The sequence below is a fragment of the Sturnira hondurensis genome, unplaced genomic scaffold (assembly GCF_014824575.4).
Source record: "Sturnira hondurensis isolate 20B ecotype Veracruz unplaced genomic scaffold, ASM1482457v3 Scaffold0002930, whole genome shotgun sequence".
NCBI lineage: Eukaryota > Metazoa > Chordata > Mammalia > Chiroptera > Phyllostomidae > Sturnira > Sturnira hondurensis.
Window position 1 is genome coordinate 614,278 of NW_028075561.1, and position 144,179 is coordinate 758,456.

The 144,179-nt window shown below is 40.3% G+C and overlaps 1 protein-coding gene across 2 annotated transcripts; it reads left to right on the forward strand.

Moving 5' to 3' along the window:
* The first annotated feature begins 15,731 nt into the window (after nt 1-15,731).
* On the forward strand, nt 15,732-74,528 carry BMS1 (BMS1 ribosome biogenesis factor). 2 transcript variants are annotated; one of them, XM_037041343.1, is made up of 23 exons: nt 15,732-15,853; nt 17,346-17,556; nt 18,475-18,665; nt 20,433-20,512; nt 37,384-37,572; nt 38,208-38,350; nt 39,055-39,176; nt 39,469-39,686; nt 40,910-41,049; nt 43,152-43,909; nt 44,121-44,222; nt 44,928-45,085; nt 49,834-49,915; nt 61,301-61,374; nt 62,371-62,547; nt 65,336-65,524; nt 65,615-65,795; nt 66,102-66,160; nt 67,166-67,288; nt 68,539-68,686; nt 69,027-69,202; nt 72,916-73,077; nt 73,603-74,528. In XM_037041343.1, the coding sequence occupies exons 2-23, from the start codon at nt 17,381-17,383 to the stop codon at nt 73,831-73,833; spliced, it is 3,879 nt and encodes a 1,292-aa protein (XP_036897238.1). In that variant the 5' UTR covers nt 15,732-15,853; nt 17,346-17,380; the 3' UTR covers nt 73,834-74,528. The 2 variants fall into 2 exon arrangements, with proteins under 2 accessions (XP_036897238.1, XP_036897239.1); XM_037041344.1 differs by having other exon boundaries at nt 15,733-15,853; nt 39,469-39,662; nt 73,603-74,527.
* Nucleotides 74,529-144,179: the final 69,651 nt, after the last annotated feature.

Genomic DNA, 144,179 nt, shown 5'->3' on the forward strand with positions numbered 1-144,179 from the left:
AATTTATCAGACATAGAAATTTTTTAAAATGATTATAAGGATGCTCAAGGAACTCAGTGAAAACTACAAGGAACTAAGTGGGAACTATAACAGCATGAAAAAGGAAATAGAATATATAAAAAAAAGAACTAGGAGGAGATGAAGAATACAATATCTGAAAAAATACACTAGAAGGAATTAGATGCAGGATGGATGAGGCAGAGAACCAAATCAGCCAGCTGGAAGATAAGGTAAAAGAAACACACATGCAGAGCAACAAGATGAAAGAATACTCACAAAGAATGAGGATAACATAAGGGAACTTAAGGACAACATGAAACATAACATTCACATCACAGGAATACCAGAAGGAGAAGAAAAGAAGCAAGGATAAAAAATCTGCTTGAAAAACTAGTGATGGAAACTTACCTAACTAGGTAAAAGGAAAAGTCATGCAAGTTCGGGAAGCACAGAGGGACCCAATCAAGATGAACCCAAAAAGGACTACTCTAAGATATCACAATTAAAATGTGAAAAGTTAATGATAAAAAGATAATCTTGGACTTCCGCCAAGATGGAGGCATAGGTGGAAACACTGTGCCTTCTCCCACAACCAAGTTTGAATACAACAAAGGTTTCGAGAAACAAAGACACAACCAAAGGACAGAAAATTGAATTATACGGAAGTCCGACTACATCTAACCGTTCAACGGGACGGTAAGAGGGGCGGAGCCAGCAGCAAGCAGGGTCGGGCAGGACAGGGCCCCGGACCCAGGCCCGCAGGCAGATGGAACCAGTTGGGGTGCGGGGCAGACCGCAGGCGCATATTCGCGCACAGTGAGACAGACCACGCAGGCCCCAGGGGGCGAGGGCTGACGGCGGTGGCACACTCGCATGCAGTGGGACGAAACGCGTGGGCCCGGTGACGGCAGCAACTGCGGCACCGGTGAGGGCCGTGGCGGCAGGCGGCGAACAGGATGCCATAGTCCCTCTTTGACCCTGCCCCCACCTGCAACGTCACAACCCAGCGACTGAGTTGCCCTGTTCTAGTGAATATTTTAGGGCTCTGATCCTGCTATGGAACAGGCACGAACAACCCAAAAGATGGCACAAGAAGAACTCAAAGTCCCAGAGCCAATAACTCTAAGTGACCGAGAAATTGCCAGCCTCTCAGAAGCACAATTCAGGACACTATTTATCAGGATGCTCACAGAACTGGTTGATTATAGTCACAAATTAGAGGAACAAAGTTACAAATTAGAGGAACGTGTGAGGGCTGGACTGATTGAAATGAAGGGAGATGCACAGGAAACCAATAGTGATGGAAAGGAAACGGGGACACAAATCAATGGAATGGACCAGAAGGAAGAACAAAACATCCCACCAGAAAGGCATGAAGAAATGAGAATTCAAAAAAAATGAGGAGAGGCTTAGGAACCTCCAGGACATCTTTAAACGTTCCAACATCCGAATTATAGGGGTACCAGAAGGGGGAAAGAAACAGCCACGAGTGGAAAACGTATTTGAACAAATAAGAAAGGAGAACTTCCCCAGTCTGGAAAAGGAAATAGACTTCCAGGAAATCCAGGAAGCTCAGAGAGTCCCAAAGAAGTTGGACCCAAGGAGGAACACACCAAGGCACATCATAATTACATTAGCCAAGACCAAAATGAAGGACAGAATCCTAGAAGCAGCAAGGGATAAGGGGACAGTCACCTACAAAAGAGTACCCATCAGACTGTCAGCGGATTTCTCAAAAGAGACCTTACAGGCAAGAAGGGGCTGGAAAGAAGTATACCAAGTCATGAAATCCAAAGACCTACAGCCAAGATTGCTTTATCCAGCAAAACTTTCATTTACAATGGAAGGACAGATAAAGTGCTTCTCAGATAAGGTCAAGTTCAAGGAGTACATCATCACCAAGCCCTTATTATATGAAATGCTAAAGGGACTTATATAAGAAAAAGAAGATGAAAAAGGTGAACAGTGAAAGGACAGCAAACACACAGTTATTAACAACCACAGGTAAAACAAAAGCAAACCAAGAAGACAGCTAGATCAGGAGTGGAACCATAGAAATGAAGAACACATGGAGGGTTAGAAACAGGGGGGTGGGAGGGGGAGAAGAAGGGAGAAGGCACAGAAAATAGCATAGATGGTAGGCAGAAAATAGATAGGGGGGAGGGCGAGAATAGTAGGGGAAATATAGAATCCAAAGAACTTGAGACACGTGGTTATAAACTAAGGGGGGGGGGAGAATGGTGGGGGAAGGAGGGTGTGGGTGGAGGGGATTGAAGGGGGGGGAATAGAACAACTGTAATGGTATAATCAATAAAATATATTTAAAAAAAAAAGATAATCTTAAAGGTAGTACGGGAGAAACAGATAGCAATATACAAGGGAGCTCCAATAAGGCTAGCAGCTCTTTCTCAACAGAAACACTACAAGCCATGAGGGAATGGCAAGAAATATTCTAAGCAACAAAAAGCAAAGACCTGCAGCTAAGACTACTCAACCAAGAAAGGCTGTATTTTAAAATGGAAGATGAAATGAGCAATTTCCCAGAAAAAAAGAAGGCTGAAACAATACACCTCCATCAAACCAGCATGCAAGACATGCTAAAGGGACTGCTTTAAGAGATGAGGGAAGCCCTGGCTGGCATAGCTCAGTGGATTGAGCGCGGGCCTGCGAAGCAGACGATCGCGGTTTGATTCCCAGCCAGGGCACATGCCTGGGTTGCAGGCCAGTTCCTTGCAGGCTAACTACCAGCAGGGGACGCACAAAAGGCAACCATACATTGGTGTTTCTCTCCCTCTCTCCTTCCCCTCTAAAGATATATAAATAAATAAAATCTTTAAAAAAAACCTCTAAAAAAAAGAGATGAGGGGAAAAGAGTGAAAAGAGTGAGAGAGAGAGGAACTCAGCTATAAAGAGAAAAATGGCAATGAATAATTTCCTATCAATAATAACCTTAAGTGTAAATGAACTAAATTCTCCAATCAAAAGGAATATAGGGTAGCTGAATAAATAAGAAAACCTGACTCACACATATGCTTTCTACAAGAGACCTACCTCTTGTAGGTCTACCAGAACAAAAGACCTACACAGACTGAAAGTGAAGGGTTGTAAGAAAATATACCAAGCAAATGAACAAGAAGCCAGGGTAGCAATACTTATACAAGACGCAATAGACTTGAAAGGAAAGCTCATAAAAAGAGATAGAGAAAGTCACTTCATAATACCTAATGGAGGAATCCATTTAGAAGACATAAACAGAAACTAAAATACTCAACAAAATATCCAGTAATACATTAAAAAGAACATACACAATGATCAAGAGGGATTCATCTCAGGGATGCAAGGATGGTACAATATTCACAAATCAATACGCATATTACATCACATAAACAAAAGGAAAGAAGAAAAGTACATGATTGTATCAAAAATGTGGAAAAGTATTTGATAAAGTACAGCATCTATTTATGATAAAAACATTCAGCAAAGTGGGAACAGAGGGAGCATACCTCAACATAATAAAGGCCATATATGAGAAACCTACGGCCAACATCATACTCAGTGGGCAAATACTAAAAGTTTTCCCACTAAGATCAGAAAAAAGACAAGGGGTTGTCTTTGCTCTCACTGTTTGCTCTCACTATTATCTTTGCTCCTCCTCTTTGCTCTCACTATTTCTATTCAGTATAGTATTGGAAGTTCTATCAATAGTGATGAGACAAGAAAAAGAAATAAAAGGCATCCAAATTGGAAAGTAGGAAGCAAAACTGGCATTGTTTGCAGAAGACATGATGGTGTACAGAGAAAACCCTATAGACTCCTTGAAAAACTGCTCAACCTAATTAAGTGTCTTTGGCAAAACAGTGGGATACAAAGTCAATATTCAGGAATCAAAGGCATTTTGTACACAATGAAATATCAGAAACAGAAATCAGAAAAAAATCCCATTTGATATAGCAATAAGAAAAATAAAGTTCCTGGGAATAAATCTAAAAAATGAGGTAAAAGATGTGTATTCAGAAAACCACACAACGCTGAAGAAAGAAATTAAGGAAGACACATATAAAGACACATATATGGATGCATATACTGTGTTCACAGATTGGAGGAATTAACTGTTAGGGTGGGCAGGGATAGGAGGAAGCTCCGGCTGGACTTTGCCAAGACGGACATCCTCACAGTAACCTGAGTCCGAGGAAGAGACCACCAATGTTGTATTGCTGCTTTGTTCAGCTCCCATGGGGAGCCAACGAAAATAAAACCCCACGACATTCCCTGCTTGGGTGCGACTTTCATGGCCCCACTCTGCAGACCAGGGAACCTCGCCCAGGTGCACAATAAAGCTCAATTATTGCCTACTTTATGGCTGATTGGCATTTCTTTCTTGGTGGAGCCTAAGAAAATCTCTCATTTGGTGCCGAAACCTGGGAGGAGTTGTTGTCTGCTGAAGATGGCTCCTCTCCCAGCTCCCCGAGGAAGCCTCCTGGCTGCCCCACCAGTCTGGACTAAGAACCAGGGTAAGTGCTGCTGCCCTTAAGTTTCTGGTCCCCGAACACTGATTCCAGGCCCCTGTCTTCTGGAGAGACTGCCCTCCACCAAATCGCAGTGCTGTGTCGGGGTGACCCTTTGGGGAGAGGCTGCTCTCCCTCTGCTGAGAGGCTCTAGGCACCAGAGAGACCTCTCTGGGCCTAGATCTTCTTCATTTTTACCCTACCGGACCAGCAGATTGGGTTGAAGGACGCCGATTCCCATCTGCTGCTCCTCATGGGACCAGGAATGGGGGAGCAGGAGTCTAAGCCAAATCCTAAATGACCTATAGGGTGCCATCTGAAAAATTTGAAAGTAATTGATCTTGGCCTCAAGTGAAAACGACTGATTTTTCTATCCACTACGGCCTGGCCATTATATCAGCTCAATAATCATGAAACCTGGCCTCCTAAAGGCACTTTTGATTTTGTTACCCTTACTGACCTAAATAATTTTTGCAGACGGACTGGCAAATGGTCTGAGGTCCCCTACATTCAGAGCTTTTGGGCCTTACGCTCCTGCCCAGCTCCCTCGAAAGTTCTCCTTGCCCGAGGGAACCCTGACCCCGTCTAGCCTCCTAAGCCTGCTGCCCCAAAGCCTTCCTCCTCCTTTTCTGATCCCCCTGAAGACCCTGCTACCCCTCCTCCTCCTCCTCCTTATCAACTCCTGCCAATGGGCTACTCCAGCCCCAGCCCTCCCCTCTCAACTGGATTCTCTCCCTCCCTCTGAAGACCTTTCTTCCCTGGTCAGCTCACATACTCGCTCCCACCTGAATCTAGAGCCCCTAGACTCCTGCATTTGCCCCCTCTGGGAAGTGGCAGGAGCAGAAGGTGTAGTTCGGGTCCAAGTTCCTTTTTCACTAGCTGACCTCTCTTCAATTGAAAAATGCCTAGGCTCATTCTCCACTAACCCTACCAATTTTATCAAGGAATTCCAGTACCTAGCCTAGGCTTATGACCTCACATGGCATGACCTGCACATCATTTTAACTTCCACTATGACCCTGGATGAGCACAACTGCCTCCGGACTGCAACTAAGGCTCATGCTAACCAAACCCACGCCACCAATCCTCTCATGCCAGTAGGGGCTGAAGCTGTGCCAGAGGTGGAGCCAGGCTGGAACTACCAGTTAGAGCAGGCGGGTCGGAGATGTTGCGACCAAATGGTGGAGTGCCTGATAGCAGGTATGCACCAATCTGCCCAGAAAGCAGTCAATTATGATAAGCTCAGAGAGGTCATCCAAGGCCCAGGAGAAAATCCGGCACTGTTTCTCAACAGACTAACCGAGTCAATGGTGCTCCATACCCGCCCCAACCCGGCTTCTAACGCTGGGGCTGCTGTCCTAGCTACTCACTGTATCTGCCAGTCGGCCCCAAACATTAGAAGAAAACTAAAAAAGGCCGAGGATGGCCCAGAAACCCCCATCCAAGATCTGGTAAATATGACATTTAAGGTTTTCAATAACCAGGAAGCAGAGGCTGAGGCTGCCCGCCAGGCTCGCCTACAGCAAAAAGTAGCCCTGCAAACCCAGGCCATACTAGCGGCCCCGTGGTCGGCGACAAACACCGGCGTAGGGGTGAAGCCTAAGTCAGGGTCAAAGAACACCCCACAGGGGGGGATGTTTCAAGTGTGGCAAAAAAGGGCACTGGGCCTGCCAGTGTCCTCAACCTCGGCCACCAACGAAGCCTTGCCCCGAGTGCCAACAGCTTGGCCACTAGAGGGATTCCTGTCCTCTTAGAGGTTCATCTCTGGGGCCTCCACTCTGGGGACCAGCTGATCAAGGTGCCGACTCTTCCCTGGTCTCGCCAGCCTAGACGATTTAAGCGGCTCAGACTCGAAGACCCCTATCACCCTCCGCGAGCCCAGGGTAACACTGCAGGTAGCAGGTAAGTCCATCTCTTTCCTAGTAGACACGGGGGCTACCTACTCTGCTTTACCATCTTTTTCAGGACCTCTTACTCCTTCCCAGATCTCGGTCATGGGGGTTGATGGGACCGTGTCTTGCCCCTGGCGAACCCCCCTGGCTTAGCTGCAGTCTGGACGGCTTTCCCTTTCCCCATTCATTCCTTGTCATACCCTCCTGCCCTATAAGACGGGATGTTCTCCAATTACTAGGCGCCACTCTTCAGATCACACAAAACCCAACCCCTTCCCCCTCCCTATCCTCCCATTGTTGGAAAACCCAACTCCTCCTCCAGCTCCGCCCATTTCCCCCCTGAGTCTCCCCAATCCCTCCCATCCTTTCCATCTATTTGCATGTGAGAGACAGAGAATTGCAGTTAGAGTCGTACTTAGCTCAACCGGTAGGCCCAACATACCGCCCAGTTGCCTACTTATCAAAACAGCTTGACCCTACCCTACATGGATGGCAGCCGTGCCTCCGGGCGATAGGGAGGGGGGCTGACCTTGGGAAGGAAGCCCTCAAACTCAATCTATGCCAACTTGTTACCGTATTTTCCTCTCATCGCCTTACAGACCTGCTATCCCACGGAGCTCTCTTTTGAGTCCTTCCCGTCTACAGAAGTTCCACCTCCTGTTGGTCAAGGGGAAGCTGCAAATCCCTTATCATCCCCAGTCTTCCAGTAAAGTAGAATGTGCTAACGGTATCCTGAAAACCCACCTAACCAAACTTACCAATAGGACTTAGCCCTTTTGAACTACTGTACAGCCGCCCTTTCCTCTTTAACCATAATGTGCCAGTATATACTCCTCCTCTGGCCTCCTATCTGCCCTATCTCTCTCTCCTCCAGCATCTTCTCTGTGAACATGCAGAGTTCTTCCTCCTGTGGGCGGTGTGGGGGGGGGTTGTCCAGAGACACGCCCAGTCACTCTCCTACAGCTTGGAGACCAGGTATTACTCAAAGAGCTCCGACCTGGACCGCTTCAGCCCAACTGGATGGAGCCTCACACTGTTATTCTGACCATCCCCACAGCAGCAAAACTGGTAGGTCAGCCAGTGTGCGTCCACCTCTCCCGCATTAAGCCGGCCCCTGCCTCAGGAAAGTGGTCAGCGCAGCCCATAGGAGATACCTGAGACTGCTTTACTAAAACACCAAGTTCTCCCAATGAAGTCTCTACAAATCCTTCTTCTCCTCCTCCTTGCTTACCCATCCCTGCAAAAAAAACCCCTCCTAACCTACAAACCAAATATATCTAGAGATTCTTCATATGTGAAATATATTGCAGAAACGGGCAGGTAAATTCTCACTGTCACTCTTGCAGACTGCCCTCCCACTGGTTGCTCTACATCCATCTGTCTCTCTGATCCCAAAAGTAGCTTCAGAGGGCTAGACAGCTGGACTGCCTGATATGGATTGCATATTCTGATTCCTCTATGACCAGACAAAAAGCAAGTGCAAACTCTGGCCAGACACATATGGAGGCTGCCCCTACTACTATTGCAAATACCATAAACGGAGTACTCTCCAGCCATGGCGCCTTACCATTTATGATCCATGGGACTCCATATGGGAACAAGGAGTGAAGGGAAAACTATACCAAAGCCTCTCATATTCATATCCCCAGAGTCCCATTGAAATATACTGAACTCTTGTTCCAGAACCATGGAATACAACCCTATCAACTAGTACCATATTAATACATGAACAATCCTTGCAAACACAGATCCAAAGAAGAAAACAGAGTGCCCCCTTTTCTTGGCTAAGCCTCATACACCAAGGAATTCAACTCTTCAATATCACTGACATAGGAAACATCACCGACTGTTTCCTATGTGCTTTTCTTGACCACTCCCCTGTTGCGGCAGTTCCCCTCAAGGTCACAAACTCCCCGACACCTTTTTCCCTAAAGGATGTACCTCTCTTTCAAAACATAATGAACAGTCCCAAAGTATGTTACACTGCAGGCACTTCCTTGTGTGACCAGACCGTGCAGATATCGGGAACCACTACCAGCCCCACAGGTACATTTTTCTAGTGCAATGGAACGCTGCTGTGGACCATTAACTCCTCCTCAGCCTTCCCCTGCTTCCTGACTGTGCTGACCCCACAGCTTACGCCAAGACTCCAACACTCTTGAAATAACCCTGTGGTGGCGCTCCCTATTTTTTACCACCTTGGCCCTGGTCCTAGGGCCAATCATAATAATCTGCATACTATTAATGCTTGGCTCCTGTTTCCTGAGAGTCCTCCAGGAAAGAATTCTCGAAGCTTCCAGGGTTACTTTTCACCGGATGTTGCTTCAGACACAAACCTCCTCGCCCCTCCCCAGCAAACTAGAAACAGCTGACTTCTAGGCCCTCCCCTCTACGCCCCTCCTGACAGCAGGAAGCAGCCAGATGGAACACCATGCCCCTTATCCTATCAAAAAGGTCAGAATGTTAGGGTGGGGGGATAGGAGGAAGCTCTGGCTGGACTTTGCCAAGACAGACATCCTCACAGTAACCTGAGTCTGAGGAAGAGACCACCAATGCTGTATTGCTGCTTTGTTCAGAGGGCACCAATCCCCAGCTCCCATGGGGAGCCAATGAAAATAAAATCCTACGACATTCCCTGCTTGGGTGTGACTTCCCTGGCCTCACTCTGCAGACCCGGGGGGACCTCGCCCAGGCACACAAACCCCAATAAAGCTCTTTATTGCCTATTTATGGCTGATTGGCATTTCTTTCTTGGCAGAGCCTAAGAAAACCTTTCATTAACATCATCAAAATGTCCACACTGTAGGAGACCATTCTGTGTGGTCCAGAATGGTCCAGCCCCCAGTGGCAAACCTTTACTGCAAAATAACTTCCTAAACTCCATGCTAAACCTTCCAAGGACCAGTGTAACTGGTTCAACCACTTTTGCCCTTTTCATTTGCAAATATCTTTCTTCTGTGATGTGATCAGCAGCATTGTCTCCTTTGTGGTCTGTAAAACGTAACCCCCTGAAGCAACTCGTACATAGTAAATGAGGACCATTGGATAATGTTCAAAGAAACCCAATAAAAGCTGGTCACAGCAAGGGCCAAGGTTTTTTGCTCCCCTTGAGAGAAAAGCCATGCTGTCCCGTTTCCTCCACCAGACTCGGTAGTCCATGTGAATGTCTCATTTCATCCATAATGACACGGACACTGTGGGCTGATGTCTGCATCACCATGCAACTAAAAGTAATTTGTAGATTCAACACAATCCCTATTAAAACACCAATGACATAATTCATAGACCAAACATTTCAAAAGTTATATGAAACCATAAACCACCCTGAACAGCTTCAGAATTTTGAGAAAGAAGAAAAAAATAGGGGGGATCACTATACCTGACATTGAACTATAATATGATAATCAAAATAGCCTGGTACTGGCATAAGAACAGACACATGGAATAATGGAACAGAATAGAGAACACAGAAATAAACCCATGTCACTGTGGTCAATTAATATTTGACAAAGTGGGCAGGAACATAAAATGGAATAAATGTAGTGTCTTCAATGAATGGTGTTGGCAATCTGGACAGCTACATGCAAAAAATGAAACTCAACCACCAACTTATACCATACATAAAAATAACTCAAGATGGATAACAGCTTTAAATATAAGTCTTGACAGCATAAAAACCCTAGAGGAGAACATAGACAGGAAAATTTCATATATTCCATGCAGCAATATTTTCACCAATACTTTCCCTAGGGCAAGAGACCTAAAAGAAAGAATAAAGAAATGGAACTGGATCAAATGAAAATGCCTCTTCATGGCTAGAGAAAACATCAACCAAATGAAAAGGGGACCAATTGTATGACAAACATATACCAATGATATCTCAGACAAGGGTTGATCCAAAAATATATGAAGAACTCACATGACTCCACATCCAGAAGACAAACAATCCAATTAAATATTGGACAAAGGACCTTAACAGACACTTCTTCAAGGAGAACATATAGAGGGCCCAGTGACACATGAAAAAGTGCTCAATATCAGAAGCCATCAGAGAGATGCAAACTAAAACCACAATGAGACACCATTTCACACTGGTCAGAATGGCCATCATAACCAAATCCACAAACAACAAGTGCTGGTGAGGTGGTGGAGAAAAGGGAACCCAGTGCACTGTTGGTGGGAATGCAGACTGGTGCAGCCACTGTGGAAAGCAGCAAGGAATTTCATTAAAAAACTGAAGATGGAACGCCCTTTTGATCCAGTGATCCCATGGCTGGGATTATACCCTAAGAATCCTGAAACACCAATTTAAAAGAATGTAGGCACCCCAATGCTCATATCAGAATTATTTACAATAGCCAAGTACTGGAAACAGCCTAAGTACCCATCAGTAAATTGAGTGGATCAAAAAACTGTGGTACATTTACACAATGAAATACTATGCAGCAGAAAGAAAGAAGGAACTCTTATCCTTTATGATTGCGTGGATGGAACTGGAGAGTATTATGCTAAGTGAAATAAGGTAGGCCATGAAAGGCAAACACCATATGATTCCACTGGTGGATGCAACAAAATAGTCTCAGTCCCAAGGAGCCTGCGTTCCTAGCAAACATCCTGTAAGTTGATTGCCATCTGTTTAGTTTCGAAATTTTCCTTTCAGTTGAGTCAGACCCCACCCTGTTCCCGTGTGCGGGCTCTGTAAGCCAATAGCTAACCGCCACATCTGCTTCTGTGCAACGTTTGCTTGCTTGCCTCTATATAAGGACTTAGCTGTAAGCGCTGGGCGCGACTCCCATTTGCAGCCCCTGCGGGCACCCTGTCTCCGGATACTTTGAGAGTTTGCTCCTGCGCAGGTTAAACTTGGCTAATAAAGTAACATCTTTGAAACCATGAAAGTCCCCAACATTTGTTCTCGCGGTTGGTGGATGCAACATCCATCTATGAGTGGAACCTAATGAACAAAACAAACAAAGGAGCTAAATAGGACCAGAGATACGAAATTAAGGTACAAACCATAGTGACTAGAGGGAAGGGGAGGGCAGGATAATGGGGGAAGAAAAAAGGGGGCAAGTAAGGAACATGTGTAAAGGATCCCTGAGCAGGGACCACAGGGTGGTGATTGACTGTGGGACTGAGGTTTTAGGGAAAGGGTAGTGTAGGGAGAGGATGTGGAAAAATTTTGGAGCACTGTGATTGAACAACAACAACAAAAAATAAAATAAATTTCCCAATGGTGCCTTATTTTTTATCAGGATTGCTCTGGCTACTGCATTATGGAGTGAATGTACAAGAGAAAGGGTAGAAGTAGGAAGACCAATCAAGATGTTCTGCAGTAATTCATGTGTGATAAGATGGTGCTCAGCACAGAATGGTTAAATTGGAGATTGTACTTAGTGGTTGGATTATGGCTATATTTTAAAGGTAAACTCACCAGGAATTTCCTAACAGGTTGGATATAAAGAATAGAAAATGAAAGGAGATAAAGATATGCCTGAGGTGTCTTGTTGGCTTAATCAGCTTTAGGGATGGGATGGTCATATATTAAGATGAAAACAGGGCAGTTTGTTTTAAACAATGGATCATGAGATTCTTCATGGTCATGCTACATTTGAGATGTTTAGTAGGCATCCAAATGGATATATCAGACAGGCAGCTGGAGTTCAAGAGAGATGTCTGAGTCTTTGACGTAAATTTTGGAGTTGTTGGCAAATGATGGAATATTGGTCAAGGTACAAGTTAGGATGGGTGGGGTAGGACAAAATGGCAGCTGAACTACAACCCAAAATGGTGGATGAACTACAATCCAGAAAAGACGGCTGATGTCAAACCAGAAAGCCGAAAGGGCGGGCTTTATCTGCATAGCAACTTGAGCACAAGGAGAACCACCAATGATATATTGCCGCTTTGTTCAAAGGGGACCAATCCCCAGCTCCTATGAAGAGAGCAAACCAAAATAAAACCCCACCACATTCCCTGCTTGGGTTCGACTTTCCTGGCCCTGCTCTGCAGGCTATGGAACCTTGGCTGGGCGTGCAAACCCCAATAAAACTCCATACTGCCTAACTTTGTGGCTGATTTGCATTTCTTCCTCGGCAGAGCCTAAGAAAACCTTTCAGTACAGTCAGGAAATAGGAACCATATAGTAATGTGAACAGGAAAAGTTTATATTAACAATTATTAATTACAACAGTGAATTGGAGAAACAAGGCATGGGCTACAAAAAAAAGAACTTCAAAGAATATAATAGTAGATCTAAGGAGTGGCCACTACACCAGGGCATAGAAAGGGCCTGGGAAGAGTCTCCTCTTCCCTCTACCCAGCAGGGTTCTACACTCTATTGGAGGAGTATGGCCATGGCCTACTGGTGCTGGGAGTCCCTGTGGCACTGTACTTATTGGAACTTATTGAAAGTCTCTCTCTAGGTATTGGGAAAGAGGAGGTGTTTCAGAAGAGTCACTCCATGACAAACCTCCCAGGACATAGTGGAGAGAATAAGTGAGGGTGTTGCTGGCCAGCAAGTATTGGAAGAGTGAGTCCTGGAGAAGTCACCCACCTGCAAAAAGCAGAGCAGAACCAGAAAGAAAATCTGCTTGTTCCTGCAAAGTCTCTCCATCTTCCTCTACTGACCAAACTTAACATCATGCCATAGTGAAAGGAAAAATATTTTAAGGGCCCAACTCCATTTTTGCCTAGTGGGCAACGAAGAATGAATTTGTAGCAGAGATATAAAAACTGATAACTGATACAGATGGCATATAAAAAATACAAGACAGAATAACATCACCCAGGGCAGGGGATAAATATAAACAGAGAAGAAAAAAAATAAAGTCTTACTTAAATAGGTCCGGTAGGAGTGGAAGTACCAGTAAAGGCCACTGAGAGGGAAAAAAGTCAGGCTAGTAGGTGGTGCTATGAGAGCAAAGTGAACCTAAATCAGTATAATAGAGGAACCAGAAAACATATTGAGAATTCTTCTGAAATTTTGTTCCAAAGTAATGTAGAGAAAAGGTGTAGCATCTGCTATAGGAAATGGAGTCAAGAGGAGTTTATTTGTTTTGAAGATGAAAGTAATAACTGCCTGCTGTACAATGATGAGAATAGTAAAAACTGATGATGTTGGGAAAAGAAGAGACTAGCTGGAGTGATGCCCTGGAGATAATAGGATCCAGCACTCAAGTGTAGGATTGGTTTAGGTTGACACAGTAAGTTCATCTACAGTAATAAGCAGGGAGCGGAGGAGGGCATTAGTAAATATGGTGGCAGAAATTGGCAGTGGTGAGAGTTTCTACATCCATTTCCATAGTGAAGTAGGATGGAAGGGGGAGGTAGTGAGGAAGACTAAGAGAGAAGAGAGGTAAGAAATACTCATTTGGAAGAATGGCTTAGACCAAGCAAAAGTTAGAATTATTAAAGTGAGGGCATTCAGCATGATTCTGGGTTTTCCCCTAGCCATGTTTAGTTGCACTGCTGTAGCATAGAGATGGAGAACTAGGTTTCCCCAGGATTCTCATTTTACTAAGCAGATGTGATGAGGTGATAAGGAGATGAAGGAATTAAGAATATGCAGGAGACTCCTGATAATGATTGACCATAGAGTATAAGCCAGCTTACTAGGGAGGGAGGGGAAGTCATCAAGGGAGGAAGGTAGTAAAATGTAGGTTGGAGGCACAGGTAAGGGTACAGGAGTTTTGGTTTCAGGGAGTAACCTGGAAAGTTAGGAGGTGGTAGTCAGAGTGGGATGTTTCAGGGTTTGCAGACCTTAGACCTAATAAGTTCTAGGGTATGATTACAAGGGCAGTGAGATACGTGGAGCCAAGCAGATGTTAGAAGGATTATCTGTATGCTGAAATCTCCAAGAAGTAAGATGGATAGCATTCAAGTTATAAAATTACAAGCACTTCACAGATGAGGAAAGTGTGCACCCTGGAAGGTAGCCGCTCTAGTATAACAGACTGTATAGTGACACTGAGTGGGATACCTGGGAGATACAGAGGGAGAAAAAAGGCTTACTTTAAGGGCATGAAGTATGGGGGTGGGGTCTCAATTACTAGAGTGCACTAGAGTTTTGTGGGGCAGAAGAACTGTGCTTTGTGGGGCAGTGGTAGAATACTGAAAACCTCCAAAACAAGAGATCTGTAGGCACAAGGGCATCCAGCTCACCAGAGAAAGGGGTTAGATAACTTCCAAGGCAGTCCTTCCTGTGGGAATAGACAAATTTGTGCTGGAAGAAACCTGCAAGAGGCTGAATTCTTTCATGGAAAGTCCCTTTCCCAGGAACAGAGAAAGGAGGAAGCATTTCATTTTGGGTCAGCTTATCCCTGACCTCAGAGTCTGTTTGTCCTGGCAAAAGAGGGAATTATAGCATGAATGGAGCCCAAGAAACATCCATCTCTGTCCTCTTTAAGGCGGACCAAGGAGACAAGCCACAGAGACCCAACCAAGTGACATTCTACTAGGACAGTTTGGGGACGGGTACGGTGACTCTCAGGTGAACAGAACAAAATGTTACTCCAGGCTTTGTCCTGCACCAAGGAACAGGTGCCAGGCTGCACTGTCATCATGGCCTCCCTGGTCACTCTGGCCTCTGTAGCACAGTATGCTGGGAATCTCTAATCAGAAGTATAGTACCATATTTTGCCATGTAAAATGCACTCCTGCGTATAATGCACACCCTCATTTTTGGTCCAAACTTTCAGGAAGTTATCTTAAATTTTTAAATTTTTAATTCAATTATTTATTTATTTACATTGTTAAAGATTTTATTTATTTTTAGAGAGTGGAGAAGGGAGGGAGAAAGAAAGGGAGACAAACATTAATGTGTGTTTGCCTATCACAAGCTCCCTGCTGAGGAGCTGGCCTGCCCAGGCATGTGGCCTAATTGAGAATTGAACCTGTGACCCTTTGCTTCACAGGCTGGCACTCAATCTACTGAGCTACACCAGCCAGGGCTAATTATTTATATTTGGATACTTATTTTTATATTATAAAGAAATTTTAGGATATTGAACATATATAACATCTGAACATATTTTGGTACAAGAAATCCAATGTAACAAAAAACATAAACACAAGAACAGACACTAGGTATTTACCCATATATAACGCATATCCTTATTTCCCCAAAAAATTTTGGGGAAAAATTCTGACTATTATACATAGCAGAATACGGTAATTGCTGCGGGAGGGGGGGGGGGAGGGCGGTCTTAGTGCTCATGTTTCCGTAGGCAGTCATGGCGGCTCGGTTGGACGCATTGCCCAAACGTCACTCGCGCCCAACCATTAGCCAATCACAAGTCTTCCTTGTGGTTCTCCCTGGAAAGTCCTCCCTTCAACGGGTCTCTTTCTTCTGCCCTCCCCTTGTTTCCTGTCCGCTGTTACAGTACTTGCTTAGGGCGTTTTTTCCTTTTCCGGCTGTCCTCCACGTGGGCTTGAGGGAGAGTAGCAGCTGTGAAGTAGGTAACTGGCCGTAGCTTGGGGAAGGAGGCGGTAATGGGGTCTCTGGGGTTGGGGTGCTGGGAGGGTCGTGTGCGGAGCGCCTAAGGTCGTCCTTCAGGCTCTCCTGCAGTCTCCTCTCGACGAGTGACTCAGACGCAGCTGCGGGATAAGTGCTCTGAAGTCGTTGGAGTGGCTAATAAATTTGTATTGAGACCCTAAACTGGGAGAAATGGGAGGGAAAGTTGTGAGGCCGTTTCATGGCGTAATAATACTAGCCGGTGATATAGACTTGAGCCACATCTCTTTAATTCCAAAATGCGTTTTCTCTCCCCTCACCTCCGCTCCCCAAAAGAAGAAAGTCATCAAGTACGTACAAGTTTGAAACCAAAATGTAGAGAAGAAAAGTAATGGCATAGAGTCACATAACTATTTTATTTAATTTTAAAGTGCTCCTGGAATCCAGCTCTCGAAATACTAACTCCCGAGTAGTATTTCTTAACATTATGTGGTGTATGTCGACTTGCTAAATATTTCCACTGGTGTGTGTGGAAATCCGACTGACCTACAGTGTAACTTTCTGATGTGGGCCTTACTGCATGGATGGCTCTGAGGACATTAGTTTGAATTCCTTAAGCTGGTCATATCATAGCTCTAGTCATCTGGCAGAGAGCTTAGCACATCATAGGCAAGCACATATATTTTTTGAACTGAAGTTAATTCAGTACCTCCATTTGATGACATGACCCCCCGCTCCCCTTTTTGTTAATCATATTCGCATACTGTATGCAGCCCGATTTCCTTAAAAAATTAAGTCTAGTGGTTCCCAATTTATAGGGCGTGAATTATTAGGAAGTTCAGAAATCATGAGGGTCTCTAGGCGTCATCCACAACGAACCATATTTCACAGAGGTAGTACTGTTTTTTAAATGTATATGGGTGATATACATTTCAAACAAATGCAGATATGGGTGATACACATTTCAAACTGAAATCACTGCAGAATCAAACTGAAAGTAATACTGTTGTCATGTTGGAGGGTTGTTAAAATCCTTTATTTTTAAAATAAAATATCTTAAAAAATAGTGTACATTTGGAGCCACTTCATTAGTCCAATTGATATTTACGTCTGAGCTGTCCAGTATGTTAACTACTGGTCACATATGGCTATTTAAATTTAGAATTGAATTAATTAAAATAAAATTTTAATTTCTCAGTTTCACTTGGTACAGCATGTGGCTAGTGGCCGCTGTGTTGAAAAGTATAGCTATAGATGTTTCCATCATTGTAGAAATGGAACAATGTTGATGTATAAACTTAAGATGGATAGGTAGTAATCTAGGTAACCTAATTTATAGCATAGCAGAGCAGTGAATTTGGGCATAATATTAAGCAGTGCCTACTCATGTTGGGTGAACAAGTACATAACTTTTTAAAGGAAAAAAAATTACCGTTTTTCCCTGGATGTTGTCTGGATTATAAAATACTTCCCCCACCCCCACCTCATTCAGTGTAGGTTAGAGTTACTTGTGAATTGGTAAAAAAGTCACTATGGCAACTAAGGACCAGAAGAAACACAGAAAGAAAAACAGTGGGCCCAAAGCTGATAAGAAAAAGAAACAACATCTGCAGGATCTCCAACTTGGTGATGAAGAAGACACCCAGAAGAGAAACCCCAAAGCTTTTGCAGTCCAATCTGCTGTACGGATGGCTCGATCCTTTCACAGGTACATTTAGCTGGATTCTAGTGGTTCTTTCATTGTTTTTTTTTCTTTTTAAACAGAGTTTCTTCAGGTGCTTTTTAGATTTATGCTCTGAAGGACATGGGGGTGCATGCCATATTTCTTTTTTTTTTTTTAAGATTTTATTTATTTCTTTAGAGAGGAAGGGAAGGAGAGAAGGAGAGAAATATCAATGTATGGTTGCCTCTTGTGGGTCCCCTGCTGGGAACTGGCCTGCAACCCAGGCATGTGCCCTGACTGGGAATTGAACCGCGATCATGTGGTTCGCAGGCCTGCACTCAATCCACTGAGCTACACCAGCCAGGGCCATGCCATATTTCTTTTACTAAAATATAAGAAATATTTCCTGTGGATGCCAGTCAGTATGCAGATGCCTTGCCACCAGCATCTGCATACTGATAGCCTTTTTTTTTTTTGATCAAGGAAAAAAAGCTTAGGAGTTTTTCTTTATAGAATTTATATGTTCGTAAATTTTAAAGAATTTCTATGGTATTCACTGTGCTTGTGTTTTCTTCCCCCTCTGGGTATGTTTTATATAATTGTAATGTGTAAGATTAAATAGCTTTATTTAATGAACCCTTACTTTGTGCCAAGAAGTATACTTTCAACATGACTGAATTAGATTCTCCTAGTAAGAGAGCCAAATTTTAACTCCATAGCCACTGTTCTTATTCGTTATGATTCACTGTCTCCATGTATGTCCTTTTTCTTTTTAACTACTGTAATCAACTAATAAAACTATACAACATTTTACACTGTTAGTGGTTATTTGGACTGGAGCCAGAAGTTAGCAAGTTAATTTTATCTATATATTGTCTGTTCTGCTCTCTTTAAAATCTTCACTTGTAAGGATAATGACTTATATTTTGAAAATGAATGTACTTTTTTATTTTTTGCAAATAGGACTCAGGATTTGAAGACAAAAAAGCATCATGTTCCAGTAGTTGATCGAACTCCACTAGAGCCCCCTCCAGTAGTGGTGGTGGTGATGGGGCCTCCAAAAGTTGGAAAGAGCACTTTGATTCGGTGCCTCATTCGGAACTTCACCAGGCAGAAGCTGACAGAGATCAGAGGCCCTGTAACAATTGTGTCAGGTGAGAGGGTGCTACCCAAGGCTGATATGGCAGGTGGTGTTGTCTGAGAAGCATGCATGTCTTTGTTGAACTTTTTTTTTTAAATACTCACCTGAGGATACATTTATTGATTTGAGAGAGAGAAAAAAAGAGAGAGAGAGAGAGATATCAATGTTAGAAACGTCAATCAGTTTATTCTTGTGTGCGCCCCAAGCAGGGGTCAAACCAACAGTCCCAGTGTGTGGTATGTTTCCTAGACGTAGGGATGGAATCCTCAATCTTTTGGTGTGTGGGACAGTGCTCCAACCAACTGACTGATACAGCCAGGGCTATTGAATACTTTTTTAAACTGGTAAATGCTAAAGTAATACTTTCACTTCATGCTACCTCTCTTGTAGTTTTACTAAGTTGGCTGTAGCTTCAGGAAAAATAGATTCCTAGAGATAATAATGATGTAGACGTATGTCTTATTCTGACTGCAGTGTGGATATGCTAGGTATGCTCCTCTGAAAGGCTTGGCAGTCTGGGCATGCTGGCTTGGTCATGGGAGCACCTTCATTTAACAGATAGCAGGTACTTCCATTCTTGTGGAAGTAAGGGAGTTTTTCTCTTTTTTTCCTGTAAGAATTTGTCTACTTTGGAAGATGGTACCCTAAATTTGAAAGAAGATGAAACAGATTCCCAAAATGACAGTAGTAGAATCTGAACTTTAAAAAAAATATTTATTTATTTTTAGAGAGAGGGGAAGGGTGGGGAAAAAAGAGGGGGAGAAACATCAGTGTGTGGTTGCCTCTTAATGTGCCCCCCCCCCCACACTGGGGACCTGGCCTGCAACCCAGGCATGTGCCCTGACTGGGAATCAGACCGGTGACACTTTTGTTTGCAGCCTGTGCTTAATCCACTGAGCTACACCAGCCAGGGCAGAATCTGAAATTTTATTGTAGCAATAATATACAGTTGACCCTTGAACTGCACAGGTCTACTTATGTGTGGATTTGTTTTGATAAATGTACAGTTAGCTCTCTGCATTCCTAGGTTTCATGTCTGCAGATTCAACCAACTGTGGATCAAAAAGAGTATTTTTGATCTGCGGTTTGGAGTCTGCATGTGGATGCCAACTGTGTGCATTGTCATGTGCCATTTTATGTAAGGCAATTGAGCACCTGTGGATTTTAATATCTGTGGGCATTCTGGAACAAATTCCCCATGGACACCAAGGGATGGCTGAAGTTTTGGGGGAATCAAGTTATATGCGGATTTTCTACTGCTCAGAGATGTTCTAACCTCCTCCTTGTTCAGGAGTCAACTGCAGCAGGACTGAGGCTTTTCTTTGTCTTTAAGACATTCCATTATGGTGATGATTCCTTGAAACTTCGTTTAGAAATAAAGATTGTTCCATGAACATTCTATTACATCAGATTTGAGGATTTTTTATCTATAATGGAAACATAGGATGCTTTGATAGAGGTAGCAGTGTTAGCCCACTGCAGAACAGCAGGATCAGGGTCATGAAACCTACCTGTCAGCCCATTTTAGTTGGAATTTTACCTGTTTGAGCAATTTATTCATTTGAGTAGGCTTCTGGTTATATTTTAAAATTAGAGAACATAGCAAGAAAACCAAGATGGAATATATTTTATCAGCTTTTGCCTATAAAAATGAACTTTTTGTTTACTCCTTCCTGTACGTATATATGGTGTTTTACTGGATGCAGTTAATGTTAATTAGAATTAATGGGTATATTTTTTCAAGATTTCTTTAAAAGTAAAACCATCTTTTCACTTATAGGTAAAAAGCGTAGACTTACCATTATTGAATGTGGATGTGACATCAACATGATGATTGACCTGGCTAAAGTAGCAGATTTGGTAAGTCGGTGTGGCGTAGAATTTTTGATGGGGACTTAAACCAGTGTAGTCCCATATTAATTATTTATCCCATGTTGAAGGGAAGAAGGGTTTATGGTTACTAGAGAAATGTATTATCAGGGATGCAATAGATGTGTTTGAATTGATGATGATGGTCATGATAATTATTTTTGTATTAAAAATAGATGATACACAATGAATTTTAAAATCTAAAAGCAAATCACAGGACAGAAAACCTTTAACAATCATAGCTAATAAAAACTCATTGTGGTATACATACGTGCATATATATATATACACACACACACACACACACACACACACACACACATATACAAGAGTAAGTACCATTACTTGGATTCTTACTAGACACTGTGCTTTCTACAAATTTAGCTTATTAAGTACCCCAGTCTGCCTTAGAGATAAATGGGAATTATCTCCAGTTTACACATGATGAAATTAAAGCTCCCAGAAGTTACATAATTTTTAGGGAGTGGGAACTCATTCTTGGATGGTCCCAGAACCTCCATTCTAAAAGATTTTGATAAAATAAATACATGGATTGCCCTTGAGAAGTTGTGAGAGTTTGTAATAAAAGAAAATGTATACAGTACTCAACATATGGAAATTGTGCATCTTCAGTTGCATTTATAGACATGGTACTATTCATCAATTAGTTTTTAAACTAGCAAAAGTAAAGCCAAAATGAAAAGTAAATTAAGCCATATAAAGAGTGGGGAAACAGCCCTGGCTGGTGTGGCTCAGTGGATTGAGTGCAACCTTCGAACCAGGGGGTTGCTGGTTTGATTCCCAGTCAGGGCACATGCCTGGGTTGTGGGCCAGGTCCCCAGTAGGGGGCACATGAGAGGCAACCACACATTGATGTTTCTCTCCCACTCTTTCTCCTTCCCTTCCCCTCTGTATAAAAATAAATAAATGTTTTAAAAAAAAAAGAGTGGGAAACATACTTTTTTTATTGTTGTTCAGTTACAGTGTTCCAATGTTTTCCCTTTGCTTTTCCCTGCCCTGCCTCAGAGTCAATTGCCACCCCATTGTCCTTGCCTATAAGTCCTCTATTCATGTTTGTTGACTTGCCCCGACCCTTACTTTCCCCATTTCCCCCCTCTGCTGTCCCCTCTGGTTACTCACAATTCTTTATTTCTACGTCTCTGATTCTATTTCTCTTGTTTGTTTCTTTTGTTCATTAGGTTCCTGTTATAGGTGAGATAATATAGTGTTTGTATTTCACTGCCTAGGTTATTTCACTTGGTATAATACTCTCCAGTTCTATTCATGCCATCACTAAGGGTAGGAGTTCTTTCTTTCTTTTTGCTACATATTATTCCATTGTGTAAATGAACCACAGTATTTTGATCTACTCATTTACTGATGGACACTTAGGCTGTTTCCAGCACTCAGCTATTGTAAATAATGCTACTGTAAACATTGGGGTGCATGGGTTCTTTGGTACAGGTGATTCAGGTTTCTTAAGGTATAATTACAGTAGTGGAATCACTGGATTAAAAGACAGTTCCATCTTTAGTTTTTTGATGAAATTCTATACTGTTATCCACAGTGTCTGTACCAGTCTGTATTCCCACCAACAGTGCACTAGGGTTCCTTTTTCTCCACAACCTCACCATCCCATGTTGTTTGTTGGTTTATTAATGATGGCCATTCTACCTGATGTGAACTGATATGTCCTTGTGGTTTTAATTTGTATGTCTCTGATGGTGAGTGATGTTGAGCACTTTTTCATGTGTCACTGGGCCCTCTGCATGTCTTGGAGAATTGTCTGTTCAGGTTCTTTGCCCATTTTTTAATTGGATTGTTTGTATTCCTGGAGTGAAGTCATGTGAGTTCTTCATATATTTTGGAGATCAAACCATTATCTGAGGTATCATCGGCAAATATGTTTTCCCATACAGTTGGTTCTCTTTTGATTTTGTTGATGTTCTTTTTAGCATTTCAGAAGCTTTTTAATTTTGCTGTAGTCCCATTTGTTTATTCTTTCTTTTATATCCCTTGCCCTAAAGCAGGGGTATCAAACTAATTTTCACCTGGGGACACTTCAGCCTTGATGTTGCCTTCAAAGGGCGAAAATAATTTTAGGACTTTATAAATGTAACTATACCTTAACTGTTAAAGAGTTGAAATTGATTCTGCCCTTAGAAGGCAACTGTGAGGCCGATGTGGCCCCCATGAAAATGAGTTTCACTATTGATGAAAATGTTGCAGCATGGGATATCTGACTTTTCTGCTTATGTTCTCCTCCAGGGCTTTTATGATGTCACTTCTTTTTTTAATTTTTATTTGTTTGTTTATTTATTTTTTATTGTTGTTCAAGTACAGTTTTCTGCCTTCCCCCACCCCTCCCCACCACCCTAGCTCTTCCCACCTCCTTCCCCTGTTTCCACCTCGCCTTGTTATTATCTATGTGTCCTTTATAATTGTTTCTGTAAACCCATCACCCTTTGCTCCCATTATTCCCTCCCCTCTCCCCTCTTGTCACTGTCAGCCTGTTCTCAATTACAGTGTTTTTGGTTATATTTTGCTTGCTTGTTCATTTTGTTGATTAGGTTCCAGTTAAAAGTGAGGTCATACCGTATTTGTTTTCACTGCCTGGCTTATTTCACTTAGCACAGTCCTCTCCAATTCCATCCATGCTGTTGCAAAGGGTAGGAGCTCCTTTCTTTCTCCTGTGTAGTAGAATTCCATTGTATGAATGTACCATAGTTTTTTGATCAGTTCATTTAGTGAGGGGTACCTAGGTTGATTCTAGCACTTGGTCATTGTAAATTGTGCTGCTATGAACATTGGGGTTCATAGGTTCTTTTGGATTGGTGTTTCAGGGTTCTTTTCTTTTTTTTTTTACTTTTATATTTTTTTTCTACGTTTCTTTTTTTATATATATATTTTATTGGTTATGCCATTACAGTTGTCCCATTTCCCCCCCTTTCAATCTCCTCCACCCTGCACACCCCCTCCCCCACCATTTACCCCCTTTGGTTTATGTCCCTGTGTCACAAGTTCTTTTTTTAAAATATATTTTATTGATTATACCATTACAGTTGTTCTATTTTCCCCTTCATTCCCCTCCACCCTGCACACCCCTCCCCCACCCTCCCCCCCCTTTAATTTATGTCCATGTGTCTCAAGTTCTTTAGATTCTATATTTCCCCTACTATTCTTGTCCTCCCCCCATCTATTTTCTACCTGCCGTCTATGCTATTTTCTGTACCTTCTCCCCCTTTCCTCTCCTCCCATTCCCCTGTTGCTAACCCTCCATGTGTTCTTCATTTCTATGGTTCCACTCCTGATCTAGCTGTCCTCTTGGTTTACTTTTGTTTTAGGTGTGGTTGTTAATAACTGTGAGTTTGCTGTCATTTCACTGTTAATATTTTTCATCTTCTTTTTCTTATATAAGTCCCTTTATCATTTCATATAATAAGGCTTGGTGATGATGAACTCCTTGAACTTGACCTTATCTGAGAAGCACTTGATCTATCCTTCCATTGTAAATGAAAGTTTTGCTGGATAAAGCAATCTTGGCTGTAGGTCTTTGGATTTCATGACTTGGAATACTTCTTTCCAGCCCCTTCTTGCCTGTAAGGTCTCTTTTGAGAAATCTGCTGACAGTCTGATGGGTACTCCTTTGTAGGTGACTGTCCCCTTATCCCTTGCTGCTTCTAGGATTCTCTCCTTCATTTTAGTCTTGGCTAATGTAATTATGATGTGCCTTGGTGTGTTCCTTCTTGGGTCTAACTTCTTTGGGACTCTCTGAGCTTCCTGGATTTCCTGGAAGTCTATTTCCTTTGCCAGTCTGGGGAAGTTCTCCTTTATTATTTGTTCAAATACGTTTTCCACTCATGGCTGTTTCTTTCCCCCTTCTGGTACCCCTATAATTTGGATGTTGGAACGTTTAAAGATGTCCTGGAGGTTCCTAAGCCTTTCCTCATTTGTTTGAATTCTCATTTCTTCATTCCTTTCTGGTGGGATATTTTGTTCTTCCTTCTGGTCCATTCCATTGATTTGTGTCCCAGTTTCCTTTCCATCGATATTGGTTTCCTGGACATCTCCCTTCATTTCAATTAGTTTAGCCTTCATATGTTCCTCTAATTTGTGACTATAATCAACCAGTTCTGTGAGCATCCTGATAAACAGTGTCTGGAATTGTGCTTCTGAGAGGCTGGCAATTTCTCCGTCGCTTAGAGTTACTGGCTCTGGGACTTTGAGTTCTTCTTGTGCCATCTTTTAGGCTGTTCATGCCTGTTACGCGTAGCAGGATCGGAGCCCTGGGTGTTCACCAGAGCAGGGCAACTCAGTCGCTGGGTTTTGACGTTGTATGTGGGGGCGGGGTCAGAGAGGGGCAACGGCATTTTTTCTGCTCTCTCTCTCGGGTCAAAGAGGAGCAATGGTGTGCCATCTGTTGCCTCCTGCCACAGGCCCCCACAGGTGCAGCAGCTGCGATTGTCACTGGGCCCACACGTTATTGTCCCAGTGTACTCGAGTGTGCCACCGCCCTCAGCCCTCGCCCTCTGGGGCCTGCGTGGTCCGTCTCCCTGTGTGCGAATGTGGGACTGCGGTCAGTCTGCCCCACACCCTGACTGGGTCCGGGCCACTGGCGCGCCAAGGTTGGGGGATCTGTCCTGCCAGACCCTGCTTCGCTGCTGGCTCCGCCCCTCTTACCATTCCGTGTGACCTGTTAGTTGTAGTTGGATTTCCGTATAATTCAATTTTCTGTTCTTTGGCTTTGTCTTTGTTCTCCAAACCTTTGTTGTATTCAAACTTGGTTGTGGGAGAAGGCACAGTGTTTTCATCTATGCTTCCATCTTGGTGGAAGTCCCCACTGTTCATATTTTTATCTTCTTTTTCCTAGATAAGTCCTTTTAACATTTCATATAATAAGGGCTTGATGATGATGAACTCCTTGAATTTGATCTTATCTGAGAAGCACTTTATCTGCCCTTCCATTCTGAATGGAAGCTTTGCTTGATAGAGCAGTCTTGGATGTAGGTCTTTGGATTTCATGACTTGGAATACTTCCTTCCAGCCCCTTCTTGCCTGTAAGGTCTCTTTTGAGAAATCTGCTGACAGTCTGATGGGTACTCCTTTGTAGGTGACTGTCCCCTTATCTCTTGCTGCTTCTAGGATTCTCTCCTTCATTTTAATCTTGGCTAATGTCATTATGATGTGCCTTGGTGTGTTCCTTGTTGGGTCCAACTTCTTTGGGACTCTCTGAGCTTCCTGGATTTCCTGGAAGTCCATTTCCTTTGCCAGACTGGGAAAGTTCTCCTTTCTTATTTGTTCAGATATGTTTTCCACTTGTGGCTGTTTCTTTCCCCCTTTGGTACCCCTATAATTTGGATGTTGGAACGTTTAAAGATGTCCTGGAGGTTCCTAAGCCTCTCCTCAGTTTTTTGAATTCTTGTTTCTTTATTGTTTTCTGTTTGGTCATTTTTTTTCTTCCTTCTGGCCCACTCCCTTGATTTGAGTCCCAGTTTCCTTTCCATCACTATTGGTTTCCTGTGCATTTCCTTTCATTTCACTTAGTTTAGCCTTCATATGTTCGTCTAATTTGTGGCTAAAATCAACCAGTTCTGTGAGCATCCTGACCACGAGGGTTTTGAACTGTGCATCTGATAGGTTGGCTATCTCTTGGTTACTTAGAAATATTGGCTCTGGGGCTTTGAGGTGTTTTTCTTGACCCATAATGTTTTCATCTGTTTGTGCCTGTTATGTATGAGGGGTGGGGCCTTAGGTGTTCACCAGGGTGGGGTGACCCAGTTGCTGGGTTGTGACACTGTATATGGGGGCAGGGTCAGAGAGGGGCAACGGCATTTTTTCTGCTCTCTCTCTTGGGTTTCAGTTTCCTTGACTGCTTCCTGCAAGCAAGTTGGGCCCTTCTGGTGCTGGTTCCCAGGTGTGTGGGCTTGTGCACCCTCCAGGACCCTGTGGGTCTCTCCAATGAACTCTCTGTGAGCCTGGGAGCTTCTCTCGGCACCTCAACCCCGAAAGTTTTTCCAGTTGGTGCTTTTAGGCTTTATTTCCTAGTGCTGGAGCCCTGGTTTGCGCTGTCTGTCTCACTGCTCACTCCTCTGCCTGGTTTATCTGTGCGCAAATGTGTGACCACGGTCAGTCAGCCACCTTGTGCCCTCACTGGGTTTGCCCGTTGCCACCCCACGCCTGTGATCTGCCAACCACCACCTGCTTGCCTGAGTTGGTCCGGCCACCTTTTCCTGTGCAACGTGTTCTGTCATCCACTGACTCTGGCTGAATGGTTCGTTGTTGTCGGACTTCCGTAGAGTTCAATTTTCTGTGTTTTGGTTGCCTTTTTGTTACTAAAACTTTGTTGTTTTTCAACTTGGTTGTGCGAGGAGGCACAGTGACCTTGGCCTCCATCTTGGCTGGAAGTCCGTGTTCCAGGGTTCTTAGAATATAATCCTAGCAGTGGAATTGCCAGGTCGAAATGCAGTTCCATTTTAAGTTTTCTGAGGAAATTCCGTACTGTTTTCCATAGTGATTGCACCAGTTTGCAATCCCACTGACAGTGTACTAGTGTTCCATTTTCTATACAACCTCTGCAACACTTGTTTGTTACTTTGTTTATGATGGCCATTCTGACTGATGTGAAGTGGTATCTCTTTGTGGTTTTAATTTGCATCTCTCTGATGGCGAGCAATAGTGAGCATCTTTTCATGTGTCTGTGGACCCTCTGTATGTCCTCCTTGGAGAATTGTTTGCTGAAGTCCTTTGCCCATTTTTTATTTGGGTTTGTCTTTCTCCACTCTTAGAGTGGAGTTGTGTGTGTTCTTTATATATTTTGGAGATCAATCCCTTTTCTGATGTATCATTGGCAAATATGGTTTCCCGTATGGTTGGTTCCCTTTTCATTTTAATGCTGTTTTCTTTAGCCGTGCAGAAGCTTTTAATTTTGATGAGATCCCATTTGTTTATTCTTTATGTCCCTTGCTCTAGGGGACATATCAATGAAAATATTGCTGCATGGAATATCTGAGATTTTCCTGCCAATGTTCTCCTCTAGGACTTTAATGGTGTTATGACTTATATTTAAGTCTTTCATCCACCTTGAATTTTTTTTGTGTGTATGGTGTAAGTTGGTGATCAAGTTTCATTTTTTGCTTGTAGCTGTCCAGATCTCCAACACCATTCATTGAAGAGACTATGTTTACTCCATTTTATGTTGCTTCCCCCTTTGTCAAATATTAATTGATCACCCTGGCTGGTGTAGCTTGGTGGATTGAACGTGGACCTGCCAAGCACACGATCGCGGTTCAATTCCCAGTCAGGGCACATGCCTGTGTTGCAGGCCGGATCCCGGTGGGGGACTCACAAGAGGCAACCACACATTGATATTTCTCTCCTTCTCTCCTTCCCTTCTCCTCTAAAGATAAATAAAAAAATAAAAAAAAATATTAATTGACCATAGAGACTTGGGATTATTTCTGTGTTCTCTGTTCTGTTCCATTATTCCATGTGTCTGTTCTTATGCCAGTACCAGGCTGTTTTGATTACAGTGGCTTTATAATATAGTTTGGTATCAGGTATTGTGAGCCCTCCTACTTTGCTTTTCTTTTTCAAAATTGCTGCATCTATTCAGGGTTATTTATGGTTCCATATAAGTTCTTGAAGTGTTTGTTCTATATCCGTGAATTATGCTATTGGTAATTTAATGGGTATTACACTGAATTTATACATTCCTTTGGGTAGTATGGACATTTTGATGATGTTAATTCTTCCAATCCAAGAACACAGTATGTTTCCATTTGTTTGTCTTCCGTAATTTCTTTCTTCAGCGTTGTGTGGTTTTCTGAATACAGGTTTATTACCTCCTTGGTTAGGTTTATTCCTAGGTATTTAATTTTTCTTGCTATATCAAATGAGATTTTTTTCCTAATTTTTGTTTCTGATATTTCATTGTTGTTGTACAAACATGCCTTCGATTTCTGAGTATTGACTTTGTATCCCTTGTTTTGCTAAATTCATTTATTAGGTTGAGCAGTTTTTTGGTGGAACCTAATGGTTTTCTATGTACACTATCATGTCATCTAGAAACTGACAGTTTTGCTTCCTGCTTTCCCATTTGGATGCCTTTTATTTCTTTTTCTTGTCTCATTGCTGTGGCTAAGACTTACAATACTATGTTGAATAGGGATGGTGAGAGAGGACATCCTTGTGTTGTTCCTGATCTTAGTGGGAAAGCTTTTAGCTTTTGCCCATTGAGTATGATGTTGGCTGTAGGTCTCTCATATATGGCTTTTATTGAGGAATGCTCCCTCTGTTCCCACTTTGCTGAGTGTTTTACTCATAAATGGGTGCTGTATCTATTGATGTGATCATGTGATTTTTGTGTTCGCTTTTGTTTATGTGATGTATTGCGTTTAGTGATTTGAGAATATTATACCATCTTTGCATCCCTGGAACAAATTCCATTTGCTTATGATTTATGGTGTTTTAAATGTATTGCTGGATGCAGTTGGCCAATATTTTGTTTAGGGTTTTAGCATCTATGTTCATCAGTGTTACTGGCCAGAAGTTTTCTTTGTTGTATCTTTATCTGGTTTTGGCATTAGGATGATGCTGGCTTCATAAAAAGCGTTTGGGAGTCTTCCATATTCTTGTATTCTTGGAATAATTTGTGAAGAACAGGTGTTAGCACTTGTTTAAATGCTTTGTAGAATTCTCCTATGAAGCTATCTGGTTCAGGGCTTTTGTGAGCCAGAAGTTTTTTGATTTGTGCTTCAATTTCGTCAGCTGTTTTTGGTCTATTCAGGCTTTTTATGCTTCTTCATTCAATTTTGGAAAATTATATTTTTCTAAAAATTTGTCCCTTTCACCTGGGCTTTCAAATTTGTTGGCATGTATTTCTTCGCAGTAATTTCTCACAATCCTTTGTATTTCTGTGGTATCAGTTGTAATCTCTCCTCTTTCATTTCAGATTTTGTTTTCTTGGGTCCTCTCTCTTTTTTGTCTTGATGAGCTTGCTTAAAGTCTTGTTGATTTTATTTATTTTTTCAGAGAACCTGCTGCTGGATTTATTGGTCCTTAAAAGCATGCTTTTAGTTTCTATGTTGTTTAATTCTTCTTTGATCTTGGTTATTTCCTTCCTTGTTCTTGCTGTGGGCTGTCTTTGTTACTGTTCCTCAAGTTCTTGTAAGCATAGTGGTAGGTTGTTTATTTGAAATGTTTCTGTCTTTCTTAGAAACATAGTCTGTATCTCTGTGAACTTCCCTCTTGGGACTGCCTTCACTGTGTCCCATAAATTTGGGTTGTAGTCAGTTCTACAAAATTTTCGTTTTGTTTCCAGAAACTTTTTTGATTTTTTCCTTGATCTCATTCTTGACCCATTCATTGTTTATTAGCATGCTATTCAATCTCCATGGTTTTGAGTGTTTTTGAGTTTTTTCCTTGAGGTTGGTTTCTAGTTTCAGTCCCTTGTGGACAGAGAAAATGCTTGATATGATTTCAATTTTCTTGAATATGTTGAGGCTCGTTTTGTGTTCTATCATGTGGTCTGTCTATGAAAATGTTCCATGTGCATTTGAAAAGAATGTGTATTTTGCTTTTTGGGGATGAAAGACTCTACATATATCCATTATGTCCATTTGGTCTAGGACATTGTTCATTGTCACAATATCTTTGTTGATATTTTGTTTGGAAGATGTATCCATTTTTGACAGTGGGTTGATTCCCTATTATAATTGTGTTACTGTCAATAACTTTCTTGAAATTTTCCAAGATTTTCTTTATATTTTTGGGTGCTCCTATCTTGAGTGCATATATATTTACAATGTTTATGTCTTCTTGGTGGATCCTTCCCTTGAGTATTATGAAGTGACCTTCTGGGTCTCTTTTAATTGCCCTTTTTTGAAGTCTATTTTGTCTGATATGAGTATTGCTGCCATGGCTTTTTTGTTGTCAGTTTGCTTGGAATATCAGTTTCCAGCCCTTCACTTTCAGTCTGTATAGATATTTTTTTCTGAGGTGGGTCTCTTGTAGGCTGTGTGTGTGTCCATCATGCTCTCTTATCCATTCACCTGTTCTGTGTCTTTTGATTAGAGCATTTAATACATTTATGTTTAAGGTTGTCATTGATAGATACTTATTCATTGCCATTTTTTCCTACCTGTGCTCCTTTTCCATTCTTTTCATTCCTTTTCTTAAAGCAGTCCCTTTACCATGTCTTGCAGAGCTGGTTTGGTGGAAATATATTCTTTTAGACTTCTTTTGTATGGGAAGTTCCTTATTTGACCTTCCATTTTAATTTAGAGCCTTGCTGGATAAAGTAAGGTTGCAGGCCTTGGTTTTCATTTCTTGGAATATTCTTGGTTGCAGGCCTCTGGTTTTCATTTCTTGGAATATTTCTTGCCATTCTCTTTTGGCTTGGAGGGTTTCCATTGAGAAGTCAGCTGCTAGTCTTATCTGAGCTCCCTCGTATTTTATTCCTGTTTCTCCCTTGCTGCCTTTAAGAATCTCTTTTTGTCTTGGAATTTTGCCATTTTGATTATGACGTGTCTTGAAGTGGGCCTCTTTGGGTTCCTCTGATCGGGACTCTGGGTTTCCTGGATTTGTGTGACTTTTTCTGTCATCAAATTAGGGAAGTTTTCCATTATGACTTTTTCAAACAGGTTTTCTATCCCTTGCTCTTCTTGTTCTTCTGATATCCCTATTATACATATATTATTTCATTTCATGTTGTCTTGCAGTTCACTTACCACCTGTTCGGTCTTTCTGAGTTTCTTTTCCTTATTTATGTGGGTGTGTTTTTATACCTTGTCCTTCAGCTTCCTGATTCCATCCTATGCTTCATCTAGCCTGTTTTTAATTCCTTCTAATGTATTCTTTCCTTCTGACGTTTTATTGTTTATTTCTTCCTTGTTTTTGTTGTAGTTTCTATTTCCTTTTTCATGCAGATACAGTTCTTGCTCATTGCCTTGCAGTTGTCTGTGATTTCCTTAAACATCTTCATGAAGATGTTCCTTGTATATCTTCGTATGTTCATAAGGAAATCCATTATTTCGAATTCTATATCTGATAGTTTGATTACTTTCATTTCACTTAGCTTTTTTAGTCAGGAGTCTTTTATGTGTTCGATTGCATGTTCTTTTTTTGTCTGCCCATTTTAAGTGACTCTTTTTGTTTGTTTCTGTGCTTCCTGATGTTTTGCTTTGCTAGCTGTGTTTGTAGGGTGATGTTCTGTGGTAGGAATTCTGTGGGATTCAGCAGTGTGCTCTATTTGATTTTGTCTGGTTGCACTAGGTTTGCCCTTCTGTTTGCGTGGGCTCTCTTGTTGTACTTGGGTTTTTACCTTTTGGTGCTTCTTTTGTTGGTGGTTTTTCTCCTCCAGCTGGTATACTGTTGTTTGCAGCTCCCACCTTTTCTTTTATTTGATCAATGGCAGGGAGGAGGCAAAATGGAATAAGACAGTGGGAGAGTATTTTATTGGATTTAAAATAGCAGCTAGTAGAGAAGAAATAGAGTCTTTGGATAAGTATGGATTTCACTGTGATATTTCACCCAACTAGTCACTTTTTACAAACGATGAAAGAGTCTTGTTAGAGGGAAGAATGATTGTGAGCTGAATCCAGAAAACAGAACCCTTGTGCAAGGTTAGATGATCAGATATAGTGAGTTAAAGGGTAGAAAGTAGGTGTAGTATGAGAGAGAATAGAGTTAACCTCAACAATAGTAATGCTCAGGATTAAAGTGAAGTGGGCTAAAATCAGAGAGGGTTGCTGTTTGTGTGTACAATTGTATGGAACATCAATTATTTACAGTAGTACTGGAACAACAAGAATATGACAAGAAATATAAGAGTTGGATAACCAGAATAGAAAGTACCCAATCAACAGTTGTGTGTTATTGGAACACGAATGAAGTGAAAGAAGGAAAATTAAAATACAATGAAGAAAGAATAAGGAAACAATGCAATTAAACAGAAATAATATGAACAAAATTAACATAAGGAAGAGAAATAAAAAATACTTGTAAAAGTCCTAAAAATCATGAAAAACCATATTAATACATAGAAATAATAAAATGCCAGCTCTGTGGGATGGTAGCAAAGTGACATTTGTCTCAGTTTCTCAGTTTTGGGGGTTAGCCTTAACCTCTCCTTTTTGATCTGTCTCTGGACCCTTAGTAACTCCACATCTTATTGTCTCACTTGGGGGAAGCAAGAAAAGGAGAAAAAAAGGGAGAGAAACTAAAAAGAAAGAAATAATAATAAGCCTCTTGCTGACTTTAAAACTGTTCAGCAAGTTCTGCTGGTCTTCCTAGATGCCACAGGAAGTGGGTGCTGGGCTTCCCTTTTTTCCCTTCCTATGATTTTAAGAGGATGGGGACCGAGTATGGGCCACAATATTTATAGTTTCCTGCCCTCTGTCCCATGTCCTCCATGAGTTGTCAGGGTCAAATCAGCCACTTAGCTGCACACAGCGTGAGACAAGCCAAGCAGCACAGTTCCATACTAGGCCAGTCAGTCTCTGGGAGTGGGCAACTGAAATCACCCTGGGGCGAGCCAGTGACTGCTGGAGAGTTCCTCCCAAAGCAGCTGCCTGCTATTTTTAACAAGTGCAAGGCTTTCCACACAGCCCAACTTTCCAACCAGTCTAGAGACTATCTAAGTCAGGGTCCATCACGGCGCAAATCCTCCCTTGTCCGGGTGTCACCTGGCACCCCAGTTTCTCTGGTGCTGGCGCCCACAGTCCCAGCAGATGTGAACTGCCTTGGTGTGTGTCTCCCACTTTGTCTCTATTTCCCTCAGCAACCTCCAGCATTCAGGTCCCTTCTGGTGCCAGGGTGTCCTCCCTGCTCTGGTAGGGGAGGCAGCTGGTGATCTAACTTTCCTCCCCATACCCTGTGGCAGGCACTGGGCCGGGGGCCACAGCAGCCTGGTCCCCTGTGCAGATCCTAGGGACCCTACTGTCCCACCACAATATCTTCACTGTTTTTCAATGTTCTCTGCAATTTTTTGCCTCCAAAATTCATACAAGCTGGGATTCCACTGGCTGTTCACTCTGTTCTTCAGACGATTGATCTGCTAGGTGTTCTGGCTGTGCACAGGGAGAACTTGGCTCCACTCCCACCTACCTTGCACCATCCTACCCTGGTGTCACTTATTATATTTAAGTCTTTTATTCATCTTGTGTTCATTTTGATGGATGGTGTAAGTTGGCAGTATAGTCACATGTTTTTATATGTAGTTGTCCCAATCTTCCAACAGTATTTATTGAAGAAGCTATTTTTACTCCATTTTATGCTCCTGCCCCTTTGTCTAATATTAACTGACTCTACTGACGTGGGTTTACTTCTGGCCTCTCTGTTCTGATCCATTGATTTATGTGTCTGTTCTTGTGCCAGTACCATACTGTTTTGATTATAGTGGCCTTGTCATTTAGTTAGATATCAGGTATTATGGTCCCACCTACTTTTTTCTTCTTTCTCAAAATTACTGAGGCTATTTGGGGTCATTTATGGTTCCATAGGCATTTTAAAAATACTTGTTCTATATTGGTAAAACATTGTCATTGGTATTTTAATAGAGAGTGTATTTATTCTATAGATTTCTTTGGGTAGTGTGGACATTTTAATGTTGTTAAATCTTTTAATCCATGAACACGGTGTATGTTTCCATTATTTGTGCCTTCCTTAATTTCTTCAGTGTTGTGTAATTTTCTGAGTACAGGTCCTTTATCTCCTTGGTTATGTTCATTCCTAAATATTTTCTTTTTCTTGTTGCTGTAGTAAATGGGTTGTTTTTTCCTTGGTTTCTTTCTGTTTCTGATATTTCATTGCTGGTGTAGAAAAATGCCTTTGATTTGTGAATTTTGGCTTTACATCCAAAATTTATTTATTTATGCAAAATTAATGAGATCGAGTAGTTTTTTTGGGTAGTCTGTAGGTATTTCCATGTACACTATCATGTCATCTGCAAACAGTGATAGTTTTGCTTCCTCCTTTTTGATTTTGAAACCATTTATCTCTTTATTTTTTTAATATATTTTATTGATTATGCTATTACAATTATCTCATTTTTATCCCCTTTATTTGTCTCCTTTCTGTACCACTCCCTCCCACCCACATCCCCCTTCTTAGTTCACGTCCATGGGTTGTACATATAATTTCTTTGGCTTCAACATTTTCTTTATTATAAAGAATTCATTTATTTAATTATAGAGAGGGGGGGAAGGGAGGGAGAAAGAGAGGGAGAGAAACATAAATGTGTGGTTGCCTCTCACACTTCCCCTACTAGGGATCTGGCTCGCAGGCATGTACCCTGACTGGGAATCAAACCAATGACCATTTGGTTCATGGGCCCACTCTCAGTACACTGACCTACACCAGCCAGGTGGCTTGTACGTTTCTTATACTATTTTTTAATGTCCCCACCTATTTTGTACCTACCATTTATGCTACTTATTTCTGTGCCTTTCCCGTCATTCCTCCCTGCCCCCTCCCCTCTGATAACTCTCCATGTGATCTCCATTTCTGTGATTCTGTTCCTGTTCTAGTTGTTTGCTTGCTTTTTATTTTTTAAGTTTGGTTGTTCATGTTTGTGAATTTATTGTCATTTTACTGTTTATATTTTTATCTTTTTCTTAGATAAATTCCTCTAACATTTCATATAATAAGGGCTTGGTAATGATGAACTGCTTTAACTTAACCTTATCCAGGAAGCACTTTATCTGCCCTTCCTTTCTAAATGATACCTTTGTTGAATAGAAGTAATCTAGGATCTAAGTCCTTGCCTTTCCTGACTTGGAATACTTCTTTCCAGTCCCTTCTTGCCTATAAGTTTCCTTTGAGAAATCAACTGATAGTCTTTTAGAAACTTCTTTATAAATAACTCTCTTTTTCTCTTGCTGTTTTTAAGATCCTCTCCTTATTTTTAATTTTGGGTAATGTAGTTATGATGTTCCTTGGTGTGTTCCTCCATGGGACCAACTTCTTTGGGACTCTTGAGTTTCCTAGATCCTAGAGGTCTATTTCTTTCACCAGATTGAGGAAGATCTCCATTATTTTTTCTAATTAAGTTTTCAATTTCTTGCTCTTCCTCTTCTTTTTCTGGAAACCCTATGATTTAAATGTTGGAATGTTGAAAGTTGTCCTGGAAGTTCCTAAGCCTTTCCTCAATTTTTTTGAATTCTTTTTTCTTCATTCTGTTCTGGTTGGATGTTTTTCTTCCTTGTGCTCCAAATTGTTGTTTTGAGTCCCAGTTTCCTTCCCTTAATTGTTGGTTTCCTGTATATTTTCTTTTATTTTGCTTTGTATAGACTTCATTTCTTCCTTCATTTTGCAACTGAGCTCAATCAATGCCGTGAGCATTGTGACTACCAGTGTTTTGAACTCTGCATGTGATAGGTTGGCTATCTCTTCATCACTTAGTTTTGTTTTTTCTGGAGCTTTGAACTGTTATTTCATTTTGGCTATATTTCTTTGTCTCTGTGCAGGTCTTACATAGTAAAGGGCAGAGCCTTAGGTATTCGCTCGGGTGGGACAGCCCAAGTCACTGTGTTGTGGTGCTGTATGTGTGGGTGGGGACCAGTCAGCTCTTTGCTGACTTCCAGTCCCCTCTGCTGCTACCCACTAGCAAATTGGGCCCTTCTGGTTCTGATTCCCAGGTGGGTGGGTTTGTGTACATTCTAGGACCCTTTGGGTCTCTCTAACAGAACTCTCCTGTGAGTCTGGGAGTTTCTCTTGCTACCTCAACCCTCATAGGTTTTTTCAGCTGAGGCTTGGAGGTTCTATTTTCCTACACCAGATCCCTGGATTATGTGATCTGTCTCACTACCCAGTTGTTCCTCCCGGTTTATCTGAACACAAATGTAGGACTGTCAGATCTGCCAACCTCTGCCTTGCCCACTCTGGTCCTCTAGCTGCCACCTTGCTGGAAGTCCTCTGCCCAGCTGCCCGTCTCCACCCCTTCTGCTAGTCTGGATGAATGTTTCTTTGTTAATGCCTTGGTTGTCAGACTTCCATACAGTTTTGTTTTCTGTCAGTTCTGGTGGTTTTTTGGTTTTAAATTTTTGTTGTCCTTCTTTTGTTTGTGGGAGGAGGCATAGTATATCCACTTATACCTCTGTCTTGGCTGGAAGTCTGCTTATACTTTCTTACAGATTACCGTGTATAACTGTACTGTCCTTTGACTCAATTCTAAACTGGTAGGCTTCTTTTTTTTTTTTTTTTTTTTTTTTAGTTTCTGAGCAATTTCATGTTACAGATGAATATCTAAGGTAGAGCTTTTCTATTGTACACTTCCTTGCAAAAAATTTTTGTTTTCTGCATGAGGCGATCATAACAAAAATACTTGGTTTAAAAAATACATTTTTAATATTTTTCATTTATTACCACTATCTCCCATTTTTGGGTGTCAAAGATCTGTTTTTTTTGTTGTTGTTGTTTCCTTGTACAGATGTTACTTAGCTTAACAACCTTGCCAAACACTTTATTTCTTAAAGTAAGAACTTTTCAGGTATGGGCTAAATTAGACCCAGCCTTTTCTGAGTTATTTTTCATACATTGAAATGCTTGAAATAGAAGGGTGTTTTTTTTAATCATGGTTATTCCTAACTGATCATTTGATTTAGGCTAGAGTAGGAGTTAGCACTTTTTTCTGTAAGGGGCCAGATAGTAAATATTTCAGGTTTTATGAACCATAATTTCTGTTGCAATTACTTTGTAGTTGTAGTGTAAAAGCAGATGTAGACAATATGTAAATGAATTAACATGGCTGTGTTCCAGTAAAACTTCAGTTATGAAACAGGTAAAGAGTCAGATTTAGCCCACAGGCCATAGTTTGCTGAGGATCTGTTTTGGTAGTTTACTTGAGAATTATCATCTGTTTTTAGGTTCTGATGCTTATAGATGCCAGCTTCGGGTTTGAAATGGAAACATTTGAGTTTCTAAACATCTGTCAAGTACATGGCTTTCCTAAAATTATGGGCGTTCTCACTCACCTAGATTCCTTCAAGTATAATAAGCAACTAAAGAAGACAAAGAAGCGATTAAAGCACAGATTCTGGACAGAAGTCTACCCGGTATGAAGATAATTAATTATTAAATACTAACACGGTAATCCTTTAAAAATAGACTGGATGAGTATGAGATATTAACAATATCTCTATAGATTCACCTCCTGAGTTTCCTTTATGTATCTGTTGATAGTCCTTGGCATATTTCCTCAATATTTTCGTTAGTACAGACCTTTTTTGGCGTGTCTCATTTGTCTCTCTCCCCAGCACCAGGCAGTATCTGGCTCTAAGTGTTTTAGATTTGTGAGTTAATAGAGTTTGCCCAGAGTTTCTCATATTGTAGTTACAGAACCAAGAACTATAGTGCACTCACACTGTTACTCCTTCTTCCCCTCTATACTGATGTGGCCCATTGGTTACAGGATGTTTTCTGTGCCCAGAAACCCCACTGCAATACTCCAGACAGATTCCACTGCTTGACTGGAGAGCAGTTTTGAAACTAAGTTTATTTACAGTTTTACCCTTAGGAAGCCCTGACAAGATGGTTCCTAAAAGAGGCCAGAGAGATTCTGGAAGTATTGGCACAGTGGTTTCCTAGAAGTCTCCCTTCCCTAGGATTACTTCTTACTTAGAGGCCTTTTATTTTGTGCAGTTGTTGACAAGCGTTTAATTGAAAATTAAAATTTTTTTAAAATGTTTAGGGTGCCAAGCTCTTCTATCTTTCTGGAATGGTTCATGGAGAATATCAAACTCAAGAAATTCACAATCTGGGTCGTTTTATTACAGTGATGAAGTTTAGGCCTCTTACATGGCAAACCGCTCATCCTTATATCCTGGCAGACAGGTAAAAAGTTAATGTACATTTTTTCTTCCTTGCCCAGATAGTTCAAAGCTAAGGAGATTAAAAAAAGAACAATAATAGAACTTGTTTTGTGCTTATTTTTGAACAGTGCGGGGAGAAATGTAGTTGATGGAAATTATCTACTTTTTTGTATCATTATTTAAAGACGCTGTGACTTTGGGAATAAAGTACAAAATGTTTAGAAAAATGTGAAGATTTTGAAGCATTTAGCGCTACAGGATGTGGCTTCATCCGTGGTGCTCTAGTCACTCAGATGCGTATTGTGTTTTCCTTTCTTTATGCATTTTTTCATATTATTTTTTCAGCCTATAATACCTTTTTTCACCTACCAGAACCCAAGCCACACTAAAACAAAACAAAACAAAAAAAACCCAGAACAAAGCTTAATCCTCTATCATAAAAGTTTTTTCTGGGTTGGTTCTACTCTTTTCTGACACCAGGGAATACGTATCCCATTTCTGCAGTCATACTTATGGAACATACATTACATAGAGCCTTAGAAAGGTTCAATCATGTGTTTGCTTCTTTTCCTCTGGTAGATGGTGAACTGTGCTTGCTTATTTTTGTATTTTGTATAATTTTCTAACATTTCATGAACTAGTAAATGTGATGAATTATTGACATGAGGGGAGGTACAAGAACTCTGACATTCATATCTACCATGTGATTGGGTTTTATTTTTCTAGGATGGAAGATTTGACAAAGCCAGAAGATATCCGTACAAATATCAAATGTGACCGAAAGTTGTCTCTTTATGGTTATTTAAGAGGAGCACACTTGAAAAATAAAAGCCACATTCATGTGCCAGGTATTGTTTCACTAGTAATTGTAGAATTTTTGAGATGACTTCATTTCTAAGGCAAACTGAAAAATGGCCAGTCAAGATAAAGCTTTCTTGCTGGAGGTTTTGAGAGTAACTCAGCTCCTCATTGGCCAGCAGACACTGAGTTGACCAGATCTCCTCTGCTCTGATGGTGTTGTTTAGCTAGCAAGGCACAGTGCCACTGCCTTGTTATCCTGGTTGAAGCTTTCTGACTGCACCATTTTTGCTGACAGTTGATAGATTTGTCAGCTGAACACACTTCCTGTCTTTCTTCCAGGTGTAGGGGATTTTGCTGTGAGTGACATCAGTTTCCTACCAGACCCCTGTGCCCTTCCTGAACAACAAAAGAAGCGCTGTTTAAATGAAAAAGAGAAGTTGGTTTATGCACCGCTCTCTGGAGTTGGTGGTGTGCTATATGACAAAGATGCTGTCTATGTCGACCTTGGTGGCAGCCATGGCTTTCAGGAATTGGTGAGAGAAAAATCACAGGAAGTAGTATAATTACCTTTTATTTACTTAAGCTTTTAAGTCTGTATTTATATTTATGATATTGCCTGTTGTAAATCTGCAGAATACTTAACTCTACCAAGCAGAAAGTTAGAAGTCTGTCCTTTGTACCTCCCTTCTTCAGGATCCATAGGAGATCTCACATCTTCCAACATGAGCATATCAAGCAGTTTGGTGCCTGATACTTCCATCTCTATATGAAATCAGTGTCTTCTAGCTCTATTTGGTCTTTCTCTCTCTTTTTTTCTTTAAACTTGTACACATTTATTTAGATTATTACAAACTATATGTAAATACTATAACGTGGTATTGTGTGTGTGTGTATATAATGTGTGAGGAAAAGAGATAAGTCATATTTGTTATATGAGATCCATTTTTAAATGCTTGTACAGGTTTTGGGGGCACATAATATGTGATTCCGTTGTTCCTAATAGGGAGCTGCTTCTGTCTCTACACAGTTTTGTACTATTTCATTGTAGGAATAAACCTTATTTACCATAGCAGTCTTTGGAGTGCTGACGGGCTCACCCCATATCCCCTGGTTTGAATAGTGATGTAGTAAGACCTTGCACATGTAGCTTTGCTCACTGGGAGGGATCTCTCTATGCAGTAAATTCCTCGAAGTGAAATTTTTAAATCAAAAGGTAGCAAATTTTTTTAATGGACTCAGATTTTTATCTCTTTTACTGTTTGGAAATGGTATTTTATTGGGCTAAAATGAGTGCATTCTGAGCCCTGGCTGGTATAGCTCAGCGGATTGAGCACGGGCCTGCGAACCAAAACATCGCGGTTCGATTCCTTGTCAGGGCATATGCCTGGGTTGCAGGCCAGTCCCAGCAGGGGCCAGTTCCCAGCAGGGGATGCACCAGAAGCAACCGTACATTGATATTTCTCTCCTCTCCTTCTCTTCCCTTCTAAAGATAAATAAATAAAATTAAAAAAAAATAAAATGAGTGCATTCTGCAGCATCAGCACTGAAGGTTTTTCTAGCTTTAAGTATTTAGGTTATCAGGTTGTATACTCTGTGAACTTTGGAAAAGTTTGATAAAGAAATCAGATTTAGACTTTGTTGTAAGAATTTTCTTTTGGGGGACTGTAAGAAGGGTGTTTTAGCACTGTGTTTTGGGTAATTTCGAAAAAGTAATAGAAACCAATGTCTCTTCAGAATCCTTGTGCATTCCTGACTTTCACTTTCTTGGTGACCTTGACAGGATGAGACTAGACCCACCCATGAACTGGTCCAGAGTCTTATTTCTACCCATTCCACTATTGATGCCAAGATAGCTTCAAGCAGAGTGACACTTTTTTCTGACTCCAAACCGCTGGGATCAGAGGATATAGATAATCAATGGTAAGTTTGTTATTTTTCTTAATAAAAATTATGCTGTAGAAGATTATGTCACTCATAACTGCTGTCATAACACATTTTGGTGGGATTAATTTGGAATGTTTTATTTTGCCTTGTATGTACATTTGTTTCTGAGGGCTCTTCACTTAGGTGATGTTACATGGTGACATTATATGACACTTATTTTCACATGACATTTTTCGAATGAATATGGAGAATTCCATTTTTTTTTAAGAATTTTTATTTATCTTTAGAGGAAAGGAGAGAAATATCAATGTATGGCTGCTTCTGGTGTGTCCCCTGCCGGGAACTGGCCTGCAACCCAGGCATGTGCCCTGACTGGGAATCGAACCGCGATCTTGTGGTTCGCAGGCCCTCGCTCAATCCACTGAGCTACACCAGCCAGAGCTGAGAATTCCATTTTTAACAAACCCAGAATATTCCTCTACTGTCACAAAACCTTTTCTATAGATTGCTCTTTAGGAGATCTCGGGCTGCTTGGCTTTCTTTTAGTGATCAAAATAGTGGAACAAGCAGAGTCAGGGAGCTGGTTTATGAAGCTGTCCGGAAGTCACATATCTTGTCTCTAAAAGTTTTGCTTATGTTGTGTTGTAGTATCTCCTGTGAGTTAATTTCCACCAATGCGTGACCTAATGTGAGTTATTTTCAGTCTGGGTTAGGGATTTGTATACTTTATACATAGTAGGTATTTTGTTTCATTGTAGTGATATATGATTACCAATACAAATGAGTCTGAAAATTATTGAGATTATCTAATTTATAACATACTATAAATATGTACAAATGAGGAAATAATCATCTGCCATTTAACTCGCAGACAGTGTAGCATGGTAGTTGAGTGCAGTAGGCCTGCTTTTTTTGGAAATTGTCTCTGAGCATCAATTTTATATCTTTTAGGAGCTGTGATGAGTAAATGCAGTAATGTATACATGAACTATTTGGCACAGTGCAGATAAATACTCCTTGTCTACACAGATACTCTTTCTAATAAAGTTACAGTCATAATTTATGTAAAAGTTCTATGCTTATATTGTGAGCATTTCTTGTTTTCTGTATAGTCTTCTTATATAGTCATCATTTTGTTATCATTGGTATATAGTAGCCTATTTTCTTTTAGTACAGTTTTTAGTATTTTCCTGATTAGTTTAAGCTACATTAAATAACTTCATAATTTTTTATTTCATCCTGTGATTTTGGTATTTTGATGATGATTCTTTATCAAGTATCGTATTGGTGATTCCAAGTGGCAATATTCTTAATGTTATTCCTTATACATTGTTAGCTAGTATTCTTTAACAAAGAGCTTTCACTCTCAGTGTCACTGTTGACTAATGGACATTTTTGTTTATTCTATTTGTTATTATCCTGTTATTTATGATGCCTTAAATTGTTATGTTGTTCTTTTGGTCTGTTTTGTGTCCTTTTGGCATGATTGTTTTGCTCTTTGAGCACTTCCAGGCTTACTTTGTACCTTTCCGTGCCTTGAAACTGGAGTCAGCCACTTTTGTGAGGATCATCTGTTTCAAGCTTGGAAATGATGTTTTCTAAAAGCATCTATTAAACACTTGTTTCCATTTTAGCAATTTTTCCCTAAAATTAGTCTATCTTTTAAAATATTGTATTTATTTATTTTTTAGAGAGAGGGGAAGGGAGGGAGAAAGAGAGGGAGAGAAACATCAGTGTGTGGTTGTCTCTTGTGCATCCCATATCTCTTGTGCATCCCATACTGGAGATCTGGCTGGCAATCCAGGCATGTGCCCTGACTGGGAATTGAACTGGTGACCCTTTGGTTCACAGGCTGGCACTCAGCCCACTGAGCCACACCAGCCAGGGCTAGTCTATTCTTTTAAGGTTATCTCTTTATTCTGTATATAAGTTTATTGGAAGAGTTTTATTAGGAAACTGTGCATGAGTTTGCATATTAACTATTCTAGTATTTATCAGATAATTCCTGTCTGTGCTATGTTATTTAAAGCCATCCCTTGACATTATTTTCTACTTCTTTGCGTAGTTATTGACTTGACATTTCTAGATTAGCAGATTGTTATACAAATTGAATTACTTTGCTTTACTTGGTAATCTAGGCTGCGGATACCAAAAGAGGAAAAGCAGATGGATTTGAAAACTGGTCGAGTACGTCGGAAAGCCTTTTTTGGAGGTGATGAAGATGTGTCTGGAGTTAGTGATATTGAAGATGATGAAGAAATGTCTGAAGATGACAGGTTGGAAAATAGCTCTAGTGATGAAAAAGAAGGGGAAGAAGATGCTGAAATGACTGGTAAAGTGTATATGGCCGATAAGGTTGTCAAGTGGCCGAGACTTGAGGAGATGGAAGAAGACATTGAGAGAGATTTACTGGCATTTGCTGACAGTGATGATGACCTTGAGAGGAGCTCAGAGGATGAAGGAGAAGTAGAGGAAGCTGATGAAAGCAGTGAAGAAGAGGGTTCTTCCGCAGAAGGAGAGAAGAATATTTTAGAACCTAAGTCTATAGACGGAGGCAGTAAACCAGGTCTTTTACAAAGTAATGGTTTGATTGACACTTTGAACCTGGAGAAGACAATGAAAAAAGTAACCCTTCCTATTTCAGATTCAAGTCATTACAGAACTGAAGAGGCATTTGCATCTGAAGATGAATCTGAAGAAAGCTTCTCTCTCACTACAGAGAAAAAGGGTACAGAAAATGAAGAGCTTACTAGAAAAAAGTTTCCAAAGCTTTCTCAGGTGGTCAGTGGTCAGAAACTATGGTCAGAGAATTTAATTGATGAGACCAGTGATGTAGATTTACTCAAAGAGGAAGAAGATTACAAGGAAGAAAATATATATTCCACAGAAACTTCAGGTATGTAAATTTAATTTAACTATGATTATGAATGGCACTAAAATGTTCTACAAATAGAATTTCTACACTTGGGGGTCTGCTGTTTTGTATATTTTGTTAACTGTTCAACAACCCTACCTCATAAAAGGATTCAGGATGAATGAACAATGAGCTTGAAGCAGAGATGACAGATAAACAAACTTAATTGATGTTTTGGTGTTGGTCCATTCAGGTTCCCTCAAGTGGAAGGAAGACCTTTCCAGGAAGGCAGCTGAGGCCTTTCTGAGGCAGCAACAAGCAACTCCCAATCTTCAAAAGCTTATTTATGGAACAGGTAAAAGACCTCCAGGTCGGATCTAGATGCATCATAGATTCTTAGACTATTTTCTGAAAAGGCAGTGAGGAAATTGGTTGGAGGTTTGCGTGGTGCTGTGACAGCCATAAGATATTTCTCGCTGTCATAGTTGTATTTGGCAGATGTTTTTAATCATCACTTTATGAGAACCCTAAGTTGGTCATATGAAATAGATTTAGGGGTTTGTCATAAAACTTTGAATGAAAATACTCTCTATTATGTCAATTTGTATCCTCTACACAAAGTCCTTTGTGATAATTGTTTTGTAGAATTTAGTGACAAGAAAATATAAAGTGGGGACTTATATTGCAGTCCCCAGTTATTACGTGATTAGAAAAGGCCAAAGGAGTATATGTGAGCTAGAAGCATCAAATTAGGAGGTTGGTGTGTACTCATTTATTTGGCTTTTGCTTAAGTGCTCTTAGTGACTAGGGACTCAGCATTCCTCCAGAGAACCTTTTTTATGATAATTGAAAGTTCTGCCTGTAAATTTCCCTTTCCTCCTCCAACTCCTGTTTTCTCCCTCCTCAACGGACTCTTTACTGCTGCATTGCAGGAAGGCAGAAGTCTCCCAGACATAGTAAGCAGTAGTTCCCTGACTTTTCTCTGACTGATATGCCCAGGGACACATCAAAGAAGGACCCTCAGTCCCAAGTCCTCCCTTCCATCTTGTGGTCTCTTTAGTGACAGAGGATGATGAAGAAGAAGAAGGTGATACCAGGGAAGAGCTCGGAGGCTTGTTTCTTGTCACCCAGCCTACCAGAGAGTGTAAGCACAAGGCTGAGGCTTTGGACTGCTCCATATTTCACTTGGAGGTGCCCCATGATTGGGATTTAGAGGAGGTAAGGCTGAATATGAATAGTATGTTTGATTTTTTAGAGAATTAGAGAATTGTTCTAAAAGAAGATCATGTGATTTTAATATTCCCTACCTGTTACTTTATAACAGGATATTTTCCCAGTTGTTGGAGTGGATCTTTTATGCATTCTAAGCAATAATATGTTCTGAGTTCAGTCAAACCCTATGCATGTGTTATGTAGAAAAGGGAAATGTTCAGCTTTTAGCATGGGTAGTACTTGAAGCATTGCACATAAATTTTATACATTTAAAATATTTTGTTTTGCCCTGGCTGGTGTAGCTCAGTGGATTGAGCGCGGGCCTGTGAACCACACGATCGTGGTTCGATTCCCAGTCGGCACATGCCTGGGTTGCAGGCCAGTTCCCGGTTCCTGGCAGGGGACACATGAGAGACAACCAAACATTGATATTTCTCTCTCTCTCTCTCTCCTTCCCTTCCCCTGTAAGATAAATAAATAAAATCTTAAAGAAAAAGTTTGTTTTATGGTTAGAATAAATCCAGTGTCCCTGAGTTAGTATTTATAATTTATGCTATTTGTAAACAAATATGTGACACTGGTGGTAAGTTTTTCTTGCTCACCACTGTCTAGTCACACTGGAATTCAGTCAACGCTCAAATTTACCAGGCTTAATTCCATTTTATACCTCTTGCCTCTGTTTCTTCTAGAATGTTCTGATCATCCCAAAGTGGCTTCTTTTGATAATTCAGTTTAGCTTAAATGTCACTCCTTGAAAGGTCCAGTCATTATCATATTAGCTATTTTAATTTACTGAACAGCACATAGGTACTTTATGAGATTCTATGCAACCATTTTTATGGTAAAATTTAATATAGATTTTAGAAGACCACACAAAACAGTTGTTTAATTTAATGGATTACTACGTGAGCACCCTTGTAAGCACTGTTTCCATCCTAGTCACAGTCCTTTCTGTCCCTGCAGAAGGAACCTTGACTCTCTGGTAGTCAATTTTTTCTTTATAGAGTAATTTCATCCTCCAAATTTGCAACATTAAACAGCATAGTTTACTTTTACTGGGTTTTGGGGGGTTTGTTTTTCACTGTGCCCTTTAATCTTTAAATATATAATTTTTTTCCCTGCTTGTCTTTCCCCTACCACCTTTACACTTAATATGTTTAAAAAACTAAGTATATGGTGTATAGTTTCTCATATTCTGGACTTCACGTATCCCACTGCAGTCCTATGTGCAGTTCTTCAGGCATCTCTGTCCTCTGTATTTCCTATAAATTGATACAGAACTCTGTGATGATGGAAATAATCTGTATATGAACTGTCCAATGTGCTTACTTGTGGCTGTTGAGCACTTTTAATGTCTAATGGGACAGAAGAACTAAATTTTTAATTTTAAGTTTTATTTAATCTTAATTAGAATTTAAATAACTACATGGTTGTAGCTACCTTGAAGACAGCACATCCAATCTAGAAGTTTGATTGGATTTAGGTTTGATTTTTATTTTCAGCAAGACTGCTTCCTAGGTGGTGGTGTTTTTTCATTAGGAGGCCCATAAAGTCATCTATTTTAAAAGCTGTTGATCCTCAACAGTGCCTCGATTCATTAACTTAGAAGGATATAAAATGGTGATATTTTGTTTAAATTTCTCTTTAGTATTTATTAGCGAGAATACCTCTGTAATGAGAAATTTCTCCTCATCTACTATTTGGTTGCCAAGTTCCATGTAAGCAGGATAAATGCTTGATTCCTCTTACTGATTTTCAGGCTGATTCTCCAAAGGTGACTTTTTCTTTTTTAAGTATCATTTTGAACTCTCAAATGTAAATATAGTTGAGCATTTCCTTCCACTGCACTTGTTATACTTATTGATGCTCAGGTTTATTTCATCTGTGGCCAGCAAGAGTCTTCATGTTGGTCCCTGTGTTCTTTTGACATGATCCTTTTGGTCTTTGAGTGCTTTGTTGCTGTCTGCAATGATAAGGTATTCCAGGGTCACATTGTCTTGTTGCCAATGCCACATAGGAAGCAGCCATGACATGAACTGATTTCTTTCAGTGCAAAGTGGTATTTCAGCATCACAATCTAGACGTGGGAATATTCATTGCTACAGGTCAGTCATTGTTTCTAGGCCATTTCAGTAACCAAATTTAGGAGGATTTATACAGATATTTCCAATTCAGATTCAGAATTACAAGGTTTTTATTTAACCTCTTCTATCTGATATTTGTAACTCTGTTTTTCCACTGAAGAAATTATGCCCTGTTTGGTGAAATTAGAAAACTGTATAATTACTCATTTGCTTTATTTGACACATTATACATAAACTAGTGTCAGCATAACATTACACAGCATAACATTGCACATTAATATCATTACTAAAACAGTTAAAGTTTTATTCCTCATATGTTCTCCTATTTCTCTTTTCAAAAGTGGCTTCTGATTATTCCATGTCCTAACACTGTTATTATCTGTATAATTACCTGATGGGTGTGAGTGGTATCTTAGGGTGATTTTGATTTGCCTTTCCTTGATGGTTGATGATATCAGGCAACTTCTCATCTGTGCTTGTTGGCCATTTCTATATATTATTTGAAGAAATGTCTATATCATTTGCCCATTTAAAATTTGGATTATTTATCTTTTTTTAAAGATTTTATTTATTTATCTTTAGGGAAGGAGAGGAATATCAGTGTATGGTTGCCTCTCGTGAGTCCACTAATGGGAACTGGTCTGCAACCCAGGCATGTGCCCTGATTGGGAATTGAACCGCGATTGTGTGGTTTGCAGGCCCACGCTCAATCCACTGAGTTATACCAGCCAGGGTGGATTATTTATCTTTTTAATCACTGAGTTGTAAATGTAGTTTATACATTTGGGATAGAAGTTTCTTATCAAATATATGATTTACAAATATCTTCTCCCAGTCTATAGCTTCTCTTGTCTGTGCCCTTTGAAGCATGAAGGTTTAAATTTTAATGAAATCCCAGTCTATATTTTTGATGTTGTGTGTTTGGTATATATTTAAGAAACCATTGCCAATTCCAAGATTGTGGAGATTTACTTCTAAGAGTTCTACAATTTAGCTCTTATAATAAGATCTTCAGTTCATTTTGAGTTAATTTTTGTATTTGGTGTGAGATGAACCCAACTTTATTCTTTTGCATGTGGAGATCCAGTTATTCTAGCACCATTTACTGAAAAGACTATTCCTTTCCTGCTGCCCTGTCTTAGCACACTGGGCAAAAAATCATTTGAAAAATCATCATTTTTCATAAACCCATGAAATATGGGTTTATCTGTGGTCTTTTAAGTGTATTTCATTGATCTATATATCTTTATAGCAATGCAATCCTATTTTGGTTACCATTGTTTAATAGTAAGTTTTGAAATAACAAATTGTGAATCTTCCAACTTTGTTGTTCTTTTTTAAGATTTTTTTCATCTATTCTGGATCTTTTGGGTTTTCCATATTTTAGGATCAGCTTTAGCATTTCTACAGAACAGCCAGCTGGGATTCTGGTAATCCTACTCTTTTGATGCTGTTATAAAAGGAACTGTTTTCTTATTTTCATTTTTAGATTGTTCATTGACAATGTATAGAAATAAGTTTTATTATTCCATATTAATCTAGTATTTCACAGCCTTGCTGAACTCATTTATTAGTTCAGATAGTTTTTCATTGGATTCCTTAGGATTTTCTATTTAGCAGATTATATTATCTGTGAATAGAAACAGTATTCCTTTCTAAACTGGATGTCTTTAATTTCATTTTCATGTCTAATTGCCCTGTTTAGAACATCCGGGTCAATGTTAAATAGAAGTGAGAGCAGGCATCCTTGTCATGTTCCTGATCTTAGAGAGAAAGGTCTCAGTCTTTCACCATTAAATATGATGCTAGCTGTGTTTTTAAATGGATGTTCTTTATTACTTTGAGGAAGTTTTCTTCTATTCCTAGCTTATTGAGGGCTTTTAATAGAGGTTCTTTCTTTATTAATTTTAAAAATTTGTTTGGTCTAATTTGGTTTCCCTAAGGCGATTACTAATCTTAATGAAATAAAGATTATCTGGGAAGAGTTTACCTACAGAGCTTCTTCACATAAAATAGATATGTTCAGTGAATGCTTAGTGAGTGATTGTAGGCATAAAGGAATGAGTAAATAAGTTTTCTTTTGCATTCATTGTAATCATGTAGCCTAGCCTTGAGGGTACTCTTTAAAAGTGAGGCTGTGTATAAAAAATGTGATTCATAACCAAAATATAGTTAAGGTGAAAGTTCAGACCTATGTAATGTTTACGTAAGTGTACTTTTGAGGCCTTGTCAGTGAATATTGTGGACTGTTTTATGTCAGGGCCCCCAGGAAACAGACACTGATATGGAGAGTTTGTACAAGATTTTATTCTGTAGTTGAGAGGTGCACCAAGCATCTACCATCTGTGTATACTAGATGATCTGGTATATCTGAGACTTGGAACCTCATCAGTACTCTTTACAATGTTATGCTCATACAGGACATTCTGTTTTTGTCAATATTATCATTGGTCAAAGGAATTAAGTTTCCTAACAGCCATAATTAATATGTCTGGAGTAGTAAACAGTAACCTCAAATTTCTAAAAATGTTGTTTAACTGCATTGCCTTAAGAACACTAAAAGACTTTCAAAATCAGTGGAATTAGTAAATACCTGTTTACTTATGAGGTCGTTGGGCTGATAGGACTTCCTCCATCCACTTTAATTAAGTGCTGATGTTTCTGTATAAGGTTATGAACAGTATCAGAGATTGTTTCGTGACTGGGAAGTGGGAAGAGGATAAAGATGCAGCCAAGATCTTAGCAGAACATGGTAAGTAAAGAGATACATTCTTTAGAGTAGACTGCCTTCTCTTTATTTTCTTCTATGTGTTTAATGGATAAAGGAAATAATTGTAAAATGTTTGGGAAACACTGACAAGTGTTATGGATAATATTTTGGTTCTTTCTTGCATGGTGACCTTATTTTCTTCCCCTGGTTAAATGACTTATTAGATATGGACAGTGAAGAAAAGTGGGAGATGTTTCATAAATTTTATTATGTATTTGTTAAAAGTAGATTTGTGTGTGTGTGAAAAATGTACTCAAATAACATGTACATTTTTTTAATGATAAGGTAGTATATATTATAAAACACTAGAATAAAAACGTACCGTAATTTCTATCACCTGTAAAAAAACTTCTTGTTAACCTTTCCAGTCATTTACAAGTGTTGTGGAGATATATATGTGTATATAAATAAATTTTTCTAATCAGCGTATTTCATATTGTCAAATATTTTTGAAGATTGTATTTATGATTTAAGTATTATAATTTAATTCATAGTTTATTGTTTGACATATAAACAGTTTACTTTGCCCATATTATACATAACACTACACTGGACCATCTTAATATAAATGTTGAATTTTTTATTTTCATAAGACAGATTTATTAAAGTGAGAATTGTGACGTAGACATCCTTCTTTGTCACATTATTTGGAGCAGTCTCTTTTTAATAGCTATATGTTCTGTTGATATGCCATCACTTACTTAACAATTAACTATCATTCAATTTTTGTTCAGTTTTTTATTCTTACACGTAAAGTCACTGTGAACATTCTTAATACTTTGTGGCAATATCCTGTAGAGCAGATATTTAGAAATGGATTTACTGTTCCACTCACAATAGCAGCATAGGTAAACGTGACTTGCCTCCTTGCACAACCCTCAACATTACAGCTAACATACAGAACAAACATTACACAGATCCATTAGAAATGGAGTTGAATGGAAGTCTGAAAACTACAGAATTAAAGAAACCACATTCACCCAGACTAGTAGGAGGTGTGGAGACGGGAATGGGCTGGTCATACATCTACATGTGATGGATAAAACTTTGGGAGGGATATCTCGGGAGCTAGGAGTCCCAACCCCACACTAGGACCCCCCAGCCCAGGGTTCCAGTACCAGGAAGGTATGTCCCCATAAGTCGTGGCTGCAAACACCAGCAAGGATTGAGTCAGTGGAAGAAACTTCTGCAGTTCCAACTAATTCCTCTTAAAGAATCCACACATGGACTTACACAGGCTCATTCCCTCTGAGCTCCAGCACTGGGGAGTAGCTTGAAAGGCACCAGAAGCATACACAGAGGAACTGAAGTGTCTGGCATCAAGGCAAGAGCTGGGGCATAGCTTTCCCCCCAGACAGAAAGGCAGACAGAGGCCATTGTCCCCTTTCTGTACCCACGCCCTACAGAGCCACAGAGCCAGCAGGCTGGTACCATATCTGAGACTCCATCAACCTCACTAACACTATTTGTCCCACCCTGAAGATCTCCAGAGACTCCCTCCTACCCAAATTACCTGCACACATGAACTGTTAAAGTTAAAGTGACTTTCCATATGAATCCCTGGTCTTGGCTCATGCTTCAGAACACCACAAATCCTCTCAAACAAGCAACAGCCAGACTCAGTGAGCCCCCAGCCCCTTGTATGTCTCACTAAGTGGCCCCAGGCCTGGCACTATAGCAGGCAGCCTGGATTCACAGCTTAGCCTCACCTGGGAATCTCCAAGCCCAGCACAAGTAGCAACCTTCTGAGATTGCTTCACAGCTCATGCAGGGTGGGCCTGGGCAGAAACAGGTGGGAGCTGACCTTGGCTTGAACTGCCCAGGAAACTCCAGAGCCTGCACAACCAGTGGACAGCTACAGATCACAGTGTTGCACTACCAGGCTGGCCCTGAGTAGCTGATCCTCCATGGAGGATGGAGGTTGGTGTGGAGAAGTCACAGTCAGTACTTCCAGCTGACTGGCCTCGGAAAAGTCCCTCCCATTGACCTGCCAACAACAATGAAGGCTAGAAGGGCTTAGCAAGAAACATACAAAGTCATGAAAAGCAGAGACCTAAAGCCAAGATTGGTCTACCCAGCAAAGATAATTTATTTTGAAATTCAGATAAAGAACTTCCCAGACAAACAAAAACTAAAGGAGTTCAGTACCACTAAACCATTATATGAAGTGACAAAGGGGGTTATTTTTAAAAAATAAGATCAAAACTATGAAGTATAATAGCAATAAGTATATAACTATCAACAGTTGAATCTAAGAAACAAAGTTAGCAAACCAGAACAATAGAAATAGAATCATGGATACAGAGAGTGTTTTGATGGAAGGAGGTGTAGAGGAATGAGTGAAGAGGTGAGGGGATTAAGAAGTACAAATAGGTAGTTACAGAATACCCATGGGGATGTAAAGTATAGGAAATGGAGTAGCCAAAGAACTTACAAGCATGACACATGGACTTAACAGTGGTGTGGGGATTGCCTGAGGGAGTACAGGAGCTGGGTGAAGGGGGGCAAAGGGGGAAAATTGGGACAATTATAGTAGTGTAATCAATAAAATATAGTTTTAAAAAAGAAATGGGATTAACTTTGTCAAAAAGTATATGCATTTTAATTCTGAATTTAAGTTGCCCTAGGCAAATGTCCTATATTTCATACTCCTTCTTGCCAGTTCATAGGTCAGCAGTGGTCTAAATTTTACAAACCATTTTGGCAAATAAGGTGCATTATGCTTTTTAATTGGTATTACAGTAAACTGAAAAACTGATTCAGGAATAATTGAAACTTATACAGTATTCAGTTCTCTCCAGGAACACATTCTGTCTCTACTATCTCAAATTATAGTTTTGTGCATCACCAAATGTTTTTATAGTTATTTCCAGCAGTTTGCTATTTCTGATGAATTTTTAATGCCTTTTTGTCATTTCTTAATATTTTTTCTTTTTAGATTCGTTGATGTGATTGATATATTATGCTCATAGAACCCTAACTCAAAATTTGGTTTAATATTGAGACATAGCAGCTCACATGCATCAAGAGGATACGGCCTCACACAATGAGGCCTTCTGGGGAGAGCAGGAGATACTTCACTAGTTCAAATACATATTGCTTGAAAGAGGAGGCAGAGAAAGGAGGCTACTTTTGGGGCTGTTAATGGTGGTTAGGTGTGGAGCTATACAGGGTGGGGCAAAAGTAAGTTTACAGTTATTCATATGAAAAATAAAAAATAATACAATAATAAACTTCATTTTGTATACTTACAACTGTAAACTTATACTTGCCCCACCCTATATTTCCTTGATGACTAATGATGCTAACACTTTTTATGTGTTTATTTGCCATTTGTATGCTTTGTTAAAATGTCTGTGGATCGGTTTCACCTTTTTTTAAATTGGGTCGTAGTTTTTTACTGTTGAACATTAGGAGTTTTTTATATATTCCATTGCTGGATATGTGGTTTGCTGATATTTTCTCCTGTAGTTTGTCTTTTCATTTTCTTGATAGGGCCTCTGACAGAGCAAAAGCTTTTAATTTTGATGAGGTCCAATTTATCACTTTTTTTTTTTTTTTAGGGATTGTGCAATTGGTGTTAGGTCTAGGAACAATTTCCTATTCCTAGACCCTAAAAATTTTCTTCTATGTTTTCTAAAACTTTTACAGCTTTTTTGTTTTCTGTTTGTGATCTATTTTGATTTCTTTTTCTTATGTGAGATTTAGGTCAAGGTTTATATTTTTGCTTGTGGGTATATGATTCCTCCAGCACTTTTCTTTCCATTGAATGACTTTTGCACCTTTGTCAAAGATCGGTTGAGCATCTTTGATTTTATTGCTGGTTCTTTCTTTTTCATTCATTCATATGTCAGTTCCTCTGGCAACACCAGCTATCTTAGTTACTTGTCGTTACATAGTAAACATTAATATTAGGTAGAGTGCTTGCTCTTGCTGCATTCATTTTCTAAAATATTGCTTTATCTATCCTAAGGTCTGTGACTTTGGGTATAAATTTTACAGTAAGCTTGTCTGTGTCTACAAAGAACTTCACTGATTTTGATAGGAGTCACATTAAATCTATAGATCAATTTGGGGAGAATCTTGACTATTTTGATTATTCTAATCCAGGAACACAGTATGTCTGTTCATTTGCCTTCAATTTCTTTCCTAGGCACTTCGCAATTTTCAGTATACTGATGGTGAATATATCTTGATAAGCTTATACTTCACTGTGATTGATTTTTGTGTTTTTTATTTTGCTGAACTCACTAGTTCTAAAAGTTTTTGTTGTTTTTGTTTTGCTTTTTGTAGATAGCTTGCAATTTTTCTACATAGACAATCATGTTATCTGCAAACAGGGGCAGTATTATTTCTTCCTTTTTAAGCTGTGTGTTGTTTATTTCTACATACTTTAAATATTTTTTTGTAATGGCTAGGACTAAAGCTAAGAGTGGAAATCCTTCCTTGTCCCTCCCTAATGTTTTTCACTGTTCTGTATGATGTTAGTTTGCTTTTTCTATAGATGCTTTTAATCTGCTCTGTCCCTCATTATTCCCAGTGTACTCAGAGGAGTTTGGTTTTTTTTAAACCATGAATGGGTGTTGAATTTTGTCAGATGACTTTCAGTGTCAACTGATACGATCATACGAATTTTATTCTTTACACTTTTGATTATAGTGGATTACAGTGATTATGGAGTATTGAACCAGCGTTGCATACCTGGAATAAATTCTACTTGGTCATATAATTCTTCATATGTTGCTGAATTTTATTTGAAGCTTTTTTGTTGAAGAATTTTGCATCTTAAGTTCATGAGAGAAACTAGTCTATGTGTTGTTAGTTTGTTTTTGTTTTGTTTTGTTTGTACTGTCTTCTGGTTTTAGTATCAGGGTAATACCAGCCTCATAAAATGAGTTACTATGGTTCCAGTTTTTCTGTTTTCTGGAAAAGATTCTTTAGACTTGGGATGAATTCCTTAAATGTTTGATATAATTATCCAGTGAAATTTTCCTTTTTGGAAGCTTATAATTACTATTTTATTTTTTCTTGGTTATAGGACTTTAGGTTATCTATTCCATCAGGCCTGAATTTTGGTAGGAATGGTTTTCAAAGAATTTCAGATCCTATTTATGAAAGTTTTATTAAGTGATTAGAGATAACAGCTTGTTGGGTATTCTGAGATAACAGCTTGTTGGGTATTCTGAGATAACAGCTTGTTGGGTATTCTGAGTGTAATACGGTACTTTATTAGTACCCTTTGAATTGTTTCAGGGTCAGTTATTTTGATAATACTCTGTTTCTTTCTCGATATTTGTGATTTGTGTGTTCTCTCCTTTTATCTTTGTCAGAAGGTTTATTGACTCTTTTCCCCCACAAGTAACCAGCTTTGTTTTCTTTGATTTTCAGTTTCCTAAATTTGTTTCTTTTGTGTGGGTGTGTACAGATTAATTTATTATTCAGTCCTTCAATACCCAGCAGTATTTTTATTGTTAAGGCTAGGAATGTGTATTTCTAGGTTGAGAAATTAATTAGTACTCAGGAACATGAAACCAATGGCTAGAACAGTACATAAAACATAGATGTTCATTCAATAGGGGAGAGAAAAAAAAGTAAGGGGAAGAGATAACAGTAAAGGGGAAAGAAGGAAATCAACAACATCATGGAGGATTTTGTAATTTATTTCTGTCACTCCAAATGAATTGTTAACTTCTAATGGGCAAAAGTTGTGTTGTTTTCACCAATAAATTCCCATTTCCTGTTATATTACCTAGAACATTTGATGAGTAGATTTAAAGGGTCAGCAAACTTCTTCCATAAAGGGACAAAGTAATACTTTGGTGAATATTTTATGCTTTGGTAAATAATAGATATTTTATGCTCTGTGGACCACATATTCCTTACAGTATCTACACAACCCAACTCTACCCTGATACCACAAAGTGGCCACAAACAGTGTGTAAACAAATGGGCATGGCTGTGTTCCAATATAACTGTTCACAAAAACTGAGGGCTAGGTGTATTTTACACAACTTAAAAAAAACAACACATGAAAAAAACAAAAATAAAGAGTAGACTGTAGTTTATCAACCTCTGAGATGAACAGTTGTAGATGAGATGAAATGAAGTTAGATGCAGAGATGTAAGGATTTGCTAAACAAAGGGACGGAGGGGAGAAAAGAAGTGGAGAAGAAAGAAAAGAGGGAAATAAAGAAAGATGAATACTATCTCTGCCTTAGGAATAGAAGAAGAAAAATAACAGCTATACTTGGTAAAGAAAAGATAATGAAACACTCGTTTTCCTCCAAATAACTAAAACATACTATTTTTTCAACTCAAAAGATGTGATCTCTAAGCATTCTTCTGCTTGTTTCAAGCCTAGCCTCTGGTTAGGTATCAGTGTAGGTTCATCTCTCACAGTGGCATTTTGTAATTAGTCCATCTGTGGTGAATTTTCTTTATTAGATTGATAATTCAGCATTCTTCATTCTTTATCAAGATCTAGGTGTCGCCAGGTTAGAGTCTGATGAGAGTTCCCCCCTTGGATTATATAGAAAGCCACCTCACCTGGCCTTTTCTTGGTGTATGCAATTTTGAAATTTTCAATTTTGTTGATTTCTGCTCTTTATTATTTCTGGCTTTTGCTTGTTTTAGACTATTTTCCACTTTTAAATTATCTTAGGTTATTGGTTAGAGAACTTGTCTAACTCCTAGTCTAATTCCTAGGTTTTTAATTTTTTTTCTTGTTCTGATTGGTGTGTTTTGCTTCCTTATATTCCAAATTATTGATTTGATTCTCAGCTTTATGCACTTTACTGTTGTTTGCCTGTAAATTGTTCTTTGTTGATATTGTTTGGAAGATCTATCCATTTTTGATAGTGGGGTGTTAAATTCCCCTCTTAATGGCTCTGTTTTATGCTGTTGAGGTCCTCACTAAGTTCCTTGGGCATCCTTATAACCAGTGTTTTGAACTCTGCATCTGATAGATAGCTTATCTCCCTTTTGTTTAGTTCTTTTTCTGAAATTTTGATCTATTTTTTCATTTGGGTCATGTTTCTTTGTGTCCTCATTTTGGCAGCCTCCCTGTATTTGTTTCTATCTATTAGATGGAGATGCCATGAGTCCCTGTCTTGGTAGTATGGCTTAATGTAGTAGGTGTCTTATAGGATCCAGTGATACATCCTTCCCTATCAGCCAAGTTGGATACTCAGGCTGTGCCTTTCCCGTGGGCTGAGTACACCCTTTTTTGTAGTTGAGTCTTTATTGTTCTTGGCAATTCAATGGGAGGGACTTTTCCGAGGCCATTCAGCTGGAAGTACTGACTGTGACTTCTCCACACCAACCTCCATCCTCCATGGAGGATCAGCTACTCAGGGCCAGCCTGGTAGTGCAACACTGTGATCTGTAGCTGTCCACTGGTTGTGCAGGCTCTGGAGTTTCCTGGGCAGTTCAAGCCAAGGTCAGCTCCCACCTGTTTCTGCCCAGGCCCACCCTGCATGAGCTGTGAAGCAATCTCAGAAGGTTGCTACTTGTGCTGGGCTTGGAGATTCCCAGGTGAGGCTAAGCTGTGAATCCAGGCTGCCTGCTATAGTGCCAGGCCTGGGGCCACTTAGTGAGACATACAAGGGGCTGGGGGCTCACTGAGTCTGGCTGTTGCTTGTTTGAGAGGATTTGTGGTGTTCTGAAGCATGAGCCAAGACCAGGGATTCATATGGAAAGTCACTTTAACAGTTCATGTGTACAGGTAATTTGGGTAGGAGGGAGTCTCTGGAGATCTTCAGGGTGGGACGAATAGTGTTAGTGAGGTTGATGGAGTCTCAGATATGGTACCAGCCTGCTGGCTCTGTGGCTCTGTAGGGCGTGGGTACAGAAAGGGGACAATGGCCTCTGTCTGCCTTTCTGTCTGGGGGGAAAGCTATGCCCCAGCTCTTGCCTTGATGCCAGACACTTCAGTTCCTCTGTGTATGCTTCTGGTGCCTTTCAAGCTACTCCCCAGTGCTGGAGCTCAGAGGGAATGAGCCTGTGTAAGTCCATGTGTGGATTCTTTAAGAGGAATTAGTTGGAACTGCAGAAGTTTCTTCCACGGACTCAATTCCCACTGGTGTTTGCATCCAAGCACTAGAAGAAACCCTGGGCTGGGGGGTCCTGATGTGGGGCTAGAACTCCTCATTCCTGAGATATTCCTCCCAAATTTTTATCTAGCATGTATGGTTGTGGGACCAGCCTATTATGTGTTTCTGCCCTTCAGAACAGTTTGGATGGATGTATTTTTTTTAATTCTGTAGTTGTCTGAGTTTCATTCAACTTAATTTCTGATGGTTCTGTATTTTAGTTGTGATTTTGAAATGGTTATGCAAGGAGCTAATCTGTGTCTACTTGTACTGCTATCTTGACCTGAAGTACCTAACACCATACTCATGATGTCAAACTATTTGGGTTTGTTCTGATTTGCCTTGTTACCCACATATGCCCTATCTTTGTAGATGTGAGGTGGATGTATTCTGCTGTTGTTGGGTATAGTGTTCTATATGTATCAGTTTGATTGTGATGGGTTGACTGTGTTCAGATCTTCTGTATCTTTGCTGATTTTCTGTCTAGTTTTATCAGTTACAGAGAGAGTGATTTTGAAGTTGCCAGGTGAAATTGTAGATTGACTTCCTTTTCTTTCAGCTCTATCATTTTTTGCTTCAATTATTTCAGGCTTTGTTTGGTACATACACATTTAGGATTGTTACATTTTACTGGTAGATTGATCTTTTTGCCATTACATATTGTCCCTTTCTGTTCAGTCATTTGTGAGGGAGGGATTCCAGCCCTAGTGTTATGGGAATACTTGAACAGCCAACATCTGACACTAGACAGACGAGGGCAGCTGCAGTTTATTAGTTATGCACACTCACAGCCAGAGGGAAAAGACACCATTACACCGTGCAGGGATTGCATTTGAGAGGCAGACTTTGTACTTAAAAGAGCACAGGGTAGCCATTGGTTTTTCCTTGAGAAGATGGACTAGCTTTTTTCAATAAATTCATGGTCTTTTAGCTTGGGGACTAGATGAGGTGGCACTGGTTCAACTAATAAAGGAACTAGTAGGGATGGGGTACTTTTTTATAAGTTAGGAGCATATTTGTCAGGGAGCCTATGAGGCTCAAAATATCAGGGTAGGACATGAAATTTTAAGTCTCTCTGTGGTAATTTTCTTTGCTCTGAAGTTACTTTATAAGATATCAATAGAGCAAAAGGTTTTTTTTCGGCTTTTTAAAAAGTTGAGCTTGCATGGTATATCTTTCTTTGTCCTTTAATTTTCAACCTATTTATGTATTCAATTTGAAGTGAGTCTCTTGTAAACCATGTGTAGTAGGGTTATGTGTTTTTTGTGGCATGTTTATGCCATTTACATTTATGGTATTTATGGGTATGTATCTTAAGTCTAATATTTTATTTTTATTTATTTATTTATTCTAATGCTAATTCTTGTTTTTTCTTTTTCCTTTTTCTTCTGTTTTGATTTGTGTACAATATTTTTTAGTATGTAATATTTGGAAACTCATGAGGATATTTTAATGTGTCCATATTTTAATCTTATTTTGTTTTATCTTTTTTCCCAATAGTCCTAGATTTTTCCTTTTATAATTAATTTTTCTCCTGCCTAAGAACATTTTTATACCTTTTAAAGGGTAGCTATGCTAATGACAAATTCCTGCAGTTTTCTTTTGTCTAAGAATGTCTTTATTTCCCAAAAGTATATAGCCTCACCAGATACAGAACTTGTCATAGATGATAGTTCTTTTTGTTCATCACTTGAAAAATGTGCTACTTTGTGGCCTCCGTAATTTCAGAGTAGAAGATATGCTGTTATTGGAATTGGTGTGCCTCTACAAATAATCTGTCATTTCTTTTTGGCTGCTTTGAAGAATTTGTTTTGCTTTTAGTTTTCAGAAGTTTGATTGATACGGAGTTTACTGGATTTATTGTTCGAGATTTGCTCAGTAAATTTATGCCTTTCACCAAATTCAAACATCTTGAGTCATTATGTTTTTCAGCCTCAGTCTCCTTGTAAGACTTTAATGATAAATTTGTTTCTGTTCCACAGGTCTCTGAGGCTCTGATCTTTTTTTTTTCCTCTGTGTTGTTTAGATTGTAACTTCTATTGATTGGGCCTCAAGGTTGCTGATTCTATCCTCTGTCGCCTCTGTTTATTGTAGAGTCATCCAGCTAGGTTTTCTTTTTCTTCTTCTGGTAATTGTATTTTTTAGTTTCGTAATTTCCATTTGGTTTTTCAGTTTTTTTCCTGAGGGTTTTGATTGGTTTTACTCCTTCATGATTTCTGGAGTTGATGGTTATATACATACCGGGGAGGAGCAAAGGAAACATGTATACACCATCTTTTCCAGACCAGAATTTTGGTAGGTGTATTTATTGTAACTGTTAAAGGGAGAATTGGCATCTTAATGATAATTGAGTCTTCATTTCCAAACACATAGTAATCTTTATTTGTTCAGTAGGTAATATTAATAATACCTCCTTCACTGGGTCATGTTGAAAAATGTAGTTAAAACATGTGCTTTGAGCAGAGTCTGGCATGTAAAAGTGTTAGCTAGTGTTATTCTGTGTGTGCTTTGGTAGCCTATTAAAGCTTTTATAATACTGAGTTAAAGATTATCCCATTTCTTGTTTATTTCTAAATATCTTATTTTCATTTTAATGGGATCTTCCCATCTTTTACATTTCCTTTTGATCTTTGGTTCTTTCACTCCTTCTTATAGGAAAATGTTTTAATATCCTTCTAAAGTTGCCTCCCAGAGTACTTTTACTTGTCTTATTTCTTTTAAGGGTAAGAATCATAAGTGAACTTAGAGCTTCAGAAGTGACTGTATGAATGAATGAGCTCTCCATGTGGGCTCAACACTATTTGGTACATTGTACTAATTCTTTTTAGGTACTATTCTTTTGTAATGTATGGTTTTCCCCTAGGTAGGTCACACAGTTTTGTAATGTTGAGCTTACTGGTGAGACTCTTTTTCACATGTGCTGTTATCTAAGCCATGGCTTTTCAAGTCACTCTTTGAACTATTGGTTTTGGGGGTCTCACCTGCAGGGCATGTGTAGCACTCACTGTGCATCTCTGCTATGGTGTCTATTACTTATATTGGAAAAATAGGTCTTGGCTACATGGGATGTCGAAGTAAAGTATGGAAATGTAGATTGGGTTGTAACAAGAAAAAGAAGCCTGTTTTAAAGGCAGGATTTTTCTGGATTGTGTAGTAATAGGAATAGTAAAAATGAAGTTTGGGGTTCAGAACATATTCTCCATCTGGTTCTGAGTGGTACTGGGGTGTCACATGCAGACCCTATTCACAGAGGAGTTACTTGGTTGTCTTTTCCCAGAGGAGCTCTATGGTGACTTTGAAGACTTGGAAACAGGGGATGTGCACAGGGGAAAATCAGGCCTGGATACTCAGGTATGAATTTGCCATGGCCAGTGTCAGCCACTGGCCCTTGATCCGTGGTCAGTATATTCCAAGGGAGACCTGTTTTAAGAAATCCTAATCTTATTATCTGTAATAGATTAGAGACTGGATGGATTCCTTAATGAAAATGTGGAGGTTGGAGTCAGATCAAAAGTTACAGGTTTATTTGTTATTCTTGATATTTGGACTAAAACCTGTTATCCCTTCTTATCATTATGATTCTTTAGTCATTGAAAGTTTTAGCTCTTGGGTCACCTTGTTCATCTCCATCATTCCTTTTGCCATCATTCTCCTCTTAAATCATATGCAGAATCTAATGAACAAAATAAACTAACAAAAGAGAAATAGACTCATAGAGAACAGACTGACAGCTCTCAGGGGGCAGGGGGTGTAGGTCTGGGCGAAAAAGATAAAGGGATTAAGAAAAAAATTTCATGGACATAGATAATAGTACAGTGATTACAGGAAGGAAAGTGTGTTGGGGGCAGGCAGAAGAGCAGTATAGGGGATAAATGGTGATGAAAGGAGACTTGGGATAGTAAACATACAATACAGTATAAAGAGATGATGTATTATAAAATTGTACACTCGAAACCTATATAATTTTCTTAACCAGTGTCACCCCCCAATGAATTAAATTTTTTTAAAAAATGGAAGAAACTACTCATATCTAAGCAAAAAAAAAAATTTAATGCCATTCAGAAAAACTAATTCCCTCTTCTCCCTGAGATTTCTTTAGAACAGTATCTGGGCACATCTGGGCTTGGGACATTTGTAATTATTTTTTCATATTTGGCATTACCAGGCAGATTAAGGAATGGCAGTACATGTTATTTACAGCCCAAGGCTGTGTTTTTTTTTTTTTTTCATGATGATCATAAATTAGATTTTTATAGCTCAATAGAAGTTTTTTAATCTGTTTTAAGTCTAAAAAAGAAAAAGGATCTTCACAAGCTTTTACACTATTTCCTTTTCTGGAAATTTAAGATTGACAATGTAGAGAAAGAAGTTAAAGAAGAAATTGAACCCAATGCAGAGGAAAGTGCTAAGAAAAAGCATTTGGATAAGAAGAGAAAATTGAAGGAGTTGTTTGATGCGGAATATGATGAGGGAGAAAACACGTACTTTGATGATCTTAAAGGAGAAATGCAGAAACAAACACAGGTAAGAAAGCTAAGATCCTATCAGCCTCATTTCAAGGATATAATACAGTGTCATGAATACTTAACTTTCTCTGGCTCTCTGCTTCTTGACCTATTTCTGTGCTTCTCAATTGGACTCCAAGATTACGGTGCAGATGAGTGTGTTTATTCATTCAGTCATCTGTTTCTTTCAGAAATTCACCAGAAAGATATTAGTGCCTATTTTGCACCAAACATTAAGTGCTGAAGAAGCAGAAATGGTGAACTGCTACCTCTACTTTTGAGGGTCTCACAGTATAGTTATTTGAGGCAGTGAGTTTATTTAAATGCCAGCATTGCTTTAGCATTTGTATTGCTACTTCCTGCAGCCATGATCAGATCATCTGAATAAGGAGGTGATTCCTGGCCTGTGTGGCTTATGTACACACCAGTGGTCTTAAGGAAGGATTTTCTGAAAACTTAACTTGGTTGGAGTTCACAGGATATTTTGAGTTTAGGTCCGCTGTGGAGATAAAGGAGGCATGTAAAATGCTGAAAGGGAGATAGTTTAGCCCTGCTACTGGGGATATTGAACTCACTCTGAAAGACACACAAAGATGTATATGGAGTCAATGTGAGTGCTTTGACAAGTGGGGTTACCAAGAATCTCTGTAAGCTGGAACATACCTTAATATACCTTCTGCAAGTTAAGTGTATAATTTGTGAAAATGTCAACAGGTTTTACTCAACCTAGGCCTTCATCTAGTCAAAGAAGTATCCTTACTGACTGGTTGTTAATATGGTGGTTTCAGGTTTGTACTGACCAGACAGAAGTGAATGAGAAATGTAAGGCTAGTTCTGAAGTCTTTGCATTAGGCATTTACAATTTAAAATCGCTTAGAACTTTTGTGAGCCATTGTGAAGGATAGACCTTTTTACTCGAAATGAAATGGGGCCCTTTGATCAGAGGAGAAATACATATGATCTAATTACTTTTGAAAGGATTGCTCTGGCAAGTATTCAGTAAGATGAAAGTAAGATAACTCACACTGGGGGATGGGGAGGTGTGTGGCAGTGGAAGTTAAAGTATCAAATCCTGGGTGTATACTTTATTTTAAAAGTACATCAGTAGGATTTCCTAGTGGATTGAATATGGGGATTGAATGTTGGGTATATGAGAGAGAAAATAAGGATGACTTACTGGAAGAATTGGATTTTTGTAAGTAAGACAGAAAAACTTCTAGTTGGTATAGGTTTGGGAAGATGAAGTTTAGATCTGTTAGGTTTGGGTTATCTTTCAGACAGTAGAGTGGCAAGTAGTGAGTAAGGAGTTCTGGAGAGAAGTTGGAGCCAGGGACCTAGATCTAGATGCTGCTTAAAGCCATGAGATGAATGGGATGACATGGAAAGTAAGTATAGAGACAGGAGAGGAGAGGACCAGTACTGACACTGGGTAGGTACTCCATTATGAGATTCTGGAAGAGGGGAAGAATCATCAGTGGGTATTGAGCAGTGTTCAGGAGACATCAGAAATCCAAGAGAATATATGGTGTGCTGGAAGCCATTGTAGAAGGAAGTGATAAATTACTTCAAATGTCCTTGATATGTTAACTATAATTAAGACAAAAATGACCACTGGATTAGGAATGTTGAGGCCTATAAGTGACTCTGTCAAGCATTTTTATGGAATGTGGATTAAAGTCCAATTTTAGGAACTTAAGAGAATGGAGCAGAATTCCAATGGAATGGAGCAGAGAAAATGGAGACTGCAACTACAGAAAACTTTTGTGACATTTTTCTTCAGAAAGAAGCAGAAAAATGGGGAACTACTGAAGGAAGTTGAGTCAAAAGAAGATTTTAAGATAAGGGAAATAACAGGCAAGATTTGTTGGAATGAAGTCCAAGAGTAGATGATATCTAGTGTGCAAATAAAGTTTGATGTTAAATGGATTGATAAGTAATGTGTAACAGCCCCCCAGTAGAACTTCTGTGATGAGGGAAGTGTGTGTTTGAGCTGCACTGGGTTGCAACCACTAGCCACAAATTGATGCTGATTACTTGAAATGTGACCAAGTAACTGAATTTTTAAGTTTCTATTTAATTTTAATTAATTTCAATTTAAAAAGCCATGTGTGGCTACCATATTGAGCAGTGTAGAGCTATAATAAAAGGCTAGATTTGGCTGTAAACATCAGTAGAGGGATTGGCTGTTGAAGATCTTTTAGATTGCTTAGCTTTTGAGTAAATCAGGAAGAGCAGCAAAGAATGATCATGGCCTAGCTGGTGTGGCTCAGTGGAATGAGCACTGGCCTGCAAACCAAAGGGTCATCGGTTCAATTTCCAATCAGGGCATATGCCTGGCTTGCAGGCCAAGTCCCCAGTAGGGGGAACATGAGAGGCAACCACACATTGATTTTTTTTCTCCCTCTCTTTCTCCCTCCTTCCCCCCCCCTCTCAAAATAAATAAATGTTTAAATAAAAAAAGAATGAGGATGAAGCGGTTGATTTGGGGTGTTTAAAGAAAGGAGAAAAAGTTCGAAATAAACTGGGGAAGTTGAGAGTGTTTGCTGACCAGCATTAAGGGGATCCTGAGTTGCTCATATTTGCTACACCTTGAAACAACAGAGAAGAAACTTGTTGGGACATATCCTGAACAAACTGTATTATACAGATATAATACATATTATTTTTAATTAGGATAAAGCCTAAATAATCCTGTTCATGGTCCCTTTATTTTGAAATCATTCATTTTTATATCTTAATCTTACATTTATTAAAGATTAAGAGCATTGTGGATTTTTTTAATTTATTTTTTTCTTCTCATGCATTAGCTTAACCGGGCAGAATTTGAAGATCAAGATGATGAAGCCAGAATTCAATATGAGGGTTTTCGACCTGGGATGTATGTCCGAATTGAGATAGAGAATGTCCCCTGTGAATTCGTGCTTAACTTTGACCCTCATTACCCAATTATTTTGGGTGGTTTGGGCAATAGTGAGGGCAATCTTGGATATGTACAGGTAGGTACCCTTTGCTGTGTGGTTAACAGTTGAAGTTTTTTTGGACATACTTTCACTGAATAGTCTTATTGAAATCTCTTCTCCTCTCAGATGCGCCTGAAGAAACATCGTTGGTACAAGAAAATCCTCAAGTCCCGAGATCCAGTCATTTTTTCTGTAGGGTGGAGGAGGTTTCAGACCATCCCACTGTATTATATCGAAGACCATAATGGAAGACAAAGGCTTTTAAAATACACTCCACAGCACATGCATTGTGGAGCAACCTTTTGGGGTAAAACGTGATGAAGAATAATTTGCTTATAGGTTAATTTAAAGGCTTTACCATTATAGTTTTGCTTTTAGGCTTTACCATTATAGTTTTGCTTTACCATTATAGTTTTGGCTTTACCATTATAGGCTTTACCATTATAGGCTTTACCATTATAGTTTTAGGCTTTACCATTATAGTTTTGCTTTTTTTCCTTTTATAAAATCTCAATTCATAATATTTTTCTCTTTATTTTGGATTGAAGTATATATGTAAAACAGATCCCAAATTTTGTGGTTCACTATATATTTTTGTTCTGTTTCATTTAAGGTCCTATTACTCCACAAGGAGCTGGAGTGTTGGCAGTACAGTTTGTCAGTGGTATAACGGTAAATATCTTAGATGTTTTATCTTACATATTGTGTTTGAATTATATCTTGAATATGGAATATGTACATGAAACTGTAAGTTGAAAATTACTCATCTTTAGTGTGTAGAGTGAATTTCTCTTTGTTTTTAGTGTTCCTACTTTTTAAGTACATTGTCGGAGTGGAGAAGAGGGAGTTAGAAGAATTGTAATGGTACTGATGACATTTTATATTTTTACGTACTTTGGGGACTTACTTTTCTAAAAATATTGAAGCAGTGGTTACCATGTGCTAAATACTATACTAGGTTCAGGGGATATATCAGATACTAGCTATATATAAGACCACTTCCCTGTAATTTTTCTTTTAAGATTTTATTTATTTTTAGAGGGGAAATGAGGGAAAAAGAGAGGGAAAGAAACATCAATGTGTGTTTGCCTCTCTCGTGCCCCGCCCCTGCCACTGGGGACCCGTCTCACAACCCAGGCATGTGTCCCAACTGGGAACTGACCAGCAACCCCTGCTTTGTAAGCTGTTACTCAGTCCACTGAGCCACACCAGCCAGGGCAGGACCACCTCCCTGTAATGTTGGTTTAACAAAGTATATTCACACAGTCTTCATTTGATCAATCAGAGCAGGTTTTATTGGCACCATTTAACAGAAAAGAAAACAGAGTAATGAGTAGATGGAACCCAACCTGAAGGTCCAAAATATACTTTCTTAAACATTATAACCAAATTTTCGTATTTCTTTTTATTTCAAGTACAACATTGTTGTGAAATTATGTTACTATGAAATCACGTTCAGGAAAATACTGAAGACATCATCATTAATTTGACTTTTGTGTGTTATATAGTTTCAGGTGGCTTTTGTTAAAATACTATTTTGTATGTTCAGGTATTCTTATTTTTCCATAGCTGATTGTAATGAAATATACTTTGTTAATTTGTTATATTACAGAGAATTGTCATTTTTCTTTTGCTGATACTATTCCTGAATTCAAATTTTGGGGATTTCCTTTTTAGCCTGATTTCCGGATTGCTGCCACAGGAATTGTTCTTGATCTGGATAAATCCATAAAAATTGTGAAAAAATTAAAGCTAACAGGTTTTCCATATAAAATTTTCAAGAATACTTCATTCATTAAGGTATGTATGTCTGTATATCACATATATACAATGTAGATACAGGGTGGACAACAGTAGGTTTATTCTTGTATTACAATTTATTAATTACTGTGTTTATTTGAATTGTGACTGTAAACCTATTTTACCCACCCCTGTATTGTTAAAGGAGGAATGAAATGGTTCTGAAATATAGGTCTGATGTTTTCAGGACAGGATTTTAAATCTTTATAAACTTGATCTTTGATATTTTTAGTTTACTTCTTTCTGTTGGTCTCTGTGTTACTTAAATATTCTCAGAAATCTTAAGGTAAAGTAAAATAGAGATATTTAGTAAATGAAACTATTAACTTATTACTACTTCCATATGAGACTGTCATAGAGTGTTAAAATGTGTAATCATTCACTGGGCTTTGTTTCCTACCTTTTTGATTTGCCTTAAGAAAAGAGAAAAATCATGGGTTTGTTGAACAGATTAGTAGAAAGTTAGACAAAGCAGTTCTCAAAGGACATCTCGGCAAGTATGTAGAGAAATGGACACTAATGCAGTATAACATAGGAGGGTAGTTTGAACGACCTTTATTGAAAATTTCATTAGAAGGGGTGTTCCCATTAACACAGAGTTAAGGTGGTATTAAAATGTTCTTTTATGTAGCATTTATCTAGCTCTTTTTTATTTTCTGATTGTGTGCACCTTAAGTAATGCTAAATGAGCTATATAGTCCAGCCCTGTGAGATTACAGTAAAGGCTGTCTAGTGCAGTGCAGTTCAGTCCAATAAATATGTTAGGATCTTCTGTTCAACAATGATATCAGTGATGAGCATGTTAATGAGCCCATAATAGAGTCTTAATTAATATTGTTTAGGGGAAGATAAAATAGAGTTTATTCTTCTTAACCCATTAATTCTTTTTTTTTTTTAAATATTTTATTTATTTATCTTTAGAGGGGAAGGGAAGGAGAGAGGAAGGAAACATCAATGTATGGTTGCTTCTGGTGCATCCCCTGCAGGGAACTGACCCCTGCTGGAAACTGGCCTGCAACCCAAGCATGTGCCCTGACTGGGAATCGAACCGTGATCGTCTGGTTCGCAGGCCCGCGCTCAATCCACTGAGCTACACCAGCCAGGGCCTTAACCCATTAATTCTTGACTTTTACAGGGAAAATACATTTTTATCACTCTTCAGTGTGTTGTTTTATGTTTTATAACCAAGTATGTATTTATAAACTAAGAAGTATCTGATTTTGTGTGTATGTATTATATGTATGTTGTAGGGAATGTTTAATTCTGCCTTAGAAGTGGCCAAATTTGAAGGTGCTGTGGTTCGAACGGTCAGTGGAATAAGGGGACAGATCAAGAAAGCACTCCGAGCTCCAGAAGGAGCTTTCCGGGCCAGCTTTGAAGATAAGTTGCTGATGAGTGGTAAATGTCTTTTTTGGTGTGTTCATGATAGCATGTTATTATGTGCCGTTGATTTCTAGCTAGTGTGGATTAGAGGTCGTAGTTAGGTTTTTAGAAAGCTGGAATAAGCTTGAGGTCTCCCTGGTTTGGAGCATGTGGTGCAGTGTGCCAAGTCATGCTGTATCTGGAGCCATGCAGTTCACACTTAATAAAAGTTTTATGATATTCAAGGGTAGATCACTTGGTAAAATCTGTCTTCTAATACTGTGCAACTAGCTAGAGAAGTTTGGGGTGAACATTTTGTTCTTTTGTTTGACAGATGGATATAAATCTTCTGAAAATTTTCAATTTCTTGTTCCAGATATTGTCTTCATGAGAACTTGGTATCCTGTCTCCATTCCAGCCTTCTATAATCCAGTAACATCTTTGCTGAAACCAGTTGGTGAAAAAGATACCTGGTCAGGAATGCAGACAACTGCTCAACTCCGGCTCACCCATCATGTCAGACTAAAGCCCAACAAGGATTCTCTGTATAAGGTATTATCACTCATGTGCTCTGTAGATGGCTCATCCAGATGCTTTGTGTGTAATATTTTCTGTGATTTGAATTTTTAATTAGAAAGTCTATCATTAAATTTGAATGAACATGTTGTATATTCATAGACTATTAGAGAAGAAACACAGGAAAGGAGTAATGGTAGTTTTCTGTGGTTTGGAAAAGAGACTTCATTGCTATTCTCCATCATATCCATTTATTATTTTTAAAAACAATGGGCTAATTCTTTTTTAAATATATTTTATTGATTATACCATTACAGTTGTTCTATTCCCCCCCTTCATTCCCCTCCACCCACACACTCCCTCCCCCACCATTCTCCCCCCCTTAGTTTATAACCACGTGTCTCAAGTTCTTTAGATTCTGTATTTCCCCCACTATTCTCGCCCTCCCCTATTTTCTGCCTACCATCTATGCTATTTTCTGTGCCTTCTCCCTTCTTCTCCCCCTCCCACCCCCCTGTTTCTAACCCTCCATGAGTTCTTCATTTCTATGGTTCCACTCCTGATCTAGCTGTCTTCTTGGTTTGCTTTTGTTTTAGGTGTGGTTGTTAATAACTGCTGTCCTTTCACTGTTAATATTTTTCATCTTCTTTTTCTTATATAAGTCCCTTTAGCATTTCATATAATAAGGGCTTGGTGATGATGAACTCCTTGAACTTGACCTTATCTGAGAAGCACTTTATCTGTCCTTCCATTGTAAATGAAAGTTTTGCTGGATAAAGCAATCTTGGCTGTAGGTCTTTGGATTTCATGACTTGGAATACTTCTTTCCAGCCCCTTCTTGCCTGTAAGGTCTCTTTTGAGAAATCCGCTGACAGTCTGATGGGTACTCCTTTGTAGGTGACTGTCCCCTTATCTCTTGCTGCTTCTAGGATTCTCTCCTTCATTTTAGTCTTGGCTAATGTAATTATGATGTGCCTTGGTGTGTTCCTTCTTGGGTCCAACTTCTTTGGGACTCTCTGAGCTTCCTGGATTTCCTGGAAGTCTATTTCCTTTGCCAGACTGGGGAAGTTCTCCTTTCTTATTTGTTCAAATACGTTTTCCACTCGTGGCTGTTTCTTTCCCCCTTCTGGTACCCCTATAATCTGGATGTTGGAACATTTAAAGATGTCCTGGAGGTTCCTAAGCCTCTCCTCATTTTTTTGAATTCTCATTTCTTCATTCCTTTCTGGTGGGATGTTTTGTTCTTCCTTCTGGTCCATTCCATTGATTTGAGTCCCCGTTTCCTTTCCATCACTATTGGTTTCCTGTGCATCTCCTTTCATTTCAGTTAGTTCAGCCTTCATGTGTTCCTCTAATTTGTGACTGTACTCTACCAATTCTGTGAGCATCCTGATAAATAGTGTCTTAAATTGGGGTTCTGAGAGGCTGGCAATCTGTTGGTCGCTTAGAGTTATTGGCTCTGGGACTTTGAGTTCTTCTTGTGCCATCTTTTAGGCTGTTCATGCCTGTTACGTGTAGCAGTATCAGAGCCCTAAAGTGTTCACTAGAACAGGGCAACTAAGTCGCTGGGTTCTGACGTTGTATGTGGGGGCGGGGTCAAAGAGGGACAATAGCTTCCCGTCTGCCGCCTGCCGCCGCGGCCCCGGCGCCGCAGCCACCACCGTCACCAGGCCCATGCGTTTTGTTCCACTGCACGCGAGTGTGCCACCGCTGTCAGCCCTCCACCACTGGGTTCGCCCCCTGGGGCCTGTGTGGTCCGTCTCACTGTGCGTGAATGTGCGACCGCGGTCAGTCTGCCCCACAGCCCGACTGGATCCGGGCTGCCTGCGCACCTAGGTTGGGGGATCCGTCCTGCCTGACCCAGCTCCGCTGCTGGCTCCACCTCTCTTACCGTCCCCGTTGAACGGTTCGTAGTTGTCGGACTTCCATATAATTCCGTTTTCTGGTCTTTGGGTGTGTCCTAGTTCTCCAAACCTTTGTTGTGTTCAAACTTGGTTGTGGGGGCTAATTCTTATTCAAGCATTGTAGGCTTAGGGGAAAGTTTCAATAAACATTTTTATTAAAGTGTAATATACATACAGAAAAGTACACAAATCAGAAGTGTACAACTCATTGAACTTTAACACAACCTTATTGCCACCACCTGGATGAAGCAGTAGAATTACTAGCACAACAGAAGCCCCTAATGTGACCTCTCCCAGTCACTAACCTTCTTGACTCCTGATATGTAAATTAGTTTAGCCTGTTTTTGAGTTATATAAAATACAGCACATATTTTGCCTGTCTTCTTTCAATAGTATTATGAAATTTATTCGTGTTCTTGTATATAGCAGACATTCAGTTATTACTGTTGAATAGAATTCTGTTATATGAAGAGGTCAATTTATCTATTGATGGACTTCAATTCCAATACTTGGCCATTATAAATGCTGCCATGAACATATATGTGACTTTACTGGGTGTATGTGGGCACATATTTCTGTTGCATAGATCCCCAAGAGTGGATTTCCCAGGTTAAAGAGTAGGCATTTGTTAAACTTCAGTATATGATGCCTGTAGTATTTTAAAGTCACACCAGGTTAGTTAGACTCCCACTAACAGCTTATTGGAGTTCTGGTTTTTCCATATTCTTGCCAGTAGTTGACCTCACCAGTATTTTTTTCTTTTAAGTTCTCAGTGCCTTTCTATTTTTATTTAGATTTTGGTTTCAGAACTTTCATTTTTTTATTCACAGATTAACAATATATTTGAAAATAGTTGTTTGTTTTAATGCAGGATATTTGATTGTTTTGTAATAAGATGGTAGTTCAGGCTAGTAGTCTGCCATTCTGCTTGAGACAGAAGTTTTCTTGGCATTACTTTTTCTATAAAATAGTTAATTTTGAATCATATTGCATGAGTGTTTCTTAAAATACACTACACTTCAGGACATGGTATGTCTTGTCCAGTCTGAAGTGCTTATTCTTCTTGAGAAGGTGATTTCTCTGATTTCTTTCATTCTAAGGCATTTTAATTTTCTAAAACAGAGTATTGAACATTATTGTAGATAATGTTTTCAATAATTTAGGGGCATAGCAGAAATATTCTTAGTTGATGTTAACCTTGGTAAAAGCCTGGGACAAAAGTCTCTACTTATTAATGAGTTCTGAGGCATCTCAATTTAAGCATAGAATTTAGATTACTTTAAAAACTGAATGTAGAGAGTGCCTTGCCTTCATTTGTTGTTTAAATCTCAAACTTTCTCAGCTGGTTTTCTATTAGAAACAGAATAAAGTTAAACTTCTCAATGGGAATCAAGGATGGAGACACTGACTTTGATTAGGGGAAGAACTATGTCCTTAAATCAAGAGGGGTTGATAGTCAGTATGAACGGCCAGATTATTCTTGTTAGGTTAGAAAAAAATCACCTGAGTGCCCTTAAAGATAAGGACAGAATTTTCCATTACAAGAAATTTTGGATGTATTCAGCTGTTCTATTGAGATTCCCATAGTTCATCCTGTAGAAAAGAGGACAGTTGAATTCCTGAATGAATTGTAAATATTTTTTATATATTTCTGTTTTGCCTAGAGCTGTGCTCGTCTGTTGATGCAATCCATATTTGATAGATTATTAAATCCTTGTTTCTGATGGTCAGCATATTCTGGTGTTACTGATCTAGGGTAAAGTCAATCCATTGAGAAGATTTTATGCAAGTTTTAAATGTACACAGGTCATAATTTAAATGTCACCATCTTTTTTTTCTTTTCAGCTGATTGTGAGACAGAAGAAACATTTTAATTCACTGCACATTCCAAAAGCCTTGCAGAAGGCCCTGCCCTTTAAGAACAAGCCTAAGACCCAGGCAAAAGCAGGCAAGACTCCTAGGGACAGGCTGAGACCCGCAGTCATTCGAGAGCCTCATGAAAGGAAGGTAATGTCAATAATGGCTTCCTGCGTGCTGTATTTAGATGTGAAAATAATGCTGTCAGTAGCACATTTAGTATTTCTGCTGTCTACTCATTTTTCATCAGGAAAGGATAAGGGCCAGGCTTACTCAAGGCATTGAAATTGAAAATGGCAGTTAGAGGAAAGGCTAGAGTTTTTTTCTCTTTTGTTTAGCCATACCCTGCCTCATGCATTTTAATGGGGAATAATAGGCACACAGCTTGTAAATCACTCTGTCGTAATTGGTTATACATAGTATCTAAAGGTAGTTTTGTGTTGAAGACCATTATTCAAGTATTTTGCTAAGTAAATAGGCTCTAACTTATATGTTCGTTCAAATTATAACTTCCTAGTTCAGGATAAATTCTCACTTAGGTAACATTCATTTGTACCATAAATTGATTCTAGTTTTGATAGTCAGCTGAGGTGTATAGGTCCCATTAAACTTCAAAGGAAGGCATGCTATCACTGCTGGAGCAGTCTGATGTTCACTGAGTTTTGTGCTTGTCAGATCCTGGCTCTGCTGGATGCACTAAGTACAGTGCACAGCCACAAGCTGAAGAAGAACAAGGAGCAACGACATCTGCACAACAAAGAACACTTCAGACTGAAGCAGAAGGAACAAGAAGAGAAGCTGAAGCGACAGAAAGATCTCAGGAAGAAGCTCTTTCGAATTCAGGGTCAAAAAGAAAGAAGAAATCAGAAGTCTAGTCTGAAGGGGCCCGAGGAGCAAATGAAGTGAGCTCCAGACAGATAGGCTATCATTTGAATTAGAGCACTGGAGCCCCAGAAAGATCTCTTTGTTGGATTTTTCACTTAGACTGTGCCTTGGAGAAGAGAAATGGAAATCTACTGATAGGATACCTGTTTATTCTCAACATCTTGGTTATGTTAAGGTTTAAGGCAATGTAATTTGTGGTTTTGTAGATTCGCTTATATTTCTCGTACCTGTCTCAGTTTATTTTTTTGTGCTTATAAAAAACGATTAAAATATTTTCCCCTTAATTTTGGCTTACTAGTTTTCATTAGGGAAGGAATGCTTGATGATTGTGGATAAATACTTATTCTGCCCTTCATGGTGAGTCTTCCAGAAAGGGGAGGAATGTTAACTTGAAAGAAAAATTTTAGAAAAGGATGTATGTACAATGCACAGCCAATTTTCCAATATGATACATGTTGTACAATAATGTAGCAACTTAACTGCAGATAGGAGAAACCAGCTTCTTCCATAAGCCAAACTTAAAGAGACTTGCAAAAGTGTAAAACAGTGCTACTTTCCTGCAAATTGCTTTTGCCTTGGAAAATATTTTTCACAAGAACATGCTATTTATGTTACCATAAAATAGCCTTTGTTTGGTTCTTGTAAAACTAATTTTTAATTTTTTCTTAGCTCTAATTTCTGATATGGTAAAAGTTGTTGCTACAGTCCACATGAAGAAAAACTTTTAATACCTCAGTCATTTATAAGAGTTTAAAAATCTTGCCCTGGCTGGTGTAGTTCAGTGGATTAAGCGCGGGCCTGTGAACCACACGATCGCGGTTCGATTCCCAGTCAGGGCACATGCCTGGGTTGCAGGCTGGTTCCTTGCAGGCCAACTCCTAGCAGGGGATGCACGAAAGGCAACCATACATTGATGTTTCTCTCCCTCTCCTTCCTCTCTAAAGATAAATAAATAAGTAAAATCTTTAAAAAAAAATTTTAAAAAGAGTTTAAAAATCTTAAGGTTCAAGTGTTTGGGAATCACTACACCAAACTGTTCCCTGCTCACCACCATGCACCTTCAACCTAACTATTGATGTCAGGTACTTCATATGTGTGCAATAAATGGGTGAATTAATTAAATACCTGCTAGATTTAATTAATACTGTGCTTCAATTTTTCCTTACCTGTGAAGATGCTGTGGCCTGGCAGCAAGCGCACAGGAAAACAAGGTACTACTACCAAGCTTTCCAATTTCTCCCTGTGACATTCTGGGCACACCTCACCTGCCCTACATGCCAGGTTGGCTTGCCAGTCTCAGGGTTGAAGGAAGGACGTAAGTGTGATAATATGCTTTAAAAACCATAAGTTTTGGCAAACTTAATAACATAAAACCTAAGTAGGGGAGTTGCTATCTAAGTGGAGCTATTTTATCATATTCTTAAATTTTCATTTCTCTTGAGGAATCCTGACTGAAGAGAGGGAAGAGAAGACTGGCTCCAGTATACACAGCTGGCTTGACTCAGGGAGACAGCCCGGCCACCTTACCACTGCCTTATGCTGAGGGGACAGCCAGAACCTCTGCCACAGAGCCTGCGTGATCAGGTTTTCCCTCCACCTGACAGAGATAAGAGTGCTAGCACATTAACAAAAGGGAAAAGAGAACAGGTGAAATGAATTTTAGTATTTTTATTTTTTAAGCCAGTATATCTAAATATTATTACAACACATGATCAATATAAAAACCATTACTGAGATATTTGACATTCCTGTTTTTTGTCAGCTCTTTGAATCTGGTGTGTATTTTACAGTACCTCTCAGTTTAGATGCTACATTTTGTGGAAGATAATTGGTTTATATTTAGATTTTATAAAATTTGCAGTTGAAAAGTAAAATTTACATTAACCCTAGCTATTTCAAATATAACTGAAAGTGGTACCAGTTTTTGAATTGAAATAGAAACTAAATAAAATTAAACAAAATTAAATCTTCAGTTCCTTAGCAGCAGTTGCACATTGCAGTTTCTTGATGGCCTGTGGGGCCAGTTGTTATGTTGAGAGGACAGTGTGGCTGTAGACATAATGTAGGTCAGAGAAAGATTCCTTAAAGGAAGCAAGTGACCTTTGACCCATGATCTGAAGAAGCAGGCTAACTTGGCAAAAGGTGGGAGTTGGGGTGGGGAAGAGTATATAGTATGCCAGGCAGCAGGGATGTCTGTGCTAAGGTCCTGTGGCACAAGTCAATGTGGATAGAGCCAGGATAGGGACACAGCATTGCAGGCAGCTGGAGAAGGAAATGAAAAGGCGGGTAGAAAGACTGGGGATATGAGACCAAATTAAGGTGCTGTTGTTATCCCAAGATACTGGGAATCCCTTAGAAGTAGTTAGCTAGTACAATATGGTGAGCTTTGCATTTTTGAAAAATTCCCTTTCTCTACTGCTGGGTAGAGAATAGTTTGGAGGGAGTTTAGGCATAAGTCCGGGAAGGAGGCTGACATAGGAGTGCTGAAAGGTGGTGCAGAGAGGCAGAAGTGGAGGACGCTAGGGTTTTAGCCAGTAGCTTTGAAAGTATGAGTATATTATCCCTGGCTGGTGCGGCTCGGTGGATTGAGCATGGGCCTGCAAAGGATTGCAGTTCGGTTCCCAGTCAGGGCACATGCCTGGGTTGCGGGCCAGTTCCAGGCATGGGATGCAAAAGAGGCAACCATACATTGATATTTCTCTCCTTCTCTCCTTCCCTTCCCCTCTAAAGATAAAGAAATAAAATATTTTTTTAAAAAAGAAAGTATGAGTATATTAGATATGGAGGTTATAAGAAGCCATGGATTTACAGGGAAGACCCCAGGACTTCCAGGTGTTTAACCTGACCTGGGAGTCTAGCTAACTGAGATGTAGGGTAGAATGATGAGCTCATTTTTTAGAGCATGTACCTGTTGGGATGGCCATATAGAGACATCAGTGGACCTAGAATTACTGTTTAAAGCTCATGTTCATATATCATCTGGGATTAAAGTACACTTTCTGACAGACATCAGTACCTACCTGGAAGTGGGTGAAATAATCTGAGGGGTCAAGATTGAACACAATGGTTCTCAGTTCAGCATTCTTTCCATTAGCTCAATATCTTCACATAAAAAATTCAAGCCCTGTGTATAGACCAGTGCCCAAGAAGCCCATGTGATTCTCCTAAGGTTCATCTAAACACTGTGCACATAAGCCAGACGTGTTAGTGACACCAATAGAGATGAAAGCTGTCTTTCCAATGTCTTAGACTACTTAGTAACCACACAGTTGACTATCCCAGTGTTGAGGTGCAGTGAGGGTCTGGTTAGGGGACTCCAGGCTGTGCCACTCACTAGGATGTGACTATGGTCAAGTTCCTGAGTAGCTCTGAGTTTTAAGTTTCAGTCCATAAGATGGAAATAATAAACCAGTCTTAACAGGTTGTAAGGCTTTAATGAGGCCACATGCAAAGTTATAGTACAGAACAGATTTTTAACTTTTTTAATTCTCATATCATTTTAAAGAGGTATATAGGTCTATGAATTTTAACATGTATGTAGATTCAAGTAACCACCACCACAATTGAGATATTAAATAATCCCATCTACATATCTACATTAAATAATCTCATTTTATATAGCCAAACCATCTGCTACCTCCGATCCCTGCTAATTGCTGATGTGTTTTTTTTCATCATAATAGCTTTGTCATTTTGAAAAGGTTGTGTAAGTGGAAACATACCGTATGTAATCCTTTTTTTAAAGTATATTTTATTGATTACGTTTGACCCATTTTTTTCTTCCTTTTATCCCCCTCTGCTCTGCATCCCTGCACCCTCCAGCATCTCTACCCCCTTTAGTCTATGTCTGTGAGTTGTACATACAAATTCTTTGGCTTCTCCATTTCCTATACTATTCTTAACCTCCGCCCTATTTTATGCCTACCATTATGCTTCTTATTACCTGTACTTTTCCCCACCCATTCTCCCCCTCACCTTCCTCACTGATAACCCTCCATATTATCTCCATTGCTGAGATTATGTTCCTATTCTAGTTGTTTGCTTAGTTTTTGTTTTTGTTTTTAGGTTCATTTGTTGATAGTTGTGAGTTTGTTGTCTTTTACTGTTTAGCCTGTTCATAGTTTTTTATTTTCTTCTGTTTCTTAGATAAATCCCTTTAACATTTCATATAATTAGGGCTTGGTATTGAGGAACTCCTTCAACTTGACCTTATCTGGGAAGCACTTTATCTGTCCTTCCATTCTAAATGAAAGCTTTGCTGGATAGAGTCATATTGGATGTAGGTCCTTGCCTTTCATGACTTTGAATACTTGTTTCCAGCCTCTTCTTGCTTGTAAGGTTTCCTCTGAGAAATCAGCTGATAGTCTTATGGGCACTCTTTTGTAGGTAACTGTCTCCTTTTCTCTTACTGCTTCTAAGAGTCTCCCCTTCTCTTTAATCTTCGGTAGTGTAATTATGATGTGCCTTGGTGTGTTCTTCCATGGGTCCAGCTTGTTTGGGACTCACTGATCTTCCTGGAAGTCTGTTTCCTTTGCCAGATTAGGGATGTTCTCCTTCATTATTTTTCAAATCAGTTTTCAATTTCTTGCTCTTCCTTTCCTTTTTCTGGCACCCCTGTTATTTGGATGTTGGAATGTTTAAAATTGTCCAGAAGTTCCTAAGCCTCTATTCATTTTTTAAAATTCTTGTTTCTTCATTCTGTTCTGGTTAAATGTTTATTTCTTCCTTCTTCTCCAAACCGTTGATTCGAGTCCTGGTTTCCTTCCGTTCACTGTTGGTTTCCTGTATATTTTTCTTTATTTCACTTTGCATAGCCTTCACTTTTTCCTCTATTTTGTGACCATACTCAACCACTTCTGTGAGCATCCTGATTATAGGTGTTTTGAACTCTGTATCTGATAAGTTAGCTATGTCTTCATTGCTTAGTTCTTTTTTTTGAGTTTTGATCTGTTCTTTCATTTTCGCCATATTTCTTCATCTTGGCATGCCTGTTACATTGTAAGGGGTGGAGCCTTAGGTATTTGCTAGGGTGGGGCAATCTGCATTGCTGCGTTGTGGTGCTGTCTGTGGGGTAAGGGTCAGAGAGGGAACACTGTCACTTGCTTGGCTCTCAGCTAGCTTTTGGTCACTTCCCCTGCTACCCACAAGCAAATTGGGCCCTTCTGGCACTGATTCCCAGGTGGGTGGGTGGGTTTGTGTATGTTCTGGGACCCAGTGGGCCCCTCCAACGAACTCTCCTGTGAGGCTGGGAGTTTCTCCTGCTTCCACAACCCCCACAGGTTTTTTACAACCAGAAGTTTTGAAGCTTGCTTTTCCCACACTGGAACCCTGGTTTGCATGGTCTGTCTTGCTACCCAGTTGTTCCTTCCAGTGTATCCACATGCAAATGTGGCACCACCAGCAGTTGTCTCACCCTCCTGGTCCTCCAACTGTCGCCTTGCTGCAAATCCTCTCTGCCCTGGCTTTCTGTCTGTCCCTCTTACCAGTCTGAATGAATGTTTCTTTAACTCCTTGGTTGTTCTATACAATTTGATTTTCTGGCAGTTCTGGTTGGTTTTTGTTTTTAAATTTGTTGTTGTCCTTTTTGTTTTGCAAGGAGGCAAAGTGTATCTACCTACGCCTCCATCTGTCCAGAAGTCCATTAGAATGTTTTTAATTTCAGACCATCCTATGTGGTTACTTTAGGACTCTAAATTTGTAAGGCCATCATGCAGACCTCCCCTGAGTTTATCAGGTTTAATATGTGGACCCTTTTCATCCACAATCTTGAGTATATTGTGATAGATTATTAAATGGTGTTTATTTCGTCTAAGTTGTCAAACTTAGGGGCATAGAATTAGTTTTAGGATTCCCTTACATACTTTTATTATCTTTGAGACCTGTAGTGGTATCACCTCTTTCATTCTTCATATTGGTAAATTGTGTTTTTTCTACATTTGTTCTTAGTCTTACATGTTTATCAATTTTTAAAATTTTTTTCAAAGAATGAGGTCGATTTTATTGATTTTTCTCAGTGTTTTTGGTTTTATTGGTTTCTTTTCTTTTTGTGTGTGTGTCATAATTTTACTCTTTTTCTAATGGCATAAGGTTGAAGCTTAGATTAATAATTTGAGTTTTTCTTTTCTTTTCCCCCCTTTTTAAGGTTTATTTTATTCTCATTCTAGAGAAAGAGGGGAGGGATTGAGAAAGACAGACAGACAGACATTAATGTGCAAAACATCGATCAGTTGTCTCTTTCCTGTGCCCCGACTGGGATCTACCCTGCAACCTAGGAATGTGCCTTGGCCAGAAATTGAACCAGCAACCTTTCAGTGTATGGACCAGCACTCTAGGGTGAGATTTTTCTTTTTTCTAATATAAATGTTAAATGCTGTACATATAACCCTGTAATTACTATTTAGCTGCAAGTTGCCACCAGTTTTCTATTGGTTTTGGTCAAAATGTCAGTTTCATTTATAAAGCATTGGAAGTGTTGTTTGGATTAGACCCATATATGTGCTACCTTGTGGTCTGTGTGGGACCTGATCTGTCTCTTAAGTACATGCTCAAAGATACGCTTTTTAAAATTTTGTATTACTGATTATGCTATTATAGTTGTCCTGATTTTCCCCTTTTGTTCACCTCCACCTGGCACCCCCCCACTCTCTCAGGCAAGCCCCCAACTTGTGTTCATGTCCACTGGTCATACATATAAGTTCTTTGTCTACTCCCTTTTCTATACTGTACTTTCTATCCCCATGGCTGTTCTGTAACTACTTATTTGTACTTCTTAATCCCCTCACTTTTCACCTGTTCTCCCACATTCCCCATCCCATCTCTTTATCTTTAACCTTTGATATTTTGATTATGATGTGTCCCGGGGTAGACATCTTAGCATCCATCTTGTTTGGGACTGAGCTTCCTGGACTTGAATGTCTGTTTCCTTCATCAAATTAAGGAAGTGTCTTTCATTATTTTTTCAAATAGATTTCTAATTTCTTGCTCTTTCTCTTTACCTTCCTATAATGCTAATGTTGGATTGCTTAAAATTGATCCATAGGCTGCTTACACTATCCTTATTTTCTTGGATTCTCTTTTCTTCTTGTTCTGATGGGTTGTTTTTTGCTTCGTTATGTTCCAAATGATTGATTTGATTGTTGGTTTCATCCACTCTACTGTTGTTTCCCTGTAAATTGTTCTTTGATTCAATTAGTGTACCCTCCATTTCTGACTGGATCTTTCTCATACTGTTAAGTTCCTCACTAAGTTCCTTGAGCATCCTTATAACCAGTGTTTGAACTCTGTCTGATAGAATGCTTATCACCCTTTTGTTTAGCTCTTTTTTCTGGAGCTTTGATCTGTTCTTTCATTTGGGCCATGTTTCTTTATCTCCTCATTTTCACAGCCTCTCTGTATTTGTTTCTGTGTATTAGGTAGAGCTGCTTTGACTCCGTGTCTTGGTAGTGTGGTCTCATGTAGTAAGTGTCCTCTAGGATCCAGTGGCACAGCTTTCTGTATCACCTAAGCTTGGTACTCCAGGTATACCCATCGTGTGGGCTGAATACATCTTCCTCTTGTAGTTGAGGTTCATTGCTGTTGGGAGGTCAATGGGAGGGACTTATCCAGGCCAGTCTGCTCCAAGGATTGGTTGCAATCACTTTCCACCCACCTCTACCCTCTGTGGAGGATCATCTGTGCACAAACTGGGTAGTGGTCTGCCATTACCCAGTGGTCTATAGCTGTCTGTGGGGAGTGCTGGCCCTGGGGTTTCCCTCGTGGTTTAGGCCAAGATCAGCCCCAACCTGTGTTTTGGGCCACCCTACCTGAGTTATAATGCAATCTGAGATGGCTGCTACTTTGCTTGGCTTAAGATATTTCCAGGCTAAGCCAAGCTGTGAATCTAGGCTGCCAGTTTGGGGCATGGGGCTCAATGAGGCCTACTGAGGCCCACTGAGGCCAGCTGTTGCTTGTGTGAGAGGATTTAGAAAGTTGTGAAGCTTGAACCAGACCATCCATTCATATAGAATAGCAGCTGTGGTGGGCTGCTAAGTTGGGTGGGACAGAGTCTCAGGGGATCTCCAAGGCAGGTCAAACCGTGTTAGCCAAGTTGATGGAATCTTAGATATGGTCCAGTCTGCTAGATCTGTAGGAGGAGGGCCCAGAAAAGGGACAATGGCCTCTGCTCACCTTGATGCCAGGCATGTCAGCCTCCCCACTACGTGCTACTGGTGCCCCTCAAGCTGCTACCCTGGCACTGGAGCCCAGAGGGAGTGAGTCTGAGTAGGTGAGTCTGTATGTGGATTCTTTAATAGGAGTTGCTTGGGGCTCCAGAAGTTGACTGACTCAGTCCTCATTGGTTTTTGCAGCTAGAAGTTATGGGGACTTAACCTTCTTGGCCCTGGAACCTTGGGTCGGGGTCCAGGTATGGGCCTGGGACTCCTTGCTCCTGAGCTATCCCTCCTGAATTTTTATCTACCACACGTAGATGCCGGACCAGCCTGTCCCGCCATACGTGCCCCTCATGGCAATCTGGACGAATGTGGTTTCTTTATATACACAGTTGTCAGACTTCCATGCAGCTTCATTCCTGTCAGTTCTGAGCAATGATGGTTCTATATTTTAGTTTTAATTTTTTTGTGGTTGTGTGAATAGGAGAGCCATGCCTGTCTGTGCCACCATCTTGACTGGAAGTCCCCAGGTGGTCTCCCATCCAAGTACTAACCAGGTCTGACCCTGCTTAGCTTCTGAGATCAGATGAAATCAGATATGTTCAGGGCAGTATATGCTCTTTAGGGTTGGATCTGTGCATGCATATAGATCAAGAGGTTGCCCAGAGGCTCATAACATTTGGGGTCAGTGTCCTGAAGTCCCCCTGCTCTTTTATTTTTCTGATACTTTCTAGTTCCCTGGTGCTCTCCTTTTTAGCCCTCTAGCCGAGAAACCGGGGCTTCATTTATCCTCCTCTGCAACATCCTTACCAAGACTATGCCTATCCACATCCAAGGCCAAGGCAGTAAAAGAACAGAGAGAGTAAGAAAACAGTGGCTTAAAAAAAAACAAAAAACCACCCTACTTAGATCATAGCTCTATCTATCAGAAAAGGAGGCACTTGTGGGTACAGGGAGCTAAGTCATGGAAAAATGGAGTGAAGGAAAAGATCGAAGCATGAAGGGTGGGAGATGGGAGAATAATTTCTTGCAATCTGTTTCAGTGTTTGGAGACTCTTTTCTGCTTCCCAGCTTGAACTGAAAGGCTTTCCTGGGCTCTCTGTTTCCACTGATGTCCACTTCCATGGTTAAGGTTGCCTGAGGTTAGTCAAAGATAATGGGGAAGTCAAATGGTAAAACTCCCACCAGCTCCGTTTTACTTCAGAGTATCATCTCCTTTCCCAGTTCTCCTGCTGTTTGATTTTAAAATACCTTGAGTAGCTTCTCCATGTGTTCTATCTAGATTTTATAGTTGCATTTTCTGGGAGACAGTAGAATGTGTTTATTCATTTTCCCTTAAATTGAAATCCCTCCCCCTTTTTCTTTCTTAAAATAAATTTCTACAAGCGAGAACCTGAGGCCATTTTTTAAAGGACTTTTAACTGGAAAGCATTATGCTAAGCGAAATAAGCCAGGCGGTGAAAGACAAATATCATATGATCTCACCGTTAACAGGAATCTAAACAAACCAAACAAGCAAGCAAAATACGACCAATGACACTCAAATATGGAACAGGCTGTCAGGGTCCAGAGGGGAGAGGGGAGAGAATCATAGGGGAAAAGGGAATGGACTCACATGAACAAGTATAAAGGACACATGGACAATAACTAAGGGTGGGGGGTGGAAAGGGGAGGGAGGCGGGGAGCATGGGGTGGAGGGTGGGCAGGATTGGGAATATTAAGACAGAAACCTGTACTTGAACAAGAATTAAATAAAAATTATATTAAAAAATATGAAAAAATGAGAAATAATTTAGATTCACAGGAAGTTTGACCAAAAAAATAGTATAGGGCAGCTTTCCCCAATGCTAACATCTGGCATAGCTAGAATAATATACCAAAATCAGGAAATCAACCTTGGGACAATCTACAGAATTTAGATTTCCCAAAGATTCATGTACTCATTTGTGTGTATATGTATATTGCGCTGTAGCTTATTACCATTGTGTAGCTTTCTGTACCTACAACTATAGTCAGGATACAAAACTACCATAACCATAAAGCTTCCTTATACTGCCACTTTATAGTTACACACCCCTCACCCCAGCCCTAACCTCTAGCAATTATTAAGTCTGTTTTCCATCTCTGTAATTGTGTTACTTCACAACTTTATAGAGGCAGAATCATGTAGTTTGTATTCTTTTGAAATTGGCTTATTTCGCTCACCATAATTCCCTTGAGTTTATCGAAGTTTTTGCATATATCAATAGTATCTTCTTTTTAAATACTGGACAGTGTTCCATAATATGAACATACCACAGCTTGTTTAACTTCAGTACTGGAGGACATTTGAGTAGTTTCCCATTTGGGGGCATTATAAATAAGGCTGCTGTGAATATTCATGTGAAATATTTTGTGTAAAAATAAGTTTTTACTTTTCCAGTATAGAAACCTAAGATTGTATTTTCTGGGTCATATGATAAGTGCATTTTTAGTTTTAAGAGAAACTGCCTAACCATTTTTCAGAGAGACTGTACCATTTTACACTGTCACCAACAATGTATGAGTGCTCTGGTTCTCTTCATCCTCACCAGCATTTGGCATTTCACTGTTTTGTTGTTTGTTTTGTTTTGTTTTTAGCAATTTTTGTAGATGTGTAGTCATATCCCACTGTGGTTTTAATTTGTACTTCCCTAATAGCTAATGATGTTGAATACCCTTCATGTGCTTTTTTTCCAATTGTATATCCTCTTTGCTCATATAGCTCTTCATAACTTTTGTATATTTTCAACTTTTGCTGATTTAATGTTGAGTTCTGATAGTTCTTTATATATTTTAGACACAGGTTCTTTGTTAGATATGTGATTTGTAAATATTTTATCACAGTCTGTAATTTCTCTTTTCATCATCTTAACAGAATCTTTTGCAGAGCAAAACAATTTTAATGTGGCTCAATTTATCAATATTTTATATGGATGTACTTTTGATGTCAAGTCTAAGAACCTTTTGTCTAGTTCTTCCCTTTTTCTTTTCCCTCCCCCACCTACACTTCTGCCAGTGCCTTGATCTTGGACTTCCCTGCCTCCAGAACAGTAAGAAATAAATTTGTTGTTCAAATTACCCACTTTATGGTATTTTTGTTATAGCAGATGAAATAGACTAAGACCATAGAAGAAGAAAACCTAGGAATTCTTTTTTTTCTATACTATTCTTTTTTAAAAAATGTATTTTATTGAATATGCCATTACAGTTTTACCATTCCCCCCTTCACTCCCCTCCACCCTGCACACCCCTCCCCTTCCATTCCCCCCCTTTCGTTCATGTCCATGTGTCACAAGTTCTTTAGATTCTGTATTTCCCATAGTATTCCTGCCCTCCCCCTGTCTATTTTCTATCTACCGTCTATGCTACTTATTCTCTGTACCTTCTCCCCCCTTCTCCTCCTCCCACTCCCCTGTTGCTAACTCTCCATTTGATCTCCATTTCTATGGTTCCCCTCCTGATCTAGCTGTCCTCTTAGTTTGCTTTTGTTTTAGGTGTGGTTGTTAATAACTATGTTTGCTGTCCTTTCACTGTTCATATTTTTTATCTTCTTTTTCTTAGATAAGTCCCTTTAACATTTCATATAATAAAGGCTTGGTGATGATGAACTCCTTGAATTTGATCTTATCTGAGAAGCACTTTATCTGTCCTTCCATTGTAAATGAAAGCTTTGCTGGATAGAGCAATCTTGGCTGTAGGTCTTTGGATTTCATGACTTGGAATACTTCTTTCCAGCCCCTTCTTGCCTGTAAGGTCTCTTTTGAGAAATCCGCTGACAGTCTGATGTGTACTCCTTTGTAGGTGACTGTCCCCTTATCTCTTGCTGCTTCTAGGATTCTCTCCTTCATTTTAGTCTTGGCTAATGTAATTATGATGTGCCTTGGTGTGTTCCTTCTTGGGTCCAACTTCTTTGGGACTCTCTGAGCTTCCTGGATTTCCTGGAAGTCTATTTCCTTTGCCAGTCTGGGGAAGTTCTCCTTTATTATTTGTTCAAATAAATTTTCCACTTGTGGCTGTTTCTTTCCCCCTTCTGGTACCCCTATAATCCGGATGTTGGAACGTTTAAAGATGTCCTGGAGGTTCCTAAGCCTCTCCTCATTTTTTTGAATTCTTGTTTCTTCCTTATTTTCTGTTTGGTTTTTTTTTTCTTCCTTCTGGTCCATTTCCTTGATTTGAGTCCCAGTTTCCTTTCCCTCACTATTGGTTTCCTGTGAATTTCCCTTCATTTCAATCAGTTTAGCCTTCATATGTTCCTCTAATTTGTGGCTAAAATCAACCAATTCTGTGAGCATCCTGATCACCAGTGTTTTGAACTGTGCATCTGAGAGATTCGCTATTTCTTGGTCACTTAGAGTTATTGGCTCTGGGGCTTTGAGTTCTTGAGCCATATTTTGGACTGTTCGTGCCTGTTACATATGAGGAGTGGAGCCCTAGGTGTTCACCAAGGCAGGGCAACTCAGTCTCTGGGTTGTGACAGTGTATGTGGGGGCGGGGTCAAAGAGGGGCAGTGGTGGTCCCCTCTGCTGCTTCCCGCTGCTGGGGCCTGGGTGGTCTGTCTCACTGCTCGCTTCTTCACTGGTTTATCTGCACGCGAATGTGTAACCAAGGTCAGCCTGCCGGCTTGCTCCCTCACTGGATCCTCCCGTTGCTACCCCACACCTGGGATCCGTCCAAGGCTGCCTGGGCACCTGGGTGGAGGGATCTTTCCTGCCCAACCCTGCTCTGCTGCTGGCTTTGCCCCTCTTACCTGTCTAGTTGAATGGTTCATTGTTGTCAGACTTCTGTATAGTTCAATTTTCTGTGTTTTGGCTGCAGTTTTGTTTACTAAACCTTTGTTGTCTTTAAACTTGGTTGTGGGAGAAGGCACCATGTTCCCACCTACGCCTCCATCTTGGCGGAAGTCCCCAGAGAATAGGGAGTTTTTTAATGGAGTTGGAGTTTCTGTTTGGGAAGATGAAAAAGTTTTGAAGATCAATGATGATGGTGGTTGCACAGCAGTATGAATGTACTTAATACCATTGAACTGCACACTTAATGGTTAAAATGGTAAGTTTTGTGTTATGTATATTTTACCAGAGTTTTTTAAAGGCATGGACTTTGGAACAACTCTGCCGGTTTTAAAGCAGTTTACTAAAACTTGTGCCTTGGTCATCATCTGTCAAGTAGGAATCCTGCTCTCAAAGGCATGGGCTTGGGGGTGACACGGTCCAATAGAATGCTAGGACCATGACTTAGTAATGGCTGTGGCTTCTTTTCCTGGCTGCTTCTGCAGAGGGAGCTGTGTTTAGCATCTTGTTTATCCCCCGCTTTCTTCCAGGAGGGCTTTGCTATGCTTCTCCCCTTCAAGCCTCAGTTACCCCTCCGTGCCCATCATGTCCTTCTTGTTCCCCAATGTACTTGTTCTCCTGTAACACCTTGTTTTTCACGCACAGCTCTAGAGGTGTTTCCCTGGGGCGTGTGTGAACTTGTAACTTCCTAGGGAAGCAAGCAGGCTTATGCTCCCTAGTTGATTATACTTAATAATACCTGATTCCCTTTGCTTCCTTTATTAATGTCTAGCTACCTATACTAACACCTCCACCTGCCCCTGACCACTGGCTTTTCCCTTTCCAGCAGACTGTGCTTAGGTGTCTGTCTCTTAACACTTAATATTGAGACACTTGATTCCCGCCACTTAGTGCTGAGGTTCTGGACAAGGTCCTCAATTGTGACTAGCCAAGACTGCAGGAGTACCTTCCCTGATCTCTCTGGCACCACAGCCAGCAGCCAGCCAGCTAAGCCCCATTGCTTCCCTGGTCACAGAATTGACCTCAGTGTCAAGTGCCTTGCTGCCCTAGTATGTGGCCCTGGTACCCCATCAGCAAATTCTGTGGGACTGGATACAGGGTGTCTTCTTTCTGGGCCTCAGTTTCCCCGTCTATGATAATAAACAAACAGGGTCATCCAGCTCCAGTATTCTGTGCCTTTATGATGGTAAGCTGTGTCAAGCTGTGTGTAGCAGGACCCATGCAGATAAGAGGGAATGTATGTGTTCATGTATGAGTGCACATGAGAGAGTGTCCGTGTGTACATTCATGTAAATGTATATGTTTGTGTGTTCAGACAGGGCAACCCCAGCTCCCGGCAGTAGGGAGACTTCCTTTAGCGGTCTGGAGGATAAAGAAGGAGGAATATTCCCCCTGTTTGGTGGTTTGACTTCTGAGACAAGTTGCTGCTGAGCTTAGGCTCTGCTCCCAATCAAGAGGGGGTGCCACAGACAAGCAGATGCTGAGGGACAACAGGAGTCCCTGGGGGCTTCTCAGCCTCATTGGGAGAGAGGAGGCCAACTACCACTGGAATCCATGCCAAAGAGTGACAGTGAGTTGAATAATTATTCTATAGTTATTGCTAATTTAGCACTTAGGCTCCCAGGTACTATGCTGACCATGTAACATGCAATGTCATTTTATTTCCCCAATATTTTGAATCCTTTGTTTTTGTTAAGTTATTTTAAAAAAACACTCAGAGGGAAGGTAAAAGTACTAGAGACCTGAGTTCTGCCACTGAGTAGTTGTGGCTTTGGACATATTTTTGAAACTCAAGTTCTTCTAAATAAAATAATTTTTTTGGCATGACTACCTGTGAATGTGCGCCTCTGTGTGTTTGTATGTATGTGTCTGTATGTTTGTGCTTGCACATGTGGATTATAGGCTGGAACTAGAGTTGAGGAGTGAAGGGAAGATGCCTGGAAGGCAGTGGACACAAGGCACTTGGTGCTGTCACCTGATGGTCATTGGCACTAATTGAGTACCAACAGGATTCCCCAATTTGGGGTGTGGTAAATAAGAAAGCAGTGTAAAACAGCTCAATTGCGATACAGTATAGATGTGAAAACCATATGGCTATGGAACAACTCAACAGTGTAATAGCTTAATTATGAAGCAGCACAGTTGTGAGACAGCAGGGCTCTGAAGAGGCCCTAGGACCTGGCCCCATTCAGGTCAGCAGCTCTGCTCTGCTACAGACCTCTTATGTGTTTCAACTCCAGCCAGAGAAATGCAGTCTCCAGGGGAAAGGGAAATTGTGCTTCCTAAGCCAGAGGGGAGCTGGCTTATATGGACAGAAGTCCTTGCCCCTGGTCCCTGATTAGTCCATCCCCCTGCAGATGAGGACTCCAAATCCTCACAGGTTTATTGGTGCAGAAGGCATTGCCCTGATTGATCAGAATGGACCCTGATCGGTCAGTGAAGGTACTGATGGAAATACAGCTATAAAGCTCCAATTGGATGGGGAAAGACTCAGTCCCATTGGTTGAAATAGGGTTCCAAGAACTGTATAAGGACTGGCTCAGATGTCAGAAATACAGTTCAGGCAAGGCAGTTTATTGCTGAGATAGATAGTTTAGTGCAGATTTCTCCCTGAAGTAGTTTGTACACTGGGCTGTTTTTCTTAAAAATTTGAGACCAGTCATTCTTAGTACATACCTTCTTTCTCAAGATCCATAGTGCCCAGGAGAGAAGCCACAGTTCCAGATGCATCCTGGGGGGCACATTTAGGGGCCATAGGCTTAGGGACTGTTTGCAGTAAGGAAAGAGGAATGCTGGGGCTTGGACCAGGGCATTTCTACACCCTGAGAAGTTGGAGAGAATAATGGAGAAGCAAGTGGAAATTGGAGCTATCAAGAAAGGCACAGGCTGCCAGGAAGGCATCTTAGTAGGGCTGAGGCTGCCTGTAGGGGAGGAGGCTGCTCAGGAGCTGTGCTCATGGAACAGGACAAGAGCCTAAAAAAGGAAGGCTATGCAGTGTGGACAAGCCAGTGGACAACAGTGGTGGTGCCATTTTAAGGCCCCACTGAGAAAATGTAAAGTCCCTCTTCACCTCACACTATGCTTTGAAACAAATTTCAGATGGATTAAACCTTTAAATATTAAAAAAAAACAACAACCATGAAAACAAAGCAAAAGGCCTGTGATCAGTTGGTTAATTTGAACCTAGGAAGCAGGGATGAGAGGAGGGGTGGACAAATCACTAACCATGGGCTTCTGAGGACCACGCAGAACATCCCTAATGGCTGTGGGGTGTAGGGGCTTCGCCTGCCAATGCCTACCAGGAATTCCTTTTTGGTATGGACACCTCAAACAGCCAGGATCTGAGTTAGGAAGGAGAAATGCTGAGGTCAGACACAGCATTTGAAATCACAGGGACCATGGAGACCAACCGAGATAACAAGAAGCACCTGCTACCACAGGTTTAGGAAGGAAAAGTCATGACCCTCAAGGCTGTGGCCTGTGGACCAACTTGAACTTGCTTAGACCCTTCCATGCCTTTTTCAGTCCTGCATCTTTTTCTATAATTGCAATCATGGAAAGGTATACTTCTAAGTAATTTAGACTTATCAGCTTAATTTTAAAACTTGTATCTTTTTTCTGATGATGCTATTTACTCCTTATTTTGCCATTGCCGAACCTCTACCCTGGATGGTAGAGGTGGCTGGATGTTCTCATTGTTGTCAACATTCTCCTCTTCGTGTCATATGGGTACCTCCACTTATAGTAGAGGCGTGCTTGTCACCCTAATTACTGACAAGGCACTGGAACTTGCAAAAGTTAAATAACAAGACCAAAATGTATTGCCTGTTTCCATCCTCCTCCTCTCTAGTTTCACCCCAGCCTAGCCTTTCCCCCTGTGCACAATTCCCTTCTGAGCTTAAGAGAGATACTAATAAAAGCCTCTTTGGGTCCATTCAGGGAACTCAGGGTGCTCCATTGGCCCAACAGCCCCTAACCTCCCTGAGGTACTGGAGGTGACTGAGCTCTCCTGGCTCTGGGAAAGTGGACTGCTAAGCATGGTTTGTCTTCAGGGGTCTCAACAGAGTCTGGCTTGGAGCCTGGCCCACATTATGGAAGCCATAAACACTGGTTCTACAGTCACCCTGTACTGACTTTGGTTTAGGGTGGATCTTATGACCCTCACAGTGCACTCAGAGCTCCATCCCAGCACACGCATACATGAAAGCATGTATACACACATGCACACACATACCTCCCCACTTGTCATCTTGTCTCTGCACCTTGAATTACACCCTCCCCTGCCTACTTGCTTATCCTTCCAGGCCACACTGAAACCATATCAACTGTCTCTGGTCTTCTTTTCTTCCTATCCTTTTAGAAGAAGCAGTGCTCTTCTCGGTCACTAGTATGAAGTGGATGCCCAGGGTATGCCAGGTCATCCTGTCAAGTAGCTGCTGTGATCCATGTGTCAAGCTGGGCTCCTCTGTTTCCAGGATAAGGTGAACCTCATTGTACAAAGAGATGGAAGCACAGAGAGGCCACATGACAGAGTTCTACACTCAGGCTCCTGCTATGACCAGATGAGCAAAACAAATGCTCTTTTCCATAACTTACGTATTCCGGGAGGTGGACGACTCTAGGGCTGTGAGAGCAGACAGGAGAAAGCTGTGGGCATCAGGGAAGGATCCTGGAGTACTATGGCAAGAACCTGTAGGAGGAAAGAGAAGAGGTATGAAAGAGGCCAGAGGTGGGAAAAGGCAGGACCATGGTTGCCCTGGTGACAGGTTCTGCTGGATATGACGAGAGCTGGGAATGCTGGAAGAGATGGAGTACCATAGTGAATGCCCTCCATTCACAGCAACAGGTTTACTGAGTTGCTTTGTGTCATATCTCTGGTGTGTTTCTTTATCCCTGCACTTGTATATTGGTTTGACAAACTATGTTGAGAAACTCACATATAATTTTTCTCTCTGTGGTCAGGATATAGGAATATGGAGTTAGAAAAGAAACAAGGAGGCATCATTGTAGTACACTGGCCTTGGGTGTATCCCTCAGTCTCCTGTGTTTGGGTTAGTAGGAGTTTTGTTCCTATGGTGCTGGAACTACAAAGTGAAGGAATCAGACTTTGAGATCACCCCCACCCTGACTCAGACACTAACTGTGGTAGAAATAGTCCTATCTTTTCTAACAAAATCATTTAGCAACAGCTACTGTCATCTACTGAGTGCTTTCTTTGGACCAGGCTCTATGTTTAGTGCTTTACATACATTCTGTTATTTCAAACCTCAAAATAAACTGATGGTTATCCCCACTGAGGAATCTGAACTTCACTGAGGTAAGCAGATCCCCCGAGGTTGCCTAGCCAGCAGGTGGCAGTGCCTAGATTGGCCCAGCCTGTGGAGCTGATGCTTACACCCACAGCCCTGCATTGTGCAATCTCTGTGCCATGCTTCTCTGTGGTCCTCACAACAGTCTTGACAAGCAGATGTGATTACTCCTGACTTCTGAGCTTCAGAGACTGCTAGACTTAAGACAATGGAGCTGGAGTGAGTGCTCACTTTCTTCTTCCTCAGAGTGCAGAGCTCTCTCCCCCCTCAACAGGGCACCTGCTCTGGTGTGAACAAGTAGGCTTAGATCCACTTCCAATAGTGTACAGCTTTTCTGGGTACCCCTGTTTACCTGTTAAACCAGGATGGCCTGTGACATGGGGCAGAAGTGCAGGTAACTTGGGCCTTCTCATTCCAGCTGTCTCCACATGTGATCACTGGAAAAGGCTGTCTTCTGGGGCCCAGAAAACAGCATTGCTTACTGACTCTGTGCTGCCCATGAGCCTCAGTGGGGCAGCTTCATTGACTTCCCACCCTGAGTCCTGAGCACAGGATTTCCCTCCTTCCACTCTGTGTAGCCCTGGTGGCTCTAATTTTGCCACATGTGAGCAATAGCCCTTCTTGGAAGCCACATCCTTAAGAGAAATTTGATTATGTCCTTGGTAGTGCCCCCTCATTAATGCAATCAGAAAGTTTCCTCAAGACTTTGGCTGCTTTGCTGGCAGCTGGGCCTGGCTCTCCAACCATCCATGCTGCTTATGGACTCAGCTTCTCTCTGGGCTGGATGGACCTCAGAGACCATCCACCAACTAGGCCAGGGCCAATAGGGAGAGCCAGCTCTGGGGACAGCCTTACCACAGTGCCTTATGGTCACCCTCCTCCTTACTTTGTGTGAGGTCCTTCACTATGATTTTATTGAGTCCTGAGAGCTTTCATTTGTTTAGAAAAAGGACTCAGCAGTGAAGAATCAGCACTTCGGAGAACATTCCAGAAAACCATTTTCCATCAAGCTTAAGCTTTTAATGAAAAATTTTAAGAGGAGGGGAATTTGGGGGACAGTTCAGAAATTCTTACCATAGTAAAGCTGTGGTAATAGTTATCAGAACCAAAGAGTTGTGTTAATTTTTGTGGGCTCTCTCCCCAGGATAGCCCAAAGTATGTCATCAACAGATTGTGAAAGTCAGGGTTGGAGGTGAGGTCAAATATTCTAGGCAATAGATTCAGGGAGTGGGGGGCAGGGTACACCTTGCTTCTTGGTTTTGCTGTGCCTCCACTTTCCCAACCCAGTGTGCACCTAGGAATGATCTTAGGGGCACCACAATCTCATGCAGTTTAAAAACTTGAGGGCCAGTCCTTACAGATAGAGGGATGAGCATGAGCTATGGCCAGGTGCAGATGGGCAGCAGTCAGGGTCTGGTGGGGGATTGAGAGTCTGAGTTTTCCCAGTGCGAAAGGGACCAGAGGTTCAAGGTGAGGATGCTGCAGAAGACCAGATTTCTCCAGGAGAGCAGGTTTCCCAGGCAGTGGCTGAAGAACCACTTCTCCAAGGGCATCCAAGTGGCTGGGTGTGGCACTGAGGAAGGGCACACACAGCCTGATTTTCCCCTCATGTTCTCATCTGTCCCACATATCCCCATGAAAACCTAAAGGAGTTGACTCTGAGTTGGCTTCAGTGAAGCCAGGCAGGGCTGGCGAGGCTTTTTTGCTCCTGGCACCCTCTGGCAGGCACCCTGTGGTTTCTGTGAGTAGAGAGCTATCAGGAAGGACATGTGAAATGATCTTAGCTGTCCCCAAGGAGCTTCTGGAAGCCTGGGTCTAGCTCTGCCCCATAGGTGAGGGTCCCAAGACAGATTTCACTGGCTTTAGCAGAATTCCCCACACATCTACACACAGAAGCTGGTGGTTGGATGAAGAACTGGCATGGCCTTGGACATGGAGGATATAATGGTGATGATGCTGATGAAATGGCCACATCATTAATTTCCTCTGCTGACCACCCCACTCCCACAATTCACTGTAAGTCCCACCTGTATCTTCCCTCCCTTCCCTCCCAGCCTGTAGCAAGGTGCTTGGAGATGGTTGCTCTCTCCGTGGGTCAAGATGTAACACCCCTGGAAATTAGAAAAAAAATAGTATTTCCACATGTTGAGAGCATACTATATACCAGGAACTCTACATATCATCAAAACCCTAAACCAATCTTGCATTTTATATTTCCTAACCCCTCAGGTGACACAGGGCTCTAGGAGACTCAGTGACCTACCACAGGTGGCCCATTCCAGGTGACACAGCTATTTCAGAAATAGGGCTGGGATTAGAACCAGGCACTTGGCCCCCTCTCCATGTGGCTGAGCTATGAGAGGGAAGGGGGTATCAGTGGAGGGCAGGACCATCTCATTTGGGAGAGCCACATCTCTAGATCCTGCCACCTGGCTTCATGTGGAGAACTCCTGGGGAGAACTTCATGTCCTGGCAGCTCCTCTCCTTCCTGCTGCCTTCCTGAGACCTCTGGCATGTTCAGGCCAAAGGTACAGATATGCTGCACCCTAGAAGGAACCAGGATCCTCAAGAAGCATGCATCCACCTACCTCCTGGCCCAGAAGCCCAAGAATTAACTTGTTCAATCATTTTGTGCCTCCCTTAAGTTATGCCTATCTTGGAATAAAAAACAAGGCTGGGTCAGGAAACTGGGAGGGAGGGGATGGCCAAGACTCATCCAATTTTTTTCTCCTTTTTTTTATTGAGTTTATTTGGGTGGCGCTGGTCAACAAAATTATACAGGTTTCAGGTGCCCAATTCTACAACACCTCATCTGTACACTGTATTGTGTGTTCACAACCCAAAGTCAAGTTTCCTTTCATCAACATAATACCCCCACCTACTCCCCCACATGCCCCACATGAACTATGGTCCATGCCCACTATTTTTTTCCTTTTTTCCTTTCCTCCCCCTGCCCCCCACTCAATCCCTCCACACTCTTATCGAGGTCTCCATACCTCATTCCCCAAAATGACAGCTGTCGGCAGGGTCTCTGTCTATGGGTCTGTTTCTATTTCACTCCATAGTTAATTTTGTACATTAGATTCCACATATGAGTGAAATTATTTGGTACTTGTCTTTCTCTGACCCACTGATTTCACTTGCATTATGTGCTTCAGGTCTATCCATGCTATGGCAAAGGATAAGATTTCCTTCTTTATTATGGTCAAGTAATATTTTATCCATTATCTATTGATGGTCACTTTGGCTGATTCCAGATCTTGGCTGTGGTAAATAATGCTGCTATGAACATAGGGGTGCATGTACTCTTTTCAATTAGTGCTTTTGTTTTCTTAGGCTTTATTCCCAGGAGTGGAATTGATGGGTCATAAGGTAGTTTATTTTTAATTTTTTTGAATTAACTCTATATTGCTTTCCATAGTGGCTGCACTAATCTGCATTTCCACCAATGGTGTACAATGATTCTCCGTTTTCCACATCCTCACCAACACTTGTTTGTTAATTTTGTTGATGTTAGCCATTCTGGCAGGTATGAGGTGATATCTCACTGTTGTTTTAATTTGCATTTCTCTGGTGATTAGTAGACATTGAGCATCTTTTCATGTTTCTATTGACCATTTGTGTGTTCTCTTTGGAGCAGTGCTTGTTTAGATCCTCTGCCCATTTTTTAATTGGGTTGTTTATTTATTTTGGTGTTGAGGTTTGTAAGTTCTCATAAATTTCAGACTTTAGCCCTTTATCAGATGGTTCATTCAATGGGTTGTCTTTTGATTTTGTTGATAGTTTCCTCTGCTATGCAAAAACTTTTTAGTTTGCCCTGGCTGTTGTGGCTCAGTGGATTGAGCATGGGCCTGTGAACTGGGGGATCGCGGTTTGATTCCCAGTCAGGTCACATGCCTGGGTTGTAGGCTGGTTCCCAGCGGGGGACGCACAAGGGGCAGCTGTACATTGATGTTTCTCTCCCTCTCTCCTTCCCTTCCCCTCTAAAGATTAAAAAAAAACACTTTAGTTTGATGTAGTCCCATATGTTTATTTTTTCTTTTGTTTCCTTCTCCTGGGTGATATATCAGAAAAAATATTGCAATGAGAAATGTCTAAGATTTTATTGTCTATGTTTTCTCCAAGGATTTTTATGTTTTTTGAGTCTGAGATTTAAGTCTTCTGTCCATTTTCAGTTCACTCTTATGTATGCCGTGAGATGGTGGTCTAGTCTCATTTTTTTCAATGTATCTTTCTAATTTTCCCAGTGGCATTTATTGAATAGACTATCTTTACCCCATTGTATGTTTGTGTCTCCTTTCTCAATTATTAACTATGAAGTTGTGGGTTTATTTGTGGGTTCTCTATTTTGTTACATTAATCTATATGTCGGGTGATTTTTCTTTTTTGTACAGGGCTTTATTTTTTATATTATATTTTATTGTTTATGCTATTAAATTTTTCCCCCCTTGCCACCCTCTACCCAGCCTCTCCCCCTTCCTCAGTCAATCCCCATACTGTTGTCCATATCCCTGGGTCATGCACATATGTTCTTTGGCTAAGCCCTTCACCTTCTTTCATCCAGTCCCCATACTCTTCTTCAACAGCTGTCAGTCTGTTCCATGTATCTGTGCCTCTTTTTCTACTTTGTTCATTAGTTAATTTTGTTCACTAGATTCCCAATCTATATGTCTGTTTTTAGGCCAGTACCATCCTGTTTTGATTACTAGGGCCTTATGGTATAGTTTGATACCAGGTTGCATGACTTTTCCAACTTTGTTCCTTTTTTCTAAAGACTTCTCTTGCTATTTGGAGCATATATATAATTTGTTCTAGTCATGCAAAATATACCATTGGTATTTTGATAGGAATTGTGTTGAATATATAGATTTTTTTAATATGGACATTTTAATGATGTTAGTTCTTCCTATCCATGAATATGGCAAATCTTCCACTTATTTGTATCTTCTTCAAATGCTTTCTTCAGTGTCTTATTATTTTCTGAGTGCAGGTGTTTTACATCCTTGGTTAACTTTATTACTAGTATTTTATTCTCTTTGAAGGAATTGTGAAAGGGATTGTTTTCTTATTTTCTCTTTCTGGTAGTTCATTTTAGGTGTATAAAAATGTCACTGATTTACAGGAACTAGTAGTATAAAGGACGCATGGACAACAACCAAGGGGGGTGAAAATTGTAGAGAGGTGGGGAGCACTGGGGAGGTGGGCTGGGATGGGAGTAAAAGACAGAAAACTGTACTTGAACAATAATTAAATGAAAAAGTCACTGATTTCTGAATGTTAATTTTGTATCCTGCTACTTAATTTATTTATCAGTTTGAGTAGTTTTTTAATGTAATATTTAGGATCCCTTTATATACAGTATCATGTCATCTGCAAATAATGGCAGTTTTACTTCTCGCTTTTCAATTTGTGTACCTTTAATTTCCTCTTCTTGTCTGATTGCTGTGGCTCAAACTTCCAGTACTATGTTGAATAATAGTGGGGAAAGCAGACATCTGTGTCTTTTTCTCAGTTTTAAGGAAAACACTTTTAGTTCTGCCCATTAAGTATGATGTTGGCTATGGATTTGTCATATATGGCCTTTATTATGTTGCAGTAAGTTCCCTCTATTTCCACATTGCTAAGAGTTTTTATCATAAATAGAAGCTGGATTTTACCAAATGCTTTTTTTTGCATCTAGTGATATGGTCATGTGGTTTTTGTTCTTCACTTTGTTTATATAATATATCATGTTTCTTAATTTTTAAATATATCTTATTGGTTATGCTATTACAGTTGTCCCATCCCCCCCCCCTTTATTCTCCTCCACCCAGCACACCCACTCTCATCCACATCCCTGCCCTTTAGTTCTTGTTCATGGGTTGTACATAAAAGTTCTTTGGCTTCTACATTTCCCATACTGTTCTTAACCTCCCCCTGTCTATTTTCTACCTACCATTTATGCTACTTACTCACTGTAACTTTCCCTCTTTTTCCCCCTCCTACTCCTCCATGGATCACCCTCCATGTGATCTCCATTTCTGTGATTCTGTTCATGTTCTAGTTGTTTGCTTAGTTTCCTTTTGTTTCTTTGGGGGGGCGGGAGTGGGGGTTAGGTTTGGTTGTTAATAGCTGTGAGTTTGTCATTTTACTGTTCATATTTTTTACCTTATTTTTCTTAGATAAGTCCCTTTAACATCTCATATAATGATGGCTTGGTGATGATGAACTCCTCTAACTTGACTTTATCTGAGTAGTACTTTATCTGCTCTTCTATTATAAATGATAGCTTTGCTGGATAGAGTAATCTTTGATGTAGGTTCTTGCCTTTCATGATTTGGAATACTTCTTTCCAGCCTTTTCTTACCTGCAAGGTTTCTTTTGAGAAATCAGATGAAAGTCTAATGGGAATTCCTTTGTAGGTAACTGTCTCCTTTTCTCTTGCTGTTTTTGAGATTTTCTTCTTATCTTTCATCTTGGCTAATGTAATTATGATGTGCCTTGGTGTGTTCCTCCTTGGGTCATTTTGGGATTCTCTGAGCTTCCAGTACTTCCTGAAAGTCTATTTCCTTTGTCAGATTGGGGAAGTTCTCCTTCATTATTTGTTCAAATAAGTTTTCAATTTCTTGCCCTTCCTTTTCTCCAGGAACCCCTGTGATTTGGATGTTGGAACATTTAAAGATGTCCTGGAGGTTCCTAAACCTCTCCTCATTTTTTAAAATTCTTGTTTCTTCATTCCGTTTTGGTTGAATGTTTCTTTCTTATGTCTGCTCCAAACTGTTGATTTGAGTCCTGGTTTCCTTCTCTTTGCTGTTGGTTCCCTCTAGATTTTCTTTATTTCACATAATGCAACCTTCATTGCTGCCTGGGTCTTTTTTATGCTGTTGAAGTACCCAGTGAGTTCCTGGAGCATCCTGATAACCAGTGTTTTGAACTGTGCATCTGATAGGTTGGCTATCTCTTGATCATTTAGTTGTATTTTTTTCTGGAGCTTTGAACTGTTCTTTCATTTGGGCTTTTTTTTTTGTCTCGGCTTGCCCATTACTAGTAATGGGTGGAGCCTTAGGTGTTCACCAGGGTGGAGCAACCCACATCACTCTGTTGTATACCTGTATATGGTAGAGGGACCTGAGAGGGAACAGTGCTGCTTGCTCCCCACTCTGCTGGTTTTCAGTCACTTCCCCGACTACCCACAATCAAGTTGGGCTATTCTGGTGCTGATTCCCTGGTGGGTAGGTTTGTGTACATTCTAGGACCCTTTGGGTCTCTCCAATGAACTCTCCTATGAGGCTGGGAGTTTCTTCCATTGCCGCCTTAACCCCCAGAGGTGTTTTCAGTCAGAGGCTTTGAGGTTTTATTTCCCCCGTGCTGGAACCCTGGGTTGTGCGGTCTATCTCGCACCCTAGTTGTTCATTGAGGTTTATCTGCATGCAAATGTGGGACTGCCCAGTCCTCCAGCCACCACCTCACCTGGTCTGCCAGCCACTGCCTTACTGGGAGTCTTCTCTGCCTCTCCTACTGGTGTGGATGAATGTTTCTGCTTTAACTACTTGGTTGTCAGACCTCCATACAGTTAAATTTTCTGTCAGTTCTGGTTGATTTTTGTTTTTAAATTTGTTGTTGTCCTTGTTTTGGTTGTGCAAGGAGGCACAGTGTGTCTACCTATGCCTCCATCTTGGCCAGAAGTCTCCTCATGTTTATAAATTTGTGAACATTGTACCAACTTTGCATCTACAAAGTAAATCCTACTTGATCATGGTGTATAATCTTTTAAATATATTTCCGGATCTGGTTTGATAGTATTTTGTTGAGGATTTTAGTATGTATGTTAACCAAGGATATTTGCCTATAATTGTCTTTCTTTGTAGTGTCTTTATCTGGAATTGGGATAATTCAGGTTCCATGAAGAGAGCTTGGGAGACTTCCCTCCTCTATTTTTTGTATTACTGTGAGAAGGATAAGTGTTAGTTCTTTGCATGTTTGGTAAAATTTACCTGAAAACCCATTTGATTTCAGAACTTTTGTTTGTTGATACTTTTAAAATTATTTCTTTAATTTCACTAGTTTTAACCTGTCTATTCAGATTCTCTGATTCTTCCAGAATCAGTTTTTGACGATTGTATGTTTCTAGAATTTATCTGTTTCATGTTGATTGTCTAATTTGTTGGCATATCATTGTTTGTAATATTTTCTTATAATTCTTTGTATTCTTTTTATTGTGCAGTTACAGTTGTCCCCATTTTTCCCCATTGCTCTCACCTGTCCCGCCAGTCCTGCTCCCAAAGACAACTGTCCATGGGTCGGTCCTTTGTACATGTTCCTTGACTTAACCCTTGTCCTTCTTTCCCCCATAATTGCCCTCCCTCCTCCCTTCTGGTCACTGTCAGTTTGTTCTTTTTTGTTCATTTGTTTTGCTGATTAGGTGTCATTTATAGGTGAGATTGTGTGGTGTTTGCTGTTCACCACCTGGCTTATTTCAGTTAGCCTAAGGCTTCGCTCTCTTTGATAGATCAGCTGGTAGAGCAGAGGACTGTGTGATTTCAGTTAGCCTAATGCTCTTCATTTCCATCCATACTGTTTCAAAGTGTAGGAGCTCCTTCTTTCTTTCTGTTGTGTAGTATTCCATTGTGTAATTGTACCACAGTTTTTTTGATCCACTCATATAATGATAGGCACTTAGATTGTTTCCAGCACTTGGCTATTGTAAAAAAATGCTGCTATGAACATATGGGTGCACAGGTTCTTTTGAGCTGGTGTTTCAGGATTCTTAGAGTGTAATCCCAGCAGTGAAATCACTGGATCAAAAAACAGTTCCATTTTTATTTTTTGAGCAAATCCCATACTGTACATAATGTATATACTGTATGTACAGTATTCTGTACATCCAGAATTCCATACTGTACAGTGGCTGCACCAGTCTGTATTCCCACCAACAGTGTACTAGGGTTCCCCTTTCTCCACAGCCTTGGCAGCACTTGTTGTTTGTTGATTTGTTAATGATGGTTGTTCTGACTAGCGTGAAATAGTATTTCATTGTGGTTTTAATTTTCATCTCTATGTTGGTTAGTGATGCTGAGCATCTTTTCATATGACTGTGGATTCTCTGTATGTCCTCCTTGGAGGAGTATCTGTTCAGGTCCTTTGCCCATTTTGTAATTGGATTGTTCATCTTCCTGGTGTGGAGTCATGTGAATTATTTATATATTTTGGAGGTCAAAACCTTGTCTGAGGTATCCTTGGTAAATATGTTTTCCCATAGAGTTGGTTCCCTTTTTATTTTGCTGCTGTTTTCTTTAGCCATGCAGAAGCTTTTTAATTTGATGCAGTCCCATTTGTTTCTTCTTTCCTTTATATCCCTGACCTTAGGGGACATATTGGTGAAAATATTGCTGCATGGGGTATCTGAAATTTTCCTGCCTATGTTCTCCTCTAGGACTTTTATAGTGTCACAATTTATATTTAAGTCTTTTATCCATCTTGAGTTTACTTTGCTATGTGTGGTGTCAGTTGGTGGTCTAGTTTCATTTTTTTGAATGTACCTGTTCAGATCTCTCAACACTATTTATTATACAGGCTATTGTTACTCCATTTTATGCTCCTGCCCCTGTGTCAAATATTAATTGACCACAGAGTCTTGGGTTTATTTCTAGGCTTTCTTTTCTGTTTCATTGATCTGTGTGCCTGTTCTTATGCTAGTACCAGACTCTTTTGATTACAGTGACCTTTTAATATAGTTTTATATCAGGTATTGTGATCCCTCCTACTTTGTTCTTTTTTCTCAAAATTGCTGCAGCTATTCTGGGTCATTTATAGTTCCATATAAATTTTTAATATATTTGTTCTAGATCTGTGAAATATATCATTGGTATTTTAAGAGGGGTTGCATTGAATCTAAAAATTGCTTTGAGTAGTGTGAACATTTTGATGATAATTCTTCTAATCTAGGGACATGGTATATTATTCCATTTATTTATATCCTCCTTAATTTGTTTTTAAGTGCTCTGTAGTTTTCTCAGTACAGATCTTTTACCTTGTGGTTAAGTTTATTCCTACGTACTTTATTTTTTCTTGTTGCTATAGTAAATATGATTTTTTCCTAATTTCTGATACTAACATTTTGTTTTTGATGTAGAAATATGCCTTAGATTTCTGAAGAATGACTTTATCCCATTGTTTTGCCAAATTCACTTACTAGGTTAAGTGGTTTTTTGGTAGAATCTGTAGGGTTTTCTATGTACACTATCATGTCATCTGTAAACAGTGACAGTTTTACTTTCTCCTTCCCAATTTGAATGCCTTTTGTTTCTTTTTCTTGGCTGATTGCTATGGCTAGGCCTTCCAAAACTATGTTGAATAGAAGTGGTGAAAGTGGACACCTTTGTCCGCTTTCTTGATCTCTGGGGAAAAGCTTTTAGTTTTTGCCCATTGAGTACTATGTTAGCTATAGGTTTCACGTATATGTTCTTTATTATGTTGAGGTATGCTTCCTCTACTCGCATTTTGCTGAATGTTTTTTATCATTAATGGATGCTCTACCTTATCAAATGCTTTTTCTGATTCTGTTGATATGATCATGTGGTTTTTGTCTTTCCTTTTGTTTTGTGATGTATTACATTTATTGATTTCTGTATATTGTACCATCTTTACTGTATATTGTATTCATCCTTGGGATGAATCCCACTTGATCATGGTGTATGATCTTTTTAATGTGTTGCTGGAAGTGGTTTGCTAATATTTTGTTTTGTTGAGTATTTTGCATCTCTGTTCAGAGATATTAGAGATACTGGCCTGTAGTTTTCTTTCTTTGTTGTGTCTTTACCTGGATTTGGAATTAGGATATTATGGGCTTCATAAAATGAGGTTGGACATCGTCCATCCTCTTCAACTTTTTGGAATAGTTTGATCATGATAGAAGTTAGCTTTTCTCTAAATGTTTAGTAAAATTCTCTTTTGAAGCCTTCTGATCCAGGTCTTGTGTGTGCCTGGAGTTTTTTGATTACTGCTTAAATTTCACTAGCTGGTGTCTGTCTATTCAGGCTTTCAACTTCTTCTTGATTCAGTTTTGGAAGATTATATTATTTCTGAAAATATGTCTATTTCACCCAGGTTGTCAAATTTCTTGGCATATAGTTGTTTGTAGTAATATCTGGTAGTCCTTTGTATTTCTGTGGTATCATTTATAATTTCCTATCTTTCATTTCTGATTTTATTTATTTGTGTCCTCTCTCTTTTTTCCTTGATGAGTCTCATTAAACACATTTGATTTCGTTTATCTTTTCAAAGAACTAGCTCCTGGATATATTGATCTTTGAATTGTTCTTTTAGTCTCCATGTAATTTAATTCTGCTTTCATCTTGGTTATTTTCTTCCTTCTACTTGCTCTGGGCTTTGTTTATTGTTTTTCCTTCAGTTACTTTAGTTGTGGTATTAGCTTGTCTATTAAAATGTTTCTATTTTTTTTAGGTAGGCCTGTATCACTATGAACTTCCTACTCAGGACTGTCTTTGTTGTGTTCCATAGGTTTTTGGCTGTGGTGTGTTCATTTTTATTTTTTTCAGAAACTTTCTATTTTCTTCCTTGACCTCATTGTGTACCCATTCATTGTTTATTAACATGTTATTCAGACTCCGTGGATTTAATTATTTGTGAGTTTTTTCCTTGAGTTTCTAGTTTCAAGCCTTTGTGATCTGAGAAAATGCCTGATATGATTTCAGTTTTCTTGAATTTGTTGAGGCTTGTTTTGTGTCCTATCATGTGGTCCATCTTTGAAAATGTTCTAAGTGCTTTTGAAGAGAATGTATAGTTTGCTTGCTTGGGGTGAAATATTCTGTATGTATCAGTTAAGTCCACTTGATTTAGAGTGTCATTCAATGCTACGATATCCTCGTTGATTCTTTTTTTTGGAAGATCTTTCCATTGTTGACTTGGGTGTTAATCTTTGTATTTATTTGCTATCATTTGTTACTTTTCCTCTTTCATTTCTGATTTTATTTATTTTGGCCCTGTTTTTTCTTGATGAGTCTGGTTAAAAGATTTGTCAGTCTTGTTTTTCTTTTTAAAGGACCAGCCATTTGTTTTATTGATCTTTCATATTGTTTTTCTAGAGTTTATTTTTTTAATTCCTGCTCTGATCTTTGTTTCCCTCCTTATACTCATTTTGGGCTGTTTGTTCTTTTTTCAAGTTTCTCTAAAAAAGTTAGATTGTTTTCTGGAGATTATTCTTGTTTCTTGACATTGTCTGTAATGCTATGAATTTTCTCATAGTGCTGTAATGCTTTTGGTGTGTTTTGTTCTCATTTTCATTTGTTCAAGGTATCTTTGGATTTCTTTCTAATCTATAGTTAACCCATTTATTGTTCAATAACATCTTATTATCCTCCATGTCTTTGTTTTTCTTTTTTTTCCTTCTGATTGATTTTTATTTTCTCTCCATTGTGGTTAGAGAAGATGCTTAATATGATCTCAATCTTCTTAAATGTACTGAAACTTGTTCTGTGTCCTAACATGTGTCCTACCCTAGAAAATTTTCTGTGTGCACTTTAAAAGAATGTACATTCTGCTGCTTTGGGGTGAAATGCTGTGAAGAGATCAATTATATACATCTAATCTAGTGTGTCTTTTAAGGCCCTTGTTTCCTTGATGATTTTCTCTTTGGAAGATCTCTCCATTGGTGTTAGTGGGGTATTAAAATCCCCTACTATGGCTTTTACAGTCAGTCTCTCCCTTTATGTCCAGCAATATTTTCTTTACATACTTAGGTGGTGCTATTTTGGGTGCATAAATATTTACAAGGGTTGTATCCTCTTGTTCGATTGCTTCCTTCATTATTATATAGTATCCGTTTTTTTGTCTTTTACTATAGCCTTTGTTTTAAAATCTATTTTGTGAGATATAAGTAGCACTTTCCCAGCTTCCCCCCCCCCATTTGCATTAAAATCTTTTTCATTTTTTTTAAGTTTTAGTCTAGGTATCTTGCATTCTGAGGTGGGTCTCTTGTAGGCAATATATATATATATATATATGTATGTATGTATCTTATTTTCTTATCCATTTAGCTACCCTATGTATTTTCATTGGAGCATTTAAGCCATTTACACTTAAAGTGTTTATTGATAGGCAGGCATTTATTGCCATTTTATTCTTTTAACTATGTTTCTCTCCTTATTCTTCTTCACCTCCTCCTCTTCTTTCTCCTCCTTCTTCAATAGGTCTTTTTCTTTCTTTCTTTCTTTTTAGAGAGAGAGAGGAAGGGAAGGAGAAAGAGAGGAAGAGAAACATTAATGTGTGGTTGCCTCTCACGTGCCCTGCATTGAGGACCTGACTTGCAACCCAGGCCTGTGCCCTGACTGGGAATTGAACCAGAGATCCTTTGATTTTCAGGCTTACGCTCAACGCACTGAAGTGCACCAGCCAGGGAAGCAGGCTCTTTAACATTTGTTGTAATACTGGTTTTGTGCTAACAACCTTTTATTTTAGCTTTTTCTTGTCTGAGAAATTTTTTATTTTTCTTTCAATTTTAAATGATAACCTTGCTGGGTAAAGTGGTCTTGGTTGTGGGTCCTTGCTTTTCATCACTTTGAGTATTTCATGCCGATCCTTTCTGGCCTGAATTGTTTCTGTTTACAAATCAGCGAACAGTCTTATAGGTGCTCTGTTGTGGGTAACTGTCTTTCTTTTACTGCTTTTGAGATTCTCTCTCTGTCTTTTACCTTTGCCATTGTATTTTATTTTTTAAAAGATTGTACTTATTTATTTATTTTTTTAGACACAGGGTAAGGGAGGGAGAAAGAGAAAGAAAGAAACATCAGTGTGTTGTTGCCTCTCACGCGCCCCCAACTGGGGACCTGGCCTGCAACCTAGGCATGTGCTCTGACTGGGAATCAAACCAGTGACTCTTTTTTTCACAAGTCAGTACTAAATCCACTGAGCCACACCAGCCAAGGCTACCTTTGTCATTTTAATTATGATGTATATTGGTGTGGGACTCTTTGGGTTCATCTTATTTGGGACTATGCAATTTCTGAACTTGTGAGTCATTTTCCTTCACCAAGGTAGAGAAATTTTCAGTCGTTATTCCTTGCTCTCTCCCTTCTTTTTCTGGTACCCTTATGATGTGGATATTGTTACACTTCATGTCCCAGAGCTCTCTTAAACTATCCTCATTATTTAAATTTGGGTTTTTTTCTTCCTGCTCTGATTAGGTGTTTTTTCCTACCTTGCCTTCCAAATCTCTGATTTGATCATCTGCTTCTTTATTTCTTCTAGTGTATTCTTTACTTTAGATATTGTACTTTTTGTTTCTCATTTGTTTTTTAATGGTTTCCATATCCCTTTTTATGCTGTTGTAGTTCTCACTAAGTTCCTTGGGCATTCTTATAACCATTCTTTTAACTCTATATCTGATAAGTTCCTTGCCTCCATTTCATTTAGCTCTTTTTCTGGAGATTTCTCCTGTTCTTTTCATTTGAGGCATATTTCTTTGTTTCTCCATTTGGTTGTCCCTTTGTGTTTGTTTCTACGTATTAGGTAGAGCTACCATGACTCCCAGCCTTGGTCTTATGTAGAAGGAGACCTATGGTACTGACTGGTGCAATCTCTCTGATCACATGAGTGGAGTGCTCCATGAATGCTCATTGTATGAGTTATGTGCACTCTTCTGTTGTAACTGAATTTTAAAAAAAAATATTTTATTTATTTTTATTTTTAGACAGAGGGAAAGGGAAGGAGAAAGAGAGGGATAGAAATATCAATGTGTGGTTGCCTCTAGTGTGCCCCATACAGGGGACCTCACCCCAACCCAGGCTTATGCCCTGACTAGGAATCAAACTGGTATCCCTTTGGTTCACAGGCTAGTGCTCAATCTACTGAACCACACCAGCCAGGGCTATTATAATTGAACCTTGGTTGTTATTGTCCCATTCATGCATGGGGTCAACTCTCAGGCTGACTGACTTTGAGGATCAACCCTAACCATAGTGTATAAGCTGTTGTGGAGATGCTTACCTTACAAAGTGGAATTCACCTCAGTAGAGTCTTGTGCCTGCCAATATCTCCCTTTGGAGATGCTGCTTGTGAAGCTTATTAGATTCTGTTCTGATGTTGTCTGAAGCTGTCCATTGGGTGTGTTGGTTCTGGGGCTCTGGTGTAGACAAATGTTAACTGCTGTATGTGACAGGCCCTGGACTACCTATTTAAATCTACAAAACAATCCATACTTTGTTGCTGCCTGTGCTAGACCTAGGTGTGCACAGGAAGGACCAAGCTGTGCTCCATGGCCAGCCTTTACCAGCTCCAGTCCCAGGAGCAGGTCATCACAAGACCCAAGACACCTGAGATCTGCCTCCACCTTCCACTGTCTGCCAACATCTTGTTAGGCTCAGTCATTGAAAGTGCCTCTGGTAGTATTCAAGTTGTAAGAGGTAAGTTCTCAGTGAGTCACTAGTAGGTGTGTGTCGTGTTCACCAGATTGATACAGGCTTAACCTGGGTCCCATTGCTTGGTCTGAGGCCACTAAGCAAATGTTACATGGTATACCAAGTCTAGCTGCCACCCCTGGGTGCTTGCTCACCTTTGCGGTGGGGTAGGGTCTCAGGGATTTGTCAAGGTGAAGTCAACAGAGTTTATCTGGCTCAAACATACTAAGAGTTGGCCATGTGAAGGGAGGGTTCTGCACAAGTCAGACGTGTGAAGGAAAAAAAACAGCCCCCCATCATGGAGCCACACAACTCAGTCTGTCCCATATTCTGCCTGGAGGAGACAGTTCTACAAGGTGGGGTGATAAGGCTAGTGGATCTTCCATGAGGGGGAGGTGCTGGTTGGGTTTCAGAGAAGGTAGGGAGTTTTGCCCCCACCTTGGAGCCACACTCACTCAGTCTGTTTTAGATTTTGCTTGAGTTTGGCAGGGTGGAACTACTAGGAGTCAGGTGGATGGGGTCTCTGGAGCTGGAGCTGGAGCTGGACCCTGAAAGGTAGGACTGATGGAAGCCTAGAGGAGGGTTCTAACAGATTTCCCATGAGGGGGAAGCACCAATCGGGTTCATATGAAAGTGGGGGGAATGGCCCCCACTTCAAAACTGTACAACTCAGGCACTGACATCCCCTGAGTCTGCCCAGATCTCTATACCCTGGTGGCAGCTGACTCCTCAGCAGGGCCTAATGATTCAGCTAGGGAGAGTTCCAGAGGGTGGGGATATTCCTTTCCTTATCTGAATGCTCCAACCAAGAAAGATGGTGTCTGTGGTGTAGGAAAATGACTCAGCACAGAGATCCTGGTGGCTTTTCCTTCAACTTTCTCCCCAAAGGTACAAACCCCAGTCTCTCCTCACACATGACTCTAGTTCACTCCACCCTTCCTGTGCTGAAGCTCAGGGTGAGTGGTTGCAAATGAGATTTTGTGTTGACCCTTTAAGAATGTGCCTGTGTCTCTAGCAGACTCTCTTCTCTCCCTGACAGACAGAAACCCCAAGGCTTTTTACAGCCAGATGTAAAGTGGGTGCCTGGCTCTGGTATTCTTGGCCTGAAGTTTAGGCCCCACACTTTCTCCACAGCTGAGATATCCTTCTGGAACCTGCTACATATGAGAGCAAGGCAAGCTTCTTTCTTATCTCCTCCCTTCCTACTAGTTTTGATGTGACTTCCTCTGAAAATCTTTGGTTATAAGACTTCTGTTCAGCTAGTCTTCAGTTGGTTATTCAGGATGACTGCTTCATAATTTAGTTGTAATTCCAGTTTGGTGCTTGGAGGAGATGAGTGTAGCTTCCCCCTACTCCACTGCTAACTTGAAAGTCCTCCTTTCATCTATTTCTGACAGTATTCATTTGTATTAGTTCAGACAGTGACCTACCTTGGTTATATTACAGAGTTCCTCCAGAAATGTGTAAGATAATTAGAACTTAACATGGCATTTTGATGAGGTTGAGGTGAGATCACTTGAAGAATGTTCTCATTCATCAGGAAAACACTGGAGACCCTGAAATGATTTCAGGATTTTGTATGGAGTAGGGTTAGAAAAACAGTGGTCTTTCTCAGCAAATGGTTATGACTTCTTGTCCTGGATCATGAGCATTAGAACATGTCTTTTTTTTCCTTCTTGGCTTCTAGGAAGCTCAGTGCTAAGTTTTATACTCAACTCCAGATCTACTTTCCTTGGGCTTAGTACAAGCTCTGTTCTCTCTCCTCTTGATTGCTTGAGCCTGTTGTTTAATATTTGTGTATAGTATTCATTATTGCTGATTGTGGGACATTGCTTCTGGAAAAGGGGGTGAGATAAAGTATAAACAATTATGAGAGGTAACTGTCCTTAAAGGCTTCTCTGCAGAGGATGGATTAGGCATATGAGTTGGAAAGGAGGAGAGGGAACTGAGGGTTTCAGGAATGACAACCAGGAACTTCACACCTATGGTGACACCATAGCATGTCATGTGACATGGACACTTTAAATAAACAGAAGTGTTGTAATTGAGCATGAATAGATTTCATATGCACAGAAGGAAAAACTATCTACAACCTATTGTTCCACTATCATTGCTTTCATATTTCTTGGCCATCTTGGCCTGTACCTGAGGTGATGGTAACTAACCTTGTGCCAGAAAGAAGCCTCAGGTTCTACATGAGCCTGCCTCTTGCTGAAAGTCATTTAGCTTATACCTATTTTTTGTTTTTGCCTTTTTTGATATTTGTGTTTCATTCTTCTAAACTCTCTGTACTTTTGTACAAAGGTATCTCTGTACCTTTGTACCTCTGTACTCATTGTACCTTTATAAATCCTAGACTTAATATTAATTCATTAAAATTTGAGAAAAATTTTTATGTATTATAAAATTAGCTAAAGGTAGGCCTGTCATATTTGATACAAATATTTTCCTAGCCTGTGTTTTTTCTTATTTCAGTTTTTTCCCCCAGAATTTCAGGTTATTTTCTAGTCAAGTCATAGCCCTGACTTTGCTGGTGAAAGGAGGCACTCAGGCAGTTCCCCAACCTGAGTGTAGAGGCCACCCAGGAGTTGCCAAGTATGACTGTGAGTGGTCTTGACAGGTGTTCATTTTAGGCCTATACCTGGCCTATACATTGTACTTTATTGGCACTTGAGCCCCAGAGACCCAGGAGCTGGGAAAAGTTCACACCTGGACAAGGGTTCGGGGCTGCATCATCCTTGGACCTGAAGGAGCAGGATGGGTGAGCTACAAACTCAGGCCTGGGAAGGCAGCTACAACACTCTTTACCTGGCTGTAAGGCTCTTTAAGATGCAACCCCTTCCCCATGAAAAAGGAGGTCTCAAGTACACATCCTTCAGCAGCCAGGAGAGTCACCCTGGGGTGGGGGCATGCTCCCAACAGAAGATTTTGTGAAACCAAGTCAGAGACAGCTCTTTCTCTAGTACAGACCTCCACACTCAGCTTTTTCTGTATATAGACCTCCACATTCAGCATCTCCCTAGCCTTCTGCCCACTGTGTTCTCCTCTTGGGTGCCTTGGTTACCTGTCAGTCACAATGCTCATGCACCATCCCTTCCTCCAGGAGCCTGCCCTTCCTCACTGCTGTGGTCAGCTACCAGGCCTCTGCACAGTACTTCCTGGTGGTATATCCCAAAGGACTCCTAGTAGAGTTGTTCCCTGCAGGCAAAAACTGGCTATGTACCTGGCCTACAGAAAGGTGTAGTAAATGGCTGTCATACTGAATGTGTGTGTTGGATGGTTAGACCTCAGGCTTTGGCAGGTGAGTGAGTTTTCCCTCTGGTCTCTCTGGAATCCCATTCCCCACTTCAGATGTGAATGTGGCATTTGAGGGTGCTCTGGGTGGGGTGGAAGTCTGGGAGGTGCTCTCTTGCTGCCTCATTGTAGAGCCTGGGTCCAGGTCAAGAAGGCAGCCAGCTATTTAGTCCCCTTGTCTCCAGCCTCTTTTGTGTGTGAGTCACCATCTGGAAGTCACCTTCATTTGTTTTAATTTAATGGCACTCAGTGCATCCTGGGAGCACTGCCACTGGCTTGTCCTTTCTTCCACTATAGCTTTACACTCTGCGAAGGCAGGGGGCAGAGTACTTTGCAATAAAGCAGTTTTCCTCATTATGTTTAAAATTTTTTTCTTTTTTTTTTACCTTTGATTTTATTTTATTTTTTTATTTAACTTTTGTTCAAGTACAGTTTTCTTTCTTGTATTCCCAGCCCTGCCCCCCCCAGTGCTCCCCACCTCCCTCCCATCTCCGCCCCCCACCTTAGTTATTGTCCATGTGTCCTTCATACTTATTCATGTGAGTCCATCCCCTTTTCCCCTATGATTCTCTCCCCTCTACCCTCTGGACCCTGTCAGCACGTTTTGTATTTCAGTGTCTTGTTTTTTCTTTGGAGAAGCAAATGAGAGAAATTTACTGGCCTGTCAGAAAAGCCATTGCTCATCAGACTGAGGAAAGGAAAAGCAGAGGTCATCGATTTATGGGCAGTGTCTCAGGAAGGGATTAAATCATTTAGCAACATGTCCTTAAGAAATCATTGAAGCCTCACACTGCACTTTCTTTTCCTAGACCTTCTCATTAAATGCATTTTCCAAATGCAAAGTAAGCTCAGAAGTAATAATCATCTTCCCAGCTGTTCAGAAACTGTATCTGCACTGTTCCTGGTAGAAGGCTGGGCAGAGCTGTGTGTGAGGGTATTTGGATAATAAAGACACATGTGTTTATATGTGCCAACAAATAGATACCCGTGTGACTGCTTACATAAACATACACACAGCCAATGTCTAGCTATGATGGTTTTCAGTTTCCTTATGATTGTTTTACATTGTAAGTTGCCACAAATTCATTCAGATAAAGGTATAGATATATCTAAGCCCCTAGCTACAGAATTTCTGAAGGCTCATTGGAGTCCTCTGAGCATGTTTATGTTATGTGCAGGGTCCTGCCTGGCATGGTGTTGTTAGGGAACCAGTGGTTGGGAATTTTGGCTTTGAAGCCAGCTGGATCTGTGTTCAAATTGCAGCTCCTCCATAGCAAGTTGTGTGACTTACCCTCTAAATGATATCCTCTTAGAGCCACATGAGACTAGAATGTATGGTGCTGGGACTGGTGTTAATGTATTTGAAATTCTAACAGCCTGTCTCAGCAGGATGGCAAGTCCACCAAGACACTCAGCCAGCATGAAGCATGAGGTATGGATAACTAAATATTGTGGTGGTTAATTTTATATATCAACTTGACTGGGCTATGGAATGTCCATGTCATATTTCTGGATGTGTCTGTGAGGGTCTTCCCAGAAGAGATTTGCATTTTAATTGGTTGAACTGAGTAAAGCAGATTGCCCTCCATGATGTGAGTGGGATTTATACAATCAGTTGAAGGCCTACATAGAACAAAAAGTGAAGGGAGGGAAGGATGTGTTCCTTTCCTGACTGCCTGCTGGGCTAGAGATTGGTCTTCTCCTGTCCTTGGACTAGGGCTTACCAGGGGTGTCAAACTCATTTTCACCGGGGGCCATATCAGCCTTGTAGTTGCCTTCAAAGGGCCAAATGTAATTTTAGGACTGTATAAATGTAACTACTCCTTAACTAGAGGCAAGGAACTCAGTGCTGCTGCCTGGTAGAAACAAGGTACTGGGCTAGATAAAACAAGGTGCAGGGTTGGATTTGGCCTGCGGGCCTTGTGCTTACCACCCTGTGGCTTACGTCATTAGCTCCCTGATTCTAATGGCTTTGGACTTAGACTGGAAAACACCATTGGCTCTCCTGAGTCTCTAGCTTGTACATGACAATTCATAGGACTTCTCAGCCTCCAAAATCACATAAACCAGTTCCTTACAATAAATCTCCATATATATATATATTTATATATATACATATAAATATAAATGTAATACATTATATAAATATAATGTGTATATATATATACATTTATTTTATATATGTACATATAAATATATATATAAATAAATAAACATACATATTAATAAATATGTATACCTGTGGAAATAAGTTTATATATTTATAAATAAATAAATATATAATACATGTATACATATATAAATAAAACTTCCTATTGGTTTTGTTCCTCTGGAGAACACTGACAAATACAGACAGGAAAGTAGTCAACACAGCCCAGCCAGTGAAGGAAAACAAACAAAACAGAGGAAATATCTATGGTGGAATTGAACAGGAAGACTTTCTAAGCACTAATTGACCCACTTTGTATATCCAACAGAAACTTACTGAGCACCTCTAGTTCCAGGTTCTGGTCCAGGTATCCAAGTGTGGACCATCTGTCCTCATGGGGCTTTGGTTCTTGAGGGAGATAGGTTGTGAATTGGTGGATGAGTAGAGAAGTACAGAAGGTGAGCACTATGCACACAACAGCAGAAGCATGCAGTAGGGAGCTAAGGATAGATATCCACTGCACAGGGCATGAAGGCCAGAACCTGCCTACTGGAGACAGGGTCCAGGTGGGAAGGCTGGAGAAGCTTAGCAGGTCCGTAAACAGCAGGGATTGGGAGGGCTGCCAGCTGCAACAGGAGTGGCTCTGGACAGTGAACTTGGCTACGCTGAAGGACTGCATCTTCAGATTTATTTCCATTTTACAGGAGGCACTGATACAGAGACTACCCATGGCAGAGCAGGCATACACTAAGGCCCTTGCAGGGCCCGAATCTCTGGCCTGTATATTCTGAGGGCCTGGGCCATTGTTCTATCTTGCATTCTCTGGAGCACCTTCCATTTTCCTCTTCATATTACAATATCACATTTTCCACCAGCCTCAGAAGACCCAGATTGCACTCTTTCACCTGATGTCTGCAGTGTTACCTATATAGTCTGCCTGCATGCTAGCAGGCATCAGGAGTATGGCCGAGGGCCTGGTTAATTAGATATGGCCTTAGCCAATAAGAGTTTCAGAGTACCTCAGCACTGGCATAATGCCTGGAGAGGAGCCCCTGCAGCCACCTCAGCGGACATCACCTGTGGTCTGGCCTGCACCCTGGCCCATAGTCACCCCTGGGAGGTTCATGAGCCAGCTCCTGTCTTCACATCCCCACTCCCATGCCTCTGTTACTATTTAAGTGGTGATGGTTGGAAGTGTCCCTTGGGCTGCTAGGAATGGTATATGGGCTTACCACAGGGATGGAAGGCCAGTGTCCTTCAGGATGTCCAGAGATATCCTCACATCAGAGGTCAGTGAGGTCTGGAGTCATGAGACCATGCTTACTCCCTGCAGAAAACAAGGGGACCTCTGTGCTGACTGCAGGCTCCTTTCAGTCCTGTCTTCTGCTGTGGCCAGAGCAAATGGGAGAGGATGAGGCCCCTGCACACCTTTGCTTGACTTCTCTGTGCTGTCTACATCTGCTTCCTGAGATCCGTGTCACCAGCTGCTAGCTATTTCCTGGGCAGATAGGTGGCCCTTGTATCTGTCTCATACCTACGGACTCAGAACCACCCCTTAAGGCATTGGGACTCCTTCCTGGGGCCTCACCTCTTCTTAGACTCTCAGCACTCACAGCCCAGGTTGAGCTTCCTCCACAGTACATCCCCACTCTCCATCTTTATGTAGGTGGATGTGAGTCATACAAATCTGGCATGTTCTAATGGTTTCACTTCTCTCAAGAATTATTAGGGACTGAATGAGGTCAGAAAAATACCAAATCCATCTTGCATGCCTATCAAACAATCTGTGACACCTCCTTGTGCCTGCAGGTACTAACCAGATGGGGTAAGCAGAGTTAAAATCTACCATCTCTTCTCCCCAGGAACCAGAGCATATGGGGACAAGGCACTAAGTTTTTGAGCACTGTGGGAGCACACACAAGCCCTGCCCCACAGCGGAGAGGAAGCCACAGGCTTTCCTGACTTAGTCCTGGAGCAGAATGGGCAGGCCTTAAAAGGAAGAGGGTGACCAAGGCTGAGGCAACAGCTAGCACAAGCACAGTGGTGAGAAATATGATGGGCACAGAGAGATCAGATAATCCCTTTGCCTAGGACTCTTCCAGTTTAACAGTGAAAGTCTCGAAAGTCAGGAAAGCATTCCATCCTGCTCAGCTGGGATGTCTGGCCCTTCCTGCTGGAGATAGGATATAGATATAAGTGACCAGGAAAGCAGGCAAGGTTCAGAGGGAGATGAGAATATCTGGGAACTTAGACTTGGCCCTGGCAGGTGGTGTGGAGCCATGGAGAGATTAGATCTAGGAGGCCACAGGATTAGATTGTGCTTTGGAAAACTCCTGAGGCCGTGATCAAGAATAATGGCAGGGGCCAGACACCAGTTTTTGGTGACCAAGGGCTGTAGCAGGGGAGAGGAGGAATGGAGGAGGCAAGATCAGGGACTTGGGGACACAACAGGTGTTGTGAGGCAAGGGCCCTGTTCAGGGTCATGGCTTGGGAGTCCAGTGACAGGTACATAGAATCCATTTCTTCAGGGAAGCTGACCAGCTCTGTTGAAGCCATGAATCAGGAGGTGTCCTTAACTGGGTAGACTGAAGGTGCGGGGAGACCCAGCTGGAATTGCTGCAATTGTTTTCATAAGTGAGTGAATCATTGAAGCATTTATGAAAGTGAACCAGTTGAAGTTTGGAAGTGACAAATACACTATACCTGTTAAAGTGGACTTGAAGATTTCACTGAGGAACTGTTTCAACAAGCATCAGAAAAGGAGAAGATGGAAAGCATAGGAGAAAAGTTAAGAGGTGTGGAAGATAGAAGAAGCATCCCCATCCCTCTATTAGGAATCCTGGAAAGGCAGAAAAAAGAAAATGAGGAGAAAATATTTCAAGAAATGCTAATGGAAAATTTCCAATAATTGAAGGAAAAGTAATACAAGATAGAAGCATTCAAATGTCAAAAAAACCCACCCCCAGCAAAGTAAGAATTATAGAGGAAAAAGTGATTACTCAGAAACAAGAGTGAGTCTGACCTCAGACCTCCCAAGGTCACATGAGAGGACAAGTCCATTGTAAGGTTAGAATCACCAGTAGTCAGGGGTATGGTGGGGACATAGCTAAAAATGGATGCCCTGTGAGAAAGGAAAGAATAAGGAGAAACTCTGTAGTCCAACACCATTAATGTATACCACAAAAGCCTATATAAATGATGCCTCACAGTTTTCTTTTTTTTTAAATATATTTTATTGATTATACCATTACAGTTGTTCCATTCCCCCCCCTTCATTCCCCTCCACCCACACACTCCCTCCCCCACCATTCTCCCCCCTTAGTTTATAACCACGTGTCTCAAGTTCTTTAGATTCTATATTTCCCCCACTATTCTCGCCCTCCCCCCTATCTATTTTCTACCTACCATCTATGCTATTTTCTGTGCCTTCTCCCCCCTTCTCCTCCTCCCACCCCCCTGTTTCTAACCCTCCATGTGTTCTTCATTTCTATGGTTCCACTCCTGATCTAGCTGTCCTCTTGGTTTGCTTTTGTTTTAGGTGTGGTTGTTAATAACTGTGTGTTTGCTATCCTTTCACTGTTAATATTTTTCATTATCTCTCTCTTATATAAGTCCCTTTAGCATTTCATATAATAAGGGCTTGGTGATGATGAACTCCTTGAACTTGACCTTATCTGAGAAGCACTTTATCTGTCCTTCCATTGTAAATGAAAGTTTTGCTGGATAAAGCAATCTTGGCTGTAGGTCTTTGGATTTCATGACTTGGAATACTTCTTTCCAGCCCCTTCTTGCCTGTAAGGTCTCTTTTGAGAAATCCGCTGACAGTCTGATGGGTACTCCTTTGTAGGTGACTGTCCCCTTATCCCTTGCTGCTTCTAGGATTCTCTCCTTCATTTTAGTCTTGGCTAATGTAATTATGATGTGCCTTGGTGTGTTCCTTCTTGGGTCCAACTTCTTTGGGACTCTCTGAGCTTCCTGGATTTCCTGGAAGTCTATTTCCTTTGCCAGACTGGGGAAGTTCTCCTTTATTATTTGTTCAAATACGTTTTCCACTCGTGGCTGTTTCTTTCCCCCTTCTGGTACCCCTATAATCCGGATGTTGGAACGTTTAAAGATGTCCTGGAGGTTCCTAAGCCTCTCCTCATTTGTTTGAATTCTCATTTCTTCATTCCTTTCTGATGGGATATTTTGTTCTTCCTTCTGGTCCATTCTATTGATTTGAGTCCCAGTTTCCTTTCCATCGCTATTGGTTTCCTGGACATCTCCCTTCATTTCAATTAGTTTAGCCTTCATATGTTCCTCTAATTTGTAACTGTACTCTACCAATTCTGTGAGCATCCTGATAAATAGTGTCTTAAATTGGACTTCTGAGAGGCTGGCAATCTGTTGGTCGCTTAGAGTTATTGGCTCTGGGACTTTGAGTTCTTCTTGCACCATCTTTTGGGCTGTTTGTGCCTGTTCCATAGCAGGATCAGAGCCCGAAAGTGTTCACTAGAACAGGGCAACTAAGTCGCTGGGTTTTGACGTAGTATGTGGGGGCGGGGTCAAAGAGGGACAATGGCTTCCCTCCGCTGCCTGCTGCCGAGACCCCCTACCAGCACTGCAGCCACCATCGTCACCAGGCCCACGCATTTTGTCCCACTGCACGCGTGTGTACCACCGCTGTCAGCCCTCCAGCACTGGGTTCACCCCCTGGGGCCTGTGTGGTCCATCTCACTGCGTGGGAATGTGCAACCTTGGTCAGTCTGCCCCGCACCCCGACTAGTTCCGGGCTGCCTGCGCTCCTAGGTCTGTCCTGCCCGACCCAGCTCCGCTGCTGGCTCCACCTCTCTTACCGTCCCGGTTGAATGGTTCGTAGCTGTCGGACTTCCGTATAATTCGGTTTTCTGGTCTCTGGGTGTGTCCTAGTTCTCCAAAACTTGTTGTATTCAAACTTGGTTGTGGGAGAAGGCACAGTGTTTCCACCTATGCCTCCATCTTGGCGGAAGTCCCCATAGTTTTCTTATCTACCAATATATGTAAATAAATGGCATGTGGACTGAAGAAGCACATAAGTGTAGATGAGAGAGGCTGCTGGGTTGGGGCATGTGAGGAATATGATCATAGATGATGAATGAATGGGAAAAGCAACACCAACAATAACTAGTACTGAAGTGAGGCCTGTTGTGGGCTAATGATAATGGGGGAGTAGAGGAGGAAAAGAAGGGGAAGGAGGAGAGAGACACTATAGGAACTGAGGAGTGCTCACATTTATGTACCTGAGAGCCACTAAACACACAAAAAATGAAGTGCATTTAAGACAGAAAAAATCTCTTAACCTCTAGACCAGCAGGGAAGGGAAAGGGAATAAAAGAAAACTCAATCTACTAGAGACAAAAGAAAAAAGTCCTAAAACAATGGTATATAGAAAGTAACATTGTAAAAGTAATTTAACATATATTATTTAAAAACAGATTCTTAAGCTAGATTTTTTCAAAAGCAAACTATATTACATATACAAACACCATTGGGGAAAAAGTCCAGGCATTGTTAATATAATGAAAACAGTTTGTGTGACATCAATGTAACATGGTACCAAGGAGATTGGACTGGAATGCACATGTGTGAATAATGATGACTTGACTGTACTAGTCAGTGGGAGAAGGTAGATGCCATTGAGTGAGCATGTGTACCGTGTGGCTGTCCACTCAAAATGACTGAGTACAGCAAAAAATATGCATCAAATTTTGTGTTAATCTTGAATATCCCTCTGTAGAAACTATTCAGATGATTCAGGAAGCTACAGTTAAGGGCAACTGGGGATTGGCAACTTTATCACAACAACACACCCACTCATGCATCATACCTTGTGCAGAGTTTTTTGACAAAACATCATATCACCCAGGTGACTCAGCACCCCCTACAGACTGTATTTGTTGCCTGGCGACTTCTGGGTTTTCCCAAGATTAAAATCATCTTTGAGGACTACAAGTGGGCTAATGATGACACTGGCTCAATTCTTTATAACTGGGTTCTAAACTAAAAATTAGTACATTAACTAAATTCAATTAAGTGAATAATGAGATAAATCTATTTCTATTGGCATGGAAAGATGCCAAAGCATTGCGATTGGATTAATAAAAGCAAACTCCACAATGAAAAAAATATTTTTAAAAAGGGAAGAGATTTCAGACTGTTAATGAGATTCAGGTAAATATGATGGGGTAGCTGATGGTGATTGAGATGTCCCAAAGGTGCCTAGTTTAAAGGGGACTGAAGCATCATTGTCTTTATATACAATGTTTCTTATATTTTGTATCTTTTTCAATGTATTTATTTTTCATATTGCATGGCTGGATACCTTCTGAACAGACTTCATGTGTGTGTGTGTGTGTGTGTGTATGAATGATTTCAAAGTACATAATTTAAAAGTTTGATATATTGGGCCAATGTTCAACCCAACATGTTGCACATTCCCAATTACTCAGCACAGATGGAACTTTTATATTGACCATGTAGTTAGCCACAAAGAAAAATTCAACAAATACCAAAGATGATAAATGGAATATGCTCTCTAATCAATACCCAATGATATTAGAAGTCAATCATAGAAAGAGAGTCCCCAAACCCAAATACATCTGAAAACTCAAATAATTCATGGGCCAAAGGAGAAATGATAATGGAAAATGCAAAAGATATAAACCAAACAATAACAGAAGCAGTGGGTACTGACTCCCATGGGATGCTGGTAGAATGACATGGGAGAGAAATTTATAACCTTAGGTACTATGTTAGGGTAAAAGACAAAATGAAGATTAAAAGCTCTACGTTCAACACCAAATTTAATGAAAAGATGCACAGAATAAACTCAGGGAGATAGAAATGGGTGGGTAGGTCAGGTGAAAGGAATGTCCAGTGAGGCTGAAGAGCAAGTGTGGGACTCACAGGGGTGCTAAGTTGTGCTGTCTGAACCTACCCAGAGGAGGCTGGACACTGTCTCCCCTCCTCTTGAACCTGTGCTGGGCATCTGGGGACATGTACCTCAGGGTGCCTCTATGACCCTACTCTGTAGTCACTCAGGGCAAAGGACAGGAAACTGGAAGTGCTTGGGGAGTGGCAGGAACATTGGGCAAGTTGATTCTGTCAACTGATGGTTCTTGCTGCCAATTCAATGCCAACAAGAATCCCCTATTTGAAGAAAGAAACTTTATTCAGGGCTACTAAGTCAATTGTGGAAGAGCATGGCTATGAGGTGGCCCTCAAGTGATGCCCCTTTTTGACTGGAGATCTCTGCTCCCATCCAGTCTGGTCTTGTCCACTCTGGTACACTCCATTTGTTCCAGTTCTGCAAGATATCTTCCACGCCTCTCACCAGCAAGTGAATGCCATCCTTAAGTCTTCAGTGGAAAGGGAAAGTGGACTTTTGGGAGTGAGAAGGGAGCTGACCTATAGAGAGAGAAGCCTCTGCCTCTGGACCTTGAGTGGGCAGTCCTCATGCAAATGAGGACTCAAAGTACTCACAGTTTGATTCCAAAAGCACTGTCCTGATTGGTCAGAATGGAGCTGCTATGATTAGTCAGTGAAGATGCTAATGAGGAGATAGCTGCACAGCTCTGATTGGATGGGGAAAAGTCTCAGTCCTATTGGTTGAAGTAGGATTCCAGGAACTCATTTGTAAGAGCTGGTTCAGATGTCAGAAGTATAATGAAGGAGGGTGGTGACTCAGGCAATCCTGTCTGGAGGTACGTTTCTTGCAAGGGTAGTGCACCAACCACAGGGAACAAGTTTTCATGGGCAAACTAGATTGGCATTCAAGAGCAAGGATCCTGGCTTCAAGTTCAAGATGGTACAGTAGGAAGATCCTGAGCTCACTTCCTCTCGTGAACACAAAACTGCAACTACATATAGAACAACTATCTCTGAGAACCACCTGAAGACTAGAACAGATTTTCTACAACTACAGGTATAAAGTAAAAGCCACATTGAAAAGGGTAGGTGGGGTAGAGACTAAGGCTAGTCAGGACCTACCCTACTCCTCGCTTCTTATGCAGTGACTCATGAGTTGGAGGATTATCACGACCATGATTGTCATCTCTGAAGAGTGAAGGATCTGAGCCCTAGCCTGGTTGGCCTGAACCAGGAAGTGGAGCATTCATAACATCTGGCTTTGAAAACCAGTGAGGCCTATATCTAGGAGTGCCAAAGGGCTGTAGGAAACCCAGATTGTACTCTTTCTGAGTTCTGGCACAGAGGGAGCAGTTTGAAAAGTGGCTAGGTTATATGTGAAGATGATACATTGACTAATTTTAGCATATGCGCTGGAGGGTCAGGGATGTGTTGTAACTTGCTCATGTCAGAGGTGCTGGTGGAAGCCATTTTTCCCCTTTCTTTAACCTAGTTTGTCTGACACTGGCAGGTGCCATATCTGATACCATCCATTAACCTTGTTAACACTGTTTGTCCCACCCAGGGGTTTCCTTGAGGACCTATCCAGGGTAGCACCCCCCAAAAGCACTTTTTGCCATGCCACATCCAATGGGCAGCACCACTCAGTATCAGCACACTGCAGTGTGTCTGCAACAGCAGAAGTGGGCTTTGCAGCCAGTCACATTGAAGCCTTGCACTGTATACCAGTAAGCCTGCAACAGTTGTGGCCAGGCTTCTTAGACAGCAAGCTAGATACCAGCCTGTCCTGTTAGTGTGTCCACAGGAGTGTCCCAGCCACAATAGGAGGCTATACCCTCACCCTCTTGAGCACCTGGCTCTAGTGACAAGGTAGACATCCTCTAAATAAGGGCCCCACAAGAAAATGACACTTTTCAAGACCACAAGCTTTAGCTTACACACCTACTACAATACATAGAAACAAACAGACAAAATGAGGATAGAAAATATGTTCCAAACAAAAGAAACAGAACAAAACCCCAGAAAAAGATGAGGTATGCTGTCTACTAGATGGAGTTCAAAGTAACCATCATAAAGATGTTCATTCAACTGTTTGAACAAATAAAAAACTCAGAACTTTAACAACTTGGAAAAAACATAAAAATTCTAAGAAAAAGCCTATCAGAATGGAAGAATATAAGTTGAAAAATTGACTGCAGGGAATCAACAGAAAATCAGATGACACAAAAGAATTGATCACCAATCAGGAAAACAGAATAGTGGAAATCACCCGACTGAAAGATCAAAAAGAAAAAAGAATTTAAAAGAATGAAGATAGCATAAGTGACCTTTGGGACAACATCAAGCACACTAACATTAGAATCACAAGGGTCCCAGAAAGAGGAGAGAGAGAGAGAAAGGGACAGAAAACCCATCTGAAGGAATAATGGCTGAAAACTTTCCTAATTTGGCAAAGGAAACAGACATCCAAGTCCAGGAAGCACAGAGATTCCCAAATAAGATGAATCCAAAGAGACCCACAGCAAGATACATTATAATTAAGTTGTTAACAGTGAAAGATAAACAGAGAATCTTAAAAGCAGCAAGAGAACAACAGCTAGTTACATACAATGGTATTCCCATAAAACTGTCAACTGAGTTTTCAACATAAACTTTGCAGAACAGAAGGGAATGGCATGATACATACAACATGATGGGGAACCCCTACAACTAAGAATACTCTACCCAGGAGGGTGATCATTCAGAATTGAAGGAGAGACCAAGATTTTCTCAGACAAGCAACACTTAAAGGAGTTCATCACCACTAAACAAGCATTACAAGAAATGTTAAAAGGAACTCTTTAAGTGGAAAAGTTCCACGTCCAGTGCTAACCAGGTCGGCTGACACAGTCACGGCTTGGGGACAAAGGCTTCACAGAAGCATTTTCCAGCAGGACGGACGTGGCATTAGTGGATATATGGTGTTGCTTTTATTCTTACTGTTCCTTAGTATTCTAACCTTTGCACTTCTGATAATTTGGAATCTCCTAGAATTAATGACCACTCTCAGAGAAAAAACAACAGTTGGCTCAAGTCCTAAGCAATATCACCCTGGCTGAATTAAGGCATCGTACTTTACTTATTTGTTCCTGTGAAAGCCACCCAAGAAAGAACAGTTCAGGGAAAAATATGTATTCCCACAGAACTGCCTCATAGAATAGCAAAAACCCCTTTAGAAAATAGCCTCTGGTTGTCAAAGAGTTGTTAGAGTAACAGCCCCTCCTTTACCTTGAATAGGAATATATATCAATTAGAATTAGACAGGCATAAAAACAGAAGAAGCTGGCTAGCTATTTCAAACTAAGCACATAGAAACAACTACCAAGGAGTTAGAGTCCACAGTATACAAAAAACATTTTAGACAGCAAGATAGATAGAGCTAAGTTAGACATTACAAAGGCTTATAATGAATTTCCTAACCTCTGCTCCGTCTAAGCATACCTGTTGCCCATGACAGTTTCTGAGAACTTTAATAAACAGTGAGACATTCAAACTGTATACATAGAACTATTTCAAATTGTCTGATTAATGGTTCTCCTGGTCAAAATAACTTTTGTTTAACATATTTGAAACTATGGGAACTTTCGTACTTTTCCTGGTTACCTTTGTATTGATTTTTTCTGCTTAACTGATCATGCTATGCACCTGTAAATGTTAATCACTACCAGAAATGAAAATATAAAAACCTGCTTGTACTTGCAATAAACAGAACAGTGCTTCACCTGCCTTTGAGCTGTGTAGTTGCCTGTTACCCAGCGCTGATGCCTACTCTCACCTGAGGGACCCTTAGATAAGCTGTGGCCGGACCGAGGCAGAAAAGAAAAGGCCAAAACTAGGAATAAGAAAATATATGAAAAAGTATCTCATATATACTAGAAACATAGAGTAGAAATAGTAGACCAATCACTTATAAATGTAGTATGAAAACAATTAAAATGGCAATAAGCACATATATATCAATAACTACTTGAAATGGAAGTTGACTAAGTGCTCCATTGAGAAAACACAGGATGATGCTCTGGCTGGTGTGGCTCAGTAGATTGAGCACAGGCCTGTGAACCACATGGTCACGGTTCGATTCCCAGTCAGGGCACATGCCTGGGTTGCAGGCCAGTTCCTGGCAGGGGACACACCAGAGGCAACCATACATTGATATTTCTCTCTCCCTCCTTCCTTTCCCCTCTAAAAATAAATAAATAAAATCTTTTAAAAAAAACACAGGATGACTGAATGGCTTAAAAAAAGAGAGAACCTCTGCATATACTGCCTACATGAGAATACAGATTAAAAGTCATGTAGAGACTGAAAATAAAGGAATGGAAAATATATTTCATGAAAATGAAAGTGAAAAGAGAAGCTAGGATAGCAATACTTATATCAGGCAAAAAGACTTTAAAACAAAGGCTATATAACAAGAGACAAAGAAGGACCTAGTAATTCTTTTCTTCAGATAAGCCAGAAATGGAACAATTCAAAAGGAGACATACACCTCTGAGTTTACTGCAGCATTATTTACAATAGCCAAGTTATTGAGGTAACTGATTGCTTTTGAATTCAGTTTGTCTGATTCAAACAAACTCCACTACTCTGTCTACCCTTGCACCAGGATAACTCTTTTGTACAACTTGAAATAATTTTTATAGATAGCTTTTTTGTTGTTGTTGTTGATTTTATTTATTTTTAAAATATGTTTTATTGATTATGCCATTACAATTGTCTCATTTCCCTCCCTTCATTCTCCTCCACCCTGAATATCTCCTCCACCCCCATTCCCTCCACTTTAGTTCATGTCCATGTGTCACAAGTTCTTTAGCTTCTACATTTCTCATACTATAGCTCAGTGGATTGAGCGTGGGCCTACAGACCAGAGGATTGTGGTTCGATTCCCAGTCAGGGCACATGCCTGGGTTGCAGGCCAGTTCCCAACAGGGGACACATTAGAGGCAACCATACATTGATATTTCTATCCTTTCCTTCTCTTCCCTTCTAAATATAAATAAATAAAATCTTTTAGAAAAAGAAATAATAATAAATTTTTATAGATAGCTTGTAGAAGAGGTCTTCTCACTTGCCTTTTTAAAGCATATCTTAGCTATTTGAGAGCCATTTTATTTACATTCCAAAAAACCTTTCAGGATTTGTTTGTCAAATCCCTCCAAAAACACTGTTGGAATTCGAGCTTTGATTCATTGCATTGAATTATAGATACATTAGAAGATGATTAACATTCTCCAAGAACATAGTATATCCATCCAATCATATAGGGGTTGTGTTTTTGTATAGGGCTTCAGAACACAATTTGTCAGATTTAGTCCTTCATATTTGATTTCTTTTTAAATGATTTTATATATGGTATTATTTTAAAATTAAATTATTGTTTGTTTCAGTATATTAATAGAATACTACAATTATTATTTCTATATTGATCTTTTATCTAGCAACTTTGCTAAAAATTTATTTATTAAAAAATTTATCTGTGATAGAAGCAGTAATCAAAAAACTCCTGTCACACAAAATGCCTGGATTGGATGGCTTCACAGGAGAATTTTAACAAATATTTAGGGAAGAGGTAATCTCAATCTTTCTCAAACTATACTAAAAAAAAAATCTAAGAAGAGGGAAGACTCCAAAACTCTTTTTATGAGGCCACCATTATTCTAATTCCAAAACAAGATAAAGACACCAGAAAGAAAAAAACTATAGGCCAATATTGCTGATGAACAAGGATGCTAAAATTCTCAACAAAATATTGGCAAACTGGGTCCAGCAATACATTAAAAAGATCATATACCATGATCAAGAGGGATTCATCCCATGTATGCAGGAATGATACAATGAACACAAATCAATAAATGTAATACCTCACAAAACAAAAAGACAAAAACCAAATGATCATGTCAATAGATGCTGAAAAACATTGATAAAGTACAGCACCCATTTATGATAAAAACACTCAGCAAAGTGGGAGTAGAGGGAGCATACCTCAACATTATAAAGGCCATATACAAGAAATCTACAGCCAACATCATACTCAATGGGCAAAAACTAAAAGCCTTCCTACTAAGATCAGGAACAAGAAAATGGTGTTTGCTTTCACCAGCTCTTTGAATAGTATTGGAAGTTCTAGCCATAGTAATCACACACACACATACACATACACACACGCACACACAAATAAATAAAGGGTATCTGAATTGGAAAGGAGGAAGTAAAACTCTCATTGTTTGAAGATAACATGATAGTGTACCTAGAAAACCCTATAGACTCCACTAAAAAACTACTCATTCTAATGTGTGAATTTGTCAAAACAGCAAAATACACAGTCAATATTCATAGATTGAAGGCATTTTTGTATACTAACAATGAAATATCAGAAACAGAAATTAGGAATAAAGTCCCATTTACTATAGTGACAAGAAAAACAAAATACCTAAAATTAAACTTAACCAAGGAGGTAAAAGACCTGTACTCAGAAAATTACAAAACACTCAAGATATACGTTAAGAAAGTCACAATTAAATGTACCATGTTCATGGATTGGAATAATTAACATCATTAAATTCTCCATTCTACCCAAAGCAATCTGTAGATTCAGTGTGATCCCTATCAAAATACCAATGACATATTTCATGATATAGAACAAGAATTTCAAAATTGTATATAGATCCATCAATGACCCTGAATATCCCCAGCAATTCTGAGAAGGAAGAACAAAGTAGGAGGGATCACAGTACCTGATATCAAACCATATTACAAGGCCACTATAATCAAAACAGTCTGCTACTGACATAAGAACAGGCACATATCCCTGGGTGGTGGCTCAGTGAATTGAGTGCTGGGGTATGAACCACAAGGTCTCCAGTTCAATTCCCTGAGCACATGCCTAGGTTGTGGGCCAAGTCCCCAACTGGGGGCACATGAGAGGCAATAGATCAATGTTTCTCTCCCTGTTCTTCTATTTCCCTTCCCCTCTCTCTAAAGATAAATAAACACATACATCTTAAACAAAAAAAAGAACAGACACATAGATCAATGCAACAGAATAAAGAACCCAGAAATAAACCCACATATTTATAGTCAATTAATACTTGACAGAGGAAACAAGTTCATACAATGGGTTAAGATAGTTTATTCAATAAGTGGTGTTGCAAAAGTTGGACAGATAAGTGAAGAAAAATGAAACTGGAGCACCCTCTTATACCACACACAAGAATAAATTCAAAATTGATCAAAGACTCAACTGTTAGACCCCAAACCATAAAATACTAGAAAACATAGGTAGTGATATCTCAGGCATTGCTCAGAGCAATATTTTATCAGATATATCTCCCCAGCCAAAAAAAATTAATAACTAAGTGGACTACATCAAACTAAATAATTTTGCACTGCAAACAATATTATCAACAAACTAAAAAGAAAACACTCAGAATGGAAGAATGTATTTGCTGATACATCTGATAAAGGGTTCATATTCAAAATGCATAAAGTACTTATGAAACTCAATAGCAAAAAAAAGAAAACCCATTTAGAAAATGGGCAAAGGACCTGAATATACACTTCTCCAAAGAGGGCATAGATATAGATGGCCAATAGACATATGAAAAGATGTTCAACATCCCTAATCATCAGAGAAATGCAATTTAAAACCACGATGAGATACCATCCCACACCTGTCAGAATGGCTATCATCAATAAATCAAAAACAACAAGTGCTGGAGAGGATGTGGAGAAAGGGGAACCCTTTGGCACTGTTGTTGGGAATGCAGACTGGTACAGCCACTGTGGAAAACAGTATGGAGATACCTCCAAAAATTAAAACTGAAGTTTCCTTTTGACCCAGTGAAACCACTTCTGGGAATATATCTGAAGGAACCCAAAATGCTAATTCAAATGATTATAAGGACCTCTATGTTCATTGCAATGCTATTTAAAATTGCCAAAATATGTAAATGTCCATCAGTACATGAATGCATATAAATATTATGGAACATTTACACAATGGAATAATTCTTGGCTGTAAAAGAAGAAAATTTTACCCAGTATCTGTAACAGTGTGGATGGAACTGAGGACATTATGCTAAGTGAAATAATCCAGTTAGAGAAAGACAAATACTTTATGAATGCACTGATGTGTGTAATCTAATAAACAAACTGAACTAACATGAAAAATGAGGACAGACTCTTAGATAGCAGAATGACAGCTAGGTAGGATGGAAGATTATGGGTGGAGGGATTAAGCAGAAAGGAAAAAGGCCTCATAGACATGGACAACAATGTGGTGATAGATGGGTGCAGGCAATTATAATGAGACTAAATGGTAATGGAGGAAAAATTACAGAAAAAAAGTGAGACATAAATGTATATATAAAGAGTAAATAAATCTCAAAATTATTGGCATAAAGAAAAAAAGAAGAGAATAACTAAGAAAATAATCCCATTTACTAATGCAAAGACAACAAAAAATAAACCACCTAGGAATAAATTTAATCAAGGAAGGAAAGGCCTGTATTCAGACAACTATGGAACACTGAAGACCGAAATGAGGAAGATACAAATAAATGGAAGCCTATACCATGTTTATGGATGGGAAGAATTAATATCATTAAAGGGTCTGTATTACTCAATACAGTCTATAGATTCAATGAAATATCTATTAAAATACCTATGGTGTATTTCACTGATCTAGAACAAATTCTCCGAAAATTTATATGGATATGAATAAAAGACCCAGAATAGCCTCAGCAATATTGAGAAAGAAGAGTAAAGTTGAAGGGATCAAAATATTTTCATCAAACTATACTACAAGGTCACTGTAATGAAAATAGTCTAGCATTGACATAAGAAAAAACATATAGATCAATGGAACATAATAGAAAGGCCAAAATAAATCCATGTCTTTGGGTCAATTAATATTTGACAAAGATAGTATGAGCATACAATGGAGTAAAAATGGTCTCTTTAATGAATAGGGTTGGGAGAACTGGGCTAGTACATTAAAAACAATAAAACTAGACTACCTAAATCATACACAAAAATAAACTTAAAGTGGATACAAGATTTAAATATAAGTTGTGATACCATGAAAGTCCTCATGGAAAACAGGCAGTAAAATTTCATATATCCCACATAATATTATTTTTGGCAACATATCTCTTTGGGTACAGGTAGCAAACACAAAGCCTGCAGGCCGAATCCAGCCCTCCACCTTGTTTCTACCTGGCAGCAGCACTGAGCTCTTTGCCTCTAGTTAAGGAGTAGTTACATTTATATAGTCCTGAAATTATATTCAGCCCTTTGAAGGCAACTGAGAGGCTGATATGGCCCCTGGTGAAAATGAGTTTGACACTCCTGTCCTAGGGCAAGGGAAATCAAGGAATAAATAAACAAATGGGACTATATCAAATTAAAAAGTTTCTGCAGAGCTGAAGAAATCATCATCAAAATCAAAAGGAACTTGACTGAATGGGAGAACATATTTTCCAGATATATCAGACAAGTATTTAATCTCTGAAATATATAAAAAACTCATATGACTCAACACTAGGAAGACAATCCAGTTTAAAAATGGTCAAAGGACCGGGATAGACACTTCTCCAAGGAGAACAAACAGATAGGCCATAGTTATGAGAAGATGGTCAACGTCACTAGCCATCAGAGAGATGCAAATTAAAACCACAATGAGATATCACTTCACACATGTCAGACTGGTATCATTAATAAATCAACAGACACCAAGTGCTGGTGAAGATGTGGAACAAAGGGAAGTCTAATGTACTGTTGGTGGAAATGCAGACTAGTGCAGCCACTGTGGAAAGCATATGGAATTTCCTCAAAAAATTAAAAATGAAACTGTCTTTCTACCCAGTAATTCTACTGCTGGGAATATACCCTAAGAATCTTGCCAACACCAATTCAGAAGACCTTATGCACCTCCATGTTCATAGAAGCACTATTTACAATTAGCCAAGTGCTGGAAAAAGCCTAAGTGCTCATCAGTAGATGAGTAGATCAAGAAACTGTTGTATATCTGCACAGTGGAATAGTATGTAGTAGAAAGAAAGAAAGAAAGAAAGAAAGAAAGAAAGAAAGAAAGAAAGAAAGAAAGAAAGAAAGAAAGAAAAAGAAAGAAGAAACTCCTACCTTTTGTGACAGCATGCATGGAACTGGAGAATATTATGTAACTGAAATAGCCAGTCAGTGAAAAACAAATACCATATATCTCACTTATAAGAGGAATCTAGTGAACCAAATAAACTAATGAGCAAAATACAGTAGAGACATAGAAACATGGAAGAGACTAAAAGTGGCCAGAGGTTAGGGGAATGGGGGTCATAGTGGAAATAAGGGGAAGATACTAGTCACAGAACACGTAGGAATAACCCATGGGCATGGACAACACTATGGAGATTGACTCTTAGAGTGGGGATGGCCTGGGTGGAGAAGGGCTGGGGTGGGAATTGAGACAATTGAAATATAATAACAATGAAAAATAATCATACAGCACAATTGACTCTTATTCTTTTGATGTATAGTGTATAATTTATAATATGGTATTGTTTATATAATTATTATATAAGTAAGTAGGCTATAGAACAGTCTTATGACATAAAAACATCCAAATCCCCATGCTAGTCACACTCTCCTTTTATTCCAAGGCCCTGTCAGCCACTCTGTTCTCCAGCATATTTTTATTTTCAAGAAAATTATGTTCTAATAGAATTATATGATATTTAACATTTTGAGATCAGCTACTTTTACTAAGCACAATGCCTTTGAGATTCATCAAAAAATTATTCCAGGTAACAATATTTTATTCCTTTTTATTGCTGAGCAGAAGCCCATTATATGGGTATCTCACGTTCATTTTTTGGAGAACATTTGGGTTGTTTTTGGCAATTATGAATGGAGTTCCTGAAAATATTTGTGTACATGTGTTTGTGTAAACATGTTTTCTTTTCTCTAGGATAAATCCCTAGATTTATGTAGTAATCTAGATTGTATAGTAAGTGTACCTATAACTTTTAAGAAAATGCTGAACTGTTTTTAAGCGTCTGTATTTCCATCATAAACAATATCAATGAAACTCTTCTAAACAGTGTCTTACAGATGACAGTATAATACATGTTTGAACAATGCATGAGAAGATGAGAGAGAATCATCTTTTTGAAGTGCTGTGTTCAGCAGTGTGTGCTTCTTATGGGTTCATTCTCCTCTGAGTCATGTTTAAGGAATTTACCTTATAGAACTAAGTGTGTGAGTGAATAATTGTATTTATTTACATTTCTCGGGTATATTTATCCCTTTTTTGATGCTTCTTTCGTATTCAGTGTTGAGTTGGGTTTTACTTTGAGATATACTCTGAAAATCTTTTCTAAGTTTTTAAAAAGATTTTATTTATTTATTTTTAGAGAAGAGGGGAAGGGAAGGAGAGAGGGTGAGAAACATCAGCATGTGGTTGCCTCTCACATGCCCCCTACTGGGGACCTGGCCTGCAACCGAGGTATGTGCCCTGACTGGGAATCGAACCTGCAACCCTTTGGTTTGCAGTTTGGCCCTCAATCCACTGAGCCACATCAGCCAGGGCTGAAAATCTTTTTTAAAAATAGGTGAAAAGGAAATATGGTAGAGTAGGTTAATGCTATACTTGCCTCCTTTCATGACCACATTAAAATTACAACTAAATTATGAAAAGTCACCTATAGAACCATCTGAAAGCTAGCTGACCAGAAGTTCTATAATTAAGGATATAAAGAAGAAGCCACACTGAGACTGGTAGGAGAGGCAGAGATGTAAAATGGGATTTCCGATGTCCCTCTTTCAGAGTAAGGGGTCTCATCTCCACATGGGGCTCCCCAGCTCACAGCACCAGTACCAGAAAGATGAACCCCCACAACATCTCTCTGTAAAAATCAGCAAGGGTTTTATTTGCCTGGGTGGAAAAAAAAAAAAAGGCTGCCAGAAACCCAGGCATCCTCTTAAAAGAACTCACACATAGACTCTTGCTTGCAGGTACTCACCTTTGGCTCCACTAGAGAGACAGCAGCTTGGGGTGGGAGGGCACCAGAGATATAAAGGTAGAAATTGAGCTGTGTGATTTTAGGAGGAGGGCTGGTAGGACAGCTACTATTATCCCTGCATTGAGCCCACCTCTCACACTGCTTGTGGGTGCCATCATTCCTATGTTGAACTCTCCCCCACATGACTAGATCTGAATCTGAATTAGCCTGGTAAACTCCATTATCTCCATCCAGATTAATTCCTGATACTCTGGTGTACCCAACTCTCACACTGCCCAAGGATTTTTCAGGGGCAGCCAGCCAGCCATGGCCCACATTGCAGTCTTTCTTTAAAAATTCTCGAATGTGTGCAGATCCCAGGAGGGTGGTGCTTGGTCTTAGTGTATTCTGTGGCATTCACTGAGCAGCCTCAGGCTCAGCACTGGAAGTAAATCTGAATATGCATTAATCTGGTAAACATCATCACCCCATTCTTGTGACTCCAAGAGACCCTGTTTCATCCAACATGTGTACAATCCAAGGCTGTTCAGCAACTAAACCTTACAAACAGCTAACAGACAGTGGAAATCCCTGGAGTGCCTTTTGGTAACTTGCCCCAGGCAAGGAACTCATAGCAGTCAGCTGCAGTTCTCAGTGTGGTCTCTTGTACATACATTCAAATCCAGCACAGGCAGTAACCAACTGTAGATCACTTCATAGATTCTAACAAGTTGCTCCAGCCTGGTCACATTTAACAATTGACATTAGCCTGCACTAAAGCCCCTCCCAGGAGGCCCCAGGGCACACAGACTTGGTGGCTAGTATCAGACCACAATAAAGTATACTCAACAAACTCCACAAGTAGAACACCCAAAGAGTAATCTTAGCAAGCACTAGACCCCACTGGGATGAATCTCATTCATGGAGTCAGTCCTCATACAGCAGTTTACAAGCCTCAAGTTGCGGCCAAACTCATAGTCAATTACCTGAGTGTATTTCCTATACACCTATGTGCCAACAGCCATCAGGGCTCAACTCAAAATGAAGAGTATACGTAAAGGAAACTTTGAAAGAACCCAGCTCTGGTAATCAAGGAGACTAAACGACAGGGATTCACAGGATGCCTACTACAATACATAAGGCCAGCCTGCCAAGATTGGAAGACATAACGAATCAACCATGTGCATAGAAACAAATACACAGAGATGGCCAAAATGAGGATACAAAGTAATATGTCACAAATTAGGTAACAAGAGTAATCTCCACAAAAAGATCTGAACAAATGGAGGCAAGATCTACCAGATACAGAATTCAAAACACTGGCAATAAGGATGCTCAAGGAACTTAGTGATAACTTCAACACAGAGATAATAAGCATAAAATACATAAAAACCATGAAAAAGAATTAGTCAGAAATGATAAATACAATAACTGAAATGAAGAATTCACTAGAAGTAATCAACAGTAGGTTATATGAAGCAGAGGGTCAAATCAGAGATTTGGAAAACAAGGTAGCGGAAAACATTCAGTAAGAGCAGAAAAAGAAAAAAGTTAAAAAAAATCAGAGTAGTTTAAGGGACCTCTGTGACAATATCAAGCATAAGAATATTTATATTATTGGAGTACCAAAAGGAGAAGAGAGAGAACAAGGAATTGAAAACCTATTTGAAAAAATGACCCAAAATTTTCCTAACCTGATAAAGAAAATAGACATATAAGTCCAGGGAGAATAGTGGGTCTCAAACAAAATGAACATGAAGAGGCTCACACAATGGCATATCATAATTAAAATAGCAAAGTTGAAAGTCAAAGAGAACCCTAAAAGCAACAATAGAAAGGCAGTTGGTTACCTACAAGCAAACTTTCGTAAGACTGTCAGCTCATTTGTGAACAGAAGCTTTAGGCCAGAAGGGACTGGCATGTAAGTCAAAGTGATGAAAAGCTAGGAATACAAACAGAACTATACCCAGCAAGGAGTATAATAAAGAGATTCCAAGACAAGAAAATCTAAAAGAGTTCATCACCACAAAAACAATATTACAGGAAATGTTATTGGGTCATTTTTAAGAAGAAAAAAATATAAATATAAATAATAAAATGGCAATACATACATACCTGTCAATAATCATTTTGAATGTTAACAAATGCTCCTATTAAAAGACATAAGATAGCTAGAAAATTATACTCCAATATCCCTCATCAACATAGGTGCAAAAATTCTCTACAAAATGTCAGCAAGCTAAATTTATCAATACATTAAAAAATCATATACTTTAATCAAATGGGATTTATTCCTGGGATGCAAGGTTGATTAAATACCTGCAAATCAAAGTGGTACATCACATAAACAAAATAAAAGATATAAATCATATCATATAAATAATCAATTGATGCAGGAAAAACATTTGATAAAACCCACCATTCATGAAGACTCTCAATAAAGTGGAAATATACCTCAACATAATAAAGGCAATATATGACAAAAACACTGGTAACATCATACTGAATGAAAAAGCTAAAAGCACTTTTCTTTTTTTTAATCTCCCATGAAGATATGCTTATTGATTTTAGAAAGAGGAGAAAGAAAGGAGACAGAGATGGAGAGAACACAATGAGGGAAAAATCAATCAGTTGCCTCTGAAATGTGCCCTGACCAGGCACCCAACTCACAACCCAGGCATGTGCCCTGACCAGGAATCAGACTTATGACCTTTGAGTTCACAGGATTATGCTCCAACCAACTAAACTATGCTGGCCATGCTACAAGCATTTTTTCTTAAGATTTTTGAAATGGTCATATAGTTTCTCTCCTTTACTTTTTTATTGTTGTTCAAGTACAGTTGTCTCCATTTCCCCCCAATCACTCTCCCCATCCCATCCACCCCCATCTTCCACCCTAAATCCTACCCCCCTTTGGCTTTGTCCATGGATCCTTTATACATGTTCTTTGATGACCCTTCTCCTTCTTTTCCCTATTATCCCCCTCCCCATCTCTCAGAGAAAAATAATCCCATTTGCTATAGCAATAAGAAAAATAAAGTACCTAGGAATAAACCTAACCAAGGAGGCAAAAGACCTGTATTCAGAAAACTACATAATACTGAAGAAAGATATTAAGGAAGACACAAATATATGGAAGCACATACCATGTTCATGGATTGGAAGAATCAACATAATCAAAATGTCTATATTACTCAAAGCAATTTATAGATTCAGTTCAATCTCTATCAAAATCCCAATGACATATTTCACAGATATAGAACAAACATTTCAAAAATTTATATGGAACCATAATGGACTCCGAATAACCACAGCAATTTTGAGAAAGAAAGTAAGAAGCATCACAATACCTGATATCAAATTATATTACAAGGCCATTGTAATCAAAACAGTCTGATACTTGGATAAGAACAGACATATTTTTCTTAAGTTTTTAACCAACATAATATTGGAAGTCCTAGCCACAGGAATCAGAGAAGAACAAGAAATAAAAGGCTTACAAAATTAGATGGGAAGATGTATATCTGTCATTATTTGCAGATCACATGATACCACATAAAGAAAACCCTAAATAGTCTGCCAAAATATATTACAATTAATTAATTAATTCAGTAAATTTTCAAGATACAAATATGATATTCAGAAGTCAGTTGCATTTTTAACTACCAGAAAGAGAAATTTTTAAAAAATCTCATTCACAATTTGTTTCAAAAATGAAATACCTAGGAATGCATTTAACCAGTCAGGTAAAAGCTATAATTGAAATATTATTGGACATTGGAAAAAACTGAAGAAATTACAAATAAATGGAAACATATCTTGTGCATTTGTTTTTTTAAGAATATAAATTGTGGCCCTGGCTGGTGTAGCTCAGGGGATTGAGCACAGGCCTGCGAACCAGAGGATCGCGGTTCGATTCCCAGTCAGGGCACATGCCTGGGTTGCAGACCGGTTCCCTGCAGGCCAACTCCCAGCAGGGGGCGCACGAAAGGCAACCATACATTGATGTTTCTCTCCCCCTCTCCTTTCCCTCTAAAGCTAAATAAATAAAAAAATAAAATCTTAAAAAAAAAGAGTATAAATTGTTACTTTATTAAGAATAGGAATTGCCATATAAATATTTTATTTCTTTTTTAAATTGTTCAAATACAGCTGTCTCCATTCCCCCTACCACTACCACCCCCTACCCTATCCCTCCCTACTTCCCACCCTTAATCCTACCACCCTTTAGCTTTGTCCACATGTCCTTTATACATGTTCTTTGATGACCCTTCACCTTCCCCCCCATCATCCACCTTCCCCCTCCCCTATGGTTACTATCAGTTTGTTCTTTATTTCAATGTCTCTGGTTATATTATGCTTGCTTGTTTGTTTTGTTGATTAAGTTCCACTTATAGGTGAGATCATGTGGCATTTGTCTTTCACCACCTGTCTTATTTCACTTAGTATAATGTCCTCCAGATCCATCCATATTATGCTTTTCAATAGGAAGAATTATCATCACTAAAGTATTTATACCACCCTAGATTTATAGCATTCTTCCCCTACCCCATGAAAACCCTTTTTTTGATGTCCATTTCTCTGATTCTGTTCGTTTTTTAGTTCTTTGCTTAGTTTTTGTTTTCATTTTTTTTAGGTTCAGTTGTTGATAGTTGTGAGTTTGCTGTCATTTTACTGCTCATAGTTTTCGATCTTCTTCTTAGATAAGTCCCTTCAACATTTCATATAATAAGGGCTTGGTGATGATGAACTCCTTTAACTTGACTTTATCTGGGAAGTACTTTATTTGCCCTTCCATTCTAAATGACAGCTTTGCTGGATACAATAATCTTAGATGTAGGTTTTTGCCTTTCATGACTTGAAATACTTCTTTCCAGACCCTTCTTCTCTGTAAGGTTTCTTTTGAGAAATTAGCTGATAGCCTTATGTGCACTCCTTTGTAGGTAACTCCTTCCTTTCCTCTTACTGCTTTTAACATTTTCTCTTTGTATTTAATCTTGGGTAACTTAATGATGATATGCCTTGGTGTGTTCCTCTTTGAGTCCAATTTTTGGGGGGCTCTGTAGGCTTCCTGGACTTCCTGGAAGTCTATTTCCTTTGCCAGGTTGGGGAAGTTTTCCTTCATTATTTGTTCAAATAAGTTTTCAACTTCTTGCTCTGTTCTTCTCCCTCTGGCACCCCTATGATTCAGATATTGGAACACTTATAGTTGTCCCAGAAGTTCTTAAACCTCTCCTCATTTTTCTGAATTTTTGTTTCTTCATTCTGTTCTGGTTGGATGTTTATCTCTTCTTTTTGTTCCAGATTGTTGCTTTGAGTCCTGGTTTTCTTCCTTCACTGTTGGTTCCCTATATATTTTGCTTTATTTCACTTTGGGTAGCCTTTGTTTGTTCCTTCATTTTACGAGCTAGCTCAATCAGTTCTGTGAGCATCCTAATTACCAGTGTTCTGAACTCTGCATCAGACAGGTTGGCTCTCTCCTCATCACTCTTTTTCTGGAGTTTTAGCTGTTCTTTCTTTTTTTTTAAATATATTTTATTGATTATACCATTACAGTTGTTCTATCCCCCCCCTTCATTCCCCTCCACCCGCACCCTCCCTCCCCCACCATTCTCCCCCCCTTAGTTTACAACCACGTGTCTCAAGTTCTTTGGATTCTACATTTCCCCCACTATTCTCGCCCTCCCCCTATCTATTTTCTACCTACCATCTATGCTATTTTCTGTGCCTTCTCCCCCCTTTTCCCCCTCCCACCCCCCTATTTCTAACCCTCCATGTGTTCTTCATTTCTATGGTTCCACTCCTGATCTAGCTGTCCTCTTGGTTTGCTTTTGTTTTAGGTGTGGTTGTTAATAACTGTGTGTTTGCTGTCCTTTCACTGTTCATATTTTTCATCTTCTTTTTCTTATATAAGTCCCTTTAGCATTTCATATAATAAGGGCTTGGTGATGATGAACTCCTTGAACTTGACCTTATCTGAGAAGCACTTTATCTGTCCTTCCATTCTAAATGAAAGTTTTGCTGGATAAAGCAATCTTGGCTGTAGGTCTTTGGATTTCATGACTTGGAATACTTCTTTCCAGCCCCTTCTTGCCTGTAAGGTCTCTTTTGAGAAATCCGCTGACAGTCTGATGGGTACTCCTTTGTAGGTGACTGTCCCCTTATCCCTTGCTGCTTCTAGGATTCTCTCCTTCATTTTGGTCTTGGCTAATGTAATTATGATGTGCCTTGGTGTGTTCCTTCTTGGGTCCAACTTCTTTGGCACTCTCTGAGCTTCCTGGATTTCCTGGAAGTCTATTTCCTTTGCCAGACTGGGGAAGTTCTCCTTTATTATTTGTTCAAATACGTTTTCCACTCGTGGCTGTTTCTTTCCCCCTTCTGGTACCCCTATAATTCGGATGTTGGAACGTTTAAAGATGTCCTGGAGGTTCCTAAGCCTCTCCTCATTTTTTTGACTTCTTGTTTCTTCATTTTTTTTGGTTGGATGTTTTGTTCTTCCTTCTGGTCCATTCCATTGATTTGAGTCCCAGTTTCCTTTCCATCACTATTGGTTTCCTGTGCATCTCCCTTCATTTCAATTAGTTTAGCCTTCATATGTTCCTCTACTTTGTGACTTTGTTGCTCTAATTTGTGACTATAATCTACCAGTTCTGTGAGCATCCTGATAAATAGTGTCTTGAATTGTGCTTCTGAGAGGCTGGCAATTTCTTGGTCGCTTAGAGTTATTGGCTCTGGGACTTTGAGTTCTTCTTGTGCCATCTTTCGGGTTGTTCGTGCCTGTTCCATAGCAGGATCAGAGCCCGAAAGTGTTCACTAGAACAGGGCAACTAAGTCGCTGGGTTGTGACGTTGTATGTGGGGGCGGGGTCAAAGAGGGACTATGGCGTCCTGTCCGCCGCCTGCCGCCACGGCCCTCACCGGTGCCGCAGTTGCTGCCGTCACCGGGCCCACGCATTTCGTCCCACTGCATGCGAGTGTGCCACCGCCATCAGCCCTCGCCCCCTGGGGCCTGCGTGGTCTGTCTCACTGTGCTCGAATATGCACCCGCGGTCTGCCCTGCACCCCAACTGGTTCCCGTCTGCCTGGGCGCCTGGGGCCGTGTCCTGCCCGACCCTGCTCGCTGCTGGCTCCGCCCCTCTTACCGTCCGCATTGAATGGTTAGATGTAATCGGACTTCCCTATAATTCAATTTTCTGTCCTTTGGTTGTGTCTTTGTTTCTCCAAACCTTTGTTGTATTCAAACTTGGTTGTGGGAGAAGGCACAGTGTTTCCACTTATGCCTCCACCTTGGCAGAAGTCCAGCTGTTCTTTCATTTGGGCCATATTTCTTTTTCTTGACACACCTGCTGTGTTTAGGGGGTGAGGGCCTTAGATATTCACCCAGCAAGGCAATCCTTTTTGCTGCATTTTGGCACTGTCTCTTGGGAAGGGGTCAGAGAGGGAACAATGTGGCTCGCTTGCTCGGCTCTAGTCCCACTTTCCAACAAACTCTGTCTTGTGAGACTGGGAGTTTGCATCTCTTGTGGTATTTTATAGCTAGCTTGATTCTTTAGTTTCCCATTCAACCAGCCCTGCCTTGTTCCTGTGGTTCACTGCCTTGCTTGCAGGTCCTCTCCACCCACCTGGCTGCCCATCTCCATCCCTCCTACCAGTCTGGTGAATGTTTCTTTAAGTCCTTTGTTGTCAGAGTTTCATGCAGCTTGATTTTCTGGCACTTTTGGTGGTTTATTATTTTTAGATTGGTTGTTATCTTCCTTTTGGTTGTGAGAAGAAGTGAAGGTTTCTACCTACATGTCCATCTTGGCTAGAATTCTAACAAATGTTCAATTTTGATGAGACAGGACTCATTGAAATAAAATGCCAAAGAAGACCTATATTTCACAGGAGGAGAAGTCATTGCCAGAACCTAAACTAACGGAGGACAGGCTAAAGTTATTGCTGTGTAGGAATGCAAGTGGGGACTTTAAGTTGAAGCCTCTACTGTTCTACCATTCTGAAAACTTGCAAGTTTTCAAGAAAAATGTCATGAAAAACAAGTTGAATGTGATGTGAAGGGATAAAACAAAACCTGGATAACCAGAAGTTTTTTTAATTGAGTGGATTCATGATGTCTTTGCCTGAAGTGTGAAGAAATACCTCCAGGAAAACCAATTGCTACTCAGTGCACCTAAGGGACAATGCACTTGCCCAGTCTCCAGTCTCAGAAGACAAGTTGGTGGAATTATACAGCTTCATCACTGTTAGGTTCTTGCCATATAACAACTCCTCTCATCCAGCCATGAACAAGGAGATCATTTCCAATTTTAAAATCTATACACAAGGGAGGAATATAGTAGAGAAGTAGGTGGGAGCTAAGCCCACTTGCTTGTGCACCCAACTGGGACACTTAGCTGAATTTCTGAAAAACAAAGTGAAGTTAGCAGAATCTTACCTGGTATGAAGTTTGGAAACCAAAGTGTGCAGTGGATGTTTCAAAATGGGCAGTAAAGGAGGTTGTACAGGTAGACAGGGAAAGTCCCTGGGCATAGCACCAGAAACTGTGGCTGCTATGGGGCCAACATCTGAGTATAGCCCAGTCAAGGATAGCAGCATAGCAGCTTTCTCCCCTCCCAGGGTAGGGAAACAACACACCCACACCAGGAGTGACTTAAATGCACAAAGTTTCCAGGGAGAGATGGGTTGCACACATGCACACAGCTGGTGGTACACCCTAGCAAGGGCAGCAGTTGCCAGCTGGCATACTGCCACAGAGATGGGAAGAATTCTGGCTGAAACTGTGGCTGGAAGAACAAGAGGGCCATTACTGGCTGTGACTGAGATAGACTCTTGACTTGCTAGAGAGTTGGAGTATGTGGAAAGCTGGACAGTTGCTCAGAGGTACATCAGTAGCACCAAGAGTGACTTGTTTTAAAAGGGAAACTGAGGCATGCTGAGCAGAGACCATGCACGCATGGATCTGCCTGGCCAACAAGGAAGGAGGTTTGTGAGAATGATTTTTCCCCCACTCAGAGCACCTAGCAGGTAAATCAAAGGGGTGCAAAGCAAAGTGGTTTCTCTGCCCCAGCCTAGTGAATGGCACAGGGTGGAGAGTGCAGGACAAAAAGTGCTGTGAGGGCAGTGGTCAGGGAACTGTGCACCTGTGATTATCGTAGGTTAGACTGAAACCACTTCATTGGCAGAACTATGGGGAAGAAGGAATTGAGCCCAAACCCCACCACGTGCAAGAGCTAAGAAGGTCTGCAAAACTGGCTGGGCAGGCTTAAAAACCAACAGGGGGCTTTTCTGCAAGAGTAAAACAGCAAGACTAATGCCTAGAAGGACCCATTTTGAACTCCCCACATGTAGATAAAGTACACTGGGTTCTAGGGCCCTATTTCACTGAGGCTATCAAAACAGGATATTGCCCTGGCTGGTGTGGCTCTGCAGACTGAGTGCCAGCCTATGAACCAAAGGGTCACTGGTTCGATTCCCAGTCAGGTCATATGCCTGGGTTGCAGGCTGGGTCCCCAGTAGGGGGCACACAAGGGTCAACCACACATTGATGTTTCTCTCCTTTCCTTTTTCCCTCTCTTACCCTCTCTCTAGAAATAAATAAATAAAATCTTTTTAAAAAGAAGTTAAGAAAGGGTACAACAAGGGTGATTCAGAGAACCACCCAGACTTGGCTCACACAGAGCTGAAGCCTACATCAGGCAGGAGAAGCTGACACTCTTACACAGATTATCACCTGCCCCCTGTAAAACAGACAGCTATTTAAGCATAAATTATAGATTATTGGAAATAAACTTGACAGACTAAGACAGGAGGTGTGGGGGCAGGGGGAATGCTCTCACAATTTTCCCAGAAGAATGATGAACAATGCCTCTCAGGGGAGACACAGAGACTTTACCCTCTCAATCACAACAGAAGCTCCCTCTAGAAGTTGGGGAAGGAGATACAGGTGGTGTTGCCAGAAGTTGGATGACCCACCCAGCACCTTGAGCTGAGAGAAAATCAAAGACGGGAGAGGCTGGAAGTTCGTGGAGAAGTAGGTGGGAGATGAATCCACTTGCTCATGTACCTAACTGGGACACTTATCGGATCTTCCAAAAAATGAAGTGAGTTCATCTAAGGCAGTCAACTAAATATTAGGTGCTATGAAGTTTGGAAGCCAAAATGTGCAGAGAACACTTCAAAAATGGGTGGTAAAGAGGTTTTATAGGAGGATGGGGAAAGTCCCCAGGCATGGCACTAGAAACCGTGGCTGCTGTGAGGACATCAGAGGATAGCTGGGTCAAGTGATAGCAGTCTAGCTGATCCCTCCCCTCCCTGAGTGGGGAAATCACAGACCTGTGCCAGGAGAGATTTGAACATGTATAGTTACTGGGGGGAAAGAGGCAGTAAACACCCACGCAGCTGGCGGCACAGCCAATATGGGGCAGAAGTTGCTGGCTGGGACATTGACACAGAGTTGGTGGGATTCTGGCTGCACCTGAAGGTGGAGGAAGAGAAGAGCCACAACTGGCCATGACTGAGATAGACTCTTGACTTTCCAGAGAGTTGGAGTGTGTTGAAAGCTGAGCAGTTGCTCAGAGCAGCAGAGGCATCTGCAGAAGCTATTTTCAAAAGGGGAACTGGGCAGAGACCTTGTGCACACAGTTGCCTCCCTAACAAATAGGGAGGATTGTGAGTGTGATTTGCTCTCACTCAGTGCACCTCATGGATTGATCAAAGGAGTGCAAAATGAGGTGGTTTACTGGTGCCAGTAAAGCACAACTGCACATAGGGAAAATTGCGGGCTGCACAGGGCTTGGAGGGCAGTGGGCTGGAAACTTGGCACCTATGATTATTGTAGCCCAGACTGAGCCCCCTTCATTGCCATGACTGAGATAGACTCTTGACTTTTCAGAGAGTTGGCATGTGTCGAAAGCTGAGCAGTGGCTCAGAGCAGCAGAGGCATCTGCAGAAACTATTTTCAAAAGGGGAACTGGGCAGAGACCTTGTATGCACACAGTTGCCTCCCTAACAAGTAGGGAGGATTGTGTTGTTAAGCCTGTCCTACCACTAGAAAGGGAAAACTGAGATCAAGCCCCCACCATCTGCAGGAGCTGGGAAGATCTGCAAAACTGGTTGGGCAGGCTTGACAACCAGCAGGGGGCTTTTTAATTTTTTTTTTCCCCAAGAGTAAGACAGTAAGACCTGGAGCTGAGAGAAACCCAGAGACATATCCTGAAAGAAGTCAGAAAGTGAACACCGACAGCTGAGACAAATTTCACATTATTCATTGGAACTTGTGTTTTTTAATTTTTTATTTTATTTACAATTTTTTTAAATTTATTTATTTATCTTTAGAGGGGAAAGGAAGGAAAGAGGGAGAGTAACATTAATGCATGGTTGCTTCTCATGAGTCCCCCGCTGGGAACTGGCCCTGACTGGGAATCGAACCGCGATCCTCTGGTTTGCAGGCCCGCACTCAATCCATTGAGCCATGCCAGCCAGGGCTGTTTCTTTTAATTTTTATCTTTTTCCTTTTAAAATTTTTGTTTTGTTGTTTTTAGAGTTTTAAAAAATTATTTATTTATTTTTAGACACAGGGGAAGGGAGGGAGAAAAAGAGAAAGAGAAACATCAATGCCTGATTGCCTCTCACACGCCCCCCTATTGGGGATGTGGCCTGCAATTCAGGCATGTGCCCTGACTAGGAATTGAACCAGCAACCCTTTGATTCATAGGATGGCACTCAATCCACCGAGCCACACTAGCCAGGGGTGTTTGTTTTTGCTCCCTATCATATTGCATTTTAATTTTTTTCTTTCACTTCACTCATATTACATATAACTCACTACTCTTGGTCTTTTATTTTTTATTCTTTTTATTCAAATTATATATTTTTATCTTATTGTTCATCCAAATCCCACACAGCACCCTTCCAGTGTTGTAATCCATTACATCATCTTCCTGAGCTTTATCACTGTTGTAAATTTTATTTTCTCTTGCAGTATGCCATGTTCTTATCCCTTACTCTCATTATTTCTCCTCCATCTAATGTTGCATAAATGCTCTTCTTTCTTAAGTCAGCTCACATTCTTGTTCCCCTCTCATAAGAGACATTTTTTTCAGCTTTCCACCTTTCTTTCTTTTTAAAATTTAATTGTTGTTCAAGTACAGTTTTCTGTCTTTTATTCCCATCCCAGCCCACCCCCCAGTGCTCCCCATCTTCCTCCCATTTCCACCCCCCTTGGTTGTTGTCCATGCGTCCTTTATACTAGTTCCTGTAAATCCTTCCCCCTTTTCCACTGAAATTCCCTCCCCTCTCCCCTCTGGTCACTGTCTGCCTGTTCTCTATTTCAGTGTCTTTGGTTATATTTTGC

Excerpts from the sequence above, each read along its gene's own strand:
- BMS1 (XM_037041343.1), top strand. The coding sequence starts at position 17,381 with ATGGCAACTAAGGACCAGAAGAAACACAGAAAGAAAAACAGTGGGCCC. Across the intron at positions 49,916-61,300 it reads CAAGATCTTAGCAGAACATG|AGGAGCTCTATGGTGACTTT; the intron begins GTAAGTAAAGAG and ends GTCTTTTCCCAG. Across the intron at positions 68,687-69,026 it reads AGATAAGTTGCTGATGAGTG|ATATTGTCTTCATGAGAACT; the intron begins GTAAATGTCTTT and ends TTCTTGTTCCAG.